The sequence below is a fragment of the Aphelocoma coerulescens genome, chromosome 17 (assembly GCF_041296385.1).
Source record: "Aphelocoma coerulescens isolate FSJ_1873_10779 chromosome 17, UR_Acoe_1.0, whole genome shotgun sequence".
NCBI classification, from domain to species: domain Eukaryota; kingdom Metazoa; phylum Chordata; class Aves; order Passeriformes; family Corvidae; genus Aphelocoma; species Aphelocoma coerulescens.
In genome coordinates, this window is record NC_091030.1 from 10,590,141 (window position 1) to 10,732,669 (window position 142,529).

At 49.6% G+C, this 142,529-nt stretch overlaps 1 protein-coding gene across 12 annotated transcripts; it reads left to right on the plus strand.

Moving 5' to 3' along the window:
- The first annotated feature begins 60,144 nt into the window (after window positions 1–60,144).
- On the plus strand, window positions 60,145–119,560 carry MVB12B (multivesicular body subunit 12B). Of its 12 annotated transcripts, none has more exons than XR_011155644.1 (11): window positions 65,842–65,959; window positions 66,104–66,226; window positions 71,563–71,670; window positions 74,694–74,790; window positions 77,573–77,702; window positions 77,996–78,118; window positions 90,082–90,179; window positions 109,501–109,556; window positions 110,880–110,939; window positions 114,873–116,116; window positions 116,389–119,560. XR_011155644.1 is itself a non-coding variant. In XM_069032124.1 (10 exons), exons 2-10 carry the CDS (start codon window positions 66,116–66,118, stop codon window positions 114,957–114,959), a joined length of 870 nt encoding a protein of 289 aa, XP_068888225.1. In that variant the 5' UTR covers window positions 60,145–60,163; window positions 66,104–66,115; the 3' UTR covers window positions 114,960–119,560. The 12 variants fall into 12 exon arrangements, 10 of the variants coding, with proteins under 10 accessions (XP_068888225.1, XP_068888224.1, XP_068888223.1 ...); XR_011155645.1 differs by having other exon boundaries at window positions 114,873–115,165; XM_069032124.1 differs by lacking the exon at window positions 65,842–65,959 and adding an exon at window positions 60,145–60,163 and having other exon boundaries at window positions 114,873–119,560.
- The last annotated feature ends 22,969 nt before the right edge of the window (window positions 119,561–142,529 follow it).

The following is a 142,529-nucleotide window of genomic DNA, read 5'->3' on the forward strand; positions in this document are numbered from 1 at the left end:
CCTTTATGCTCTGTGGTACTTCAAACATATTTCAAAGTACAACACTAAATGTCACTCTTTAATAGACAGAGGCATTCCAAGTGTTCCTTGAATTTCCTTGGAAAGTGCTTCCCCGAAGCCAAAGGCTCAGCACCAGTTTGGTTCGCGCCCAGCACAGCAGGGACAGCTCCATCGCAGCCGAGGAGTGGCACCGACGGTGGCACTGGGAGGGCCCGGGGGGATGGATCCTGGTAGCTGCTCATTGCAATAGCCAAGAATCAGGAAGAACTTCAGAAAAGAAAAAAGAAAATAACCCAAATCCTCTTTTGAATATATACATATACCTTTTTGAATTAATTTCCATTTTTCCCTTTCCTCATCCAATTCTTCACACTCACTCAGCAGCTCTTTTTGGATCTGAAAGTTATTTTGATTTTTTTTTTAAGTGTTTCACATCTTATGCAATCTTCACAAATCACTACAGCCCAATCTCCACTTCTGAAGATTCTTGAAAGCAGTTGGATCTTTTCCTGCTGCCAGGATCAGGCTGTAGCGAGGATGAGTAGCCAGCCAGATGGCCTGAAAATTTATTTAGCTAATTCCTTCAACAAATAAGGAATTTACCGATGAGTCAGAGGGATTGACATTGGTCAGGAAGACCTGAACTTACTGAATAATTTCTGCTTTAAAATGTAGCTAAAGCACTGAAAAAGTTTAATTTCCTTTTTAACGGTTAAATTGGACTTAGTTTGGAAATGGACATTTTCATTTGCAAGGGAGAGACAAACACTCTACAGATCCTCAGAGACCCAATGGCTCCTGCTTAGCCAGGCTGATCCCAAAGCAAGGGTCTGTTTCCCATTTTTCCTTATTTCCAATTTGGGCGAGGAAAACCAGGAGAAACCCGGTGGCTCCAGCTTTGACTCAAGTCAAGAGCCATCAGCTCCAGCACCTCTGCCAACAGTCTGAAGGGGGAAATCAGCAGCTTCTTGCTGGGGCTCTCCACAGGGCCAGGATTTACAGTCAGTTTATGCCATGTGTACTGTATGCAAGCTTATTTTTCTCTTAGCTGCTATAAAAATTAAAGATTCAGCTATATACTGCACAAGGTACTTCCAATTTTACGTAGTAGCATTTCTCTCCTATGATCAGGGCATGAATACAGCTTTTCATCACGTCTATAAATTACTCCATATCAACAGGGCAGCTGCAGGTCACCTCAGCGAGGTCAGATAAACCTGTGGAACTTATGGCTGGGATGCTAACATTGAATTTCTCACACACTTTGGGACAACTTTGTGTCTGTTCTCACCATCAAATGCAGCTGTTGGAAAGGGCTCTTCTAACAGCAATTTCTTACTGCTGAATATTTACCAAAGGCTGCTCAGGGCAGTGGTGGAGTCACTGTCCCAGGAGTGATTTAAAAAACATGCAGATGTGGCACTTGGGGACATGGGTTAGTGGTGGCCTTGGCAGTGCTGGGTTAGTGGTTGGACTTGATCCTCTCAGAGGGCTTTTCCAACCTAAACAATTCTGTGATTCTATGCTATCCTGTCTGTTCTCACAAATCTCATTTACTGTCATCATTGTGAAAAATAAAATTTTGTAGTGTAAATGGAAGCAAATATTTGATGTCACATGGAGCTTTCTTTGCATTAATTAGCAATTTACTGAATAAATATCGCTGTGCAAACCAACAATCAGTATCTTATAATTAAAAGCTTGTTCATGTTTATCTGCAATCTTTCCCCAAAGATGAAACCCTGTGAAAACCACAGGCTACAGATGTTTCCAAAATGGGAGAAGTATCAGTGTAAAGAAACTCACTCAAATCAAAGTGCTGTCATCTGTGTGAAGCACCAGAGCCACCCGGCTGGGCTGACGCTCGTGGTTTGCAAGCTGCTGTCTGCCCCGGGATGCAGCCGCGGGGCCGGGCGCTGCTGCGGGCACGGCGGGGGCTCCGCGGGTTCATCACTCCCCTGCCCCGAGCAGGGCCAGCCTGCCGGGGAGGACTCGGCTCTGGGCTTGGTCCCTGTTGAAAGGGAAGGTTGCTCCAGGTCAGTGCTTGTGCAGCTAGAGACATACCTGCCCTCAAACCATTCCATGTCATTTCCAACACAGGATCTCCATCCCTGCACTGTTATCCACAGCACGCTGTTTCCTCACCACTTTCCTTCTTGGGTACTCACGTTCCACCAGTCAGTGTTCTGCAGAGTCAAACCATGAAATCCTCACATTCTGCAGAAGTCATACATCAATAAAAATAAACACTTGAGTCCAGACCCGTTTGTGTCTGACCCAGTGCCTGTTGCCAACATCCACAAAGATCTTTAGCCTCTAGATTTCCCATGGTCAAACAAAATAAGGTCTGAGTGGCACTAAATATCACTTTTGCATTACACACATTTTTCTCTCACATGGAGTGTCATAAGTGGATAAAGAACCTGATATTGTGGGTACCTAAAGCCCAACACAGCTTCTGCTGAGGGACCTTCAGGGATAAGGGGCCAGCGCGCTGTTAAAGATTAAAACCCAGCCGTCTGCTTTTATGCTTGAGAGTCCTTCGCGACTCCCCGGTGACATCACATTCATCTCACTGTATTTGAGAAATGCATTTAAATGTCAAAACTAAAGTACCCAAACAAGGGCTCCTTAGCACACTAACTGTTAACACATTGCTGAGCCAAACGCCTTCTCCAAGACATATGGGGCCGGCTCTATCCATAAAATATACCACAAGAAACACACAAAGTCCCAGAGGAAATAAATACTCTCCGCTCTAGTCTGACCTGGTTTTTCCTCCCAAAACACACTTGAAGACATGTTTCACTGCAGGAGAGGACATCAATTTCAAATACTTTCCTACAGCACTGCACCTCCTCATGGCTGAGGAGATGCTCCAGGCCACGGCCGTGGGGCTGCATCCAGAGGGAGGGGCCATGGGGATGGGGCTCCTGCCAGGGCCTCTCACTGGGTATGCTTCACCTCAATTGAAATAAAACTGTTCAGACCAATGAGCTCAGTAATTTACTTCAGACAGACCTAATCAGTGCAAGGTAAAAGAGAGGCAACTTTGCAAAATGTAAATGAACCCGACGCCAGAGACACAAGTAATGGGAATTCAATGGCAGCTGGTGCCAGAGTAGCAGAACCATGAGCTGTCCCTGATTCCAGCTGCTTGGAATACAGAAAAGGTGGCAGAGGAATAAGCTCCTTCCTCTTGCCCTGCAAAACTGCAGGGGCAGCAGGATGCTCAGCCTGGGAGTGAGAAGCAGCTCTGCCCTGCCCTGGGGGGCTCAGTGATGATCCAAACACCCCAGAACACCGGGGTAACCAACCTGCTGGGATTTCCCTCCTCCCTGTACAAGTCCCAGTGCCTTTGAAAGTGCAGAAGGAAACTGGCCAAGGCCATCCGAGCCCCAGGCAGGAAAGAGAAACTGCCCACAGCCAGTGGCTATGAGAGCCAGGATCAGTGGGAAGGGCAGAGGCAGGAGGACCCCATGGGCCCGGACGATCAAGCTCGGCCCCATGTGCTGTGAGCCCCATTTTCCTGATGGAACAGAGCCAGCTCCTGGCCAGCCCCAGGGTTGGGGGGCTGCAGGGAGCAGCCGTGGGAAGGAGCAAAATGCCCGTCTGCTCAGGGAAGCCCAGTTTTCCTTGGGCAATGTGGGAATGAAGCCAGGGCACGCAGTGCTCATATCACAGTGCTGGCACCACTGAGGGAGCAGCAGCTTTTTCAGAGAAGAGCAGTTAGGTCTTCATAATGGACTGCAACTTTCTAGAATAATTTAATTTTTTCCTACTGTTACGATGCCAGAATTTCAATCAGACAAAACTGTATAATGGATTTCTTTTGCTGGGCATGTTACATAAATTGCATATTCAAGTACTATAAAATATTTGTAACAGACAGGTACTTTTCTAAATTGGGTCTGACAGTAAGCGATAGTGACTGGAATATTTATGTGATGGCACCTTTGCAACGAGGCAAAATGCAGGGTGTGGGACTGGGAACACGGCAGCAGGGATCCCACACAGGGTTTCCAGCTTTTCTGCCCTGCTGCACCAAGCTCCCCAGCCAGCGGAGTCCGTGCTCGGTGCCATCGGGGAGCAGTGGCAGATCCATCATGCAGAGTGCCCTACAGCAGAGATTTGGACAGATTCTCCCTTCCTCCCTCCTCCCAAGTTCTTTACTGCTGAGGAAGCATAGACGGCTGGACCCTGCGAGGGAAAGGGACCAGGCTGCCCTGCCCAAGGGCTGCTCATGGGTGCAAGAGGGGGTCTGGAAGGATGCTCCTTGTCCAGGGCAGCTGCCCCCAGCTCTTGCCCAAGTGTTGCTCTGTTGCCAGAGCCTCCCCAAGACTGAGCACTCATTTTGGTAACTGAGCACTCATTTTGGCAACATTTCCTTGACAATCACAGTTGGCGGGACCATACTTTGCTATTTACAATTAAAATATTGTATTGATACAAATAGGCTTTGGCAGGCACTTCAAGAGGTTTTTAATTGAATGATTATTGTATTAAATAACTGTTTTTAATGGAGCATGAACTTGCTTAAATGATGACTGTAGAGCTACTGAAGGTCCAGCAAATTTCCCAGGTATTTCCAGCTTTTCACAAATAAATATGTCTGGCCAGCAAAAGAATTTCCTGGCTGATCACGGAGGGTGGCAAGGTAGAAGCTGCCAGTCCTGGGCTAAGCTCTGGAGCTGTGGCTGGCAGTTTCTCAGGCTGTGCCAGGCAGCCCACCACAGCAATGCCCACAGTGCACGTGCTGCTCTTGGAGTGCAAGTGCTGGCTGGGCAGGAGGATGAAGGGGAAGGAAGGCTGGGCTTTGTTAACCCTGATCACAGGTCAGCTGCAGCGCCAGCACCTTGAACCACGCACCCTGAACACACCCCGACCCCCTGCCTTGTGGGGGTTTGGCTCCTGCCAGGGCATTTCTAGTCATTCCAGGCTGTCATTAGAAACCTCTGTGGCACAGACACTTCCGTCTGCCTCCCCTCAACAATAGCTCACGTCAGTTTGCATTACACACGAATAGCAGAAGCAAACATGAAGATGAGCCCTCTGAAAAAGGCTTGCACAGCTCTTCAGCACGGGCAGGATTAATTGCAAATAATAATTACCATACCAAGAGATAATACTTCAGCCTCTCAGCTCCTGGGCAAGTGGGACCAACCCAAAGGGGGGAAGCAGCAGTCATGGTGCATCCTAGCATGAACCCCCCCTCCCCCCACCCCATTTATTAAATCATCACTCACAATAGCTCTGGATTTCATGATTTATCAGATCAGAAAAACAGCACCAAGCCAGCAAACCCCAGCCTTGTGCAGTGCTCAGCACCCCTTTAACCTTCTGCTCCTACTCACAGCACCATCTTTGCTGCCTCAAGGCAAAATGCTCCCTGACCCTGGGGTCACCACGGAGATGGCCACGACCAGCCTTCTTTTTCGTGCCAGGGAGGCTTCCAGATGATGCAGCCACATGACAGCAATGGGCACTATTAGTTTATTGCCTCCATTAAGGCTCCGATAACTTAACGACAGATCAATAAACCATTATTACCCTCCAGCCTTGAAAACTCAGTCACCCCAAACCCACCCAGCTCTGACAAGCTCACAGTTTCTCATCATGAGGAGCCAAGACAGCTTGTTTACAGAGTCTGGCTGCCCAAACACTCCTTCTGCAGGAAGGGGCTCCCCCCCTCACTTCGCCCAAAAAGAGATCAGGTCTCCCATGACGGCAGGGGCTGGTGGCAGGTAAAGGTATTCCCGACATGCCCTCCATGGGGGATGAGTGCCAAGGACGCACTGGGGGCTTCCCTCTGCAAAACCCCGTGCCCACAGGACGCCCCTTCCATCGGGGCACCAGGGCTGCCCCACCACTGACGTGCAGCTGGGTCCTGACCGGGTCATGGCAGTGTCCCCCCCAGATCACACACCCCACTTCGGCCACAAGAGCCCAACAGCCTCCCCTGATCACTGTAACATAAAAATCAATATTGCTGTTTCAGCTCTGAAACACCTGTATGGCTCTCACTGTAAGAGAGGATTTGCATTTTGAAGTGCTAATGATTTACTTTGTTACAAAATTAATTCAGCAATTTCCTATAAATTATATGCAGCTCAATAATAAAAAATATTTCTACATTTGGAAGCTTTCCATTACTGGTCCCACTCCTCTGCACAATAAAATCACTTTTCAGAAACAGAACTATCTGAAAGTATTTTCTAAGAAGTGATATTGAATTGATACATTAGAGGAGAAAGTTGGGCTCCTTTTGTAAGAATCATACATTTCACAATATTCTGAACAAAGGAAGTTGTCTCTGAATGCCGTAATTTAGTCCTGAAAAAGTGACAAACAAATAATTCCAACTAAACTAGAGAAAGAAAAGTGGTGACTTTTAATTATATAATCTTTTTTGATGAATTTATTTCTGACAGTTTTATAGGCTGACAAGAGAAAGTGTTTTATATGCAAAAAACATTATTCACCCTCAGCTGTTAAAGCATAAAAATTGTCAAATGATTTTAATACAGTTTTAAGTTTAATGTTTATTGTCAGAAAAAAAGTCCGCAGCAATTACTGAGTCACATGGCACTTAATTCTTTGTTTCTGACAGCAAAAACAATAAAATATGGTTTTGCCCAAACCTTTTACTGTACAGATTTATGAGGTTTAAAAGACAGCTGCTTTTCTAAATTCTTTGCATTTAAGGAACTAAACTTCCAGGCATTTTCCAGTGTGAACGATCCTCCTAAGCCCGAGCAGATTCTTACAGAGGGGGTTACACCTGCCTGTGTGCACACCTGGGGCTCCTGTACAGTCAAACACCTGCCCCTCCATCCATGCTGGCATTTGGGAAGTCCCTTGGAGAAAGCAAAGCTGCTGCAAGGAATCCCACTTATTTTCCCTTAATCTCTGTCCTTCAGTAGAATAAGGAAATTTAACTCTGTCCCCAATCCATTGAAAATTCAAATATTTTTCAAGGAGATGGAGGGCAACATTAAAATCTAGCACCTCTCCTTTGCCAGGGGTGAGATGCTCTGGCATTGAACGGGCTTTGAGGTGCTCTCTGCAGCTCACTGCCTCCAGATCCAGAATGCAGAGGAGAGGCAGAAATGGGCACAATAATCTGTGGGACTTTAGCAGCAGCTCCATTTTTCTTCATTGTGAGCATTGTCAGTCACATCGATGTGTCACACCCCTGGGGTGCAGCCAGAGGTGCTGGAGAGAGCAGACCCTGTGGCCAAGGTGCCACCAGGTGCTTTCCCACACCCCGCTGTCCCTGAGGCTCTGGCATCCTGCCTGCAGGAGAGCTGGTGCCCAAAAGGGCACGTCATGGCCTGAGAGGGCTGGGAAATGCTACATAACTGATGATTTTTAATATCAGAATAATGAAACCAAGCTGAGAAATATTAATCTTTTTAAAAATGTAAAGAACCAGGGCTCTGTTTCCATGGCAAACCACATCCTGCACATTACCTATCACCTGGGGATTACGGTGGCATGGTAAATAGAGGGGTAAATACAGGCGAGAGGCTCTGCTCTGCTCTCGGCAGATACAAGCTGTGCTGCCAGTATAAAAGCATAATGGCATTTGCTAGATCAGCCTCCTCAAAGCAGCCACGTTTCCATGCTTTTTCCTGCATTTTCCATGCAGGTTTCCCCTGCCCATTGGCTGTGCCTCCAGTCCCAAGGCACCCCAAATCCCCAGGTCAGCTCCAGACACAGCGTCCCTCAGCAGCAAGCGGGCTGGTCCACCACAGGGACTGGTTTGTGTCAGCAGCACAGGTTGTTTATATCAGTTTTTCATGTCCTCACACCCTCCCTATCCAAGCAGAAAGCAAAAATCCTACCCAAACCCCTCCCAACTTCCAGGAGTTTGCAAACCCCTGCTATAAATAGACCTCTAATAGGAGGCTGTAATAGGATACAATTTATTTCCAGATCTGATGGGCTGACCTTCATCATCACTCGAGGCTCTACTTGTCATGAATTATGGGCAATTCACTCACTAGTGGAAATAAATTGTATTACCAGTGCTCAGTATCATGTCCTCTGCACACAGCACAGGGGGGTGCAGCTCCTCCCCAGCTGCTGGGACCAGCCTCCCCCAGAGCCCCTCTTTGGGGAGCCCCTGGCTCATGGGGCTGAGCAGGAGCTGCCACAGCTGGGGGTCATTTTGGGAGCTGTTGTGCAAGGGTCCTGAGCAGGGGCTGCTGTCCATGTCACCAGGCAGGGACAAGCCCGAGCATCACTGCTCTGCACAGTCACCATCCACCCCATATGCTGTTCCTGACTTTATCCATCTCCAGCATGGATCCCTTGTTCAGAGGGTAATGTAGGGCATGGTGGGGACTAGGTGGAGCAAGCTAGGCCCTTCTCCTGCTGGCTCTGGTCCTCATGCTGATCAGAGGAGTATGACTGCCACCAGAGCAGCAGCAGCAGCAGGCTCTTACCCTGCTCACCCCACCTCTGGGCCCCCCACACAGGTAATGAGATCAGGAATCATGAGAAAAGGGGTCATAGCATTAATCAAGTGCAGTTAAGATCAATATAAACAAAAGCAGTAAATACCAAATAGAGCCATATAAGTGCTATAGGCTGAGGCTCTGCTGCCACTGGGGAGCACAGCCCCTGTGCCAGCCCGTCCCTCCCAGCCACCCCCTTGCACTCCAGCATCTGTTCATTCTGCCAGACCCTGGGTAGTGGAGGAAACAGATGTGCAGAGCTATATTCAACGAGCACCGAATGCTGAACCAAAACAGGTCTGTTTTCCTCACAGGGGTGTGGAGAGCCCTCATGAGCTGCCCAGTGCCCAGGGCCATGCCTCAGGGTGAGGGGTACCCCTGAGGTGGGAGCTGCCCCCACCCTATGCCGAGTTACAGCCCAGGCCTGTGTTGGTGAGGTGCTTGCCCACATGTGCACAATAATGGATTTCTTGAGCTGGGCACTGATGAGCTCCTGCATAGCTCACATCAGAGATGAACTCATGGTTAGTGTCAAACAAGGAGCACACCAGGCAGGAATTCATTATTTCGTAGTGGAAAATGCATACCTGGAATTCTCCTTAAAACACATGATAAAGCAGCTCAGACTTGCTGAAAACACCAGTCCCATTCTTCCCCACTCCCTTTTTCTCCAGCACATCCTCATCCCTGCCTACATAACAAAAATTCACTAAAGGCAGCAGTCTGTATCAGACTTTATAAAAAATTTGTCAAGGCCCAGTCCAACAAGTGCTCAAACACAAGATAACAAGATTGTAACCCACGGCGTTAAAGAATAAGCCATCCATTAGCACACAGGCCCCCGTGGCCCTGACAGGGTGTGGAGACACAGCAGAGCTCCCTCCCCATGGCAACTCAGGCTCCTCTACGTGCACGTTTCTGTTTGTCTGCTGGGAACTGGGACCCCGAGAAGGTCGGCACTCTGCAGCCACCCCAGCTTGCCAGGGAAAAGCCAAGTGCCAGAAGCATCTTCTGCTTCTCCAGACACAGACACAGAAAGTCTTTGTAGTCAGTGGTTCGGAGCTCCATACCCAAGTCAGGAGGGACATCAGGGCTCCTCTGCCCCACAAGCTGGACCAGCTTCTACTCAGATGATGATCAGCTCCAGCTACTAAAGCTGAGGCAGTAAATCAAGAATTAGCCTACACAAAGGCTAAAAGGGAAAGGATTTATTAAAAGACAAGCAGCAAGAGATCATAAGCTTTGTTTTACAGTTTGGTCTACACACACTGCAAGGAGGAGCAGGACCTTGGAGGGTTCAGAGACTGAACTCTGTCCTTATAGATATAAGAAAACAGTTTTTTCTTCCTTAAATTGAGGAAGTTTTATTTGTTTTGAAAGTTGTTCCAAACATGCAATCTACAGTCATCTTTTAGAGTAACATTCCTGTACAACCTAGGTCAAGCTCATACAAGAGCCAAATTCCAGGTAAGACCAACCTGCTGTTTCTTCAGGAGATTAACTGAGATTTTTCCATGCAGTACAGAGAGCAGCAACAAAAAAATGCCACAGTAAATACCACAGGGCGGCTGTAACACTGAGTCTCCTCCCAGCTCAGGCCCACCCTGGCAGGGTGCAGGTAACCTGAGTAAGGGGGTGGCCGGTGTCCCCCACCAGGGGAAGTGATCCCTTGAGCCTGCAGCTCCCCTCTGGCCTCTGAGCAGCCAAGCCATGCCCTGAGAGCAACGGGGGGAGCCCTTTGTGGGGATTCTGCTGGTTTCTCATCAAAGACAATGAGGGGTCTCTGAACCCTTTCCTGGGGTTCTGCAGGGTGCACCAGGCTCTGTGGCACACAGGTGATTTTCTAGGAAAAAGATATTGATATGGGGGCTGCAGAGCTAAGCAACAGACTCTGAGGATCTCCTGGGCACCCATGTTGCAGTCAGGGGGGACACAAAGGACACTGCAGGCAGATTAATTTCAGAATGTGCCATATTCTCCTAGGAGCCTTGCTGGGTGATAGTGCCCCTGTTCCCATGCCGAACAGGCGAGACCCCCAGGTCTTTGTTGCAAAAATCTCCCTTTGTTTGGAATGATTTAAACAGAGTAAAAAGAACAGGTTTTTTTTAATAATAGATTATTATTGTTCATGAATCAATGTATCACAATTATTTTTGCATAAAGCTCCTTACCCAATATGTGTTTTTCAAGCAGGAAGATACTACCAGGATATTTCTCCTATTTCTCCTGTTTTCCCAGCTGCAGATGCACAGCGAATCCTAATTAAAACCTTTAAGTCTTATTCCATTTACAAGAAGGAGTGTATCATTTTTCTTTTAGCTTTTTTTAATACAGGGTCTCAATGCCCATTACAAAAATTCCAATGCATCTTTGAAGTTAGCAGCTAATTATATTTCTCCAAGTTATATATCTGGAGTTCTAGATGGGGAAAAGGCAATTACTTTTTCTCTCATTTAGCATAACAATCTCTGAAGCTTTACTGGCGCTCCAGTGAGTCATGCTATAGATCAGCGCCCGGGCTGGAGAGAGAAGGAATTTGGGGGGAAGGCAGGATGCTTGCTCAGCTCTTCCGGGCTCTTTCCCTTGTTAGTATGCTGTCCCCACCAGGACACTCGCTAATTGTTTGTCGAATGACCGCGGTGCTTTTTGCCTCGACAACTTTGCCGGGGAGGTCATTCAGCACATTCATTACGGGGCACCTGCTCGCGCTGCTGGAGCAAAGGGTCTGTCAGCATTTTCCAGGAGTTTATAACTTGGCTGCAAATGTTTGTGCGGAGCTGAAAATTGTTGCATGATTTCTCCCAGGCAGAAACCGGCTGGTTCTGCCCGTTTGTTCCCCTGTCACTTTTCCCAGGTGCTGTTGGCAGCGCTGCTGGCACCTGTGAGCCCCTGCCCACCGGGCTGCGGGGACGCTGGGATGGGGATTGCTCTGTGCTCTGCAAGGAGAAACTCCCCCTCTGGCTCTGTCCAGATCGGCAGAGCAGGGAGGACGGGTCTGTGCAGCACGGGGGCACAGGGCTGTGGGAGCCCCCAGGTGAGTGGCAGTGGCACGGGGCAGCCCGGGTGTAGGGACGGCTGGTGGACTGCTGGCCATGGGAGCCTTGGCCTTTGTTAGCTGAATTGCTATGAGCTTCATTTTAACACTCCTCTGCCACCTATTTTGAAACACCAATTATGCTTGGAGCATCTTGCCTCTTTCTCAAAACTGAACTTCAAAATGCTTCCAGAAATGGGTCTGGAATTTGTGCATCAGCCCAGAGATGTGCGTTTGGCCAAGCTGTAGTACCCTCATTGTCCCTGCATGACAAGAAGTTTTGTAGACTTCCTGCTCATCGAGGCTGCACTTGTGATAATGTGAGGAAAACAAACCAAAACAAAACACCAGAACCAAAACAAACAAAAAACCCTGAGAAAAATAAATTCCCTTGCACATGCTGGAACAGGGAGAGAGACGAAAGCTGCTTCCCAGCTGGTTTCCAGCTCAGTGCCATATTTCTACCCCAGGACGGGTAACACCACACTGATCCACATCAGCAGACAGCGCGCTCACTCTCCCTGCTGATTTATTCCTTCTGCTTCTGGATGTGTTTTGTTGCTGGGTAGTCCCAGACCACTGACTGTTTTTCCAGACTTGTCTGTGACACTGACACCAGAAGTGCTTTTGGAAGCAAAAGGATGGAAAAGGATTAAAATGAAAGGAGCCCAGAATTGGCGCAGTTAGCTCTGTAGGCATTGGGATGGCTTTGATTTCCTGCAAACTCTCACCATCTTTACAAGCTGGAGAAATGCTGGTGGCCTCAGGACCAGGACACTGGTTTTCCCTACCACAGGGCCCACAGCTCCCTGGCCCAGCCCGGTGGCTGCTCTGGAGGGACCTGTGGTGCCAAAGCCCCCCTTGGCTGTGGTGGGTGCAGGGGTCTCCCTGCCCTCGGATGCTCTGGGCTGTGATCGCTCCCAGAGCCCGGCTGTCCCGCCCTGCCCCGTGCCCAGCTGTGGCTGTGCAGTGACAGGGAAATGTCCCCCCCGGCACCCGAGCCAGGCAGAGCCAGCCCTGCTCTAGTCAACGAGAACAGGGCAGCCCCTTCCCCACGGGCATTCCCAGCCCCAGAAGGGGCACCCACTGCCCCGGCCCCAGGGCCAGGCAGCGGCTGTGGCTGCCGGGGCCGTGACACTGAGACACTGCTGCTGGGGAACCTGTGCGAAATTAAATTCTCCACTTGGCTGGTCTGGGTGACTTGGCTTTGCTCTGCTGACTTGTTCCTTCATTATTTTTTTGGCCGATAACTGACTGCAAGCTTGTCTTGTCTGTTTAATACCAGCACAGCAGCTCCAGGAGAGGCTCAAGCTTGTCAGTCTCGGCGAGCACACACTGTATTGCTCTCCCCACTTCATTTACTTCATGGACAGGAGGGGAAAAGCCTCGAGGCGCTGCAGAGCTTGGCAGCTGGGATAGGGGGTTTCTCTGCAGGCTGGGTGCAGCCCCCCAGAGCAGCCCTGGGCAGGGCAGGCTGGGGCACAGGGAGACCTGCACGTTTCCAGGGGAGACTGGAACTTGGATGGGGCCAGGCAAGCTAAGGACAGTAATTATTGAGATTAATCTCTCCCTCACACCTTGGAGCATGCTCAGGAAATCTCCAGGCACCCTTGCAGCCAGGTTTGCAATGGACTTGGCTGTTCTTGCTCTCAAGCACCTGGCACAGCAGCACCTGTGGCTGTGGTGGGAGGTGGATGCAGGGCTGGCATTTCCTCTCTGGACAGAAGAGATGTCATTTCTGAAGTACCTTCTCCCCGTGCCTGACTGTCCTGTGTGGACTAATGCCTTTAGGGGAGCAACAGGGTCCCAAGCCACATACCCAGGCAGATCCAGCCACACCTGTCCTGGTGTTTTTGCAGCAGGGACAGAGGCGGGATCAGCCCGGTCCCCTGAGTGGGTCTTTGTCTGGAGGACAGGCTGCCTGCACTCAGCTGCAGAGCCCGGGCAGTCGGGTCCTTGGAGTAAGGCTTAGCAAACACAGTTGGTTTTTGCTTAATTAAGAGCAAGCAGAGAATTTAAAGACTGGGTTTTCTCCAACCTGTGATAAATTAACCTCCTCCTTGCTCAGGAGGACAGGAACGCTCCAGATCAATGATCTTACTGATGCCTGGCTTCTCCTCCTTTGGAGGGAGAAAGGGACAGAGAGCATCAGCCCCTGCCCGTGCCGCTGCCTTTGGGGCAGCAAGTGGAGTGACTGTGGGTAATGATGATGAATGGCATGATTAAAGCTGGAACTCAGACCTACAGCTGGAATTTTAGACCCTCTTCACAGAATAATCCAGCTCCTGCTGTGCAATTTGGGGGCACTTAGAGTGCAGCTGCAGGCAGTGGGGTGCTCCAGGCAAACCCCCTGACAGACAGACACCCCTGACTCGCGCTGTGTTTAAGGGACCAGAGGGCTCCTGTTCCCATGTCAGGTTCGGTGCAGAGCTACTCCCAGTGTGGCTGTGGCCATGCCAGGGGGTGCCAGCATCCTGTGACAGCCACCAGAGGATATGTGGGCACCCATGGGTGGGATGTCCCTGAATAGGGACCACTGGATTGTGGCTTTTGTCCCTCTGGGTCCTGGGCAGAAAATAAGTCACCGAATTTTTAAAGATTTTTGTGCATTTAATAAAAACTGGTGGATTTATAAATGTCTCAGAAATCACACAGACACAATATCTGCAGCTCTGCCTGGGCAATGCTGGGCCTTGCCTGCAATTTTTGCTTTTCTAAACTCCTTCTTTAAATGTATTTTTATACAGCAGTGTTGACCTTTTCTGCCAGCCCCTGTGGAGCGAGGTTGTATCTTGTGTAAAAGTCATATCAAATGGGCCACAAAAAATCACTCTTGCCTGATTAAAATGAATAGTCTAGACAACGTGTGCATTTTCCTTCTGTGTCGTTAGCTTTGTGTGAGAGCTTGCAGCAATCAGGGCTTTTATGGGAGAAACACAGCTACAGGTACCGCGAGCTGCCTTAGCGGATACTAATTACAATCCCTGTAAGGATTGATTTGCGAAGAAAATTTCTATTGCCTCAAGGACAAACGTTTGTGCAAATCATATTATTGTGTATGAGAAATTGGTAACACTTTATGAAATGGTTCGTTTATAAATACTTTACTATTTATTAAATTAAATGGTCTTATAACAATCCTTTTGCTAAGTAAAAATATCTTAAGTGTTCTGGTTTTACATTATTTCTGTGCTATAAAGCTGGCTGTTAGGGCTTGGTTGGCGTCACCTGTTAAGACTATTGTTGCTGCAGTTTGTAATACACTGTCTGACACTGTGGTGCTCACACACAGTGCTGGTGTCAGAGCAGCAGCTCTCCTGAGCAACCCCTCTCCCCGTCTCCATTCGGACCTGAAGTTCTGGAACAGCATAATTTTGAAGTTGCCTGTTTCCTTGAGTGTGGGGTTTGACTGTGGCAAATAACACAGACTTTGTCTGTGTTGCATGTTTGGCTCATGGCACAAGAAGTGGGTGCCCAGCCCTCACCTGTGGCACCAACAGATCCCTGATCCACCCAGTAGGAGATCCAGGTGTTGCATAGAGAAGGATGAGACTGTTCCTGTACTTCGTACATCCCCGGATCTGGACCTTTCCAGAGAGGAGCTGGAAGACACCTGCAGGTGGGAAGCATTTTGTGTTGCCTCCAAACCATTAGGCCCATTCAGACATTGTTCTTGTGGACAAGCCAAGTGTATCCCATGGTGTGGGGGCTGCACTTTGCTCCTGGTTTAGATCTTCAAGACCCAGTGGGTCAAGAGCTGCTTTCTTATTTTCCTATGGGAGCACTCTTTGCAATCTCACGGTGACTGGTGCTGTATCCAGGCTGCTCACTGTCCACTTGACCACACTTCCAACATGGCCATTTTCCAGTCCTGTTATGCATTTTACCTGGAGGAATTAGAAGAGGAAGAAGCGTTGCCTTGCATGCGAGGCGTGTGAGGCGGCATTGCTCACCCTGGGTGGCGCGCGCAGCCAGGGAGATGGATGGGAGCAGTGGTCACACCTGTCAGTAATCAGATACCTGTTGGTCCTGCACGTTACTGGTGCTGTGCCAGCGCTCCCAGGCTGACCAGGTTCATTCCTACTTTGAGATGTTGCCCTTGCCTTCCAAAATTCTTGTCTGCTCTGGAAAACGAGCGGACAAGACATCTTTACTGAGCTAGAAATTTCTCCTGAATGTCCTCTCTCTAATTTATGTTCCCTCTCACTTCACTGCCTGCAGCAAAGCCCATTAATGGTGGCAGTTTGTGACACAACTGAAGGCTCCTCTAAGGGCAGCTCTCCCGCGATTCCACCGTGCACTGACTTTGGAGGCGTTTGCTGGCGTGGTGAGGCTCAGCTTCCCCCTCTGTTTCCCAGGCTCCAGAGACTAATCCTTCCTTTGGCTGCCTCTGCTGCTGCTATGGCAATATTTTCTCCCCCATCGTGGTAATCACGCAATGGTCTCTGAGAACAGCAGGAGAAGCTGTGCCTGGTAGATGCATAAAAGGTAAGATGAACTACATGTCATAAAACTTTTAAAAGTTCCTTTTTTGTGTTTGTGCGGGGGTTATTTTATATGGCTTTTGATATGAAGCTAAAATTGCACATCAAAAAGGATAATGCATCTTTAAGCTGTTACAATGACTTCTAAATTTTTCATTTAATGTCAGTGAGGAAAAAACCCCTCAGTTGGCTGAGTTACGTTGGTGAGATGGCTGTTTCATTCCATAAAGTGTCTGCAGTGGATTTGAACAGTAGGAAATCCAAGGGTGATAAATAGCTATTTCTAAGTAAATTTCATGCAATTGCCCTTTGGTTAAAGTCTTTCCTCTCAGCACTTTCCTGTGCACATAGCCCAACTAATAATATTCAGGAGCAAGTGCTTTCCAGTGTGACAACTGATTGCACTTTGAAGCAGTAAATGGCTGATTTCATAATTGGTATAATTTTTCACAAGTACCTGAATGTCATATACAGAAAGAATAAGCAACCTGGACTTAATACGGGAGCTTTTTCAATTCTCCTAAAAATCAATAATGTATTAAACCCCTCTAACTGATTAAAATAATGTGAACCCTGAGTAGGTTTTGTGAGGAAGGCAGGTTTCTTCAAGGGTGGCAGATTTATGGCAAAAGGGTTAATACATGGGGAGAACAGGGATATGTTACAGATGGAGTCCGTTTTCCTAATTAAACTTTTATCAAGATTTTCCCGGTTTGAATTGTTTCACTTAGCATGATGGGAAGGAGCATTTCCTTTGGTGTTCAGGGCAGCTACTGCCGTTTGTGCAACACCAGGATCTCTGACCTCACGGAAGGGGTGAGGATTGTGAGGAGAAGAAAAAGGAATCCATTCTGAAAACAGCATGCTGGCTCCGGAGGGTCCTGCTGCCCTATGGCAGGAGAGGGTGCAGGGTGGATTTTGGGGGAGAGCTGCACTGGTGTCAGTGCTGGCTGTGTCAGGACCCGAGCCTGGGGCACACGACAGGTCCAGCCTGGGGACAAGGCTGCTGTGGGGGCTGTCCTGGGGTGTGGGGGGCACCTCCATGCCCAGGGGCCTCTTTGCATGGAAAAGTTCAAGTAGCATCACAGAGAGGTGAATGTGACTGCAGAGTTACAGAAGACAGAGCCTCTCACCAGGAGGCAAACAGGAGGGTTTTTTTCCCCACTATTTTATTTTCCCCACTATTTCTCAAAACATATATTCCCCACTATTTCTCAAAATCCTTTTATACTATTGTGGAAAGATGTCTGAGGATCTATTGAGAGAATATTTATAAAGCTAAAGCAAAAGTGCAGCCTAAAGGCAGGGAAATGCAGGTGGCCCGGGCACGGGTGGGGACAAGGGTGGGGAGGGGAGGGGAGCGGGCACCTGGCACCTGGGTGGGTGTCTCGGGTGCAGCAAGAGCCACCCCCCCTTGCTGGCAGCACCACGTGTGGCCGGTGCCGGGGGTCAGAACAGTGGGATGTGCATGAATGCCTCGAGGGAAGATTAAGAAACAAGAGCACTAATGTTAAAGCCTGGGCAAGCTGCAGGAGCCCACGGAATCACGTCCGTCCCAGCACGCTGGGTACCCGCCTGGCCTGGCGCGGTGGCACCGAGGCCCCTCTGCCTGGGGAAGCCACGTCCCCACTTGCTCCCACACGGGGCAGTGGGGGTGGGAGTGCATGTCACTGCCAGACCTTACTTGCATTTCCCCCAGGAAGAGTGCACTCCTTCCCAGGGGACCACAGGCAGGTGGATTGAGGAATCTATTTAAACTTTTCAAGATCATGATCAGACATCTTAAGCTCTGCATTATTCACGTTTGTCTGTTGTTTCTAACTCATTTCCTATTTTCCAGCTGAGGGACTCTGCCAGAAGCACTCTTTGCCAGAGATTAAAACAATTTAGGAAGCAGACACCCAATTCCTTTCTTTGGATAGTAGGCAAATTGGATATCTGTGAGAAGCAAGCAAATTTTATTATCAACAGATAGTTTGCTACTTAACTATCCTTAAGAATCCCCCAGTATTTGCAGGTGTTTATTGGTTGTCCTGAGCCAAAAGGCACACGTGGCACATGCCCAGCCATGGTGGCTGGCCCAGCCTGTGCCCAACCTGTACCCAGCCTGTGCCCAGTGCCCCTGAGGGACACTGGCACCCAGGAGGGCAGCATGGGGAGCAGGTACTTAATGGCAGCAAAGGTGCTGGAAAACAAATGTGCCTGGTGCAGGAGGAAGAGCCCGACTCAACGAGCTCCTTGGGAGCTCTGGCTCCATGGACTGTGCTCTGCCCATCTCCAGTGTTTATACTGAGGCCAAGGGACACAGGGAATGACACTTATGTCATTAGCCATGGCTGTCCTTGGTTTGTATCAAAATAGCTGTTTTAAATGTAATTATCACTAACTTGGGAAAATGCACCATTAGATATGTAAATGTATTGGCTAATGGATGCGCACGGCAGATCACAGTGGATGGGATTGGGATAGCCAAATTGGAACAATTTCTCAGCTTGTTAAGCAGGTTCCCAGGGGTGGGTTTTGGTATCTGGAGGTCTCCCAGGTACCTTCCCTGTAGGTCACCTGGGACCTGGAGCTTCCTCTCAGGGAAGGTGCACATCCTGCATTCCCAGTGTGTTTAGGGTAGTGCAGGAAGTTCTGCAGGAGTCCAGGAAGACAAAGGGGATGGCTCTTAAAATTGTACAAGGATCCAAAAAAAAATCATGGAGTCATTCATCAGGATTGCTGTAGTTCTTGACCACATAGTCAATGATTTATTTAATCTTAATATATTCCACAAAGAGTCCCCATATTTCCATAAATATGTCATATCTACCTAATACATAGTAATGAACCTGCTCCAAGGGTAAATAAATAAGATCTAAGCTCAGAAAGCCAATGTTTATCAAAGGCAGATATACAGATATTGAGTCCTTTAAAGTACCATTCTTCACAGCAATCACAACCAAGTTTGGCAATTCATAACGTGTCAAGTCAATTAGAAATCCCGGGGGGCTCGGCGCGAGCCCCAGCCGGGGGCCCCGCGCTGTGCACACGCGAGGGGCACACGCTGGCCAGGGCACGGGCATGAGATGTGTCAGACCCTGCAGGGAGCCCCGCCAGCACTGCCCCTCCACGGGCACCATGAACTGTCAGTGATTCTAAGAGACTGTCCATATAAAGTCGTGGAATCACTGAGGCTGGAGAAACCCTCTAAGACCAAGTCCAACCCCTGTCCCCAAGTGCCACATCTGCACCTCTTTTAAATCCCTCCGGGGAAGGTGACTTCACCACTGCCCTGGGCAGCCTCTGCCAACACCTGACCACTCTTTCCCTAACAAAATTGTTCCAAATATCCAATCTAAACCTCCCCAGCACAATTTGAGGCTGTTTCCTCTTGTCCTGTCCCTTGTTCCCAGGGAGCAGAGCCCGACCCCTCACCTGTCAGGGAGTTGTGGAGAGCCAGAAGGTCCCCCCAAGCCTCCTCCAGGCTGAGCGCTCCACAACTCCCTCAGCCTCTCCTCAGCCCCAGACCCTTCCCCAGCTCCACTGCCTGACTCTGGACACGCAGAGTGTTGTTTACAGCTGCTGCTCTCAGGTAGGGATTTCATGAGAGGGACTTTTAGATTTCACACACAGAAGAATTTGCTGAATTTTGTTTTGAGAATTGTCTATTATGAAAAAAATGTTGAAATAATTTTAAACAGAAAATTTGACTTGGAACTGTTTTAATTTCTCTTATTCCATTTTTCCATGAAGTTACATACAGCAGTGCATAACATGATGTACTATGCTAATGTAAACATTTTCATACAAATACATTGAAAATACCTAAAAATGTGGCTGCAAAGGGAAATAACTGATTTTTTATAGGTTGCACCTTCTTAATCTTATTTTCTACAGCAAGGTATTTCATTTTTTTTTTTATAATTAGTTTGATGAAGTCAATAATAATAGAATATTCTGATTATGTCAATATGACATGTAATATTATGCACTTCTCTACTATTATGCATATTATGACATGACTTGACATGATATGACAGGTCACATTATGCACTAGTACTGATGTCATAAAATAATGTAAAAGTAATGAAAACATACTTTGAAGTGAAAAATTTTAAAAGGAATTGATGACTTTTCCTAAGAGAAATTCCAAAACAAATCTTTTTCCTTTCCATTTTCAAGTTTGTTTCATTGGGTTACTCCACTCTTCCCCCAAGTAAAACCTTCCATTCCCCAGCCTCAGCTTTGCTGCCTGCTTGTTGCTTTGTTCACCCACAGCAGTTGGGCTTGGTGTTGGCTTTTAAAGCCTCCCAGGAGGAGTGTGTCAGGAGCACAGAAACCTGGAGCTCGGGGATGTGTCCTGGCACATGAGATGACGTGGGTGACAATGACACTGGCTGACACCAGACTGGCACGTGCTCCACTCGTGAGCTCTCGGGTGAAGTGCACAGCATGCCGATCCTGATTTGTATTCTTTTTTACAGGGATGCAATGATAATTCCCACCTCCCGGAAATACAAAACAGTTCAGAAAACATTTATAGCAGGTTGTTGGTGAGCTGGGTGCTTGTGAGTCTGAGCCTGCCCTGTGGCTGATGTGACTGCAAAGGTGCAGATACCCTATGCAAATCATTAAGAAAACGTGGCAATATTGGCAGGCAGGTGGGAGTTACAGTGGCCTGGAGACTGAAGCAGGAATCCAACATGGGCACTAGGGACTGTAGGCTGTGCTCGATATTCTCCCACAACGGCTGGGATTCGGATTCATTTTTAATGAAACACTTTTTGCTACAATCCTACAGCAGCCCCAAATGGTGGCAGACAAGAGGACGCCAGGTGGAAGATCTGCTCCCTCCTCGCCTGCTTCCCGAGTCCTTCTGTGAGGGAAACCCCCTCGACGGCCGTGGGGAACAGCGGGGACAGGGGGGCGGGAGGGACAGCGGGCGGGGGCGAGGGCTGGCGGCCGGTGGCGGCCGCGGGGCAGCGGTGCCAGCGCTGGCAGGCGGCGTGAGGCGGATGAAGGAGGAGGATGGGTGTGAGTTGGGGCAGGGCAGCCCGGTCTCAACCTCTGCCCGTGTCCGTCCCACAGCCAGGCTGCTGCCCGGGGGACAGGCACAGGCTGAGGGGGTGCTGGAGGCACTGCCTTAAAAACCGGGCACCCCTGCCCCAGGTTTGGCTGCCAAGCTCCGGGGCAGCCATGCAGGACCTACTGGTGGGTGCCAGCCCTGTCTGGCCACACTGGGGGAACTGGGGGAGGCAGTGTCCCCTCCCTAGCACCACCTGCCTTGCCGCGGCCTCTGCCCGCGGTGCACGGTGTGGGCAATGCTGCGGACAACTTACTGCCCGGGCACCAGAGACCGCGGTGACACGAGCAAGGTCACCCAGGGACCGCAACAGTGTCATCCTCAAACGGAAATGTCAATTTTTATTATTCAGAGCTGACAGAAGGCTCAGAATGAAGGCAGCTGATGGCTGAGGGAGCTTCAGCTCGGGCAGCCCGGCCCCGGCTCCCAGCCCTCTCCCGCACGGGGTGGGCTCGGAGCTCCTCGGAGCCCCCATCCTCCTCCTCGATGGCTGCGGGGCTGCGGCCGCCGACGGGGGCTGCCGGTCCTGGGAGACCCCAAGCAGTGGCGGAGCGGGCGGCTGGGTGGGAACCCCAGTTCCGAGGGGCCCGGGAGGGTGCGGCTGGGCGGGAGCCCGAGTGCCGGGAGCCGGGCAAGTGCTGCTCCTCGCCAGCCCCTCCACCTGCCCTGGGCTGCAGGGGAGCCTGCAGGAGGGAGAGGGCCTGGACGGATCCCCCAGCCGGGGAACAAGGACCGGGGCTCGGCTCTCTTTTCCCCCCCAGCCCCTCACCTTCGCTGCCCGGCCCCTCCACGCCCGCTCCGGCCACGGCAGCGCAGCCCCAGGGCGGAGGTCACTGGTGTTCCGTGAATGCAAATGAACGGGGTTCGATCCAAATTGCATTTCCTCTCCTAGCACGGCGTATGACGGCACATTAAAGCCTATAATATTCCGCTGCTGCTCTTTTGCATGATTTTTTAATTAAAAAACTATGGAGTAAACAAACATTCTGCTCTGGAGTAGCCCTGCAGAGACCCATCCAGAGGCACATTCACAGCCCTCCACTTTTTCAAGAAAGTTTATATCTTAACAAAAAAAACCCAATAATATCACCCACCCTAACAGTTAGTATTGGGTAAAAGTTTGAAGTGAAAGGCAGCTGGCAACCTTCTCCAGCCCGTGAAATGATATTAACATTTTATTATTCTAAGGTGAGCTTTTTGAAACGGAATTTTAAATGTTACCCTGCTGTTCCAGAACACAAAAACCTTTAATTTTATGCAAATGAACAGCGAGGAGCTGAGCGCTTAATGTAAACGAACACTTTCTTTGTAGGAGAGGTTGGAAGGGAAAAAAAAATTCCCAGGGATTCTTTAATTGCTGTCTGAAATTATGTAAATCCCAGCGCTAGGCAGAACGCAATTATCCCGTGCCCCTCTCTGCCAGCATTGCTAATGTCTAACAAAATATCGGTGGGTGACATTTAGTCGAGGTAATGCAAATGAGAATTAATTTTTTTTCCAAGACAAAGGGCAGCTAAAAGATCACCTCGTTCCTGCGCGGAGGGGGCAGAGCGGGGGGCGAGGGCAGCGGGAACTGGGACGTGTGGTGCTGGGGGCAGCAGGACCCAGCCCACAGCCCATCAGCACTGCTTTCTCTTTTATTTCTTAGCGGGATGAAGCCTGGGGAGCGGGGAGGGGTGGTGGGGGAAGAGGAGGGGAAGGTTGGTTGTTTGTTTTTCTTTTTAATTCATGGTCATCCCAGCCCGAGGGCAGGGTGGGAACCATGATTGAAACCCACTAATGGCTCTGGCTGGTGGTGGGCAAAGGCGGCAGTGATTTATCACCTCCCCGTGCTGATAACTAGCAATAATTCTATTAAATATTCAGAGTGAGGCTTTGCAACACAATTATCAAACGGGGTTTGTTAGTGCAGAAATGCTCCTCGAGCACAGAAAGGGGCTGCGGGTGCAGGGAAGGGGCTCCTCTGCAAAGGGCAAAACCTGCCCAACTGTGTCACCCCGGCCTGGGGCACAGCTTACCCAGCTCGGAGGCTGGAGGTGGCCCCAGTTTCTGCAGGAGAAATCAGGGAAGTCATAAGGGGATTTTCCTCCTTTTCTGTTTTTATTTTTCTTTTGGTTCTTGCATGTCAGATCTCCCTTTGCTTCAAAGGCCGTAAGAGCCTGTGACTCCACCAACCTTTTAAATGGAAAAGGGAACCCCGGTGGAAGCTGTCGTGAGGCAGGGCGGGGCTGTGTGAAGAGGGATGAAGGACACGGATGCTCAGAAGGCTCCAGATCAGGGTAAGAAGTGCTTGTGGAATTATCCTTTGAAATGCACACTTTGCAGGAAGGCCCCAGGGATCATCAAACTGAGGAGCTGGGCTGAGTTGCACCATCTGCTCGGGATTTAGGACAGGCAGAGCTGTGAAAATATGAATTAAAAGTACAGAGTAGCAGGAAATAGTTTCCCCTTGCCCCATCTTTTGGAAGCAAATCTGGGTGGCTGGTGCCACCTTCATGCTGTGGCGCTCCCTGTGACGGGGCTGGGTCACTGGGGCCCAGCTGGGACCCTGAAACACCAGACCTGTACCGTGGGCTTTGCTGCCCGACCCGAGCGTGGCTGCTCTGGCAAAGCTCCGGCACATCCCAGTTTTTGTATTCAGTTCTTGCTGCATCAGCTCCCCATGGTCCTGCTACAGCAGCAGGCGAGGGGCCAATGCCCACATGGAGCCCTGCACCCAGGGACTCTCCTGATCACCACCTGCCTGCTACTTGCTCTGCAGTCCTGATTATGAGTTTAGGAGCTCCAGGAATGGATATATCATCTGTTTCTCATTGCATTCCCTTTCCTCTGAGTTGCTGAAGCCAGTGCGCTGAGAAATGCATTCCCTGACACCACACCAGGAGCACCAGCCTGCCAGCCCCTCCTCAGACATGCCAGGCACCCAGAGGGGCTGCACTGGGGCAGTCCTGCCGTGCAGGTACCCGCCAGGGGAGGAAGGTGAGGTGGTGCAGCTGCAGGCAGGAGCTGTCCCTCACCTGCAGGACCCTGCTGCCATCCAGACAGAGGCTATCCTTGTCCTCTGAAAATTTATAATCTTTATAATCCAAGATTTAGACTCTTCAAAGCTTTATGCCTGTCTTTAACCTGTAGCATATGCATAGTCTCAATGGGATTTCTCATCTGCTAAGAGTTAAGCACGTACATAAATCTCTGCAGGCTGGGGCCCAAGGCATTCCCATGCACAGCATTCCTGCGCTCACGGGTCATGGAGCAGCCCGTGAACTCACTGCCTGACCGTGTGTCAGCACAGGGGGCACGCCGAGCCCCTGGCACTTGTGCCAGCCTCCTGAGCATTTCCCAAGCAGTTTGGATGCTGTGGGGGTGTTGAACTTCTGACACCACCTTTGGCAAATCCACTCTCTGAGCCAGCACCTCCAGGAAGCAGGCAGGGGGATAACAGCCAGAGGTGAGCCAAGCGGGGAGCAGCCGTGTGCAGCTGCAGACAGCATTTGAGTCAGAGCGGGAGCGGAACAGAGCTCAGGACAGCACTGGCGTGCCAGGTACTTGGCATGGAAAGGGAAGCATGCTGAAGGCTCACGGTGCAGCAAGGCTCTCCCTTGCCTCCCTCCCCATGGACTGCTTGCTCACAGATGTGGCCAGGGCAGCGTGCGAGGACCCGGAGCAACGTGTGCAGCTGCTCCACTCCAGCCCAGCTCATCTAGTGCAGCCTGCAGCCTCCTGTGCGCAGGCACTCTCATGTAGATTTGTCACCAGGTGCTATCAAATCAGCTTCATTTTCACCAATGCAAGCTGGTCCAGTGTGACCCAGATGTAAGAAAGCAGCAGATTTTTTGCAGACTGGTAAAACTGGTAAAGTGCATGCCAGCCGCAGTACATCCTCCTGACAGCCTGCACTTATGGGGGATTGTATGTAGCAGCACAGTTTTTTCAGGGCCTGGGCTATTAGATTCACTGTGTCAATCTCCAGGCTTTTGTTTTCATGTTGCAATCTTTGCCATCAAATGACAAAAAAAAGAGGAAATACACTTCACATTTAAAATCATCCCAGTGAAGCCCTTTCCCCCCCTTCATGTAATGTTATTTTAAGTCAGGTGATGTGACCTTCCACTAAACTCTTTCCACTTCATATCCGGTGTTTTCAATGGGAACAGATTAGACCTCTTTAATTTGGGGTTAGAAAATCCAGGCAAAGCCATCAAGTGAGAAGCAGCATATAATAAATGCCTTGTGTTCTGCAGCATTCAGTTTTCTGAGGGCAAAATTGCGTTCATTTCCCTAAAGCCTCACCTGCCCAGGCAGGCAGCCGTGGCCGTCAGCAGCCCCCGCACCGCGGCTCGGCCACGCTCGCCGTGCGCCCGCAGTGCTCGGGTCAGCTGCTGTTTGTCAAAGCAGCCGCGGCCGCGGCCCCAGGCAAAGCGCTGAGAGAACACGGCACCCTCTGAACTGACCCGGGCACTTAGCCTTTCTGAGAAATATTTATGGAAAGGTCAGCAAATGCTTTGTGACAGGACGCTGGCACATCCCTAACCCTCTCCTCTCCCGCTCCCTGCCTCGCCCACGTGCCAGGCGTGGAGCAAACCAGGGCTGGAGCTCCCTCGACGTTTCCTCCTCCAGGTCGCACAGATGCCACTGCGAGCCCCTGTGCTGGGGACACGGTTCTGGCCCTGTCCCGTTTGTTTCCAGAGGGTGTTCCTGCATCAACCAGATGATTTCCCTTGTGCTCCCACACCATCAGGGTTGTGCTGTGGGAAGCAAAGCCCTTCTCACCGTGCCCTTTCTGGACTGGCCACAGCCTCTGATCCACAGTCCTCATCTCTGCATCACCACCTTCCCTCAGAGCTGAGGTCTGGGAGCTGTGGTTGGACAGGAATGAGCAGAACCTGTTACTGCAGTGCTGGCGAGGAGGCAGCACTGTGTGGGGTGATGGCAGGATGGCTCCGTGCGCTGATTGTGGCAGCACCAGCTGCCTTTTCCTGATGGCACCAGGTACCTCAGGCTCCAGAGCCAACTGCACTTCCCCATCCTATCGCCAGTGGTTTCTGGTTCAAACATGCTTTTGCTGTGCTTGCCATGACAATGCCCAGGCAGCCCCAGCTCCTAGCACTGCTGCCCCATCTGCTGGCTCCGTCTCTGCCTCCCATCCCACTGTCAGCAGTGCCAACTGCCCAACCTGGCAGCTCCTACCTGTGAGGAAGCAGACAGACAGACAGACAGAGCAGCAACAGGAACCAATCACTCTAAACAGATTTACCAGCTAGAAAGTTTCTTGTGAGAAAATAGAGCAGTGAGGAGCACATGGTCCTGAGAAGGAAACAGGCTTACATCTCTGAGCCCTCCTGCCCTGGAATGGCCTGGGCTGCTAAGCAGATCAGAGCAAAAACCTCCTGTAGCTGGGTAATTCCGCCTCTTTCTGATAATCCGGTAACGCCATTAGTGGAGAGTCTGGCAGGAGGGAGCTGTGATGGGAAAGCACTGCACCTCCACACACATGGCAGATTAAAAAGGACTTAATCACAGAGCAGCCACAATGTGCACTATGTGACATTATTCCTCTGAAATAAAATTTTACATACAGCCTATCTGAGAGCAGCACAAAATAAATACTTCTAAAATCTATGATTACTATAGGGTTGGGTTTTTTTTTTTATTTTATATTGGTGGCTGAGTTCTGCTCTTGCTCCAAGGGATTAGAGGGATAATTCCATTACAATTTAGTAACAAGATTAAAAGAGCCAGTTATCCATTTATGGGGGTCTATGGAAACGAGCAGTGGCTTCTGGAGGTCTCGGGCTCTGGGTAGGTGTATCACTCACATCACAGACACATCCAAATCAGGTTAAGGCACAGGCAGGACATACCCGAGGTGAAAAGGTCTCTGTGGCCACCTGTCCTGGCTTTACTGGGACAAGTGTTCAGGGGTTCGCAGGGTGAAAGGACACAGATGGGGAGATGTCCTAGTGTGAAAGGTCATGGAGCAAAGGAGAAAGGCAGGAAGAACAAAGAGTGCTCTAGAGACAGAACCCTTAGAGCAAGGTCTGGGACACCAGGGTTTTGGCATCTGTCCTATTGCCACAGCTGGGAGAGAATTTGAGACAGCTTCCATGGCAAATTTAGTTTCATCCTTTTCAGAAGCAAATTCCAAAATTCTTGAACACATTTTTCTCCAAATTCTCTGTGATTTTCTGTCTGAAAATGAGCATGGTAGAAGGTGCAAACATGGGAGATGTGGAGGAAGGAAGCTCTTTAGCTGTGTTCATGAGTGCCTTTGGGAATGCCCTGGTAGTGCTGGTCCAGCTCTGCCCCACAGCTTGGAAATCCCAGTCTGAAATCCCCTCACAAGCAAATAACATTCCCATCAAGCTGCATATATGGGACTGGCATGAAACAACCCAGGGTTAGAAACTGGCCATCATAGCATTGTTGTGTGTATCCTCTGTACTGATTAACAGATTAATTGATATTTAATTGATAGCACTGTCAGAGCAGGACTTTAGCACATGCTGATTGTTGGCTGTTGCTAACAAGGCTGAAGAGCATTTAGTATAAATCCATAGGATTCATGCTTGCAAAAGATGCAGGAACTGCTTTGGAGGCAGCAAAGACCTGAGTTCATGGAGTGCAGTGATCAGTCACATTCAGCAAGGTCCTTCTCTTTGCTTTTAAAATAATCCTTGAGAGAAATTTATATTCAGCTCATAACTGGGGGTGTCTTCATTTGCCTGTCCCAGCATGGCACCGGACCCTGCACTCTCAGGCAGCTCCTCTGGAGCACTGTGCCATGTTTGCCCTGCCCTGGTTGTCCCCAGGACATGAATGACACAAGCACAGTATTGGGGCAGATGGAGGACCCGTCCCTGTTCCTATGCCCTGGGTGGAGGAGGCAGGTCTGGGGGAGCAGCCAGGGGGGCTCACAGACTGCAGCCCCTGATGGGTGGGTGAACCCCATCCCTGATGACAGTCCTGTGCCCACACAGTGCCGGTTTGTTGTTTATCAAGAGCTTCTTTAAGGCCTCTCACTGTAGAGTTACAACCTGGAGCAATCTGTCCTTTTCTCCTCAAACCAACCATTTATGGGCTTGTTCTGGTGAAATTTATGGGTTCTTGGGTGAAACATTAGGAAACATTACAACAAAAATGTAGAACCAGGGTCTGTAGCAAGTGCCAGCGGCAGGGTCACGGCTCTGCCCATGCTGTTCTGCATTGACCAGGGCTCCCAAGGACTACGGCCAGTGCCCGGAGTCCCTCCACCGGGACGGGGCTTAGCCACTGGCGTGCCCCTCCAACCCGTGTCAGGGTGAGGGGCAGGTTATGCAATCGGAACTGTGAAGATGCAGAACACATCCTGGACCAGCCTGGGTTTTAAATATGCAGATTGAGCTGTCCTGGTGTCCCCCTGTGGCGCCAGGGAGCGGAGCCGCTGGAGGGGGGGATCACCGTGAGGAATTTGAAAGGATATGGAGGTTTCCAGAAGAGCCACCAGACAGTCATAACCACGTTGTCTCTCTGGATTAGTTTAACGTCCACTTGAATCACTGACCTTACGGTCTGAAAAGGACCAAATCTGGGAACGGATGGTTTTTCCTATGCAACGTGACAGCGGGGGTCGGGCCCGCAGTGAAATACGGGTTTGGGTTCACTGATGGAAATGCGATTTTAGGATCACTTATCGAAATGCTTTGGAAAAGAAACGGATGGCTGGGCCCTGGGATGGGCAAAACCCAGGCGTTGCCAGGGGACGCAGCAGGAGCAAGGGAAACGGGAGCTGCGGGGGGTGCGGACAAACGGGCAGAGGGGCGGAGAGGGGCAACCGGCGGCACCCGGCGTGCCGGGGGAGCGGGAGGAGCCGCCGTGCCAGAGGAGCGGGAGGAGCTGCCGTGCCGGGGAGCGGGAGGAGCGGGCGGAGCCGCGGTGCCGGCGGAGCGGAGCGGGGCCGACGGGCCGATGCTACCCCCTGGTGACCGGCGCGGCGGCTCCGCGCGGCTCCGGGCCGGTCACGGGCGCCCCGGGGCCGGGGGGAACCGTCGGGGCAGCGCCATCCGCGGTGCTCCGCCTTCCCGTGGCGGCGGCAGAGACACCCTGTGAGCAGCGCCCGGTGGAAGGGCCGGGAAGGGGCGCGGGGCCAGGACGCCCTGCCCGTGCCGAGGCCGGGCGGTGGGCGCAGGCAGGGTACCCCCACCCCCGGCTCCCCCACACCCGCCCCGGACTCTCGGTGGGGGCTGCGGGACTCGGCCGGGACAGCCCCGCACCAGCCCCGCTCCCGCACGGCGCCGCCTTACACTGCTCACTCTGTGCATCTTGTTAATGAAAAGCATGGATGTAATTTCAATTAAAGATAATTACATATTTAAACTTAACATTAAATTCTGCACTAAAACAAAATTACATGAAATCTCAGTGTGCAGCCGTGCTGCACGGCAGCGGGCGAGGGAGAGAGGAAGGAAATGCTATTACGCAGAGGGAGCTGATCCTTTCCACAGGATCTGCTGCTTGCACGGTGTTCCCCTGTCCTGCGAGTTAAATCCAGTCTGTTCCCACACGCCACCTTCGGAGGCAGCTGCTGTCTCCTGCTGGTGCCGGGCACACACATGCGCTCCGCCATAACCATCGCTGCCTGCACGATGCACAAACCCATCACGCATCCCACGGGTGAGCCCGTCCCTCGGCAGGGTTAGCACAGGGCAGGGGGTCCTGCTGTCCCAGCAGCAGGCTCTGCCTCAGCCCAGCAGCCAGGCCTCAATGGGCTCTGACATCCGCAGGAGGCTGCTGGGAGGTGCTGCAGTTGGATAAGGTCTGGTGTTAATCCTGGCTCAGGGTCCTGAGTAAAGTTTGAAAAGAGCTTTGAATTAGTAATGAAAAACACAGTTACCAGACTACTGATTTTTTTTCATGAAATCCAAGAAACTTGTTGGCCTCAAACCAATTTTTGAAAATTGAAAACTTTTTGATTATTCTTTATAATTTCCCCCCAAAATCCCAAACATGACATTGTATTGTTCCAAAAGCAAAAGCTTTTATTTTCTGTCTCCGAACACACTGAAAATTGCAGGTTTGAGATGGCATAAACTGCTTTTTAGTCTCCTCACTCTCTGTTCAACCAGCAAATTAAAAAACCCCAATTATTTGCCCAAGTGGCTGGATACAAGCACCAGGCTGGCACTGCAAGGGACTGAGTCAGGTCACCACTGGCCCACCCAGCTGAGATTTGTCCCCTGGCCCCTGCAGCCCACAGGGCTTGTGGAGGATTATGAGACCTTTAGTGAGGGGAAGATGCTGACATGTTGGTGGCTCAGCTTGGAGGTCATGTAAGGGTATCTTTTCCCAGTCTTATAGAGTTCCTAAAAATAGATGGTCAGAGGATGAGTGATCTTAACCTGTGCTAATTCAGGCCAGTATAAAGCTGTGCTAATGAGACGTGGATTTCCCAGGCAGGGCTCAACCCCACTCCTGCTGCGTATGGAGCCTCTGGAATCCAGGCTTAATTGGAGGTGATGGCTCTGGCTGCTGGCATGGGGACAAACCCCCTTTTCCCACCTAAGTTCCCCAAACTGCCCTGCAGGACCCCCTGGAAGCAGCTGGGAGGGGAGGGAAAGGTCCATTTGGCTCTGCCCAGGGGTCCCACAGTATTCCTGTGCCCATCCACAGCCTGTGCCAACCCCAAGTACGGTTGGATGTGGGCCAGCAGAGAGGGAAGCGAGGGCCCCCATCCCTCCAGAGTGGGCTTGTGCTTGAGTATGTCACGATGCCCTGCTATGGCAAACCAAAGACACTGTGGCACCAACAAACCTCTTCAGAGAGGGGTTTTTACTTAATAAAACATGAAAATTATTGGTGTGATTTAATTTGATCGGACATTCATGCTGCTCCTGTAATAATTATTACCATTATTGATTACTGCAATGTGGCTGAGAAGCCACAGCCAAAGGCCAGAGCCCACTGTGCCTGTTCTGCTGGGTGACAGCCCACTGCCTCAAAACACGTGTCTGACACTTCCTCCTCGCTGGACACAGGGCTGAAATTGCAGGTTTGTGCTGTGTAGTGGCTGGGGCTGCCAGCAGACCCAGAACTGCACCAGGCAGTGGCCTGAGGATGTGGAAACTAAACCTGAGCTGCAGTGGTGCCTGTGAAATGCTGAGCTGTGTCACACCGGTGGTGTTGTCATTGAGTTGCAATGCAAACGACATCTGCAGAGCCCTTTGCTTCTCCCCTCGGGCTGCAGTTATTTTCCAGCCCTAGAAGATGCCTGTTCCTCAGTGCACAGCAGGAAGGGATGGTTTGCTACTGGGAGAGAGGGAGCTGGCAGGATTTGCTTGTTTCTGTGGGGACATGGCAAGCAGCAGTGCAGAGGGCAGCACGGCGGGCATGGCGGGCACCATGCATGGCACAGCCAAGCTCCGACACCAGGGCTGCTCCTCCTCTGTTAAATGGTTGCAGTTATCAAGCACTGACAAGTGCTATTAAAATTTATTAGCCAGCATAAAGTTTTATTTAAGGGATGGCTGGAGATTTAGTGGGCTCTGCAAGTCCTTCCTCAGGCCGGCTGTGTCACCTTTAATAACTGCCTGCGGACTGTGTGAGACAGGGGGGTGGCCCTGGGTGGACCTACTCCTGCTCCCCCTCCCTGGGGCCCCCTCTGCAGCCCCCCACAGCACTCATGCTCCAGTGGCCCCACATCCCAGCACTGCTGGTCTGGCCTTCACAATCCTGCCAGGGACACCCAGTGTTGTCAAAGGAGCTCCTCTGGCAATGCTTCTATTAATCAGTTTGGCAATCGTGAAATACAGGACATGCATACTGGAGTTTAAATCCCACCCTCACTAATGGTTTACTACCCACTAAATCCCCCTTCATGTTATTTAACTTTTAAACCCAAGGAATATTCCAAATCAAAGAGGCTCTGTGTCACGCTTAGTCCATCTCAAAGAGCCTGGAATTAACATCCCTTCATGGCTTGACAGTGCCTGCCACACAGAGCCACCACTTGCTCCTTATTAATATTTATGATGAAGAGAGAAAGTTGCATAAATCTTGGTTGATACTTAATTAAACCCCACTTCTTTTGACTTCTTCTCTCTCAGCTTCACTTAGTGCAGACTGCGTAGCCATTAGATGCTCATCCCACATGGCACAGCCTGGCATGCGTGGTGGAACCCACAGGCTAAGTGGGATTTAGTGCCTGTGGCTCCCCACTCAGTGTGTCAGTGCCAGCAGCTGCCTTTGCCACCCAGGCCTGGCCAGTGTGGCTACAGGACAGATTGCCAAGGCCCCACAGGGCTGTGTGAGGCTGGGCTGGCACAGCACAGAACAGCACAGCACAGCTCGGCCCCAGCCCTTCTGCTTTGGCTTATCTGCATCTCGTGTCCGATCTGAGCACGATCCGTAAGAAAACAGTTAACACACGGCTGACATATCTGTGATACGGCCATCATAGCGAGGAAGCAGCTTGACCCCCAAAGGCTCCTGTGAACAGGCGGGATTGACACTTCACATTGACTTTGCTTCAGGCTTATCAACAAATCTCAGCCAGTTTTATTAAAGAGCTGCGTGTGGGACACACCAGGCTCAGACAACTTCATTCGCCATGGCTCAGGCACCAGCAAGTGCTCAGCTCACTGCTCCTGTTTATGCTCCACTGTTTATATGTTCACTTTGCTGGTGAATTTAACTTTACAAAAGCCACTTGTGGTTTCAGTAAAAGCCCATAGAGTTTCCTGGCCCTTTCAAGAGGAGGAGAAGAGCAGGTCACGGCTGTGGCACCCAGGGACAGTGGTGAGTGCTGGCAGCGGGGCAGGAACATCCCGGCATTCCTGAGGGTCACAGCCCCGCGAGCCCCAGCTGCTGGAAAATGCACTTTTGTCTCTGCAGATCTCTGAAACCTGTCCTGAATTACATCCCCAGGAAACACTGCATTCTAAAATCCCACTCAAAACCCAGCCAAAGCTGCTGGGGAAATGCTGACTGACAGCCAGACACTTTTCTAAACTGGTTTCCCTGTTCTAGGCTCTATTTTTTTAGCTCAGTTAAATGTGTGTGTCATATTTTTAGCAGGAGAAGAGGACTGGGGCAGGGTCCCCTGGATGACAATCAGGGCAGCAAGCAGCCAGCAGGATACACTGCTCTGAGGCATCATTTGGTAATTATGTCTCTTTTTACTCATGCAAATTTTATCAATATTATTTATATATTCAAAGCCATTTATAAATAATATATACATTTATGCTAAGGTAATTGCCTCAACTAGATTATTTGTCCCAGTTTTTATTGTCTATCCAGATGCTGAATATTAAAAGTGTGTTTTCTGGTCTGCACTGGTGGCTCAGTGCTGGCTGTCTTCCCATGGGAACAGAACCTCTGCATCAGCAGGCGTGGTGGGAGGAAAGGCAGAGGATGGTGTTGGGAGAGGGGGCAGAGAGAGGGGAAGGATGACAGGGAGCAGGGAGGGGAGCTGGGAGCTGGTGGCTGTCCTGACATGCTGGTGCCAGCCCCTCTGCCCTCTCAGTGGGGCAGCAGCCCATGGGGGTGCTCCTGTCGGGAGGGACAGGGCTCCAGGAGGGGCTCAGGAAGCTGGTCCCAGTATTGTTCACATCCCATCCCACCTTCCACCTCTTCGCTTACCAAAACTTGACATTGCAATGAAAAAAGATTAGGAGCATTGACAGGCCTGCAAAGGTGACAGCTACAAAGAAATATGGAGCAATCACGTTGTCAGAGTGCCTATTAGGAACCCAAAAACCTCGTCTCTTCTGCATAAGCACAAGTGATTTATTGCCCGGCACAGTTCATGAACTCATCAGTGGTTTTGCATGGAGAAGAGATGGATTTTCTTTCAGCTGTTTATGGTGTGAGTAGACTGTCCTGGAAAGTTATTGTTTGATTTTATCAGCCAGCAGTGCTGGCTGGGTGAGCTGAGAGCAGAGCTGGCTCCCCAGCAGCAGCCAGAACTCACCAGAGGCCTGAAGAAGTGCCACACTGGCACTTCCTGGGAATTCCCGGAGTGGCCTTGCTGAATGGAGCAGCGCTCACACTTGGCTGGGCTGCAGCCTATCCCTGACAAGGATCCTGTTCCTATATATTCCAGAAAGCCAACTTGTGCAGCATTTTCTGGCTCCTTCCAGACCCCGGTGCAGCCGTCCCAAGCACTTGTGTGGCACCTGGCCAGCTGACCGACTGGCCCACTGTCCCGGCCAGCACCGGCACCATGGAGCAGCAGCTCTGGAGGCAGCAGCACACGACTGCCTGGTGCTGGGTGCCACTTTTGACTGCCCTGGTGCAAGAAAGGGTTTGAAGGCATAGATGCAGCCTCAACTTTCTGACAGCCCTGTGCTTGTGTTACACATTTAAATGGCTCCTCTCCCGTGGGATTGCAGGGTTGCGCCTTGGATGCCCTGGGAACAGCTGTGCTTTATGTCGATTTTAAAGGTGAACTTTCATGCTCAGTGAAATTTTAAAAGCAGCTGATTTACACATGAATCCACTTCGAGCGAGTGTCGATGTAGCTGTTTCTCTTCCTTAATGGTTTGTGACTGAAGAGCTGGGCTGTAAACAAGTGGCTGCTGTGCAGAGCAGCGCTGCCTGCACGTGGCCAAGACCACCCTGTGGGCAGAGCCCCTGGGCAGGCCCCGCACCCATCTGCCCTGGCCAGAAACCGCTGCCTGTTCCCACCTCGCTCCTGGGCCCTGGAGACCTAGCTCCAGTAGGAACCCGTGCTGGGGCTGCTGTAGCAGTGAGCGATGCCAGGTGAGCAGTGGTGGAGGCAGAGCTGCCCTCTGCCCTGTGCCAGCAACCTGCTCATGCCATGCTGTGGGCTCACCCATCCACCACACCTGCAATCCCAGCCAAATCCCAGCCCGCACATGGGGCCCCGAGCCCTCTCCAGCCCTGACCCTTTAAAGACATTTGCTCTTTTTCCTTTAAAAACACAAACTTTAAATGGCTCTGAATAAAATAAAAGAGAGTAACTGAGCTGTGAAGGGTGATGATTGTATTTCTTTCACTTGTAAGAGAGACCTTTATAACTCTCTGGGGAGGAAAAAACAATAATGGTCCTTCATGGATGAAGTGTTCTAAATATGGTGTATATTTTTTAAAATACCAGTTCTACAGTTATTGAAACAAATTATTGTTAAATGCATTTGCAGCATAATAACTGCGCTAATTTGCTGATAAAAAGCATCCAGCGTTAAACCCCCCATACATTATTTTGTCATTAGCATTTGTTAGCTCCTCGTAGGTATTTTCAGACAGAAGGCTTTGTTCTGTATTTAGCACAAGGGCCCGCTTCCGCTCTCCCCTCCCGCTGGGAATTGCATGTGCGCAGAATTGCAGCTCTTTTTTAAAACTTCATGTTTAAAAATGGAAAATTTATTTCACTTCATTAATGGGTGAGGGAGGGAGAGAGAGGAGGAAGGAGGGTGCGTGATTTAGTGAGCGTTGTGTCACGTGTGATGTCAGCACCCGCAGCAGCCAGACCCAGTGTGGGAGTGGGGCACAGAGCCCCGACAGCACCTGGCCATGGGCTCCAGCGGGACTGGCACCACCTGGCCACATGCCCGAGCCTCGTGCCATGTGGGACTGGTGGTCCTGGCCAGCTCCCGACAAAGTCAGGGGCCACCTGGGCACCCTGTGGGCACCCTGCAGGTGGTGGCTGCAGAGGGGGGGCACAGCAAAGCCTGGACTTAGAGGAGTGGGAAAAGGGCCTGAGAATTGCTGTGCCCACAGGGCAGCTCCAGAGGCAGGTGGGAAAGGGCCAACACGAGGCTGCACTGAGGAATCTGTTCCATCCCATCATGGCTGTCTGGTACCCTGGGCACCCCTGGGAGGCAAGCAGGGCCTGGGGTGGTGGTAGCGGGCGGGGCAGTGGTGTAGGGCAGGGTGTGTGGGTAAGATGGGAGCTGCACAAGGGATGGAGCAGTGGGTGCAGCATGGGGCGGTGGGTGTGGGATGGGCTGGTGGGCCGGGGGCTGTGGCAGCGGGTGTGGGATGGTGGTGTGGGCAGGGATGGGTGGTGGGTGGGCACATCCTGGCTTGGGAGCAGCCACCAGCGGTCGGGGGGTTTCTAGAGCCACTGTTGCCATAGCAACCCTGCTCCGATCATATCATCGCCAGGAAAAAAGCAGCTTTATTATCAACACAGATCTTCCCAAATTAACCCTTGTGTGCCCACTTGGCTCCAGCCTGGTGCTGGCCCAGCTGGGTGCCGCCAGCTACCCGTGCCTTGCTTGGCTGGTGTAGGCTGCAGTGGGGCTGCACTGGGCTCCCTGTTCTGATGCACAGAATGTGCGCCCTCCCACCACCACGGGAGTGCTGGAGCATCCCAAGGGGCCTTTCCAATCACAAACATTTATTGTTGCCCGTGAGAGTATCAAAACTTGAGGGCATCCATCTCAGCAGTGTCGATCCAGTGCTGGCGGTGTGGGAGCCGTCGCAGTGACAGATGGAGCAGGTGGAGGGAGGAGCGGGCAGCTCGGCTCCCAGCCCACTTACCCCACTGAGCTCTGCATAAAGCACGAGATACATATTTCTTCCCTGAAAAATTACTGCTAATTCTCCATACAAATGTTCCCTGACCCTTCCTGTGGCCTTCAGATGAAGCCATGAGAGATAAATAATGGTAACGAGCAGCAGGGAGGGGGTCAGAGTATGACACTGCAGGCACCACAGGAGGAATGTGATGGAGGTGTTTGGAAGGGGCCTGGAGCTGCCCCTCACCTCGTGGGGACCTCCCCGACTGCACACACAGCCCTGACCCTCCTGATCACCAATGGCTGCAGACAGAAAGCCTTGGACGAATCAATTAGATAGCTACTGTATATTGATTAATAATACCCATGGCTATAAAAATATAATTGATTGCCTGAAGAAGAGCAGAGGTAATGTAGAGACCAGACAGAAAACCTGTCTGAAGAGTGATCAATACTTGTATTCAGGAAACTCACCCAGGAGTATAATTGGACAAAGCAGAACTTGGGCCAAACTGAGCACCAGGAAAATGATTTCGCTAACAACCAGACACCAGGAAGCTTGCAGGATTGGCTGCATCACTCCTGGAAAAGCTATAGCCATGCCAGCTCCAGTAACATGTTCCATTTTCATGCCTTTTGGTGAAGGATGCAAAACTGCAAAACTTTGTTTTCTCAATCAGCCTGAATGCTGCAGCTGGACTGAGCCTCCTCCCTCTCGGGACAGCCCCAGGACTCCTCCAGAACACAACGATCCCAGGGACGTTTCCCAGCTGCTTCTGAGTCCTGGCAATGTTCCACTGCTAACACTGGGGTGCTCTGAGCTGGCCCTGCCCAGGCCAAGCTGGTTTCTTGTTGTGGGAATTGCTGTCCAGCCTGGTGCCAGGCGCACCCCAGCGTCACAGAGGGCAGCGTGGTTAGCAAAGGCACACAGCCAGATTACAAAATACAATTAAATACTTAAAAGCTGCCCTCCAGACTAAAGTAAATCAGACATGACTTTGACAAGGTGAAACCAAAGTGATGAAACCAATCCATTGTGCTTGGGGAATCGATCTCCCCGGCAGGGAGTAGAGAGGCCATCGATTCACAGCCTCAGCAGTCAGGAATGTCAAGCTGCCTGATCTAAATTTCTATATGCATCACTCCAGATTAAATGATGGAGGAACACGTGTGCAGGCATCCACTTGCCCAGCCTCACTTCACCAAGCAGCACCAGCACAGAACTGCCAGGGCCGGGCAGAAGCCTCGGGAGGTGACGCGCGGCCACCTCTTGCCACTGCCTCACCTGGCAGCGGCAGGCGCGTGGCCAGCTCTTCTTGGACCTCCATGGTGCAGACCCCAAACAACACAGCGAGCCACAGGGGCTGCCTGTGAGGGAGCCCCCTCTGCAGTGGGGCCAGGCAGGTGCAAAGACCCCAACCGCCCGCACCTGCCCGCGTGTAGGGAGGCTGCATTACAGTCTCACTGTGCAAGCCAGTGCAGTAATTAAGATTTCATTCTTAAAAATTAAATATTTATCTGCCAACATGGCCTCTGGCTGCGAGAAGCCTGGGCCTTCATCAGCATGGGAGGTTGAGAGCTGTCCCCAGACCGGGACGGGGGTCCGGCCCGTCACGTGTGACACCGCCCTGGTGGGGCTGACGCCACTGGCCGCTTTGTCACTGTCAGACCCAGCGAGGCCATTAGTTTTGTCAGTGTGAGAATAAAAAGCCGTCTCTGGGGAGAGATGGAAAAACTCGATCCAGCTCCCAGCAGCCCTGAGGGGGTTGTGTTTTACCATTTCTTTATGACTTACCAGCTGGAACATGAGCAGGCTGAGCCGACGCGAGTGGCAGGACCATTTTCTGCTTCCAGCTCCCACCGGGAGCCTGTGACAGAACATCAGGGACCAGTGCGGGAAGCTGAGAAGCTGAGGAACAGATTGAGGGAGGGTGGAGGGAGGGAGGGAGGGAGGGAGGGAAGTTGGTGGCGTTCCATCGTGCCAAATCCAAACCACTTCTGGCATGTGCCTGGCCCATCCCACCCCCATCCCACCGGGTGGGGGCTCCTCCATGCCCCCAGCCCAGGCTGGGACAGGCTCTGCGGGAAAAGGGAGACTTGTGGAAAAGGTCCATCTGCTTGGGGTGCCCTGCAGCCATGTTTGGGTGACATCACCTCTCCAGGGTACTGGCTCTTGAGCTGGTCTTGGACCACTGCAGTAAGGGGTAGCAAACTGCTCCTGGTACCCAGCTGGGATGGCTGTGCTCACGTAATGCATGCAAATCTGTATGCAAATATGTCCTGCCTCTGGACTCAGAAAAACACCAGGACTCATCAGAATAAATATGGTTTGCCTCAACCTTTCTTTCACCCACCCAAGGAGTAAATTGCTATTTTGCAGCAGTTATGGCTCATGACGTATTTAACCCTTTCAGGAAAAAGGACTCCACTGTATAGAGATGATGAGCTGCAGCACAGTGTGGCTGGGATCCCTGTCCCTGACGAACCAAGCTGCAGGCATCCCCAGACCTTCTCCATGTCACGAAACCTCCTTTCCTTTATTTCCATCATTTTGCCTGCTTTAACACACAGCTGCGACACAGCTCTCAGATCACCTGTCTATGTGATCTCTCCCACTGGCCACTCTCTCCCAGGATGGTGCCACCTGGTTCTGGGACACTCTGGAGACTTTTCCAGGGCTGAGCCAGGCATCGGGGATCCTATTCCTGCCTGTGGGCTCAGCCTCTGGGAAGCTCTGCAGAAGTGGCCGGAGAGTTGTCTCCCGAGGAAATGTCCTTTTTGGGCCCTTCCTTACAAAAAGCCTGGGTGGAATGGAGTGGTCAGAAGCAGCAGGCATCTGCCTGAGGTGGGGCTATAAAGCCACTTATGAAGTCTGAAACTCTTGAAGGGGAAACTGCGTGTGATGGACTGGGAAAGCAGGCTGATATCAGTCAAATAATCCCTCTCATTAGTCTTCTGTAAAGCAGGAGATAAGGCAGTGAAAGGGACATCTGCTCCCTCGCTGGGCGGTGGGTGGGGGTTTCCTGCAGCAGATCTGTCAGTGCCAGAGGACTTTCCCACGGGAGGGGTCCCGCGGGCCCTGCTCCGCTGGTGGCCACGCTCCATCGCCCTGCCCGGGCAGAGGGGTTCTTCTGGGGGGCCCCAGCAGTGCCCAGAGCCCGGGGCTGTGTCCCACCACTTGCCCCTTGGCTCCGGGGCACCGGACATGAAGAGCTGGCACAGAGCCCTGCCTGCCCCAGAGAGCCTGGGCTGCCCGGCGGGGCTGGGAGCTCCTGAGGCCTGAGGAACATGTTAAGCCAGTTCCACAAAAAAATCAAGGCTTGTATAAATAAAGAGTTCCCAGGTTGGTAAGAGCTTCTAAATTATTTGCTTCTTTTCAACCTCACAAAATCCATTTGCAGTTATTTGCAGCAATTTCAAACAAAACACAGACTCCCAACACCCTGGAAAAAGGAAATAATCCTGGCACATGGTAATTGTTTATGCAAAGTAAACCATCACTGCCGATGATTGGCATCAGGATGCATCTTTGTCAACCTCATTTTAGCAATGTTCTGTTTTCTGTATGAATTACTATATTTGCAGTTATGAGAGAGCAAATACTACCCATCACCCATACCAACTCCAGCTTCCCACTCTCCCCCATCACAAGCTTTTTGTACTACATGAAAGCTAGTTTCAAAATTTCATGTTCATAGTTACAGATTAAATAATATTAAACAGCATTACACTGGAAAGATTTGTTTCCAAGTAGCAAACAGATTCCCCATATTATTCTTTACTGTAAGTAGTTGTTGTTATATCTTATTCATCTGGAAAATAATTTCAAACAGCCATGAAAATAGCGGATTTCTCTCTGTTAAAATGATAGTCAGAGCCTGGGCCGCTGACATATAGTAACATGATTCACTTGGACAGTTACTGACTGCACATCCAATTCATTTCTTCTCTAGAGCACCAAGTTATTATCTGAAATGCACAAGGTGTCTGGGGGTAACATATGATCAGCCAGGGACGCTTTTGACGGCTTGAAGAGCAATCAATAAAAATTGTCTCCAGCAGTTTTGTAGAGTATGGAAGTTGGTGGTGAAATGAAGTGATGGAGATTAACTGGTGGAAGTCAATGCCCCGGTGCTGTGAACCCTGTTTTTTAATTAAAGATCCAAAGCTGCTTTTCACTCGAATGGGGTGTTTTCCCCCTGTGCCACATCCTGTGCTGAGGGATGACGTGCCTTCCCTCTGTGTGTGGATGAGTGCGCGTGCCGGGTGGTGGCTGGTGCCGGCCCCGGGCAGCGTGCCTGGCGGGGACAACGGCATCACTGGTGGCACCGGCCTGGCCCAGCCCTCGGTGGCCCCTTGCTGCTTTACTGGGCACTCACAGCTGCCCACTCTTTGGAAATACATTTTAAGGATAATCTTGACCATCACATTGACCAAATTATTATTCTCCATAACACAGCTACACTCTTCATTTGCAGCTGTTATTTCATCCCCAACAAAAAGGTCCTGTGAGCTGCCAGTCTCACATGACACTCATTTCATCTGGGTCTCGTTTTTGGGGCCACCTGAGCTCTCATGGAGGCTGAGGCAAGTTTTTCAATTAACATTAATAATGTGTAGCTGGACTCTGCTCTCACTGCAAGAAATGACTTCTGGGTTGTGAGGACATTTGTGCAAAGGCTGCTAGTTCCTTATTGCTTCTGCTTATGTGCAGTGAAGGGGGTTTGTATCACCAGAATGGAGGTCTGGTGATACAAATGTACAGGGGGCATCTGACAGTTCCAGGGGCAGCCCCAGCCCAGGTGCCCTGGGAAATCCATTTGCATTTCTATGGATTTCTATTTCTGTTTTGGGTTTCAAAACACTATGTTAATTTTCTTCCATTAAACACAGTACAAAGCTGTACGGTTTTGATGGTGCCATAGTAATAAACACTCAAAGACTTGTTTACAAAGAAATAGTTATTGTCTGCTAAGTAGTTTTAATGGAAAGCTCCCTGCTGGGGTTTAGTGCGGGGCTGTGGATGCGGGGGGCAGGCCCTGAGCAGTGCTCCCTACTCCTCACGTACCCGTTGCTTAAGTGCAGAGAAGGGTTTGTGAGAGCTCTAGTGCACACAGATGAGATGATTGCACACTTTAGAGCAAATCTGCCCTCCTTTCTAGTCACACGCCTTTCCTACTAGTGCGATGTTTAATACTGGGATTTCTGTGGGTGGCATCTTTCGAGCAGGCCAGGTGAGGCTGCACTTCTACCAACAGCATGTGTGCACATCAGCTGCCCAAACAGATGCTGCTGGAAGGATCCGGCCCTTCTGCCCTGTGTGCCGGTACAGTCTGCCTGGCACAGGGCTGCCTGCTCCCGGTGCCAGCCCTCCTGCCTGCACTGTGCCATGGCACATTGTCCCAGGGAACTGCTGGGCTTCGGACTGTTTCAGAATCCCTTCCTGAGGGTCCATGCTTTGGCCCAGCAAAGATGTTGGCAGCACTGTACAAGGTCAGTGACAGCAGAGAAAAGGTGAATTATGGTTTGATTGTAGCAGCTCAAGGAGCAGGTCTACAAGCTGCCCTCTTGTGCCAATACCCCAATGGACAGGAGGAGCAAATGGGGAAACCTGCAGAGGTGCAGGAGAGTAGGACCCCTTTGCCACTGTGAGCACACACTGCTGCAGGCAGAGCCGGTCACTGCTGCGGGCACCGCCGGTCACTGCTGCGGGCACAGCCGGTCACTGCTGTGGGCAGCGCCGGTCACTGCTGCGGGCACCGCCGGTCACTGCTGCGGGCACAGCCGGTCACTGCTGTGGGCAGCACCGGTCACTGCTGCGGGCACAGCCGGTCACTGCTGCGGGCACCGCCGGTCACTGCTGCGGGCACAGCCGGTCACTGCTGTGGGCAGCACTGGTCACTGCTGCGGGCAGCGCTGGTCACTGCTGCGGGCACAGCCGGTCACTGCTGCGGGCAGCACCGGTCACTGCTGCGGGCACAGCCGGTCACTGCTGCGGGCAGCGCTGGTCACTGCTGCGGGCACCGCCGGTCACTGCTGCGGGCAGCACTGGTCACTGCTGCGGGCACAGCCGGTCACTGCTGCGGGCACAGCCGGTCACTGCTGCGGGCAGCACCGGTCACTGCTGCGGGCAGCACTGGTCACTGCTGCGGGCACAGCCGGTCACTGCTGCGGGCAGCGCTGGTCACTGGCGGAGGCTTTCCGGGCGCACGTGCCAGCAGCCAGCCCCACAGTGCTGGTGCTGGTGCTGCAGGCCAGCCCTGCGTTCCCCTCCAGCTCACACCACTGTGATAAGGCAGTGAGGGCCGAGTGGCTGCATGGGCCTGAACTGCACCACTCGGCTTAATAAGAAATGTATAAAAATAATAAAAATGGAAACGCATGGATATTATTTGTCAAGTGTGTGCCTAGCAACTCCCTGTTATTTCACATATCGTTCTAGTGGGAACATAAGTAAAACACATTAGCAGTAATTTAAAGTTGCTATGTGCATTGATTATTTATACCCTTACATAAAACCCCAGCCTCTGTGTGCAGCACACCAGCCTTGATAAACTGTGTATGTTAAATCACAATCTCCGAATATGTGGACAGAATCTCCAGGCGAATATTGTAGGTTTTTTTAATATATATAGAGAGGGATAGATCCACTCTTTGGTAGTGACTTGCTTGGTACAAGTGCATCTCTAAATCACACTATACATATAAATAATAAATAAGGGAGGCTCATATCCTTAATATTATTCTCATGTCTTATTAAACTAATATTTCAAAAAACTTTTATTTTTCCTTTAGTTGCAGGTCACTGTTAAAGTTTTAAAAAAATATTACAATCCAGCTCTGATGCTTCACGGGAAGAATGCGAGAGTCCCTGTAAAGCACAGGCATGAATGATTATTCTAATTGCCTGGAGATGCCTTCTGAGAGATGGAATAATTAAGCAGTGAGATGATTGAGACCTTCAGCACCTTTGTCTGTGTTCCCTTTCTGGACACCCCCCCCTCCCCCCCCGCAGCAGCAAAAAAAAGGACCATTTTCTTAAACCATGTTTTATTTTTCACTTCATCACTATGAAGATTTTATTTGATTTCTTGCCCTGAAAAATCTTTCACTGCAGCCAGGCGATTCCTTACATCCCTCTACGTGCAGCTTTCCTGGCGGAGAAGGAAGGCTGGGGGCTGGGGCCGAGGCTCTGGGCTGGCAGGTGAGTGGTCAGCTTGCCAGCACATCTGGGGAGGCCAGGCTGGCTGCAGGGCTGTGCCCACCCATGCCTGCCCATGCCCACCCGTGCAACGGGGCTGCCCACCAGCACTCACAGGGCCCTGCACCCTCTGTGGCTGTTTGCCCAGACCCGCTGCAAACCCGGCGTCTTCCCGGCACCGGCACCCACCGATGGCTGCCAGGGCCCACCTGCACGTGGCCGACTGCTCCAGGTGCGAGGGCACGGCCGTGGGGCAGCGGGCGAGCCCCAGGGTGCTCGGGGCCACGGCTTATTGATTGCTGGCTGCTTGCACAGCGCTGGGACTTGGCACTGACTGCGACACCATGGAGGAGCTGGCGGCATCACCGAGGAAGCTGAAATGGCTACTGTTGGCTCGGCGAGGCAGCGGGGAGGCACTGACAGTGCTCAGCTGCGGCGATGCAGTGGGAGGTGATGCAGGAGCGCACCCGCAGGGATGGGCATGGCTCTGCCCGTCAGACCGGGAGTAAACACAATGCATCAACATTTACTGGGAATTAACAACCCAAACATCTGCTGGAGCAGGTTTGACAGGTGACTGTCACAAGGAGCCTGTGGCAGAGGAGCCCAGCCTGGCTGTGCGTGAGTCAGGGCCCATGCTGGTGCCGCTGGGGCCCTGCCAGCACAGCACTGTGAACGGGTTCTCAGACCCAGCACCAGCGGGGCACTGGGCTCCACCTTCTCCTGGCTGGGCAGGGAAGGGTGAAACCTGCCAAGGGAATACGCTTGAACAAAATGTCCTGGATTTGGGGTGCTGCTCTGGAGCAACGCAGGATGGCCGATGTTCTCCCTGCAGGAGCCCGGTGATGCTCTGGCATGTCCAAGCCCACAGAGCCACCACTGATGGGGATGTGACTGGCAATGGGTGACCCTCAGGGTGTTTCTGTGCTGCTCTTCAGGACAGAAACAAGATGGTTTGTAGGAATGTGTGGCCTTTGACAAAAATTTGTTTTGAAAGAAAAATTGGGGTTGTGGGGCAAGTTTTCCTGATAAGGTCAGAGCATTCAGCCTCAACCTTTTCAGAGCAGAATGTTTCAATTTTCCACTTCAGTCTCATGTTTCATTTCAATTTTGTACTAAGAATGTAAATAAATTGAAAAATTGAAATTAAATGTTTAATTTTTCCTGAAGCAAGTAATTTCTATTGACCTGAAATTCAACTTTTCACACAAATTTGTTCCATAGAAGATTCTGGAATGGTCTCACCTCCTGTTCAGGCCATGTTCCTCTTCCAGCCTAGGCTTCACACATCTCCACAGTGAGGGCTGGCTTCTGCTTCTGCACTGGTTTGTTGCCTGGTGAAAGGGTCTTCTATTCCCCTGGGGTTTGCTATGTTTACTGTAATGTAAATAATAACAATAATACCACATAAAAACCGTAGGAAGGGATGTAGGACCCCCAGGTGGAGCTGCTCTCAGTGACACCGGTAGGCACTTCTGGCAGAGCCGGCTGCAGACCTGGCTGGTGCTGCAGCCCCAGCTGCCCGCAGGCTGTCGGGGACTCATTTCTGTCATTTCTGAACATTTACATGGAGGTCTGTTTGTGCCCGGCCCCTGCCATGACTGCAGGGCACTCGATGCTCTCCCCCGAACGGACGCGTTCACAGCCCTGCTGCCCCGGCTTCGCCCGTCTGAGGCGTCCGGTGCCGCTCCTTGCAGGCGGAGTCTCCGCCGCGCCCAGCCCCGGCTCCCCGCGCGTCCCCTCCCCAGCCCGGCGTGGAGACGGGGGAACAACGCTGTAGGTAAATAACTTCCAAGCAAGTTACTTTAATTAATGCAGGCAGTTCTGAGGGCAAAAGCAAACAGGACTTGGCAGCAAGAACTTTTAATGAGAATGTCATTAAGAAATTCAGACGGTGAACGCAGAGTGATTCCCGGTGCACCCGCCTGACTTCTCTGCCTTCCCAGTTCTTCCTGTCCACTAAACATAAAAATGTCATTTGTTTTCATAACCCCAGATTCCAGGCTTTCTTTCTCCTTTTATTAACCAATTTATTAGCAGGACATCAGCAGCCAGCTGGAGTCGGAGGGTAGAGCCCTCTGATCCCTTTTCTTACGATCGCCTAATTATTTATTGCTATCAGACATCAGAGTTTCTATAAATTAAACCTGCTCTTCCCTAAGTTGCCCTTGGGTTTAAATCAATACTGGGCATCTCACACAATATGTGATTATTAATAAGTGATGTTTGAGACCATTCCACATAACACCCTGAGTCTGGGGGGGCTCAGCTGGGGAGCCAAGATGGGGGCAGAGCACGCCCTGGCATGGGGCTGGGCCGGCCTCAGGACCCACGTCAGCCCAAAACCCACAGTGAATCCTGTGGTTTGGAATGGCCAGATACTCGTGCTCCTGATCTGCGGGACACACCAGCAGACATTTGTTCACTCGTTAGCACTGCGGCGCTGGGCAGTGGCGGGGGCTGCATTTTCCTCTACATTGGAACAAATCTCTTTTTTTCCATACAGGAAAAAAACCAAATAAACTTTAATTTAGAAGCATCTGACCTGCCTTCTTGATAAGATCAAATTTTTTGTGTATAAAAATATATTATCAAATACAGCATAATATCTATTATAATGTGAAATATTTAGTATTATATGCAATTTAAGCAAAAGTAATTAAAGTAAGAACAGTGAATATATTTATTTTGAATATTTCACCCTATCTACCAAATATTAAAAGGAAAAAAATTATTTAATCTTTCTCCCATCAAAGGTGTCATCGAAGCTGACACCCGCCAGTGTTCCCATTCCAACGGAAACGCTTCTCGCCATGGAAAACTGCTCCTCGGAGGGAAAAAAAAAAAAAAAGAAAAAAGAAAAAAAAGACAGCTCTGCTGCTGTGGCGCCGCGGGGCTCGGGGGCTGCGGGCTGCGGGCTCCGGGCTGCGGGCTCCGGGCTGCGGGCTCCTCTCCCCGCCGGTGCCGCGCTCCCAGCCCGGACCCGTCCCGGGGCTCCGGGGGGCGGCGACGGCCTCCGACAGCGCCACCTGGTGGGCAACGAGCGCCACGCGCCGCGCGGAGACACGGGGGACACCGGGGACACCGGGGACACGGGGGGACACGGGGGACACCGGGGGACACCGGGGACACCGGGGGACACGGGGGACACGGGGGACACCGGGGGACACCGGGGACACCGGGGACACGGGGGGACACGGGGGACACGGGGGACACCGGGGAACACGGGGGACACCGGGGACACCGGGGAACACGGGGGACACCGGGGACACCGGGGGACGTGGCGGCAGCGGGGGACACGGGGGCAGTTGGGGGACACGGAGGGACATGGGAGCAGGGAGGCACCATGGAGACAAGGGGCGCCAGGGACACTCAGGGCATCGTGAGCACCAAAAAGACGGGGGGAACACAGGGACACAGAAGGAAGACGGGAGGCACTGGGGACATTGGGGGAGCAGGCCCATGCTCGGCTCGGGGGCACCAGGGACAGGAAAGGCAGTGGGACCTCGGGGGGAATTTGTGGCCCATGTACATAGGCCTGTGGGGCACAGGGACAGGCCACGTGTGGGACAGAGAGAGGCCAAATCCGTGAGACAAGGCTCACATGGGTGGGATGTGCTGCAAAGTGGCACTTCCCTTTTACCCTTTTTTTTGCACCTCCTCGTCCCCGTTCCGCCACACCTCCCACAGCTCCCTGCCCTCTCTCCAGGGTCACTGTGAACAGTCACTCCCCCGGTGCCCAGCCTGCTCCATCCTGAACAATCCATGGCAGCCCAAGAGCGGGCAGCCAAGCACCATTTCGGGACCCATGAAGGTGTTGCCCCACGATGACAGCAGGGTCTGTTCAAGGACATCCTCAGAGTTGCAAATATCAGCACAAATAAGACATGCAAATGGAGAAGGAGCCACCACAGCTCAGCACAGTGTGCCGCAGGATCACTGTTTGGGAACAGCCCCACATTCATAAAGCAGCCAAAAAAACAACTTTTTCTTGTTGAAAATAATTATATCTTGTCAAGTTTGGTGGCATCTGCAAAATATCTGTTAATCTAAATTATATTATGCTTAAAGAGCAGGACTGGGAGCTGTGCTAATGGTGGTTTTTTCCTCAGAGTTTTAGAAAGGGAATTAATATGTTCACGCAGTGGGTACCCCCTTACCAAGGAGCTGCTGGAGCTGCCAGAACTGGAGGAACCAACCTATCCTGGAGGTTGACACCTGCCCCTCTCCCTGGGTGACACCCATCCAGCTCAAAGCATCACCTTAAAAAGAGTCATGTTCCTGCTGTGCAGATGGGGTTGGGGGATCCCTAGTTGTGGCCTTTGCAGAATGTCCCCCCAGCTGTCCCCCTGTCCCTCCAGCCCATACTATCTGCTCGGGGCTGTGCAGGAATCCTTGGCAGGCATGGCAACAAATCACCAGCCCCATCATCCCAAAGTGTCCCTGCTGTGGGGCCCTGCCCAGGCTGTCAGGGCTGTATTGGATCATCCTCGGCAGACTCAGGGGGTAAAACACAAATTTTCTGGTTTTGCCAACCAAGTCACCATAGGCAATGGCTGAATTAATTCCTTCTCCTTTCTGCCAGGAAGTAAACGCTGTTCCCTGCCCAGAGGCACTGCCCGTGCATCTGCTGGGGAATGTCTAAATATTAAGGAGGGCTCCAGATACGAGAATCCTTTGGGGAGCCCTGGCTCTCTCCCCTTCTGCCTCTGCTGATTGGAGAGTCCCTGTACATGTGAAGTCGGGGCTCCTGAAAGAAAAGGCTATGGTGATAGTAGGGATGGATGAAAATACCTAGTGCTGCATCATGAGTCCTAATAAGCTTGTGCCCGTGTGCCAGGGAAACAGACTGGGAAGGGCCAGACAGGAATGTGGCAACAAGCAGATTAAAGGCACAAATCTGCCCGAGCTGTGCTGTGCAGAGCAGCTCTGCTGCCCTGAGCAGGCTGTGGCTGCTCACCCGATGTGTCCCAGGCTGCCTCCACTGCAGCACAATGAGCCCTGGCATGGCCATCAGCCTCCTGGCACCTTTGCGCTACAACCCTATCTGCACTTGCACATCTGTGCCACCACTGCTGGTGCCAGCTGTGGGGAGAGCCAGCCCTGCATCGAGCAGCAGCCGTAGCAGCCAGCCTCCCGGGCTCCTGCGAGGCACAACGCTCTGCTTGGCAGCTGAGGCCAAGAGCTTTTGCTGGTCAGAGAGGGTGGGAGAGCTTTTGGGGTGCAGCATGCCTAGCTGTGCCCCTTCCCTGTGCTGTGGCACCCGTGAGGCCAGAGCCAGGGAGCAAGGCAGGCAGGTGAAGTGGGGCTCTGGCTCAGGTGCGTCGTTCATTACCAGAACCAGTGAGACATTTGTTCACTCGTCAGCACTGCGGCGCTGGGCAGTGGCGAGGGCTGGCGTGAGAGCACGGACCTGTGGCTGGGGCTGCTCTGACCCCCACGATCCGGCACTGGTGCCTGAAACTGAGCTGTCTTCCAGGCCCCACCAATCCCAAACTGCAAATCCCAGCACCTGGCACCTGACCACCCTTGGTGAGAGGAATGACCACCAGCAACCCCCTCATCTGGGACAGCCGGGGCGGCGCAGGGTCCAAGGGAAGCACAAAGGCATGGACAGCAAAGGGCACCTGTGAAGGACATCGGGCAGCAAAAGGGATGGGATGTCCATGGGGCCGACAGGTAGTCCCAGCGCCATGAAACACTCCTGTCAAGCAGAGCTGCCCAAGGGCATTACTGTCACCTGCACATGGCTGCCCAAGGGGAGGAGAAACAGGGCCTCAACGAACGAGCACCAAGGTTTTGGCTTCAGCCATGGTCAGGCAGCACCAGCAGCATTGCAGAGCGGGCTGAGCTCCACCCGGAGCCACCGGCAGTGAGCAGCAGCTGCCTGAGCCCTGCTCGGCTGGCGAGGCGGCGGTGAGTGACAGCAAACACCAGCACCGCACCAGAGGCAGAGCGGGCTGTGACAAACACTCACTAGAAAATAATAAAGTGGCAAAATAATTCTGCATCGGACACACTTACCAGAGCATAAAGAGTCTGAAAAGGAGACAACATCTTGTATCATCTATCTTCCTTAAATACCCAAGCTGTGACAAAGTGGAAAGCAAAATTATGATGAATGATCGGACATATTTAGTCTGTACCTGTGCTCTTTAACTAGGCCTGGTGAAATGGGTGCTAATGAAAAGCAGAACACCTACCAAAAAGAGGAGATTTCATTGAAAACAAGTCTTTATTACAAATTGGCACTTCGTTTTCATAAAGTGCATAATGAAGGTGCATATTGTGACATAAATTAAAACAGGCAAGTGATGGGTCAGCACTGCAAAACATTACACAAAGACAAATCACCAGTGAGCCCTCGACAATGGCTGTATCTCATTTACAATTTTTCGAGTACATTTTCAGATTGTGAGGGAACATGGCGAGGTTTTGTTCATAAACGGCATGCCATCATTTATTTTACTGCCTCATTTGAATATGATGAATACTGTAGCCCTTTATTTGTTCACAACAACCAAATAATTGTAGATCCGTGGGTTTCTGGGCAATTAATCACATTTTTTTCCTCCAACAATCCACTATAAACATGACATTGAACAATAAAGTACATTAACCTCTGCTTTGCACAAAAACTTTGCTTATTTAAACACTGCAAGGGTACCAGCTCCTGTTCTCCTTCCAAATGGATCCTGACGTGCTGCCGGACGCTCTACCCTGTGGCCCCAGGATGTAATGAAGGGACGAGCATCTCACCTGCACCAACTTCCTGGGGGGTGGCAGCCCCTGGGGCCAGGCTGTGTCACCCTGACAGCACTGTCAGAGCCATGCCCTGACATTTGTGTCACCTCCACGTAATGCTACAAAGGCTACGGCTGCCCAGACTGAGCGGGCACTGTGCTGGGTGCGAGTAGGGCTGGCGTGGAGCCAGCAGCTCCTGGGGATGCACCAGGCCCCAGGTGGCTCCCGTGGGTACACAGAGCTGAGCTGGCAGCTGGGGCAGCGCATCACACACAGGAGCCACCTCCTCCCCGCTGTTGCTGGCCGGGCTGCCCCGTGCTCCTCCCTGGCAGTGGGCACGGATGGCCATGGCAAAGCTGCCCTTAGCACCCGCTGCCAGCTGGTATCCGCGTGCTTTCCTAGGAGCAGGACAGTGGCATGGTGGTCCTTTTGGGACAGAGGAGCTTGTGTGAGGCTCTTCTGCTTTGTGATGAAGGCTCTTCCTTTGGATCGAACTAGTTATGGGCAGGATCATTTCAATGAATTTCAGTGAATTACCTGACTCCAAAAAAACTGGCAAAGTGTTTGTCAGCGATTCAAGACTCCTCTTTTTACAAAAAAATCCCAAACTTTCCTGAAAGGAGAAGGCTTTGGGGAACAGCTGAGCCAGGGTGAGCTTGAGCAGCCCTGCCCATGGAGCCCATCTCACCCCAGGATGATCCACTGGGGCCATTCTCACTGCAGCTGCTGCCTTGTCTGTACATTCAGGCATCCCTCAGTTCTTCTGGATTTTGGCCGACCCTCATCACACTCCAGCAGTGTCATGAGGGGCTCACAGTGAGGGGGGCTGCCTGACACCCATCCACTCCAACATGTTAAATCAAAACATATTTTTCTTCCACATGGCTCTTATTTTTAACATTTTGAAAAATCCTGTTTATGGTTTGTGTTTTTTCTATTTCTTTTTAATCTACCACTGGGGATAGATCCTGCCTGAAAAAAAATGGGTGTGCAGCCACTGTTAAGCCATGAAAAGCAGCGACTGGACTGTTATCTAACACTGTTGTAAGGTTACTATTTATCTAGAGCAACTGAAGTTGGCACTCACATCTGGCGCCTGGTACTTAGTGCAATTATTTATGATTTCCACCAAGATTTAAAAGCTCATCGCCGGCCTTGTAATGCAGTAACTGATTGCACTGCTAATGTAATTAAGAAAAGATTATGATGTCCACGTGGCACACCAGATGGTGGCATTCATAGCAATCGGCACACACAACTGGCAGACAACTGCACAAGGGCAGTGAGGCACAGGCAGCTGGAGCTGCCATGCCCCCTATGAATCCAAGTTGTGCACATGGGCTGCCCCATTCACCCCCACAAACACCAGAGGCGTGAACGGGGCAGTCCACATGCAAGGAGATCCCTCTTGGTGGGTGGATGCATCCTCAAGTATCCTCGCTAAACCTGGGAACCCATTTGGTGGAAGTATCTTCCGTTTGCCACTCATTGTTTCCATCAAACAAAATTCTCTTGGGAATTGGTGACTTTTTCAGCTCACTGAGGTGTTGTGGGGAATGAACGAGATTTTTTCTCATGGGCAGGATCCTGGAGAAAAGGAGGCTCAGGGAAGACCTTCACTCTCTACAACTGTTTGAGAGGAGGTCAAGGTGGGTGTCAGCCTCTTCTCCCAAGCAACCAGGGACATGACAAGATTACATGGCCTCAGACTATGCAGGGGAGGTTCAGGTTGGACATCAGAAGGAATTTTGTCACAGAAAGGGGTTGTTAAGTGGTTGGACTTGATGATCATGGAGGTCTTTTCCAACCTAAATGATTGTGATTCTGTGATCATACCTCTGGCTAGGTAACACTGCAGTAGGAAGTGAGTGAGCCTTGTCTCACAGCATGTGGAGGTTCATCCTTGCTATGGAGTTCTTAAAAAGAGTTAAGTCACTGTGGGGTGACAATCTGGCCTGGAAGTGTTCAAGGCCAGGTTGGAAGGGGCTTGGAGCAATCTGGTCTAGTGGAAGATGTCCCTGCTTATGGCAGGTGGTTGGAGTTGTATGGTCTTCAAGGTCCCGTCTAACGAAAACATCTCTAGGATCCAATGCATTGGAAGCACTTCTGCCTGTAGGAAGAGGTAGTTTGGTCTTGCAACTCCAGTGCACAGTCCTGTGCCAGCTGGGACTGGCCCAGCTCCAACTCACTGCAACAGATCTGGGTTGAATCCACCATTTCTCCTGCCCAAATACTCAGTCAGCAGGAAGGGATCCACAGCCTTGGATCTAAGCAAGACGAGTTTGAAATTTGCTTCCCCATTTTGTCAGATGATTATGGGTTTAGGGAAAATTTTGCTTTCACATAAATGGAAGGTTTCTGGCTCATCACGTGAGTCTGGTCACTGAGGGAGTTGTACCTCTGCACATTTTGGGGGGCAGGGAAAGAGCCCTGCTGCTCTGTGCATGGCTGCCTCAGCTTGCGAGACTCCAAACTGAGAGGCAACTGCAGGTGCTCTTCAAGAAGCAGGTTCAGAAACTGGCAGGGAGCAGTGTCCTGCAGGAGCCTTTCCTTCCACCCATCCTCCTGGGACAGGGGCTCTTCTCCCACCATGGAGCTGAATTTAACTCTTGCAAAGGACAGTTCTGCTGCACTGCTCCAAATGCTGCTGTGGCCAGGGCCCTCCTGCCTTCTCTGGGGTTCTGCATTCTCTGTCCTGTCCCTGACACCGCTGGATCTGTTATTCAGGATAATTGCCCGTTCGCTTGTTGCACCTTCTGTCGTGGAAGTGATGCTGCAGCCTTGACTGGCTTCCAGCAGGGCAACGGTGAGAGCAGAGTTAATGCTGTGCCAGAGCAGGGAGAAGTTTTTCCTGAAATCAGTAATGTATGCAAGGAGCTGGTGTCACCTAAAGCCCATTCAACACCCGGCTCCCCTCTTTGCCACTGCCTGTGAATTGAACAAAGCGGCTCTGACTCATCCGCTCGTGGTGCTGGAGCTGACACACACCAATGTGAAGGATGTAACCTCACTGGAGGTTTTTATACCATCTGTATTTGCAACATGAATATTTCAGCAAATCTGACATTTTGGAGACTTGTGTCTTCCAGGTTTAGCGATGCCAGTATGTGGGTCAGGAGTGCTGCAGGTTCACCCGCAGCATCCTGTCAGTAATTTACTGCTCGGGCGCTAAGCAGCGCGGCCGCGGCGCCGCAGGGTTTGTTGGCTCATTGAGCCCACACGGCTCTGGAGCAACAGAAAAAACAGGTTTTGATCTCTTGCTGATGGCCTCTGCCTAAAAAGCATAAAGCAGGAGGCAAACCCACGGCAGCTTTTCTGCCAGTGCCACTGTAATATGGATGGTGTTTACTGTCACTTGTAGGATGAAGAGAGCAATAGATGGGGCTGGATGGGACAAGGCGTTTCTCCCTCAGTGAACTGTCACAGCAACAGCCTCTGTCCTGCTGAGAACAGGCACAGGCCATCACACCTGTGGGAGGTGCAGGGTTTCTGGGAAGCTCCAGCCAGAACACAGGGCAGTAATTGTCCTAATGGCCCTGACCAGCTCCATACACCCACCACCCACACCCCTTCTTCATGGGTCCAGGAGCTCATTTAAGATCCTGGCATGGCTAAGGCACTGATTCCTTCCCTCCTAGGAGGGTGGGACCAACAGGAGACATGGAACAGCCCAGAAATTAAATACCAGATAAGTTAACAAATAAATTAATAAACTGTGTAATAAATTGCACAGCTACCAAGAGATGGAGGGAGTAGGGAATCCTACAACGAGATCTGTAACAGCAAAAAAGAATCTCTGTGAGCAGACCTTCCTGCTCAACTCAGGTGAGATTTTTGTTCTCTCTCACAAATTGCCACCTTTGAAACATTTACATTGAAACTTTCCATATGAAAGCTGCACTTGGCACAAGTGTCCTTGGGGTAGTAAGGAGCTGGAAGAGCCCTTCTCTGGCTAATGTCAGCTCATTATTGGTTACTGGTGCGCGCACGCATCCTGAAAGGAAAGCTCTGCTGTGGGATTGTGCTGGCTGGTTCCTGCCCTTGCCCAAGAGTGTTGTGATGCCTTTGGGTCAGTGACCTTCTGTTTGGGGACAGCCAGGTGGGGAATGGGGAATGGGGAATGTCTTGCTGTTCCTGATGACCCTTCATTAAGGATGTTGGGATTGCAGCTTTTCTGGTCTCCCAGCGATACGGTAATTGTCCAGTTATGACCGACTTTGGTATCGTTATCCACACCGGGTCCTGTCAGATGGATGGGAAGCTCACTGGGGTGCTAATATGCACAAGCTGCAGTAGCCAAGGAGCCAAGCAACAGTGTCTAAAGCTGCCAGCTGGCCTGGGAATTGTCATGGAAGGAGCCAATGTGCTCTTGAAGGAGGGGATGGGGCCCCTGGCATTCCCTGGTGCTGCTGCACAGGGGGACAGCTTGTGTCTGGATAGGGGTGCAAAATCCCTGGCTGCTGCAGTTTAACCAGTGTGTGAATTACTTCTTTTGGTTTAAGAGGAACAAGGGGTGCTGTCTGTGGCCCTGCTTTCAGGAGCTGGAAGACCAGAGCTGTGTTTTTGGGGTCCTGCGTGGCTAAATGGAGAAAGGGCTGCACCCAAACTCTTGCAAAAGCAGTTGAACTGTGCTGACCTTCCCAGTACCACTGCCAAAAGGTCACCTATTAACTGACTCCCTGGCATTCCTTTGTGCAAGCACCTGCCATTGGAATGCTGTCTGCTGCCAGCATGTTCCTGGGACAACAGCTTTGCAACCCTGATAGCCACATCCATGGGTTTCCCTGCACATATCCACAGGGAAAGCCATGGCCTGGCAGTAAGCAGAGAGCTGCTCCATCTGGCTCCCTTGGCCCCACCGGCAGCAGTGGGTGGCCAGGCGCTGTGGGGACAGCACCCACCCTGAGTGAGGAAGCAAAGCAAGCAGTAGCATTTCATCAGAGCAGGCCTGCAAAGAAAACATTATTTCCTCAAATATGTTCATCATTCAAAATTATTCAAGCAAAGGTTTCCATCGTGCTGTGGCCATTACTCATAATCTGAGGATGTGGATGCGTGGCTCTCCTTGGTAATTAGCCGCATGGCATTCTCTCTGCCCTCCATTTGGTGGAACAGCAGTTGTGCCTTAGTCCCAGGGTGTATCCACAGAACAACAGGGCTGGTCCTGGCTGTGGGGCCTTGAAAAAGGACTCACGAGCCCAGATTTCATCCCTGTAGCACTAAACAGTGCCAGTGCCTGTGCACCCTGGGCCAGAGGCTCCCTGTGACCCTGGCAGGTCATGGGATGCTTTGGGCCCTGCTTCCCTTGTTGTGGAGGCAGCTGGTGACAGTCCCACCTTCAGGTGAAGGATGCTCTGTGTCGGGCTCTGAACCTCTTTAGGGGCTGAAACCCTGTCCTTGCAAAAGCCACCATTGGGTGCTACATAAATCAGTTATCTCTGGTAGGATTGCTGTATATTGCTGTCCTGTACATCATAACAGAAATACAAATGTGACAACTTATCTAGCGCTTAGTAACAACTATGGGATAGGAAAGTTAATGGGAATTAGATCAAGAAACTGCTTTTTCCAAACCACTTCACCTGTTTCAGAGTGGGTGCCTGGGTTAAAGGAGATTAGGACCTCCTTAATTTTTTTAGAATAATCAAGGTGTAAACTAGAAATATAGAGGGGAAATTCTACTGCAAAGAGGTATTTTGGTGCACCAAATTAGAGGCAGCAGGTTAAACCTACCTTCAAGAAACATTAAAACCAGGCAGCAGCTGAGCCATGACCTGCAGCAACTCCAGCATGAAATGAAACTCTGGGCTGATTTTCCTCCAAAGACAAGCATGGAAAACACGGAATGTGCAGCAATATTGCACTACTCTGCTAAATGTGGCTATGGAGAGATGAATTCCTGCAGCACAAAGGATTTTAAAGGACTTTAGCTTACAGGCAGGATGAGGATGCAGGATCCTTTACAGCTTGTTTCCCCCTGCAAACTGGGATCCCTTTTGCTGGTTAAGTCTGACCAGGGCTTGCTGGGAGTTCCTGCTGCCTGTGGGAGTAGCATGTGCAGCAGCACTGGGCCAGTGTCCTTGTGGTAGCTGCAGGATTCTGTATTTTGTCTGCTCTCAGCTGAAAGTGTAGAAACCTGTGCACGGTTATTCTTCAGAGGTGGTATCTGGGAACAGACAGATTTTGCTGTTACGAAATGCTTGAAATGCAAAGAGGGTGGTGGGGATCAACCACTGTCTCCTGTCTTGGTCCAGCCTCTGACTGAGGAGCAGATTTGGCTGCTCACCTGAGGTGCTCTGGGCTGGCGATGCCAGGACAGGGGCCTTGCCTCCTGCATGGCCAGCCACAGCCCCTTCCTCGCTGGCTTTGCCCATGGAGAGTACGAGCTGCAGTGTGGTGGGCAGGACCTTGCCACAGCCAGCACTGGCAGCAATGAGGTCTCTGGCCACAGCACTGGGCTTCCTCTGGAATGGCTGTGAGATGGGCTCCCCAGGCACCTTCTTCACCCCCACAAATGCAGCCAGCAAACCACTGTGAGGTGCAAAGCAGTGCTGTTGCCAGTATTAAGCCCTGAGGAGTGGCACCAGCAGTCACCATCCTTCCAGCCATGCCGTGCTGTGGCAGTCGCATGGAGCAGGGTGGCATGAATGGAGCACGTCCCACACAGCTGGCAAACCCGGCTTGCATGCACAGTTCTTTGGAACAGTACTCTGAGGGATCTGAGTTCTGGCAGCCATCCACTTAGGGATAAGCAAGCCATGTTCGTTCAGCCACAGCCCCAGTATGGGAGCCAAGACTGACCGAAATTCCCCCTATTAGGTGTCCTGAAAAGACGACACTGGTATGAACTGGACAGCATGTACAGGACTGCAGCGTGAGAAGAGACATGCTCTGAATAAAGAGGAGTAAATAAATGCATCTTGAAAAATATGGATGTAAAATATTCACAGGAAAGCATTATACTTGCAAATATTTATGCTTTTGAGTAACTTTACACAGATTCACCAACTCCAGTGTAGCTATGATTCATGTACCCAATACCCAGTATGTGCTGATTCAGAGCCCATGCCCTGTGCCCTGTGGAAGAGCACAATGGGGCTTTTCCCAGCCTCCAAACCTGCCGAGGTTTAAAGGTGCCTGCGGGCAGAGGTGCCAGCACTCGCCCTGATCTGTGCTGCTGTCTGGCTGCAGTCACTCCGAGGGCAGCAGCTAAATCGTGCTGGGAGTGACTGTCTCTTTGGAAAACATGTGATTGCAGATCATGCCACAGACACATTGGGATATACGCTTGCAGTGAATCTTTGAATATTTTGTGGATACTAAGCAGCAATTAGAGTCTTCCTTTGGAATCAATTCATTTCCTACCACCGTGGTAGCAGGGAGTATCTTATTGAAACTCTCGGATTTTTAATATTATTACACTAAAGACTCTCTCAGTATCAGCATCTCCGTGGGGGAGCATTAGCACACTGTAATGTGTAACAACTTCTCCAGTTCAGGAAATCTTCTTGTATTTGTAATAGGACATTTGGGGCATATATTATGTATGGGACATATATTTCTCATTTCCACCAGGCATCATCTTTTCTTCTCTCTAAATTACTCTCCAAATCAAAAAAATGCATTGTATTCCTTATCGCTCAAAATATATATATTTTTTTAATCTTTGGATGCAGAAGCCACTAACAGTCATCAGGGTTGTACTCAGTAGGAGCCAGAGAGCCTTGGTCAAACAGGGAGGCAATGGAGCTGCTGTTCCAAACAGTTATTACCATGATTCAACAAGCACCAGCCTGAAATGCTTTACTGGAGAGAAGCACCAGTCAGGACAGGAGGAAGGTTTGGTCCCAGCCCAGGGTTGTGTCCAGGATGAAGCAGGACACCAGTTTCAGTTGTTTGCTTTATGGACAGGAACACAAAACCACTAATGTGTATGTTGCCTTCCAGACAAACCTCTCAAACACTGACTAATCAAAGCTCATAGTGTTTTGCTTGGTAGTAAGTCTGACCACACCAGGATGAAGAGCAAGGAGCTGGAACAGCCCTGATGATCAAACCCAAGAGCTCCCCTGGTCCTCAGCTCTGCAGGCACATCAGCACCTGGTCAGCCGAGCTCCTGCCTGCCCCAGAGACAGCCAAAGAGGTGCAAAACCAACCTGGAGACACCCATGAAAGGAAAGAGAAGGGCTGTTGGCTCAACCACTCCTGCTTGGCTCAGATTTGCTAAAGCAATGTAGAGACAGTACAAATAGGACGGAAGACACAAACCATTTTCCAGGTGAGAAAAGAACAAGCTGAACAGAACTCCTCAAAAGATGGCCAAATCAAGCAAAAAGACAATGGGGGGGGGGGGGGGGGAAGGGGAATTAGTATTTTAGTTAAAGGCAGAATATCAGTCAAGGAAACACCCTGTGACCATAGAGATGGACCCTCTGATAAATGCACCACCCTGCCACGTGGTACCTGATTTTGTCAATGGGAGGAAACCTGAGTGTCTGAGTGAGATCCTTCTCTTCTAAGTCACAAAGGCCAGGTTCCCCACACAAAGAAAACCCTGGCATCATGGAAAATAGAGTAAACCAGCTCTATAAAGGATGGGGGAGACCATCTGCTCCAAGGGAATGACTGAATAATGTCTGATAAGAGCTTTTGGGAGGGCTTTCGACTCGACCAGTAACAAAAATTCTCAAAGCTGTTCTTAACCCTTTGGTATTGTAGTTTTTCACCTTCACAGAATCTCTTGCTGCACTTCACACACATCACTTCTCAGCCTCTCACAAAGGGGAAGAGGTTTCTGCCCTTCTCTTTAATTCACATACACATCAACATGTTTCCTTCTCTCTCTTATTTCATTCTTCACCCCAGGATTTTCTTATTCTGCTTTGGATTAGCAGCTCCAACTGTCTGTCTTGCACCAAAGGCTGCTGATGTCAGCCCCTACATCCATCTTGCTGCTCTCCAGATGATTGTTGTTGACTTAGCTTCAGATAAGGTGCTCAAAATCCAGTGCAGGACAGCTGCAGGATCGGTTCATGTAATGATGGCTATGAACCATACTCCTGTCCCACGATATGCTGCGATTCACATCATCTGCTAATTCAGTGAGGGCATTGTCAGTTTCAACCCTGGCATGTGATAAGGTTGAGCAGAACCAGACCTTTGCAGACCCTCCATTCAGGATGCCTTCCGTGCTGTGAGTGGACCCCAAGGCTGCTGGTCACCCAGCCAGGCAAACCCTGGCCACTTTGGACCATATCTGTTTAATGTGTTTTTCAGGCCATGGTGAGACAGAGCATCAAGTATCTTAACGAATTCAAGGTAGCTCCTGAAACGGCTCATCCCCCCCAACCCCAGGGACTTTGATAACCAGCTTGTTTGACACCATTTGCCCTTCCTCAGCCTACAGCAGCTGCTGCCCATCTTCTGGATGCAGCCTGTTTCAGAAGGAAGAAGGAGGTTACATTGACCAAATCACAACTGTTCAGCCATTTCCACCTGGCACCTCCCGTCTGCTCTGGGGCCGGGGGGCTGTTCGGAGCATGCTGGGGAACTCGGCCGGGCATCGCCCTGTTCCTGGGGAAGGGAGGTTTTCGCGAGGTGTCGCCCCGGGCCCTGCGGGGCCGTGACGGGGCCGAGCCCCGCTGCCCGGGGGTGCGGGCGGGGCCGGGCCGGGCGGAGCGGCAGGAGGCAGCGCTGCGCGGCAGCCGCGGTGAGTGTCCCGTGGGACGGGCCGGACCGCGGGGCTCGGGGCGGGGGTCGCGGGGCGGCGCAGGGGCCGGGCCGGGCCGGGCGGGGCGGGATCTGGGCCCTGCGCGCCGCGGTCCGGCCGCGGTGCGCGCGGAGCGGCGGCGGCGGGAGCCCGAGCCCCGCCGTGAGCCCCGGGGCCGCTCCGAGGCCTGCCCGCCGTCCGCTCCGCTCCCCGCCCCGCGCCGCTCCGCCCGGGCCCGCAGGCCGCTCCCCCGCCGCCGCTCCTCCCGCCGGGCCGCGCCGCGCCGGCTCCGCCGGGCGATGAGGAGCTGCTTCTGCCTGCGCCGGGGGAGCCGCGACCCGCCGCCCGCCGCACGGGCAACAGTTAAGTGTCCCTGCACCCGCCGCGGCCCCGCTGCCGGGCCGGGCCCGGGCCCGGCGGGCTCTCGCGGCTCCTGCGATCGGCCCGGCGGGGCCGGCGCGGCGCGGCGCGGCGGGAGGAGCGGCTGGAGTGTTCACACGGCCGCGGCGCCGGGCGAGGCGGGCGGGCTGAGCCCCCGGGGCGGCGGCGGGAGCGCCGCGGGCTGGGGCTGCCGGGGCCGGGCGTCGCGGGCTCCTCGCGGCTGGGCCCGGGTTGGAGCGCCCCGGTGGCCTCCGTGAGACCCGGCGGCTCCTCCGAGGCTGGGGTAGCTGCAGGAACGGCCCTCGGGGACCATTCCTGGGGTAGAGCCCCGGTGACCTTGACCTGCTGAGGAATTTACTGTAAATTCTTCTTGGTGTCGGCTAGAGAAAATAACAAAACTCCTTCTGTTTCGTGTGGTCTTTTGCTGCATTGGTAGCATGGGCCTACCTGACTGCCCGTTTTTCACCTGTGCTTAGTGCATGGCTGGAGGTGTGACACTGGCTGACTTCTTACAGCCGGGCCAGGGCAGCGACACAGAGTTGCCTGTGTCTTAAGTATTCGCGCCTTGCATCACCGAGGCTTGCAAGCTTTCTCTGAGGTTTCTGGAGAGATTTTCAACAGTCCAAGAACACCGAACACCAAGCTTCGGTGTTCTCTGCACGTTCCTAGAGCTGGGGCATTCTCAGCTTGGTCACAGTAACACTGAAGCCAGACAGGCTGGGTGTTGGCAGGTGTGTAACTGCTCAGGCTAAAGCTTGGGTTTCTCCATTTTGTGTTTTATTTTAACTGAGTGAGAATGTGCTCATCTATCCTTTAGGGAGCCTATGTGTTGTGTGGCAGGTTGGCAGTGTCATCCCTATAATTTTTAGCTGAGATGGCCTTCCCTACTAGACGAAGGCATAGCTTGAGCTTCTGGAGGTGTGAAATAAAACAGACATCTCACTCTTGTAGCACGTGCTTCTCTGACAAAGCAAATCTCAGGCTCAAGGGTGCTGGTAGCCCCCAGGGACCCGTTCATACCTCTGCCAAGATAGAAATAACTGAAGTGAATTTCATTTCACTTTAGCTGCCCTGTTGCAAGGTCATCTGTGTTTGGAAACCTATTTTGGTTTGAAACAGGACACTCTTCAGAAATGTGTGTCCCTAGTTAGAAGTGCTGTGAAGCAATATAGGGTCTCAGTTTTGCTCATTCTATCACTTAAGTTCCTGTTTCCATACCATTCAGTCACAAAGTGTGGATTCTGCAGCTGGTGCAGGGCAACGGTCTCCTATGGGAGCCTGTGTGCAGGGGTAATTCCAGACATGCCTTCGATGGGGGTGAAATGTGACACTGAAATTCTTCCTGTTTGTGATGGTGGCCTCCAAGGCCCTGATGCTGATTGCCACTGCAGGCTCCTGTTTTTCTGATTGAAACTATGTCCTATTCCATGAACAGAAATAGAAAGTTGGCTGGGGCCGTGTCCGGTTCCTGGACGCGGTGGGAGCACAGGCGTGCGTAGGAGTGCAGCAGTGTGGCTCCGAAGCAGCACACATTGTGCCAGCGGTGCTGCCTGCCTTCGTAAAGGGATGGAGTGACAGGCTGAGCAGGCGGACGAGGCTTTGAGCAGCGTGTCTGCCTTGGTTTATGGGACTATTTCCCACAGACTGCAGGCACTCAGTGAGGTAATTGATATTTTTTTTCCAGTTTTGCCTTAGCTCATACTTTTCTGCTTGTGGGAAGAGCAAGCCAGTGTCAAAGTGCAGGGCTTGTAGCTGGAGGAAGAAACAATAAGACCATTCTCCATCCATGTCCCTGGCTATTTAACTTCAGAGCTTGAACCGCTTTGCTGGCAGCGTGATGTTTCTGTGGCAAATACATTGAAAGGCCTGATCTGGTCATGTACCCACCAGCTCTTGAACTTGTTGAAAAGGAGCACTGAGAGCAAAAAATGGTCTAGAAACTTACAATAATGCATTCATTTCTGAAAGTGGATTCTTCTGCTGTATATATGTCCCAGCCAGAGCCCAGCAGTGTGTGTGGTTAGTCACCTCAGTGGAGCCAGCAAAAAAGTATGCCTAGGATAAACTAATAAAGGCGATGAGCTACAAAGGAAATGGGAGAGAACAAGCAAAAAGGATATAAGTGGACAAACTTGGGAGTGCGGGCAGAAGGGGAGGTGTGTGTGACTGTGGGCATGGGCTGTGGGAAGAAGACTGTGCCAGAAACTGGTGGTCCCAGAAGACCTCTGCTGCAGCTGGGCATCAAGATCTCTGGGACACCGCCTCCTGCCTTGAGGCATGCCTGGTTTGAGGCTTGGGAAGCATTCGGGATAGAGCCAGCAGCATGGTGGCTGCTTATCCAAGAGTGCATCCTGTCCATCTCATCCTTCAACCATCCCACCCTGCTCTGCTGCTTGGGGCTGGTGCTGGCAGGATGCATGGGGACTTTTTCTGTTAGAGACACATTCTTTCCCCACTGGCTTTGTCTGGGCGGCCCCACAGTGTTCTGAAACTTCTTCCTGCCCCAGAGCTCACATCCGGCTTCCCTTGGCTGCTGGGGTGTGCTGGGGACTGGATGTGGCCCCACAGCTGAGAACGACTTTCAGGGAGCATGCTCCCAACTAATGGGAAAAATGTTCTTCTCATTGTTTGGCCTGTTCCCAGAATAACCCTGCAGTGAGTGGTTTGGCACAGGCAGCTTACTGCAGGATGCTGACGGGCCATATCCTGGGCTGAGTGCTCGGTCACTGTGATGGTAGGTGAGCGTGCAGGTCAAACTCACATTGCTAAAGAGAATTAAAATAACAAGCTACCTAATATGGATATTTACAGAATCCTGCTCCTTAATTTAATCTCCTCTTTCACTGTTTGTTTTTTTCATTTTTAAGTTAAAAGGTGCAATGGAAAAGAAACCAAACTTTGTTGACACCCTTGTGAAGAAGTGCAGTGTAACTAAGGTCTGTGTGATTGCCGAGCCAGAGACTCCCCTCTGACCTGTGCGGAGTTCACAAAAACATTTATCCCAGTGTGCAAACAGACTGCTGCTGCTCCATGTCTGTTCTGGATGCATCCTCAGTGCCACTCGTACAGCAGGAAGCTGCCCAGTGTGACTGGCCTGGTGTGGCAGGGCCTGGCCATGCTGCAGTGGCCCCAGCAGGTTCAGTCGCTGGGCAGGTGCTTGCCATCCCTGTTGGCTGCAGGCATGGGGCAGGGGAAGGTGCTGGGCTCGCTGGCACGGAGCTTGGTGGCCCTTGCTGCAGCAGGTGCTGCTTGGGGCCCTACGCCTGTGCTGTGCCGTGTTGCCCCGTGGCAACCACCACGGCGAGGCGGAAAGCCCCACGCCCAGCGCTGCCGCCATAGAGGGGCTTTGTGTGAGCCAGCACAAAGTGAGGATTGATGCCGTCCCCCTCCCCCTCCTGTGCCGAGCAGGGCTGCAAACGGCTTCCACAAAGGTGCCCTTCTTCCTTCTCTGAGGACGGGGTGCCGGTGGGCTGAGGGGAACTGCTCTGCGGCACCACGCTGTGGGTTGGAGCACCCACCTCCCCCCCGTCTGTGCTGGTGCCAGGGACCTCCTCGTCCTCAGCCTTTCCCAGGCTGACCTGGCAGCTGCTCCAGTTCCTGCCGGGGCAGCTGGGCCTCCCCGCAGCAGGCCCCAGCGTGGTGAGACAGGACCTGGGCAGTGTTCAGCAGCAGGCACTTCACAAGGGCACATTTGGTGGAGGCTGCCAGCACCGTGTGAGCAGATCTGCTTAGCCACAGTGCAGCTGCAGCTGTGTTGGAACCTGCCGTGTGGTGTTCTTAACACGCTGGGGAATACCATAATTTACCTGGATTTCAGTTCAAAATGGCATAAGAGAAGCTTATGTCAGCATTCATTATCTTCCAGCTCCTCCCAATGAGTAGCAACAAGTCACCACACTGTTGAGAGTGACTTGAAAAAGTTTCAGAAAACGTTCGTGAAGAACAGATTGTAACCTCTTTGTTAAATTCACATTATGTTTGTTCCATGCTGTATGTTTGGGGTTCTGCATTATGTGCGAGGCACCCGGGTGAGCTGTGGCGTGGCGCAGGCAGTGGCGCGGGGTCTGTTGTGGCTGTGCTGGTGCCTCCAGCGTTCCTGCAGCAGGGTCCTGTGCTCTTCGCCCACTCTGAGGACGGGGAGCCTTCTGGGAGAGGAGGGCGAGCCCCTGTGGCTCAGGCTGTGCCTACCATCATGCTTTGAAGGTTTGAGCTGCTTTGGGAGTGAAGAGGGTTCACTTTGTTCTGTGTGTGCTGGATGCGTGTCCCGGTGCCAAAGCAGAGCTCTCTCCTCTATTTGGTTCATCAGCAGTGGTGTCTGTGCCATTACTGGTCACTAGCATCTGTTGTTTTGGACTCCTCAAGTGGTCTGGCTGTTCATGTGACATTATTATTATTTACATAGGGCCCAGACTTGCTCTCTTTTATTGCCTGCAGCACGATGTTTGTTCAGACTGGGCATTGTGAAGTGTAAACCCAGGTCCCACTGGCACCAGTACTCACCTCTGCCTTTTCTAGAAGCAGTAAGTAACCAGCCGTCTAAATGGCCTAGAAATGCTGGGGTTTGATTGCTCTGAGGAGGGAATTGAATTAGGCAGCTCTGGTTCACGGCTTGCCTGGCTGTGCAGCAGCGATGCTTGTTTACACAAAGCACTTGCCCTTTTGTCTTGGGGTGTGTGGGGGGCGGTTTCCTGGGGCATTCCTGCCTGCTGAAAGCCAGAGAAGACTTGCTTTAACTGGCTGCCTCTGCAGGAGACCACATGCTGAGGCAGTGACACCTCTCCCCATCCTTCACCTCAGTTGTTTCAGCCCCTTTCTTGTCCTCTCCTCCTGCTTCCTGCAGCAGCATCCCTCCGAAATTAGTTGGTCTTACCTGCTTCTGTCCCTTTTGCCTATCTCCCTCCCCTGATGTTCTTGGTGATGTGTCTCTTCTGGAAGATGCTCGGGCCTCCTCAAGGCCTCTCTGCTTTGCACCAGCCCACCCTGTGCTTCCTCTGTGCTCCCTGGTGTTGAGGCTCCCTGCAGCCAGTGCGGTTCTGCATCCAGCGCCAGAGACATCTGTGCTGCTCCTTGAAAACGGTCTGGCTGAGGGGGGTGTGATGGGACTGAAGACTCATGGGGGAGCCCCAGCATGTCTTAACACCCACAGTGAATGGGAAACCTCCCTCTAAAGCCATTAGGAGCAGATTTCTTGCTGTTTAAAATGACAGAGCTGCTTCAACCAGCCTGACTTGGGGATGAAATTTGTTCTCTTTTTGGGAGGGAAGGGGTTGAGCTTTCGTTTTCCTGTCGTTGCTAGATGGAGACCAGCCCACGGAAGCAACAAAATAAGTCTCAGAGGCTGCCAGCCCAAATTCCAAACCTATTTGGCATTGCACAAGTTTACCCTCTTATCAAAAGCAAATGAAAGTGCAGAAGGTGTGTCTGGCCTAATCCTGTGTTTACCTTGGCCGTCTGTGGTGTGTCAGCACAGGCACTGTGGCATGCATGTGTGCTCTTGGTTCTCTGGCTTCTGCTGGGGTGTGCTGCCCAGCTGCCTTTAATTCTGCTCCTTTCTTCCAGGATCACTCCATAATGCCTGAGGTGCGAGACCTCACCGATGCTTTGCCTGACCTGCCGATGGATCCCATCACAGGCGTTGGTGTGGTTGCATCCCGGAGCCGAGCACCGACTGGATATGATGTAGTAAGTAGAGCTGTTTGAGCTGCTGCTGCAGCTAATGCTTTGTTTCTGCACTAATGTGGCTTTATTTTGTTGGGAACAGCAAGTTCCAGAGAACTTGCCTTCAAACTGTGCTGTGAGAAGTCATTTGGTAGCCAGCTGCCCATCTTTCAGCCCACAGCACTTAGTGCTTTCCTTCAGCAGGGGGTTGTGGGTGCAAATGTGCCACTTCATCTTTGCCACTCCAGAGGAGCTTAATTTCCTGGAGGAGGGGTTTACAGAAATAGCTGACCACTGTGGCAAGTAAATTTAATAATCCTAGTAACATTCATCCTGAAGGAGTCCTAAGTATGTACAAATTATATCTCTAAATAAATGGATCCCTCATCAGCTGTTTAATCCCACATACCAGCACTGCACAATGATGATGAGAAGCTCCAGAATGGGAATCAAAGAGTTTTGCATCCAGCTGAAATTGCAAGGATGATTTTGATGGGCAGAATGCAAACCTCTAAGGTTTGGTAGGAGACTGGCAGCAGGAAAAGGCAGCTGGATACAGCAGAGATGAATGTGTGTGTAGATAAAGGGAGGTCACTGTTCAACAGCTGCTTGTTCCTTGGATTAGTCATAGATTAGTGTCCCAAACTGTGAAATACAAAATACTGACCTTGCAGAGCTCTACAGAGAAAGATTTGGCCTGTAGTTCATCTGCTCCCCTTTCTGTGTGTCCTGCTCCAACTGTGCTACACCACAGCATTGGGTTTCCAGAGCCACACAGCTTGTGTGGTGGGAGTGGAAGCCAGCTGACTTGAGGCTTTGCTCGCACCTCCTCAGCTCTGGATCATTGCATACCTTGTTTAGAGTGAAGAAGTAAAATGGATCAGGCTGAAGTAAGGACACAAGGGGGGGAATTGTGAAAAGGCTTCTTAAAGACCTGGGAGGTTTTTACATTTACTGTGTTTTTCCAAGTGTTCATTACCTGTGTGACCCAGGCTGTGTAATTAGCTGCTTGCCCTGATAAAGAAGCACGGGACGGTGTGAGACTTGTGATAACAGAATTGCATTTTGCCTAAATGGCTGGGCAGAGAGAGCACTCACCCCAGATAGCCTGTCTGTGGCTTAATGGGGAGTTGCAGTGCTAGTGCAGTTTAAACTAAATGTGATAAAAGAGTCTTCCTGTGGCTTAATCCAATTATGGTGGTGGTGTAATGCTGGTGAATGTGGGTCGCTCTCTCCTCAGGGCACAGTGAGGAGCTGCCTTTGCTCTGGTTCTGCTGCCTCACTGTCTGTTCACAAGGAACCCTGTCTGCCCTTGGAGCAGCCGTGGGGCGGTGCCTGCTGTCTGCTGTCCTTCCCCAAGCACGGCTGCCGCGCCTACCACATCAGCCCTGCAGTGTGCCTGGGTGCTGCCAGCTGCCCTTGGTGTCCTGTCTCCTGTGCAGCACCCGCTGTCAAGGGGCCGTGCTGGTTGCCACGCTGATGTGACAGGGGACAGTGGCAGGCAGGACTGTCCTGCTCTCGCCTGGGTGTTCATGAGGGTGGCTTGTCTGTGAGTCAGTGCACTGGAGCAGTGTGTGGTATGCCAGGTTGCCACTTCTCCATGACTTCTCTGGAACCTGGTCTGGCCTAGCTGAAAGCGTGAAGCCGAATGTGCGCAAGTGAACTGCGGAGCACAGCAGAGAAATTGTGTTCTAAGACATGGGCAATGTACAGACCTGGGTGGCCTTGGGATCTGTGTTTCTGCAGATACGCCATTTCCTTAATGAGACACTGACAGCTGATTGCTGTAAAGCTTTGAGGAAGGCAGCTGTGACAGCTGCATCCCAGAAGCGTGCTCCTTGAAGCCCTCTTAGTCAGAGGTGCACACTGCACCCTGGAGAGGAGAACCACTCTCATCTTTTGGGAAGCATTAACAGCAGTGTTTCTTGGGATGTTGTAGTCCCCTTAGGGTTCCAGTGGCTTTGTGTGTCACTGCAGCTTCCTGCAGCATTCAGTTCTACAGGTGGATGCAGAGTTGCATGGGAAAGTATTTCCTCATGTAGTTTCACTGATGGTTTCAAGTTTTGTAGTGAAGTAACCAGCTCTTTCTGAGATATGGATGTTATTTATAGGCTTTACCAGTTCCCCTTCCATTTGTATCCTTCTCCAATGAACATCCTTTTCCCTTTCGTTCTCTTTAAAAGAAATCTCCAGAAGCATAGGTGCTTCATCCCAGGTGTAAATTAAATGCCTAGAGATGTCCAGGTCCATTTCCCAGGTTCACATGGAGCCCCAGGGCTCTCCCTGCTGCCCATCTGGAGCTGGCAGGCAGCAGTGCTTAGGGGGTAGTCTTGGCAAATGGGCCAGAGCTCTTTTTTCCTCTGTAGTTCTTTAGTTAGTCCATAATCTCTATTGCCTTTGTGTCTACTTAGAAAACAAGTACACTACTGGCACTTGTAATGACTGGCCAGGCCTTTCACAGCTGAAGCACCAAAGACTTGATTTTGCCAAAATATACAGAGTGTGTCTGAACTTAGATTCCTGAAAATCCAACCAAACTGGCAATACTGAGTGTCTGGGTGGGGAGGAGAAGTGGGAGGCAGGAGCCTGGGATAGGAGAGAGGCGTGGTTCCCGTGCAGCCATGTTCTTTGCTGCAGGCTGAACACCAGCTCTGTGGTGGGGTTTGCTCTGGGGCAGCGCCCGAGCGAGCTGCTCACCCAGCAGGAACAGCCCTGACTCTGCCAGAGGGGCAGATCACTCTGTAGGGCAGGAGGTTTAAAGGACCTGCTTGCCAAAGAGCTGACTGTGGTAGCAGTAACCCCATTCTGACTGCTGTGCAGCAGGTAGATCACCCTGTACTTACAGGGGTGTCACTTCCTTACTGCATGTCACTCTGTCAAGTCCACTGTTTGTAGCACATGGGTGAGGATTGTCTTCCCCTGGCTTCAGGAGGAGGACCATTTCTTGTGCCTGGGGTGCTGCGTGCTCAGTGCCAGGTGCCGTATCCTCTGTCTCGCACGTTCCTCGCCTCTCAGCCAAAGAAGGACTGGGCAAGCTGGGGCTGCAGCGTGCTTGTCCTGCTGGCCAGGTCTGCTGCAGCCTCTCCCACTTGGCTCCTGTCCTGAGGGCATGCAGATTAGGCATGGCTCTGCTTTGAGAGCTGCTGAGACTTCTTTGCTTGCAGGAGCCCAGCAGGTGATGCAAGAAGTTTCCTGTTTATATTGCTCTGTTTTCTTTCCCCATGAGTTTTCTGACAAGTTCATTCATGCTTACATTCTCCAGGCTTGGAAAAAGTCTTCAGCAGGATGATATGAAGGAAGAGCAAAGCACTGAGGGTGCATTGCTGGGGATGTTGCCTGCAACTGTTGCAGTTTGGCAACTAGAGTTAGATATTTAGAATTATATTAGATTTAATTAGAATTATATTAGATATTAGAATGGCAGGGCTTTTCATAAAAAAGGGTCTGATTGGAGGTTTGGAGGTGTTTTCCTTGTTAGGTTGGACTGTGACAGTGCCAGGCCTCTCTCCAGAGGGGCAGCAGTGCCAGCGCGGGGCCCTTCGGATGCCTTGGCTGTGATGCAGCTGTGCCCTGTCAGTGAGTGGTAGAGAAGATGATACCAACTGAAGTGATGTACCTCAACCTCAAAAATGCAGTATTTTTATAAGTGAAGTTCCTTAAGCTTTCAGAGGTTAGATAAAAAGTGCATTTGATAGCAAGTTGTAGCACCAGTTTTGCAGTTGGATCTGTTGCTGCTTGTTGACTTTTGGGCATGTTAACATAGCTGGCTAGCATAAAACTTGAACCATGTCGATTAAGAAAGTGATGAAATCGGAGTCTTGTCTTTCTAACTGTTTCTCGCAAGGTCTGCAGTTCAAGCTGACCATCCCTATATGCCAGCAGTTTTCCCAAGCAGACTGTTTCCTGAATATCTTTTCGCCAGGACTGACTTACCAATTGGGGAGGGAGATGCATGTGGATTTTACATATTCCTCAACTAGCAGTTCAGGAAAGATTTGAATGCAAGGAATTGAAATAAGCAAAAAAATTCACCAAAATCCTATTCTAAAATGTGGCTGTTTAAAAATCAGGCATGTCTCTTTGCAGAGGCCTGAGCACAAAAGCTGTGTGTGTTGTACAATGGCTTGAGCTGAGCTGGGGCTTGTGAACAGCAGTTGCCAAAATTCGGGGAGCAGTCGGTGCACTTTGCTGCTTTGATCAGACCATAAGCACTTGTCTCTCTGCTGCACTCAGGATAATCGGAGGCCTTGTCAGCACACAGCTTTTGCTTCCTGCGCCCTGCACAGTCTCAGCTCAATTAAACACGGGTGCAAATAGTGACAAGTGTCAGCTCTTTGTTATCAGACTGCTCTGGGGCCAAGGGCTCACTCGGTGTGATTAGGCTCACAAGAGCCGCAGTGGAGCAGTTTGTCCCATCTGAGAGGCATTAGGCAGAAGTTCAGCTGTGTTTCTGTGGAGCTTCAGGCTGTGCTGGAGTCTCCTGTTGGAGACGTCAGTTGGGTGTTAGTCTGATGGGGTAATCTTGTTTCTGCTACCCTTCTCCTTGTGTTTGCCTTCTTGCCTCCTCTTTTACTCAACAACAAATGTTTTGGGGCCAGGGCTCTTACCAGCTTGCTCAGTGCGTGGTGAGTGCTCAGCTGCTGAGAGTAGAGCCCTTCCCCAGTGCATGGTGCTGCCTCCTGCCCACTCCTTGAATCAGCTTGAAGTGAGATTTTCTCCAGCACATCATGCTTAACACGCATGTGTTCTGGGGGGGGGGGTCCAGGGTCTGTTTCCTTACCCACCACCATAGTGTGCCATCAATTTGGTTGGATGTGGGGTTGCATTGGAAAGGGACATTTGCAGGGTGTGTCCTCGCATGCAGCTCTGCTGCTAAAATCCACCGGTGACCAGGGATTTCCACACCTGCTGGAAGCAGCTTTTTGGCCTGGGAGCAGAATTCCTTGATGGCTTTCCATGAAAATAGTCCCAAGATGGGTCAGTTTCTGTGCTCTGTCTTCACGGACCCTCCCAGCATGCCCAGGGTGCCCTTGCGTATAGGGTGGTAATGAATGCCTCGATGTGCTGACTTTTCCAAACTATTGTTTGGAGACTGTAACCAAAGTTGCAGTTTCCTCATTAGAGTAGCCTTTGTCAGAGCATCTTTAGTCAAGGGTCTCCTGAGAGACAGCATTTTTAGAACTTCTTTTTATACCTCCTCTTGAAAGTTCTTTGCACTGCACCTTGTGAAGAAACTAATGAGATGCTGTGAAAGTTTGGGCTGCTGTTAATTAGGAGAGGTCTGAGGAAGAAGTACTGCACATGTATTAACTTTATCTTGGCTCACATGTCTCCTCTCTCCCTCTGTCTCTTCTTTGCAGGTTGCACAAACAGCAGATGGCTTGGATGCTGACCTGTGGAAAGATGGCTTATTTAAATCCAAGGTCACACGGTACCTGTGCTTCACCAGATCATTTTCAAAAGAAAATGTAAGTCCGTTTGCTGAGTGTCTGCATGATTTGCATCTGTGCCTGGTATGCTCTTACCCATAAGATGATTCATTTTATGAAGCCAATTATAATTCAAGCAGGCGTTTCGCTGAGTTCGGGTGAGTAAGGAGGCAAACTGCAATAGCAGGATATTTGCCTGTGTTTCTCGTGGAAAGAAATTGCTGACAAAATCTTCTGCAATAAAAGCAGAAAAGGGAACGTTTGCATTTCAGCAGCCTCTCACACTCGTTTCCTGCTGCAGCAATGGGTGCTGCACTCATGGTCCTGATTGATTTCTAACCCAAATTCCTCAAGAAACAAACAATGCAGGTAGTGTTGGTGAAGGAAATACTGGTTTCTGAATCCAGGGGCATCACTGATACTTTATTGCAGGATTAGCTTGCTGTCTTTGTTGGTTTTGGTGCTGATTCTTGAAAATGTGCCCACATTGTGCATATGCTACCACATTCTTGTAATTTGGTCTGACTATTAAGTGTAAGTTACTTCGTGATTAGCGGCAGTTTTCTGCCCACACTTTCTGTGGAGGAGAGGAGACTGTGCAGCAAGAGCCTCATGCATTCTGCTGTGGTTTTGGTTGAGGCTACTGTGAAAACTTTCTTTTTTCTGGAGGAACTGTTGACTTCTGCAATGAATGCACTCCATCTAGTGGGTAATCCTGCTTTTGGTCGCGCTTTGGATACTCACGGCAACTCAGTTGGCAGGGTCTGGAAGTACCATTTTGTACTTGTGCTTTCACCATGACGGGAACAGAAAAGTGATGGCAGCTTCAGGGGCTGCTCACAGGTCCTGGCAGGAGAGCTGGGGATTGCCAGTTCCCAGCATTTGACCTTTATTCCATCCGCTTCCCTGCCTGCCTCTAGATTAAAGTAAAGCTCCAGAGCCATGGGAAATATCACTTCCTGGGGTGGATGGACAGTAATTGTGCTTTTCATCCCAAAGTATGTGCAGTTGCATGAATAGCAGCCCTGGAATAGGCAGGGAGGCTATTAAATAGGTTTGTGTGATTTGAATATTAGGTTTATCTGTGGCTACCTGAAATGTGAAGTTGTCAGAAATAATTACAGGACAGTAGCAGCTGCTGGCAGTGTAAATACCCTCAGCTGGTGCCTGTTGGACTTTTGGCAGGAACCCTGGGCTCAGCATGGTTTGGGACTACCTTCTTCATATTGATGAGGCATGAATTAAAGCAAAAGCTTCCTCTTCCCTGAGTCCTCTTGGCCGCGTGGAATATATGATGTGCTTCCCTGTTGGGAGCATCTGAGGGCTGAGGGGCCTCAGTTTCCTCATCCTGGAGGAAGGGAGGTGAGAGGTTCCTCTCTCTGAGGAGAGATGCTCTCGGATGCTGATGTGTTGCTGCGCTTTGGGTTGGGAGTTTTACCATTCAGGGGTTTCTTTTGTGTTTAGCAAAACACTGGAACTCTCTTCTCCTGAAGAGCACATTGTAGTTAGGAGAGTTAATGCACTTCAGATATCTGTGTTAGAGCAGAGTCAGTCTGCAGTGCCTGTTTAGCAGAATCATCGTTCTCAACAGTTTACAGTATCTGACCATTATAAGGACGTTGCTGTATCTGAGTGTGGGGAGGCCCTGGATAGTGGGTCTCACAAATGGGGGGGGCTTTGTCCCCTGCTCCCCTGTGCACATGGCAGAGCTGACTCCCAGGGTTCCAGCAGCTAACGAACTCATTGGAAGCACCTCTCCTGTCTGCTGCTGATGGAGGAGTGATCGGTGGTTCAGCAGAAAGTTGCCACTGATGTAACACACAGACAGCTTAAATAAATAAAACATGAAAGATGAATCAGCAGCAACTACTTTGTCTGCTGTTTGCTGCGCCAGGACCATGTTAACTGATACATTCAGGCTTGGCAGCATCCAGCACTACTTGCTCCAAGATGCCCTGGACATGGGCGGTCAGAGGCGTGTGGGGGCTGCCCAGCTTCAACCTCTTCATGTGAGCAGAGAATGTGTGCCACATTTGTGTCTGGTGGGACAGGGCTGCAGGCGTGCTGACCCTTTTGGTGAGGAGCTGACCGTAAGGTGCAGAACCTCCCAAAAATAAACTCAGACCTGACCTCCCCTTGTTTCAGAGCCTGCAGATGTAAATGTTTTGTGAGTAGTTCAGTGAAATAATCAGAGAGTACAGGTTTGTCTGAAAAACTCTTGCCAGATAAGAACTAAAGGAGGTGCTTAGCAACCAGTAACAGTAAAACTCACTGACATGGTTTGATGGCTTGGGATGAAATTTTAGTTGTTCTGTACTGTGTTTCCGTTTATAAAGGCTGTGCAGTACCTAAAATGTGAAAATCTTTCATATGTGAACCAGATTACTGGCAGCAGTGCTGGTTTCATCGAAAACTGCAAAGAAAATCTGGTCTCTAAACCATTGTGGAGGCTGTCACTCTGAATTGAGCTCTGAGCTCTTCAAGCCTTGATTAATAGGACAGGGCATGAGTTCAGAATTCCTATGGACTCCAAATGAAGTTCGTAATTCCAAATGGCCTGTGCTTCTGGAGTGCACTGCATTTGGAGCTAGAACCCTGTCTATTCAGTACTAATTAGCTAATGCATGTAATAACTTTGGCTATGTGTGCATAAGCCATCATCCTGTAATGCTTTCTGCTGTTGCTGTCATGGAAATGTCATGTTGCTGTGTAGATGTAGAGCGTGTAAGAACTGAGGGGACCTGCTCAGTGGATGAGTTGGTGAAGGTAGTACTTCTAACTGCTGTGCTTTCAGAGGGAAGAACATGGTTGTGCTTCCAAGGATCTGGAAGTATGGCAGTGGATGAGGTGTTAGAATTTTGAGTGCTGAAAGTTGTCCGGTATCCCCTAGTCAGTCATTGTTTGCTTCCTGCAGAGAGGACTCTTGCAAGGGTTGGCTTGGTACGTTCTTCCCATTTCTGAAGTTGTGGTCAGATAAAATGACAAGGGTCCAGCGGGGGGAAGATCTGGGGTGTAATTTGGTGACATTGTCATAATCAACTGTTTCTTTTCTCTCTCCAAAGAGTCATTTAGGCAATGTCTTGGTTGATATGAAGCTTATTGATATCAAGGACACTTTACCTGTAGGCTTCATCCCCATCCAGGAGACCATTGATACACGTAAGTTGACATCTGTTCCTCAGTCCCACTCTGCCAGTGCCTGTGTGGTCAGGCAGAAAAGGGCTGCGTCCCAGGCAGAGGGTCACTCTTGGCACTGTTGCTCTCTGGGGTGGCATGTACACATGTAGGGGCTGCAATAAAACAGCCTTTGGTTTTCTTGTCCTCCTCAGGCTGTTTAATGGGGCTGCCTGTCTGTCTCCACTCACCTGCTAGAGTCCCATGGCTCCGGGGCAGGAAGAGAGAGTTTATTTTTTCATTTTGAAGGGTGGACTGAGCCTAGCAGGAGCAGAGCTGCTGTGCCAGGGGATGTTCACAAATGCACTGAAAGGAAGGGGTTGTGCTTGTGGCGCCGGGTTTGTGCCCACCCACTGTACATCTCTTGCCGTGAATGAACGTAGGGTTGGGGGGGGTCAGGTATGCTTGTGCTTGCTGAGACAAGGCCCAAGTGTGGTGTCCAGGGGGAATACCATCCTCATTTCTGCAAGGTAGAATTGCTTCACTGCAGGATTTAAGCGAGCAGTTCCCAAACAGTGTGTTCAGCTCCCCTGGGACTTGTGCCAGCAGCAGCTGGAGCCACGTCTGGTGGCAGCCCTGTGCTGTGCAGCAGGCACAGAGGGCGTTGGGCTGCCAGGGGACAAACTTCATGGGAGTGGAGCGTGAGAGGATGGCAGGACTGGTGCTGGTGCTCGGTGTGCAGCTGCTGATCACAGAAGGCTGGTCCCAGTGCATGTCAGTGATGAAATCCAGCCTAGGAATGAGCAGAAAGAGGTTACATGAACCTGCTTTGCAGGGAGTCATTCATCTGGGGCTGCAGCACGTGAGGATGGTTTTTCAGTCACTGTGATCTGGTTCTGATTGGAACCTGTGGCCTGGAAGTGAAAGGCTCTGAAGACCATTCCCTCAGGTCACCCTCTGCTTCTGGAAAATTCTTGGGCATGTGTGGTATGAGGTAGAATTGTTGGCTTATCCTGCTCACCCTTGGTAGTGCTGGACCTTACTGTGTGCTGCTTCAATTTCTGTGACAGTCGTGGTGGAAAGGTGGAAGGTGGCTTTGTCATTAATTTGAAATGCATTGGGTTGTAACCGTGACAGCCTTAAAGCAGAGGCACTGCCTGCACTAAGGAAGTGGTGTGAAAGAGAACATAGACAAAAGCAAATAGTCAGCTTTGTACTTGCAGATAAAGTCAAATAGGAGGCACTGATTGTGTTCAGAGTTAGATTTGTGGTTACAGGTGTCTCTGTATTCCTCTCTAAGTGGCAGCTGACTCGCAGTTAGTACATGTAATGCAGTACTCCTTAGTACTTCCTGAGAAGATTTTCAGGAAGCCTTTAGGATTTAAATCCTAGACTCCTAAAATCAGTTTTAGGTGCTTCAAACAGAAGCCCGACTTTTTCAAAGCGGGAGAAGACTAGACTTCAAGGATGCAGGTATTTACCGTCTCTAAAAACAGCACTGTAACTGCAAGCTGCATGCACAGCTGCTCTATTGGCACATCTCACACTGTCTGTAGGTTATTGGTGCTAGTGCAGCAGCACATTCCAGAGGCTGGGATGCATTGCTGTTTCCCAAGGTGCGGATTACGAAACAGGAGGAGCCTATGGAGGCAGGGCTGCTTACCATCTGTTGAAGTGACAGCGTCTTTTAAGTTGGAAGATATTTATTCATATTAAGATGAAGAGTTTTTATTTTGCAGGCACTTCTTTGTAGTTGCTGGTTGTTTCTAGATTTTCATTCAGCATCTGCTCGTTAGATTTTCAGTATATCAGTAGACTTCTGCCCTGCTTTCCAAGTACCTGCATCCAAACAGGAATGTCACCTGGCTCACCCTGAGCCTCCTTAGGATGAGATGGAGCATTGTTCTCCAAATCTGTGTCTGTGTGCCAGTGCCAGCTGTGGTCACAGACAGCACCAGAGCTGGCTGTGGATTGTGTCTGCATGCTGGTAAACAGCCTGAAGGTCTGTGAATTCTTTATATGGATAAGCCTTAACTCTGATGGGCTTGAGTTTTTTGTGATGGATAACACGGAAATAAGTGGAATTGCTCTGTGACACATAGCAGAAAGGGCTGTGCAGCGCGTTCATCCACCCTCAGAGCACAGGTCAGAGCAGCACAGCTGCCTCGTGGGAGGTCCTGGCAGTTACTGCCTTGTGAATCTGGTTTGTCCTTACAAAGAACCAGGGCAAACATGCTGGGAGTATAATTTCTGTGCCTGCTGACTTGATCAGGAGATGTCAGTAACACTTGGGATGTGTGAGATTTGGACAGACAGCTCTTACACTCAACCTCTCTGCACGGCAGGCTCTGCCTGCTCCTCCTCACAGTGGGTTGGAAGTGGCTGGTTGGAAGCACGTAGCAGAATGAACTGACTGGTTGTATCAGAAGATTCCAGGTACATTCCTAGAGGCAGAGCTTGTGGGAGGAATGTTTAGATATGGCTGTCCAGGCCAGCAAGGCAAACATTACCTGGGAAAGAGCAAGGGAGTGCGAGAGGCATGCGGAACTGGCAGAGTCCCCTGCTGTTCTGTGCTGTGGGGCAGCACTGGGGCACGCGTGGGAGCTGATCTCTGCAGCAGGCAGGAGGAGATCTGGTTATTGCAGTGCCAATAACACATCTCCTGACAGAACAATCCTCACTGAATGGCACTGGTTTGTTGATATATGTCTGTTCTTTGGCACCAGTTCTGCCGTAATTATCTGCCTAATATCTGGAGAGACTATAAATAACATTTATACTCTAATCTTGCATAAAACCCACCCTGTATTCTGGGTTGTTTTTGCAGAAGAAATAGCTTTCAGAAAGAAGAGGCTGTGCATTAAATTCATCCCTCGAGATTCTACAGAGGCAGCGATCTGCGATATCCGAATCCTGGGGAGATCTAAGCAAGCCCCTCCTCAGTACACGTTCATAGGGTAAGTACCCCTCACTCTGAAGCTGTTGGCACGAATGCAATTAGAGCAAAGCAAGGCACCCAATGCTTCTGTAATTACCAAGTAGTAGCTTGTAAGAGCTGAAGCTTATCATTAGAAAAGTCCAAGTAAGTACAAGTGTTACTGAGTTTGATGTGCGAATTAACTCACCCCCCCTTTTTTAAATTATTCTTGTTCTCACTGACCAAGGTGTTTGTGAAACACATCAATGCCTGCTGCTCGTGCATGTGTGCAGCATTTGTTTGTAGCACTGATGCTTTGTGTTGGTTCCCCAGGGAGCTGAACAGCATGGGTATTTGGTATCGGATGGGCAGAGTGCCCCGCAATCACGACTCCGCACAGCCTGTGGCTCCTCCCACCCCAGCACCAGCTTCGACACCCGCTCCCAACCTGCCAAGGTAGGTTTTCTGCATTCCAGCTCTTTCTGCTTGATGCTGCATGTCTTGTGCTTACTAACCTTGCCTGGGAAACCAAGACCAGGGTGCTGCATCGGTGTGGAATGATTGTGTCACAATCTGATGAGGGAATGTGCTGTTCGTTGAAGTATTTGCCTACTGGAAGTTCCTTTGCCTGTTGTTTTGTAAAGAAAAATGGGTGAAGCTGCCAGAAAAAAAGAAAAAGCCTTCAGAGGAAGGGAAACAGCAAAGTGTACCTTTCCTTTGCTTCAAACTATGCAGGATGTTGTGGTTTCCAACACATACGTGTGGGTCAGCTCAGGAGGGTGAGCCAGAGCTGCAGCCACGCTGATTGTTCTCCTTGACCAGAGGAAGGGAGAAGTGTCTCTGCAAATTTTAGAAGGGAAACAGGTTTTGCTCATCTCTGGGATCAGTCCATTCATGGTTTGAAGTACTGGTTCTTGGCTTTTTATTTTTTTGAACCCAGTTGCTGAGCTCCAGTTATGCAGTTGACATGAGTGTGCACAGCAGCATGATCTTGCAGTGACTGATGGGAGCAGCACTGCTGGGCAGTGGTGTCTGTCCAGGCTGTTCTCCCTGTAAGACAGACAATATTTGTGTGTGTGTATAAACAGATGTGCTGGTGCATACACTTTCATGTATCAGTAGTCCTGTACTGAGAGCTTACTTGCTGGATACTCTGGACAAAAAGTGTTGTTAAGCAACAGACCAGCCCAGACAGTGATTAAACTGAGCACTTTGCACCCCTGACGTCACTCTGAAAGCACAGCACCCAGTGTGATTTGTGCTCCTGCTGCACAGGCTCATAGACTGGGCCGGGCCATTGCCAGGGGACAGCACGTTCTCGGGTCACTTTGGCCTTTTGCCTATTTAAGGATACGTGTATTTTTGCACTAGGCATTTTCTACATTGCAGATACCTTTACACTATTACAGTAACTAGTGAGAACTAGAATTTGGAAGGAGACAGCTGAGAGGAATTCCAGGGTCTAGTTTGTGTACAAAGGTCATTGTATCACATGGGTGGAAATTGCTCACGTCCTTTAGATTCTTGATTTACAGGTCATTTCAGAGTTACGCTTTTAAACCGCTGCAATGTGTTCACCAGAAAGTTATCAGGTACCTCCTTAAGGCAGGTGTATACATTTGAGCCTTCACCCATGACCCAGACTGAAATCCACTGTCCTGTGGTGGCTCTTTCAGCTCTCCAAAGCATTTGGGTGTTTCTTTCACTGAGACTTTTGCTTGCTCACTTGCCATGCCCTGGCACAGTGCTTGCTGTCCTGTACTGTCAGGTGTGCTGCAGGCAGAGATGCTGTCATGCTTCTCAGAGATGGAGGCAAAAGAAATGAAAAGCCAGCAGTTTTCTGGAGATTCCAGCCTGTCCCACTAGGACATGAGATGTTATTTTGAAGCTCTGCTGGACATAAGCTAGACGCCAGCCCAGGCCATGTGAGATCAGAGAGAAAGATGTCTTAATTTTAGAGCACAGATCTTCATTTTCTTTCTGCAAGAAATTATGTCTGGGCAGATTTCCACAGTAAAAAAAAAAAAAAAAATTATCATAGAAAGAGAATGGCAATGGCAATGCTTAATCACTGAATGTGGAAGGGTCACTTTATGGCTGACCAGGGAAGGCTGCAGAGCAGTGTCAAAGCTGCTGGGAACAGGGCCAAAATTAGAGCTCAAAGCATCAGTGACAGTCTGAAAAGAAGTGTTTACAAGGCTTATATATTTTATAACCTCTTGTTGTGCAGTTTATGGTTTACAATGGCTGCAAGGAAATTGGATCAGTTTTGTTTTACTTGCCAAATAAAGCAAATGTCAAAATAGTCAATATAAAATGTATTCTAATTTGGCTGAGTTAAACCAGCCAGTATGCAGTGGAATAATTGAATGTTACATTAATGCCTTGTAGTAAAACCCACCTGTCGGTAGCCAGCTCCACTCTCACACCCCACGTGTGATTTACAGGTAACTTTTACACTACCAGTCTGATCATTCAACGCATCTTTCATGTCTTTTTTTTTACTCTGGTTATTTATTATCCAATATATTTTTTAAGAAATAGAAATGTATATAAAGGTGCATCCTGCAAATACTTAATTATTACAGGGAACACAGACAATTTGAAGGCCTCTTCTAACACTATCAGCAATGTGGTGAGTTACTCAACACAGTGTTTGTGGAAGATTGTAGTCACAAGTAATCTGTTATTTTCACGTCACCATAGAGAGAGGAGATTACACTGGCAGCCAGTTTGCTGTTTTATTCCATGTGGATATATCCTGACAGGAATAGCAGTGAGTTGTTCTGACGCTGCCTCAGTAGTGAGGGAGAATCAGTGAGCAGTGCTGCATGGAGCACTGCAGAGAGTCTGCTGTTGGGCTGGTCAGATATCTCAGCTGCTCTCTTCAGTTGCTGTCTGCATTACAGAATAATTCTGAATCAAGAGGGGGCTTCGGAACAATTGCTAACACTGGATATAAACCAAAACCTTCTGTACAACTAAGCCTTCTAAAGTAGAAGGACTTTTTACTGTGGGATATATTTACTTCTGCACTAGCCCCTCTGCTCTGTGCTGTAGGGTGCTGATGGCAGTGGATGGTGGCCCATCAGAGTTGTCATGTATCAGAAGTGTGACCTCCATAGGTTGGTGCACATCAGCAGTGCTGTTTCTGCTGCTCGTGTCACAGGGTTATGGCTCACAGTCTGGGCTGCACAAGGAGGGGCTTTGTTTGGTAGTTGTGCTGGACTGCATATGGTATTTTTCATCCATTTCTTCTCCTTTGTGTTTTCTACTGCAGGCATCTGGCTTAATGGCCTCTAGCAGCAGCCCTGGCATGTCCTGGTGAGGGTGGAATGCTGTGCCGTGGAGCACGGCCGTGCCATTGTGCAGGTCATCAGTCTCCTTTACTGTCTTTTCTCTCTAACTCCTACGACAGCTTCTTGGCACTAATGGCTGTCTGAAGAAATGCTTTTTCAGGTTCCCATCCTGCTGCTGAAGGATGGCTTTTGTAGGCTTGAGTTCCATGAGGAGGGAGCTTGATGTCACTTCCTTCAGTACCTCTGCTCTGTGCATGAGGCTTGTGCTGCATGGCAGCCATCATTTTGGGGAGCAGGGAGGTAATTCTCCCCCAAAAGAGGCGGTGGTTACAGGTAACTCACCTGACCTTTGGCACACTCTTACTTCACCCAGCCTGTGCATCCATGATTGCCAGTTCATGGGCTGGGGACTTGCAGAACAGCACATGTCACAAGTGTTTGAGCAGTGTCTCAGGGCTCAGCTCTGCCATGGAGGAGGCTGGAGCAGGATTTGTGGGTGACGTTCTCCTGTTCGAGTCTGGTTCCAGCGTTTTGGGAGCAAGTCCTTGACTGCTGTGAGTCCGCGCAGAGTCAGCTGCGAGCCGTTCTGCCTTGCAGATGCCTGTGTGGTGGCTCCATCCCTCCTGTGGTGCTCTGTGAGCCTGGGTGGCTTCTGTGGCTTGGGAGCATGTTCCGCATCCCTTCCCAAGGTGCAGCAGGAGCCCGTGCCACTGTCACTCAAACAGCCTGCTCAGAGTTTGTCAGCTGCAAGCAAGATGTCAGTCAGTGCTGTTGAAGTGTGTTTTACAGTGACAGACATAATTGCACTTAACTTTTGCGTGGATGTTATCAATCTGTGATGGATACTTTGGGGAAAGGAGCACTCTGATTGCAGATGATGTGTCACAGACATTTAATCTTCCTCTTGGAGAGACCAGGATTCAGTCACAACTTTCACTTGTTGATGTGAGGTTTTGGAAACGTAGATTTGCACTGACCCTGGAAATTGTTCAGTCATTTGGTTTGTGAGGCTGTCATCTGAAAGGTTAATGATTTACCTGGAGAGGGAAGATCTGGCTGCAATCCACTTGCATTCCTTTTGTGTGTTAGCACAGCAGTGGGTGTGCAGGTTCAGAAGGGCACAGCCCCTCTGGCTGTGTCCCGGGATGTCTGTGCAGCAGGTGCTCCGCACCGCCCTGGCTGGAGCTGTCCGGTTCCACAGCAGCTCCTGTGTGGCCACAGGGCCCCATGCTGGCCGGTCCCAGGGGAGTTGCTGGTCCCTCTGGACTGCCCCAGCTGGGGCATGATGGCCGGGACAGAGCAGCGTGTGCTCCCATCCCTGGTCCTGCCCCATGCTGGGGCCCAGGCCCTGCAGAGCGGCTGTGCCACACTAGCCTGGGGCCAGCCTGTGGCTCCAGCATGACCCATGTGGCTGAAAACCTCAGCCCTGGCAGCTGTGGGTCCCTCCCTCCCTGCTCAGAGCAGGTCAGTGTGTGCTACCAAGTGCTCAGGGTCCAAGCGCTGCGCTGGCAGAGCACTACACCAGGGAAGTGCAGCTCTGGCTTAAGCAACCGCTCTGCTTAAATGCCTGGAATAAGAGCAAGATGTGTGAATTCTCCTTCTGAGCTCCCTTTCTTTCTCTGAACTCCTTCTGAGTTACCTTTTCACTAGTTAAGCTGGCCCCTCCTTAGGAAAAGGAAACAGTTTGTTCCTGCTCTCTGCTCCCACTGGAGCTTCATGTTGAGGAATGTAAGAATTTCTTTGCTAGGCAGAGAAGTCTGATTTTTCAAATTGATTTATTAACGGTGTTTGAAATTGGTGGTGTAAGCTGGGGAAGGGATCACTCTGTGGCTTTCTGCTGTAGGCTGATGATGTGCAATCGAGGCAGGTCATAAAGCAACACCAACAAGCTGATGCAGAGACCCAAGCTGGGGCTGGGATGCGCCAGCCTGACTGTGCAGTGTGGTAATGGAAGGGAAGCCTTCTGCCTTTCCTATTTTTTAAGTAGCTACCCTATTATTTAGAAATAGCTATAATAATTTTTTTCTTTAAGTCCTTTAAAATATATTTTTATGAAGCATCTGTAAGGGAAAAAGTTCCAGGGCTTCAGTGCTGTTCTGCTCTGGTGTAGAGAGAAGCCAAGCCCTGCCATTGCCCAGGGACAGCCACTGCTGGTGGCGTGAGGGCCAGGATGCTTCCACAGAGCAGTGGGGGTCTGTCTTAAATCCCTCATCGGAGCCCAAATGCTGCCGGATAAGGAGTACTTAGGGATGGATGTTTCTGGTATGACTGGAAACTGCTCTGAGAAATGTTGCCAGTGGTATCCTTTCTGCAAAGTGCTGCTTTCTTGATGGAGTTGCATTTTTTAATCTGTTTCATCAGGAGAGCTCTAAAGTAAAACCACCTTCTGATTTGCAACTAAGTGTAGAATCTTTTGCACTGGAAAATACCTATAAGATCAAGTAAAAAGAAGTAGTTATGAATTATTATATTTTGAAAATATTATGTGGCTTGAATGCTCAAATCACTTGAATCATGAAACACAGCACAGCATTCGTAGTTTTTAGATTACATACTTACCAGAAGCCAAGGGTGTCATAAGGGCTGAGGTCACATCTCAGCAGCAATGGATTAAAAACACTGTGAGACTGAAACAGTAAGTTGAAGCCTGGAGGAAGTGTTTCCATGGATCCTCTCTGGTGGGGATGGTAAGAAACAAAATGTAAGGATGAAATGCCCATGATATGTATAGACTGTGCGGATCTGAACACGATGGTTTGGGTGGGTGAGGGGGACTGGCACATGTTTCTCCAGAGTCTGGTTCCCATAAAGGATTTGTTATGAAACGGCACTGACCATGTGGCTTGCGTCCAGCTCAGCTGGATGAAGACGTGCAAAAATTGGTCACAGTCCAGTATGTTTTAGTGGTAGAAAATGATGATTAGGAAAAAATGTTTAAACAATACAGTTGGTTTCCAGGCACAAGAGTCTGTTGCAGCAGCTAAGAAGGAAAGCCGTGAACTGTAATTAGAAGGAGCCTGATGGATTTGGCTGACTTTGAGGATGCACTGAAAAATTTGTGGAGCGCTCTGAGTGAAGAGGCTTCAATCTTCTTAGAGTCATTTTTCTTTGTAAAGAGCACTGTTCCTGCTATAGCAGTATTTCTGGAGGCATGTTTTCTTTGGGGCATAGCATAGAGTTGTTAAGTCCAAACCGGAGGTATCCATTTGGAGAAGCTGTGCTCTGGGTTGTTAAATAAGCCCTGCAGGGAAACTGAGGTTTTTTCCCTAAAACTTGTGTGTTGTCTGCTATTTAATATGATCTCTGCCACTGCTGATTTGTAATCTGCGCTTTCACCCTGAAGTGCATGTGGTTGTGTTCAGATATTTCCTTTAAATCAATCACTTTCACCATTTTCCAAAACACTTCTTGAGTTTATTGCTTTTAGTAAAGTGTTTGGACTGTCATTATTTATTACTGGCAAAGTGCTGACAATGTGCTCTTCCCAAATGAGTCTTTATGTGGAATATTTGTTTAACGGGTTTTGCAGGCGAGGCGCCGATGTTCCCGGGGGCTGGGCTGTGCCTGCAACACTCCAGGGCGGTGGGGTCTGCCTGGGCAGCAGCCCCCCACCATCCCCAGCAAGAGGATCATCTCTGAGAGGGGCTTTGAGTCTGGCCTGTGGGCCTGGGCTTCGTTGTGCTGATTAATTTGACAGAATTTAAAATCCTAACCAAGGAAGCTTACACCATGTGTAATTTATCTTTTTGGAGTATTTCTGCTGTTTGGCAATTTTTCCCTACTGCTTCATTATCTGAAAACTCCTGACTCTGGAGAGCAGCTTGTGAAGGATGTGAAAGCCGCATGCTTGCCGCCGCAGCCTCCCGAGACACGGCGCTGCTCAGCTGAGACAGCCACTTCATAAGCACTTCGTGCTTGCAGGGCGAGGTCTCAGGTCTTAGATGCAGCCTCTGCCTATGAGGATTTAATGGGCTGCAGCTCAGACTTCCAAGTGGCATAAATTAAACTTGTTGGGTTTTTTTCTGTTGTTTGGCAGCTGCTCTGTCCTAGTTACTCAAGTCCTCTGATCTGAATTAATCCCCATGTAGAGGAAGCTGCAGGAGCTTCATCCTGCATTAGGCCTTACATTTTGGGTAGCTGGTCTGCAGTAGATCGTGTGAGCATCGCCGCGGGTTGTGCGTTCAGCCGGTGACTGCTCTCGTCCGAGAGAGGGGCACAGCATCACGTCCCCGTGGTGGGGCAGGGGTCTGGGGAGGGGGCTGGCGGAGGCACCCGCTGGGCTGTGTGTGGAGTGTGCACTGCCTTCCTCCTTTCCTACAGCTGGGAAAGTTAAATGGGGAGATCTGAATGTGGAAAGAATCGCTCACTCTCTTTTTCATTCTCTCCTGCATTTGGGCTTTTATAAAATCTGAATCTGGCACCCCCCGTTCTCATTGACTCTTAGGAAACAGGATATTTTAGTAGCTTGGAATGAGATGAAATGCTTGCAAAGTCCATATGTTGCTTGTTTTAGGGAAAGGGTCAGGAAGGTTTTAGAAAGTATTTAAATATTTGGTTTACACGATTAGAATAGATTGTCTGGAATGAAGTCCATTACCCGAGGTGATTCTTGCCTTGCAGTTTAGATTTTCATTGCAGTTCTTTGGAGTATGAGGTAGGTGTTCTGGCATCTCAGTGCCCCAACAGAGTCAAAGTTAAGGGCTGTGAATAAATACTGTAGCTGGGATCTAGCCACTGCTGGAACCACAGATGCCTGCTGTGGCAGTGGCTGTGAGCTGCAGCCTGGGAGATGCCTCCTGGTAGAGGGGGTGGTTGCCAAGTCCTCTGATGTCAGTTCATAGAACCCCAGCAGCTTCTTTCTTAGAAATGTGCCTTTTCCTGTCTCCATGAGCAAAGCTTTCACATTGGATTACATTTCTTGAGAGCTGCAGCCTGATATTAAATCACTTTAGGTGTGCTTTCAGCTTTCTACAGCTTGAAATTTAATTGTTCTGCTCTCAATTGTTCATGAGATGCGATCTTTGCATGATCACTGATTATGGAAAGTAAGGGGGGGTTTTTTGGGGTTTTTTTTTTTTTTTTGAAAGGTATTCCCATGAGACTGCAGGTTTTGCAGCAGTGTTCTGAAGGTCATTGTGAAAAAATCAACCTTTTCTGCCTGACCGTTCAGATGCTGCTCTGGGTGTCACACTTGTACCACCCCAGACTGCCACTGTTGAGTCCAAAGCCCATGTTACCATTGGACTTTTGCTGTGCATTGTTGATATTTTTATATGAATTATGGAGCATCCTTTGATATCTGGCACTTCCCCTTGTGATCCTCTATTCCTTTCTATGAGTACTTGCCCCCTCACTTCAAAAGCAGTTCATCACCTTCCTGCAGACAGTTCTTAATAACAGGTTTGGAACTGTTGGGCATTCCTGGGCCTGTTTTATGTGAGTTTCTCTCCAAAAATGTTCAAAAAGTGGCCATAATGTGCACAGACCTCAAATCCCCTTCGTCTGCACGTGAAGGATCTCCTCATCACATGCTGACTTGTTCTGTGGATTTGCTGAATAAAAGAGCAACTGAAGTGAAGAGGGTGATTAAACTTGCTCTAAATTGTCTTGAAATTATCATACACTGGAGAAAAATATGTTTGGTATTTGAGCAGTGTGGGTTTGACTCCAGCTGTGGAGGGAAAGCTGGAGCCCTGGGCCTGGCCGTGCCAGGACCGCCCGTCCTCCCGCTGCGCCAAACTGCCTCATTGCTTGTCTTTGGGAGGAGGAAAGCTGCTTCTGGTGACAGTTCAAAAGGGAGATAATTGGCACAGGGATAGTCTTTGTGAGTTGCCATTCCTCAACATCAGAGACTCACTAAAGTACTAATAATTACTGTTAATATCTTTCAGTGGAAACTTTCTGAGTAAACGAGTGCTGGTTGAGGCAGCGTTTAACGGCCGCTGCTGGCATGATCGGAATGCAAATAAGTGTTATTAGCCTAATGATTTTGCTGTCACCACGGTGTGCAGCAGTAGTGTTGTGAATATGTCATGCAGTACCCGTGAATTTGGAAAGTGTGTCAAAACACAACTTCAATTAGTTTGCTCTAATTATGACTCTAGAGAGTTCATAAGTATATCACTCCTCATTAAAAGAGATTTTCTTATATGGATTAATACAGCACATAAAGGGGTGTTTGAGCGATTGGAGGCAGGGCTGTGCAGAGGGAGGATGCCTGTGGGGTGCTGGAGGTACAGCAGGTCTGGAGCAGTGCTGGGGTCCAGCCCCATTCTGTGAGCTCCTGCTGCAGGGCCAGGGCTGGGAAACCTCCCAGGCAGGAGCAAGTGGCTGTGCCAGGTCAGCTGTGGGCAGCAGGAACCTCGTAGATGGTTCTGGACAGGCTCTTCAATTAAAAACAACCAAACCAACAACAAACCCCAAACCACAGAAGTGCTAGAAGGAACCATGCTTGATGCTAAAATAGAGATGTGGCCCAAAAGCTTTACTCTGGTAAAGGTCAAAGAGCACAAGCAGACAGAAGCGCAAGCCTGTGCCAGCCTGGCCTCTCCAGAGCAGCCCTTTGGGATGCTGGGTGTCTGTTCCCTTTTCCCAGGATGTTTGTAGTGCATTTTGCACTCTGTCTTGTCACATTGCCTGGTCATGTTCCAGCTTTGCAGAACAGGAAAAGATTGTTGTGCTCACAGGTGAGCAGCTGGGTAAGGGTTAAAGTAGTAATTGTTTAAATCTTTTAGGCTTTCCTCCCAGTTCTGTGATAATTTGATGAAGAACTTCACCCTAATTAAATATTCAAATTAGGAATAAGTGTCAATATGGCTTCCCGGTGCCTGGAATGATGATTAATTGTATTCAAAACTCTAGTGGCCGCTGTAATCTAAACCAAACCGTTGTTCTTGATTATTTGTGCAACACATTTACCATGTTTTTGTTTTAAAATTTAAACTAGTAATTGATTTGCCATATGCCACAGAACTGCACATACTTTCACGGTATGTGTTTAGGAACTTGGGGACTTTGTAATTGGGATTTTCTTGCTTTTCAATGGCAGCCTCTTTTTTTTTGTCTTCTACAATGCAAAATGATTTGGCTCTCACAACACATAAGGAAAATGCATTATGCAATCAAGTTTGTAGGTATAAGCTGTATTGATCCTGGCCAAAGTTTACATTAGTTTAAAATAAATTAGGCTTTGTTTCCCATTCCTCCCTACAATGTCATCTTTTATAAAAAGAAAGGGGGAAGGGGAGAGCTGATTTCCATCCAGCAGTCACTGCCCTGTCTTGTGGTATTGCAGCTAATGTTCTTGGAGACATCTCTCTGGCTGTCTGCATGCAGCTGGACTGATGGAATGCCCGGTTGTCCTATCTCAGGGACAGCAAGTATCCCCGGAGCAGGCATGCAGGCCATCGTTTCCAGACGCCCTTGTTACAGCCACAGTCAAGACCCTGGTGTCAGACAGGGCTGGTGCTTCTCCCCAGCCCCACAAGCAGTGGTGGGAGTGGTGCCCACTGAGGGTAGGTCTGCAGGTGTACACCTGAATGTCACCTTCGTCATCCCCCTGCCACAGCGGGATTCCTTGTGGTGTCTTAGCGTCGGTATGTGTGAAAGGGAGAGCAGACGGATTCCCCCGTGGAGTGGGGCAGCAAGGGCTGGGCTGGTGTTGGTGTGTGTGGTCAGTCCCTCGGCGGGCGAGCGATTCGTTCTCGTTGCACGCGTGGCACGTGCACCCCCTCCAGCACCCGGCATGTGCGTGAGCTGCCTCCTTGCCGGGGCTCAAGGGCGTCTGCAAGCACATGGCCTGAAGCCGTGCTGGAAGGCTGCTGCCTGCCTGCTGGAGCCGAGGGCTGCATTGTGGTACTCAGGCAGTGCCCACCTTGAGCCAGCTGTGGGCTGGTCCCGTCAGTCCTCTGGCTGAGGGCATGTGTGTCATTTCCCTGGAGTGGCAGTGGGCTGTGCTTGAGGGCTGTCTGGAGGGCAGGGGTCAGCCTCTCCAAGTTGGTACAAACTCCTAAAAAATACTCTTAGAAATGGGCCTTTTAAATAGACCTTTATTTACCTCCAGAACAATTTCCACTGTGAAGAAAGCGGTTCCCCATAGAGGGCAGAGAAATTCAGTCTTTCTGCTAGCTGCCTTGGTGCCTTGAAAAATATTTTTGGATACTTCTATTAAAAATCAAATGAGAAGCGTGTCATGCCCAAAGGCAGTGGTCTCCTGTTTAAAATGTGTTCATAACAAACCTGCCTCTGCTCCAGAGACTCATGTGGATTGTGTTTTAAACAGCAAACTGATAGCCAAATTCAAATATATTTTCACACCATCTTTTTTGTAGTTAAAAATAGCTTTGTAAAGCACAAGCAAGCTCAGACTGATGTTTGCGTTTTCTTATTTCATCTATGCTGTTCACCATCATCTGCATCTAGGGCTAAAAATACATTGTTCTTCCCAAAATGTGTCCTGTTTTAAAGGCAGATAACTTCCAGATGATTCATGTGGTAGATAAAACCTGCTGGCTGAGGACATGGGTTTGGTGCACTGCTCTCATACACAGGGCCCTGTCTCACACACAGGGATCCAGGAGGACACAAAGGCTGCCTGGTTCTCCTGGCAGGAGGGCAATGCTCAGTGTCTGCCCATGTTCAGGAGCCCTCACTCAGGTGAGGTGGGAGCTAATCCCTCTGCCTCATGCTGCACTGAGCCCCTCTGTGAAGAGGATGCATCTTTATTACGTGTGGCAATGCGGTCCAGAAGATTAATGATAACATTTTATTAAAATTCAAACAGACCTGGGATCTGCATTAGAGAAATACAGATTTGGATTAAAGGGGCAAAGCTGTGCTGGCTGTTCATGGGTGCTGCCTCGTGTGGAGCTGCTGTGCCTTGCCGGGGCTGAATGCCCTGCTGGGGATGGATGGCTGCTATTGCAGTTCTTGGTTGTTGGCCGAGCACAGTGCTCAGAGGGGTGGAGGGGGCTGACACTGGGTGTAGATGGTTTTAGAAGTGATACTGAAATCAGCGTTTGCTGCTTAACCTGCCTGGAGCCGTCAGGCTGGAGTGAGCTGACAGGAGCAGAATCTTCCGCTCTGTAGTAACACCTTCCCCATTTCCTCCCTGTCCCTCAGGCATATCTCGCTGACGCTCCCAGCCAGCTTTCGGGGGAAGAGCCACAGCACCCGCCTGGACTTGGAGCACCAGCACTCCAACCTGTACGCCATCTCAGGTGAGCTGCCGCGCGCTTCTCTGCTCTTGTGACATCAGTGGTGTAACCAGTACAGCAAACCTGCACGTGCAAACAGCCAGGTGTGTGGTACCCACGAAACAACATCCAGCTTTTTATCAGTGCCATTTAATAGTTGAGAGCAGCTGAGGTGCAGAGAGACCCCAGGAAATGCCCAGGGACACTTATTCCCAGCAGCAAGTGTTCCTGATCCCCAGGGAGATCACAGCCACTAGGGAGAGATGCTGCTGCCTGCCGAGGTGCTGAGTGAGAGCTCTGATGGGAAGCAATGCTGACACATACTTTGCTCCTGATATTATTCATGGTCTTCACAGGTGAGTCATAAGAGACATCTTTGCCTGTTTCACAGGAGGCTTAGTCTTGCCCAGCAAGGGTGAGTTTCAAACACAGTGGTCTTTGCTACCCTCAACATACGTATTGAAAACAGATGAAACCTTTACTCCCTCTCATTTTCATACTCCTTATATTGGCCATGCATATGTATTTGTTTCCCAATGTTAGGGAAAACGGGGAGTTAGACACTAGAAAATGTGGGTTCTGCACTGATTTGTGAGAACCATGTGCTTACACATGCACATTTGGTCTCTCTAGCTGCAGCTTTCGCTCTGTTCATCATTCCAAGCTAGCATACAAGTGCTAGAGCCAGTGATAATTTCCGGATATTAACATGGAAAAAACCTGCCAATGAATATTTTAGCCAGTTTTTATTTTTAGCTAGTACTAATCTGCAGGGAGTTGTTTACTGAAATAGAGTGGGGAAGATCAAGCCTGTTCCTTCCCCCATGCAGGTAGAGGTACCTGTTACTGTGCCTCAGGACTGCACAGTGGGTTGGGTTGGAGTTGGGGTTCCTGTGAACTGTCCCTGGCAGCTCTGCTCTTTGGGAGGAGATTCGGGCTCTGAGTGCTCACATTCTTGAAGGAGGAGTGAGCTCAAAAGAAATGTAGCCAGGTTCTCTGGGCCCAAGAAGAATGGGCTCTGGAAGCAGGAGGCCAGGATGCTTTAGAGTTGTGCTTCATGGGCCCTGTCACTCTGGGAGGTGCTCAGAGCTGTGTGGTCTGGGAGGTGTTCGTGGAGCACAGCAAAGGGAGTTTTGGTTCTGTGGAGTAAGAAGTGCTGGGCACAGCTGTGGTGCAGGAGTGCATTTAAACCCACCCCTTCTCCTGGGGGCCGGATTGTGCTCCGCAGTGCTGGGGTGCAACAGTTTTTCCAGTTTATTTTTTTTGTAGTACTATTACACCTGAACAAATATTGTCATAGGCAGGGTAGAATCACACTTAGCACAAGTTCTGCTCTGTTACGTTGTTTTTGCAAGAGGAAAAAGACACTGGCTTTAAACCTGACTGTGTCAAAACTTAATGAACATCTAGTCCCTTCATCTGGCTGAAGGACATTTTAGGACAGTTTGGAAATCCAGCAGTGGATTCAGTGGGCTGTGCAGTCAAAACTGCTTGTGCATAATCAGGGAAGAGAAGATGGCAAAAATGTACCATTCACAGGTTCTTCCTATTAATAGTGAGTGACACTTGTAACATGGGAACATGGCATTAATTCGTGCACCATAATCAAAGGGTTATTTAAAAGGTAATCTCTGCCTGAAACTGCAGCTTCAGGTTCCTACAGAGATAGAATATAATCATTGTGTAATCCTTGTCAGTCCTCGTTTTTCTTGTTACTCTCCTACATACATTTGGAAATGAAAGGGAAGGTGTGTTCCTGTGTTCGCATGAGACAATTCTGCGTGGGGATGGGAAGCTGTGCTTTCTCTCCTGGGAAAGTGCCAAATGCACCAACTGCAGCGGCTCTGTGTGGGTGTTACTGGGACTGGCCTTTCTACAGGATGTGCTGGCCTCTGCACATGGTGCAGCCTGAGGAGGTGCCTGCTTTACAGAGAGCCTGAACGCTTTACCAGATCCTTACAGGCGAAGCACAAAACAAGGCCTGTGGAACTGGACAGGGCATTAGTTCTTCATGTTTGCTTGAGCACATTTTCAGGTATATCACTCTTATTTTTCCTCCAGTTGCACATTCTCCTTCAGAAATGCTGTTATATGAGTTGTGCGTGTGTTGTAATGGCTATTTCAGCTGTGAGCTCTTTCCAAAAAAAGGGTCTTGTTATATGACACATCCTGTGCATTGACAGGATTTTCATGCACAGCTCCTGACCACGGCTGCCTTGTCAGCAGCTGCAGTGAGGTGCCGTGACAATTCTCTTTGTGTGCTTAAACCTCGCCGAGGTGGATTAGCCCCCAGACGCGCTCTGGAAGCCATTCCCAAGTTTCCTGTTCTGTCGGTGTCGTGTGCAGCCAGTCCGGACTGCCTGGAGTGCTCTCTGCAATGCCATGGCAACAGGAGATTTAGGAACAGGCTGCCACTGCTGGCCTGAGCCGCGCTGCCGGGCTCCCTTTGGCGGGTGGGTCCCCACCGCAGCTGTGGGTGCAGGGAGGATGTGTGGGCCACAGTGGCAAGGGGCCAGTGTGGTGGGTGAGGGGAGCTGGGCCTCCAGCAGACACAGGGTCCCTCTCCATGTATGGACAGGCCTGTGGGCTTCCTCTCTTGGCTCCCACATCAGAAAAGGGGTTCTTGGGGCTGGTGAGGGCAACAAAAGCCTTTATGAACAGTCTCTTCCAGTTTTGGTATGGCCTCAGTCTGTGCTTGGGAAGGGAGGGCTGTAATGGGGGTAGAATGAAGAGCTGCAGCGTGGGCTCTCTTTTCTGTCTGTAGAGACCCAAGATCTTCTCAGTATTCGATGAAAACAATGCTTCTAGCTGCGTTTCAGCATATTTGTGGAAGGTTAGATGCATTTTGGCTGTCAATCCTACTTTGTATTGCAAATATATTTTGGCAGAATGACCATATCCTCACTGGAACTACCCATTACCCCTTGGGCACTGTAATGCAGTTGTTGTTTGCACAGAACTGGAGTCAAGGAAAAAATGGTCCTGTAAGCAGCAATTATAGTTTTTAATCAGTCTTTTGTCATTGCCAGTCTTGGTCATGACACACTGGGTGACCAGAAAGTTAAGGAGACTTCTCTTGGCACAGTAGACTGGTAAGTGAGTCCCTGGCAGGGTGCAGATAGGGAAGCACTGCCCACAGCCCATGGCGGGAGCCTGTCGCGTGCCACAGCAGCGCAGCACTGGCACTGCTGGCCTCATCCTTGTGCCCCACAGCCTCCCTGGTCCCACCCCATGCCATGCACCCCAGACCAAAAGGCAGAATTAGTTCTAAGTTGATGTGCACAATGTCTGTGTGTGCTGCTGGGAGCAGGGTGCCAAGGAGCTGACAGGTTTAATGTGCATATTGGGTCAGGCAGCTGCTGGAAGAAGAATGCCTCACTCCAGACAGACCTGCTGACAGACATGGCTCAGTATTTCACAGCGCAGTCTTTCCTCATGGCCTTCAGTTTAATTAAGATGTTGTTGTGACTACATGCTGCCTTCATTTCAGACTTGAGCATCTTCTGCCTGCATATTGCTTCAGCTTATCAGAGGCACAAGCACAGTGAGGGAGAGGCAGCCCTCACAGGCAGGAACAGATAGTAATATACAGGGAAAATTCCTCAATGAAGTGAAAAATTATTTATAATAATTTATAATAATGGTAGTCAAATAGAAGGGAAATAAGTCACTCTAAGAGTATATAAATTTTTATGATAGTGTATAAACAGCCATAGCTTGCCTTGTCTCCCATCTATTCCTGCAGAGAATGAGGGCAACATCTAGCATAAAGAAAAATACAATAAGAAAATGAAGAAATGAATGGGAAGAGCTGGAGGATTGATCACCCAGTGTATTTGTATATCCTGATGTAAAAGGTGCCGCTGACAGGTGGCCAGGTTTCTTCTGTATAAAACCATGTGTGTGCTGTCAGGGCAGTGTGAGCAGCCTTGTTTCGATTGATGAATTGCCTGCTTTCTTGATTAAACCTTCCGTCACTTACAAAACAAAAAGCCTGTGTTTCGATGGCAGAGTGGGACATGTCAAAAAAATCTGTCTGCTTTACCTTTGTGCAGATGTTGGGCACAGACTGTAACATGTATTATTAAAATGAATGTGGCATTTACTGTGCATTATTTCTTTCCTGGGAGAAGGGACCTGTAAATTATATGCTAATAATAATCTTTAACCCTTTCAGGAACCAAGAGATGCAGGAGTGCAAATATTCTGCAGGCCTCACTAATTGGATGGGCTCTAACACCACTGCAGCGCTCTTAAGTTGCTAAGCAGTGGGTTCCAGCCCTTGCTGCTGATGATCTGTGCATTCTGCTGAGCAGGGTTGCCTTTTTTTTCCCCCTGAAATTTCCCTGTACCCATCTTCAGCATTCTATTACAGATAGATGCGTTTTGGGGCAGCAGCAGATAAGCATATGCAATTTGACTCTAGAACAATCTCTTCCCTTCTCTTGGCCTGTTCTCAGATTAGGATAGAAATTGTGTTGTATGGGGTCTGTACAACCCCATCAGAATGTGTACACAAAGCAATTAAAGAAAGCCTCTGTGCACCAGTTTTGTGCAGGAAATGAGTATATGAACTTCCAGATCCTGCTGCAGCTGGCAGTGTGTAGCCAGAAACCCAACTTCAGTCATATGAACCTTTCCAAGGATATTTATTCTGGCAGAAATGTGGAGATAGCAAGATGATCAGTTACCCTTGGGTAGGACCAAGGTTCATCTTTTGGACACTTAAATGGGGAAACTGACTTGGGAAAGCAGTAGAACAAAAGCAGAACATACTTTGATATATGTTGTTGGTAGTCAGCCCCAAACAATTAAAACATTTGTGCAAGTACCTTCAGAAGTGAATCATGTTAGCTGGACATAAATGTGGGCATCCATCCTCACATCATGTTAATCCGTAGAAATAAAACAGGATCCAGAAGCACAGAATCTCTCACCACTTGGAGCATTCTCAGTTCAGTTCAAGACCTTGCTGAGCTTCAGGTGAAGGTTTTCCTTCTCTTTAAGGGGAGAAAAGCCATGTCCTCTGGGTTAGAGTTTAGATGTCAGATCCCAAAAAACATCACACACTTTATGTTCCGATAAAGCAACGTCCGTGCTGGGATCGAGGCCGCAGCACCTGCTGTTCATTTTCCTGAGGAGCGGTGGGTTTTTGAGCAGTCATTTAATGCTCAAAAATACATGCTTTGCATGTATTTCTTACCTGAAAGGTACTGTTTTGTGGTTGTCTTTAACCACTTTAGTCAATACCTATCAAGTTATTTGCGTGAAGTATTTTTCTGTGAGAAGCTGGGCTGAGCATCAGGGAAGGGAAGTGCGGCCGGCTGCCAGCGCAGCGTTGGCTGGAGTGTACGTGCCAGCATGCCTTGGAGGAGGAGGTTTCCGTGTGCAGCTCTTACAGGTGCCAGTTTCTCCACAGCTCTGGCTTGTTTATTTTGGAATCAAGCACCAATATTTATTACCTTAGGGAGGTAAATATTTACTTAAATGAGTATTTATTATATTTATATATAAATAGCTTTTTATTATATTTAAATATTTATTGCCCTCTTTAAGACACTTCCTGTGAAAGGTCAAAGCAAACTGTGGTCGGAGAGGTTGGAGAGGGAAACATTTGTGGGCAGAGGCTCTGGTCCAAATTCCACCTGCTGGGTCACACAGGTGAGCGTTCCCAGCAGGAAGCCCAGGGGCAGAGCCCCCTTGGGGAGGGGGCAGAGGGTCTCAGCCTGGTGCAGCCCAGCCAGGGCGGGGTGAGCCAGGGTCTGGCCATGGCACGAGCTGAGCTGGGGTTCGTCTGCAGGAGCATGGGCTGTTCCTGCAGGCACTGCAGCGACATTTGGCGTTCGCTCCACACAGGTTTCTAATCCAGCTCTCTGGAGGCTGCAGAGAGAGTGGAAACTGATGTTAATGATCTGGAAAAACATCAAAGCCAGTGGATTCCTGAAAAGGAAGCCGAGTTGCTTTTCCGTCCTGCAAGCTGCGGCGCTCGGCAGGGGGCAGGTGTCATCTGTCTGGGCAGTGGCGTGGGAAGCGTTTGCTTCACACACTGCTCCCAAGACAGCAGTTTGCTTCCTGATTCCTCCTCCTGTTCAGGAGGGGCTAACTTGGGAATGCCTTGGGGTATCTATCCCCCCCCCCTTCTTTTTTCTTGGTAGTGACAAAAGAAGTCTCTTTCAGAGGTCTTTATAGATAGAGATTTTGTTATATTCCAGTGCCCATATGTCAACTTCCTTCTTAAATGCCAGGTTATCTGGCCACGTGTGCCACTTCCTTAGTTGTCTGTTTCCTTTTAAAAGATGCTGTTGCTCTCTTCTGTATGTAGGAGGACAGATGTTTTAATCAGAGGTTAATAAATTATTTTCACAAACTATTGTTTTGCTTCATCCTTTTTGTAGATAATTAAATTATGCACTTGGCACAGCATGTCTGCTTTACTAAAACAGGTAATTTTGAAAAAAAGGGAGATTCTGTTTTTTGGCTCAGTGCACAAAGGATTGCTTTTATCTTCATCTTCTAGCACAGTTCCTGGTGGTTCTGCAATCGCCTCCAATGTTCAAGGGGTTTGAGACCCCCAGTCTTGGAGGGGAAGGTCCTGTGCTGCGTCTTACTGTTGGTCCCCATCCCTTCACTTACGTTCTTGGCACTTTTTAAGAGTAGAAGCAGAACTAAATTTATATTTTGTGACACTGAATTTTAATCAGGATGGTCCACAAGCCAGACAAGTTGTGACACAAGCTTTATTCTGCATTGAAACCTCTTTACTGAAGCTGAGATTAAAGTCAGCCTGTTCTTTACTGTATTGCAATTTCCAGTCTTTGGACTAAGAGACCTGGATAATCTTCCAGCTATGAAAGGCTCTATTAATATCCAACAGTTCAGGGAGGCTGGAGTCTCATGTAAAATGCTGCAGCTGCATATTTCAGAAAGGGATGTGTGTTACTTAATACTATACTTAATGAGATCTAAAAAGTATGTTTCTTATTAAATTAGCCCATCCGTGGTGTACAGACCCTTGGTGTGCTGTGTCAGCATGGCCCACATGTTATCCAGGCTGTGCTGGGGCAGCAGCCCCAAATGGCGATGATGGAACCATGAGTTCTCCCACAGGTGGCATTTTTAAGACAGACAATTTTTTGATGAGCCTGCTGTCACCTGAAGTGCCATTCGTTGTTTTCCTCTCCTCACCGCCATGTGCTGGTGTGGGAGGTGGAGGCCCTGGCTGGGTGCTGCCCTGCCCTCGCATTGGTCCCAGCTCCCTTCAGCGCAGCAGGCAGGCAGGGGAGCTGTGTCCCCTCCTGCTCGTGTCCCTCAGCTCACACGTCACCTTCCGAGGAGGCTGCTCAGTCTTCTTCCAAGGAGGCTGCTCAGACTGCCGAGAGGATTATCCGGCTGTAACCCTGTATCTTGAATTATGTATGAGCAGGTGTACCAGGGACAGCCTGGTGGTACATCCAAGGGCTGCAGCGGGGGTGATGGAGGGAAGGGTGATGGCGAGGTGATGTGGATGCCCTGGACAGGGGTGCCCTCGCTCTGCACGCCCCGCAGCAGCAGTGGGTGAGGGCCAGTGGCTGATGGAGGAGGATGAGCTTGTGGGACTGGTACCATTATGTGGAGCACAACCTTGGGGTGGCCTGCGCCGTGTTTGTTTTGCTTTGCCGAGTGCCAGAGTTTAATTTTTTTTAAATGGGAAGCCTCTCAGAGGTTTGGATATTTAAACAGTTATTAACCAAATGACAATTAACAGATTGCAGAGACAGATTTTCTTTTCAAAACCTCCAAAATTGAGTACAGTTTGCAAAACTATCACAGCATAGTAATGACAATGAATTTTGATTTCCTGGAACTGATATTAGACTCCTTATTAAACTATGTGCATCTGCTTTTAATTTACTCCAAATAATTGGAAAATGCAATGAAGCTTTCCAATTAAAGCTTGGCTTTATGCTGTTTAATAATACCCCCCATAATATTATAGCTTATGAAGTGACAGGTGAGTTGGTGTATGAATAAAACATAAAGGCAGCAATAAGGGACAGAAAACCAGAGACAGTTGTTGGGGATTTTAAATGCTGGATGTAATTTGCATATATTAATCTCTTCTTTTCAGCCTTATCAGGCATTCTTCAGTATTTGAAGTTAAAATAGCATTGACAGGCGGGAGTATGCTTAGTTTTTTCAAGGATTTATTACTTGTATAATTTCTGATCTTTAATAAGCAGATATGACTGATCCTCATAGTTCTATAGAAATCGGTTAATTGTTCCAGATGGCGCGTACTGATTATGCAAAATTACTTTTCACACCATTTTTTTTTTTTGATGGAGTTTGGAGTAAAATTAAATTTTTTATAGCCTTCTTATCATGCTGTTTTACAGTGGGTTTTGCACAGAAGTTGAATTTAATCTACTATATTACATTGACCAGCAGAGTTATTCTAATGTAGCATTCTGTGATTTGACAAAGAATAATAGAACACGTTGCTCATTGTGTATTTCTGTGCTGCTAATAAAAAGGAGTTGCAGTGCAGCAAACCAGGCTGTTATTTATGAAGAATGCTTAATTTGCACAGTTAAAAATGCAAAATTGTTACAATGAGATGTTCGCTCTTTTGGACAGAAGGCTTGGGCAGAATAAATGTAAATAGTCTTGTTGCTACGGATTCCATCAAATGAAGCAGGAGTTTTTAAATGCCTGGTGTGGCTGGGTGGGATGGTACTGGGAGGAGCAGCCATCCAGGCAGCACGTTCCGGCTCCGAGCAGGAGATGTCACTGGTGTTTTCCCTGATTATCACCATCCAGATATCTCAATGGCATCATTTCATAATTGAAAACATTTGTAAAGGTTGTTGGGCTTCATTTATCTAATGAAAAGCTGTTTATACAAAATAAGCCACACATAAAACCCTCTTGCTAATAAGTTTATTGCAATTTGTTTTGGCAGTTATTTGAGGGAGGTGTCCCATGGCCTTGCTGTCCTGGCTGTGCTGCACCAGGGCCCAGGGTGGGTGCCCATCCATGGGCATGCTGTGGGCAGGCGCTCCTGCCAGAGCAGGGGGACAGTGCCATGGGCACTGCTCTAGGTTTATCCAGAAGTACTATCAGGCCATGGGTAATTTTGGTAGGTCCCATCCCTCGCTGGGCATCGGGCAGCGCGCAGAGCAAGGGTCCTCCTTGGCCTCGGGCTGGGATCCACCCTGGGGGCTGCACTGCCACCACGCCTCAACCTCTGGAGGGCCCAAAGGGCCCAAAGGGGCCAAGACCAAGGCATCTTACTGATCCTTGAAAAGCAGAACAGCAAATGTTTAAAAAATGACCTTATGGTTAGTGGATAAGTAGGGGCACTGTAAATGGACTTTTATGAAGAGTGCGTATTTTTAACTCAATAGAAAAAAAGACAAGTAATTAACTCAGCTATTAGAAAGCTCAGAATTTCTCCTATCTCCTTTTGAACTAGAAAATTGTTTTGTGTATACTTTTATATGTACATATAGATATGAATATATAATATATATGCAGACAACTAATGGCATAAATCAGAAATTATTAGAAAATATTTGTTCTAATGAAGTAATAATTTGGTGGTAATGTATTTCATCAGTGTAGCTTAAGGCTACATTAAGTGGACAGACTTTATATGGATTCTCTAATTTTAATCTTCAAAATGCTGTCTAATGTCTCATTAAGACTTTCATATAATGTATCTTAAGTACAGTCATTAAATATAGTTTAGGGAGATGTATGTTCAGATATTGCTTAAAGATGTTTTAATAGGCCCATTTACTCTGATGATATTAATGAGCTCTTAACACATATTAAGCTTCTAAAACTAGTGGTGTCCCCTTGCAGTGAGCAAATCAACATAGGAATTGTGGAGGAATTGGATGCTCCAACAAAGCCAGTTTTCCACAGAGTCTTCAGGGCCTGGCTCCATCCCTTTATCTGTGTCAGCACGGGGCGGTGTCCCCACTCCTGGCGCGTGCCTCGGGCTTGCAGGGGCTTCGTGTGGGCGGCTGCTGTGTCATCACATCCACGCTTCAGAGCTGCGGGCTGGGAACTGGCTGAGCCCGTCTCAGTGTCTGTGACATGCTGCGCACATTTGGTTGCGTATCTATTAAAATAAACAAATCACATAGTTTAAGGGAAGAGCCAAATACAGGCCCGTGTTTAGATAAATTCTGCTTTTTGATCGTCTAAAGTGAAGATGCAAGAGTCGTAATTAAGATAATAAAAACTGCTCATTCTCTGTTGTCACTTCGGTTCCAACTCAGAAAGTTATTGCAAAGAAAATTCTCTGGTTTCATCACTCAGCTCTTCTTAACAAATCCTTCTGAGTTCAGAGACTTTTATAATTACTAAATTGGTTTGTTAGAGGGAGATAATGGGAAATTTCTTCTTTTCATAATTGGACATTTCTTCCCTGTAGGCTAATGCAGGCGCAGCACTCACATACACAATGAGCTGTGCTTTTGAAAAACCATAACTGGCTAATAAGTGCTGTGGTGTCATCGGAGAGTAATGGTGTGCTGATTAGCATAATTAATGACAAATGGTGGTGCAGAGTGGGTGGATTGGTTTAGCAGATGATGAATGCGCTGCGCCAAGGCCGAGCCCTGCCGTGGTGGTTTGGCAGGCTGGCAGCGCTGCCACTTGCACCTGCTGCCACTCCCCACCGGCCCAGGGCTCGGTGGCACGGCCACGTGCGGGTGGCTCCGGGTGCTCCTCGGCCTGGCCAGGTGGCACGGCGTGTCCCTGAGTGGGGCTAGCGGCCGATCCCCGCCATGCTGGGGCAGGGAGCTCTGCAGTGCTGGCACCAACGGAGAGGAGCTGGGGGCTTCTGTGGGCCACCAGTGGCCCTCATCCTCCGAGGGCTGGAGGGCCACGCCAGGCACTGGCCGTGCTACAAGATGGGCACATTAATCTATGATTTGATTAATCAGGGCTAATTTGCATTCACAAATGAGACTGGTAAAAATGAAGTTACCTTTTCACCTTTAGAAGGGAGGAGGGATTATTTCTAGATTGTCTCTTTTGTAAGTGATAAGCAACTCTTTTACCAGTAAGGATGAAAATACTTAATTTGCATTAGCAAAAGAAGCTAATTATTATATAGTTAATTAGCATCTGGAAATTAGGATTGTCTTAATTACAAAGCACAGTTTCCTTAATAGCTGCAAAACTGTAAGTTTGATGTGTGTGGAGATTGGTGACTATTATTATGTAATTACTGATCATATTAATGGTGCAGTGTATTTAGATATCATTTGCATATGCAAATGAAATTTACCTGATAGAAATATGTGGTTCCAGTAATGATTTTGAGCACTTAAAAATTAAATCCCATTAGAAGATCTGAATCCCGAGTGGCGCAGTGGATCTCCTCATGCTGAAGAGCTTTTGGCTCAGCAGGGCTGTGGCTCTGTGTCTGGCTGTTGGGAGGGGGACAGCACCTCCCCTGCCCTTTCACCCCCCAGCCCGCGGTGTCGGGGACTTTCCCCTGCAGCCGGGTGGTGCTGTGTGCCCGTGCCCTGTGCCATCCTCCCCAGCACATAAGGGCTTAGCTGTGGGTCTGCGCCCGGGCTCTTCTGGCAGGGTGAATGTTCCATGGGATGGTGGAAGCATGTTCTGTGCATCAATGAGCTCCAGGGCAGAAGATGGGTATCCCCACATCCTTCCCAGCTGTGCTCGTGATGTGTTTCTTTCCACTAACATGCAGGCTTGCTTAGAGAATGGAGAGCACGGTGTTATCAGGGCAGCTGATCCAGCTTCTTTCTCCTGCTTTTATTGGAAACACAAAGCTGCTGTGTGTTAAAAATAACTTGAGTCCCTTAAACCAAAACCATGTTAAAAGAGGACCGTGCACTGTTGTCTCCCCTGGGAGTCCTGTGGGACAGATGTTGGTCACTCAATGCACTGCTGGAGGGTGTGGGGTGCTGCTGGGCAGGATCACAGCATCATTGCAAGTGTGAGCATCTGTCCCTGGCCAGTGACCTGGCTGCTGTCCAGAGAGTCTGGGAAGCCCAGGACTGTGGTGGTGGTAACAAATCCCATCTCACACCCACCATACGTGGCTCAGCAAAGGAAAAAGCTTCCGGGGCCAGACACTGTAGCAATATGCAGCGTGTGGATTTAATACCCCCTGCTCCTACCCTGCAGCACTGCGAGCTTTGTGGATGTTTCTCTCATCAAGCAGCAGAAATTTACAGCTGCTGGCCAGGGAACACTGCAGCCATTGTGGGGCTGCCCAAGATGCTTTTTGCAACTGCTGCTCCAGCCTGCGCTGCCCGGCTGCCGTGGCAGACAGACATTACATGTTTAATGACTTCCAAGGAGTCTGTCATTACAGCCAGAGCTGAGGGGAATGGAAAAGCATCTGGGTTTCTCTTCAGCAGGCAGCCGTGAGCAGACGCCTTTGCCTTTGCCTTTGCCTTTGCCTTTGCCTTTGCCTTTGCCTTTGCCTTTGCCTTTGCCTTTGCCTTTGCCTTTGCCTTTGCCTTTGCCTTTGCCTTGCCTTTGCCTTCACCTCCCCATCACTGAGCTGGCCCTGTCCCGGCTCTGCCTCAGCCCCACGCGAGTGCCCTGGTTTGTATCTGCTCTGCTCTAATTAATTAAGGGTTGTGGCTTGGAAACACCACATGCTAAGGTGTGATCTTTGAAGTTTAGTGTAGTGCAGAGACTTCAAAGGGGACATTTTATTAAAAAATAATAAAATCAAGAGCTCCTAAACACTTGCAATTTGAAGAGCTTGTTTGAAGTCTCTCCATGTTCTCTGGTGCTGATGGAGTCACAGTGCTGAGGTGCTCCTTAGGCGTCACCATGCAGTACTTAACCTTCACTTTATTTAAAAAAGAAAATAATCAAATCCAGGGGTATTTTTTCAAGTGTTTTTGTGGCTTGATCTTAGCAGTAACTAATTGTGCCATGTCATGAGCTATGCAGGAAACGGAGAAAATCAAGGCTGACAATCAAATTAGCAAAAATGAAAATTTAGTCCAGGTCTGGTTTTTTAATCAAAGTCATTTCAAGACGAACAGGAAAGCTGTAAACCTTTCCCAGGGCAGAGATTCCTTCCCCAGCTCAGGAGGCCTCTGCTCTCCCACTCACTGCACCAGGCATTGGGTGGTTTGGGGCTGCTGCCATCCTGCTGCCTGGCCAGGCCCAGGCACAGGGCACAGGGCTGGGCATTCCCAGCTAGCTGTGCCCCTGCTGCCCCACGACAGCCCTGATGCGAGCTCCTGCTGCCCAGGAGCCACGGGACCCGCAGTGCAGCTGCCCCCGGAGCCGCATGAGGTGCTCAGGGGCTCTCACGAGCTTGGGTTTGTGCCTTGGGCTAGTGGAGCTGAGCCCTGCGCCCTTGCCTGTGCCCCTGCCTGTGCCTCCATACTTTTTTGTATGACACTAAGAAGTTGTGTGCATGTTGGGGATGGTGTCTGCAGCTGGGAAGCGCAGCTGGGGCAGCTGCAGGCTCCCCGTTGCAGCCAGCTTGGCAGGAGCTGTCAGGAAAGGCTGCTTTTGTTTTGGCCCTGAGGTTTTGCCATCAGTGATTTGGTGTGGTTCCATCTGGGCCTTGGTGCACACTAGCACAGAGCACACACACATTTACTGTTCAGGTTGCTGTTTAAATCTCTGTGTATAGAAATACAGGAGGAGGAGGCTTAGCATCGTGGGGAGCTGGTTTGGTTTGAAAAGCTCACACCCTTCTCTGGATGCATTGCAAACTATTTTAAAACATTTTCTCATACTTCTGAATGGTTTCCCCTGTGCTAAGGCATGCCTGGTTTGTACAGCTGTCCTGTGCTTCCTTCCATGCACGGGTGCAGAAGAAGCTCAGGAGTGCAGAGCTCATGCCAGGGCATGTGGTGGGAAGCAGAGGGGCATGGGCGGGAGCCAGGGCTGTGTGCTTGGCAGGGGCTGCGAGAGGGCACCAAGGGTGGGTGGCCTGGCTCCAGCCTGCCCTGGCCAGCACCACGCTGTGCCACCAGCTCCCCGTGGCTGCTCCGCCCGCCCAGGTAACAGCATGTCCTGTCTGCTGGGGGTCACTGCAGCTGAGCCCCAGCCATACCCCAGGGGTCTGCTGCTGGTGGACAGAGCAGTCACTTGTCCTCGCCAGGCTGGGCACAGACTGCACGTGGCTGTGCTTTCCCGCTTCAGTGAAATGGTGCTCAGAGCCTCCTGCGAGCTGGGGGCACCCCGTGCCGCTGGGCTGAGCGCTGGTGGCAGAAACTCTTCTGTGGGGGCACCGTTGTTGGCCACACCAGACAGGGGCTCGCGTGTCCCTCCAGCCTGACCATGGCTTCCCTCCAAGAGCTGCTGTGCCTGAGCTCTGTGCCAGCCCCTGGTTCTGAATCTGCTTTCAGATTCCTCCGGTGCCATTTAGCTGAAAATCAAGTTTTCTCTAAGCAGGGGAGCTCTACTGGTTTTATGGTGTTGCTGTAGGCTGTTTTATGAGATACTCTTCTTGGTAAAAGATGAACACTCTGTTAGCATTCAGGTCTGAGGAAAATCAGAATAGTTCTGTAGCATTAGGGAAAGCCCTTTCTAAAACCTAAGATCATTTAAATGTTAAAGGTAGTAGTAGTGCACTCAGTGTTGGGGTTTTTTGTTGGTTTGGATTAACAGTTCTTCATTTTCAGTCATGCAGGAAAATGTTTTGCAAGGGAATTATTTATTTATTTAAATATTTTTAATATCAGAAATTGAAAATTCAAGTGTAAAAGGCTATGCAAAAACAGCAATAAAGAAATCAAAAGCTATAAAAGCTTATGGTGAGACTTTAATGCAGAAACAGCTGTTATTTCCTTGGGAGTTAAGGTATATAAACTCTTCCGTGGCTGTGTATCCCCACAATCGCAGTGTGAGGAATTAGCGCTCACTGCAGTGTGCAAACGGAGCCCGCCAGGCTCTGAGGCAACGATTCATCTGTACCCAGGAGTTAAATATGACAATGTTAGCATTTTTCATTTCCCTGACGTTACCATTAATAAAGCAATGATCCAAAAGAAGCTTTGCTGAGTCTGTTCTTTATGCTTCCATCACTCACAACTAGATAATTTCACACAGGATCGTTTTTAAATTAAATGACGATAAAAGCGCTCTGCTGTCCTGTGCACACTAGTTCATAGAAGTCTATCAAGTCATTAATGTGTCATGACAAACTGTGAGTTGGATACAAGAGTAATTAATTATTTGCATAAATAACAGGTTGAACTTCGTGCTTTCAACCACAATGACACATGTGTCACGCTGTGGACATCCTGGAACCTCTGGCAGAGGTCACAGGAGGGTGAAGCCTGAGCTGGCACACGAGTGATCCCATTCTCACACGCTTCTAGCTTTGTGTTCCCAAGTTCTTCACTGATGGTTGCTTCAAGAGAGCATCTGATCTTTGGAGCTTTAGCGAACAATTATACAGATTTTCATAATCACCATTAATCACCACATATTTTTCAAGATAATTACAGCAACTATTATTTAGATTTCTCTTTTATGTGCACACTGTAGAAAAGAACAAGTGCTTATTACGCTGGGTAGTGTAGAGAACTACCGTCTGAAGTTCTTTGTCATCCAGAAACTCATTATGTTAGCTGATGCTGCCTGTGAAAGTTCGTCAGCGTGTTTAAATTAGGGTAGCATTGGCAGGTCTGATTATTTAAATCTGGTAGCTTGGCTAAAAATATAGTTATTCAAGAAAGATGAATTACTAATTTGACAACTGAGATTTAGTTGGAGTCTGCAGCACAGAAGGCAGCATCTCTCGAGTGCTTAGAGGAGGGTGACAATACTTTTACAGATTAAAGAGAGGATTTCTAAGTGAGCTAGCAAGTTGGATTTATAGAGCATGCTTTGGTGTCCTCCCTGTTAGAGCCTGAGAGCAAGTCTTGGTAAGTTACAGTGAAGAAGGAGCCTCCAGGTAGAAGCTGGTTGTGTGTTCCAGTGGTCCTGCACTGAGGAAGGGGCATGTCCACTGTGCCTCACCGAGGCATCCATGCACTTCCTGGCTGCTGTCAGGGATTCGTGGGAACACTGTCCTTTGGGGCTGGGCTTTGGGAGGTTGGTTTTGGCTGCTGGCTCCTTTCAACTCTTTTATCTAATTGCAGTGACTGAGTTAATTAGCTGTGACCCTCAGGAAGGAGCTGATCCTGGGAGGCAACAAACAACCATTGGAAAGAGTTTTCCTGCTGAAATCAGATTTTATTTTGTTCCGTTTAGAGGGAGAAGAGCACAGGCACCTCCCTGACCTGTTGCAGGTGCTGTGGATATAGTGGCATGGACAGAACCTGCTGCCTCCTGTGCTCAGCCCCTGGGTGCAGGGCCCTGACAGGCAGCTGTCCTGGCAGCGAGGCTTTGAGGGGCAAGAGCAGCTTTGCCTACATGTGCAAGGAGGCTTTAATCTGCAAGGTGCAAACATTTTATAGGTCTTTAGAAATATTTTGAAGAAGTTTAAAGAACCTTTAAAGAAGTTGAAGCCTGTGTGGGTCAGTGGGTGAGCTGCTCCTGTGATAATACGAGTAATATTGTAAAATTGGGATTGTAATTTTTATTTTAATTGGCATGGATACCTTTGGAAATAACTGTGTTTTATCATTCACCAGAACCAGTTCCTTTATGCCCTGGTGTTACCGTCTGCTGGTCTCAAATGTGGCACAGGTTGAACATGGAGGAACCTGGTACAGCTTTTGGCCAGACTAAAACGGGAACTGCAGCTCAGGGCCAGGGCCTGGTCTGTGAATGTGACACTGCCCATGGAGGTGGTGACACAGGGCAGGATCTCAGCACAGCAGTCGCTCTTCAGAGCCTGCCAGGAATGCTTTAAAGGCAAGAGGGGAAAAAAGAAAAAGGAAAAACTGAGAAATCAGAGGCTGCTGCTGCTGTTTATTTACAGAACAAAATCAAAACAAGGGACATGGAATTAAAATGCTCTCCTAGACTTCTGGTTTAATTTAATTTTATTATTAAATTAGCTGCTACTGTAAACAGCAGTTGTGTGCTGCCTCACAGTGTGCAGTGGGAGCAGTGGCCCCCAAGCCCAGTCCCTGGTGCTGGACACCCCAGTGCTGGACAACCGGTCAGGCTCCTGCACAGCAATGGGAGCTCTTTCCTGCTGTTGCTGGAGTTGCCTGCGCCTGGAGATCATTACGAGTCTCCATGGGCTTCTGTGGGAGTAGGGTGCCTCACCCTTGAAGCCTCGTGAATGTGAAAAACCCATCTTGGGCAGCAGCAGCTGTGGGTGTCTCATCCTGTGAGCAGGGCACCCCAAGGGTGAAGTGGGGGGCACAGAAGGGTCCTTCCCCCAGACCACTTATTTTGTCTGGGGCATTTGCTCAGCCTGGGAGCAGAGGCAAGGGAGGAGCACTGCTCCCCACGCATCTTGTCTTGGGGGCCCCCACTGCCTGCCTGCGGCCCCTTGGGTGGCCAAAGGGCTTTCTGGAGCCTGGCCAAGCCACGGGGTGAAGGGGTGAGGGCTGCTGCCCTCCTGGCGCTGGGGCACGGAGTGGCAGTGGCTGCCCAGGGCTTCGTTTCTGTAAAGTTTCCAGAATTGGTGGTATTTAAACCCTTGTGACACCAGTGCTTGGCTGTGAAAGGAGACGCTGAATGAGCACCTTGTTTTCTGCATTCTGCCTTTAATGCATTTTAGCAGCGGGCTGGTGATGGGCCTGACATGCCGGCTCTGCACACGCTCCTGCGCTTGGGGAGTGCAGCATTAATAACACACTTCCATGCATCATGCCATTTTTAAGCATGATCGTTATGATAAAGGGCATATACTTAATTACAGGCCTGCTTAATTACAGCTCTGTTGAAGCTCGTTTGTTTAGGAGAGTGCTAATTGCGCTGCAGAGCCTTTGGCTCACCCTGCTTTTATCTGCTGCTTCGCTCTGTAGTTCTGAGCTCAGGGTGGGCTGGAGCGTGTGGCCGAGGGACGGGGGGGCTCTGGGGGCTGTGGGGACACGCACACTTGGCATAGCTCAGCCTTTAGATTACTTTACAAAAGCTAGCGTGTGGCTGATCAAAGTGGGTTTCTGTCGGATAACAAATGCAGATGGTCTTTCAGGTTTAAAACTTCCTGGATTTGGTGATGCTGCTTTTCATCTGTTTCCTTTTGTTTCCCTTTGCACTGTGGCTGCCACACAGCACCTTTGATAACAAAATCACTCCTGTGGAGGGGGGTTTTTGAAATAGACAAAGCAAATGTAAAAAGCTGAGTATTCTTAAATGACCCTTGTTTAATCACTAACATGGTAATTCAGTGGTGCTGGTAGAAATTAGAAACGGCAAACAGAGGAGCCCTGGGTTTGTGGGTGCAGATGCTTTCTGAAAGATAACCCTATTTGAGGATCACTGGAGGGCCTCTCAGGGCTTAAATTTACTCTAATTTGAAGCTTTTATTTCTTTCAGAGTTGAAATGTAAGGACTTCAGATGTTAAAGGTGTAAGTGCAATGAAGGAGGTGTATCTGGGGTGCCTTAGAAATGTGCCCTTTTCTGTCTTGTGTGCAAGTTGCTGAGTTACATGTTTTAAAAATAAGTGTGTCCCTTGTGCTACCATGTCTTGTGGGAGGCTTCCTGTGACATGGTGATAACAAGACACAAACACTGAACATCATTGCACTAGGATGAATATACAAAATGGCATAAAGGCAGACAGTGCTATGAGTACCAGTAAGGTTATGCTACAGAGAAAGCTGGGCCCAGTGACATGAGGCTGTGCCATGTGGGGTGTCATGTCCTCATGTCTGTCCTCATATTCCACTGGTTTGCATCCTCCAGATGTGGTTTGCAAGTGTTTGACCTCCACTGTTCACTGTTGAGTTTGCACTGGCAACAGCCAGGCCAGGGAGGGTGCTTGGCCCCAGGTGTTTGTCATCATCCTGCCCAGGTGGTGGGAACTTACTGCCTGGTACGCAGGTGGTGGTGTTAACTGCTTTAGGGGCTACAAGTGCCCTGAACCAGCTGTTCCTTATTCTCTTGCTCAGACACCACCGAGTGTGCTGAACTGGTTTGGTGAGAAGGTGGTAAGTAGAAGTGCATCCTTCTTTCAGTTTCAAATACTATTCTGCTTTGTCAGCTGCACAAAATTGGAAAATGCAAAATTGAGGCCATGAAATTCTATCTGGATAGAGCAGGGAGAATTCATTGGACTCCTGGTTTGGTAGGGACTGACCCAGCTATGTCTTACATGGAAAGGAACCACTGGCAGTTTAGAGGGAGGAAAAGGCTGGCAATAACATTTAGGAGCAATCAGTCATGTGTCAATGCTGTGAATACTTGGTCTGTCACTGGGAATGTGTGAAGTTGCATGTCAGAAGCCAGCTGGAAACGTCACATATGATGATGTCTTGTCCCTTTCAGCAATGGATGGAGTGCCTTTTATGATTTCGGAGAAGTTTGCCTGTGCTCCTGAAGGGGTGAGTTGCCTTTGTTGTTCTCCCACTGTCTGAAATTCATTGTTTCATGGAGAGCGATCACAAAACATCAAGACAAATTACCTGCTTCTGGGAGCTGTTCTATTGTGGGGCCAAATACATACCCAGTGCTTGAGATGGGCTGAGGTTGCATGTCACAATAGCTGCCCATTAGGTGGGAAAGGCTTCTGCCAGATTGCTTCTAAAACTGAATTTTCCTGGGATTTCAAGGTTTATTACCGTCAAAAATAGGAATGGCACTGGGACTCCCTGGTGCTGAAAGCATTTCTAATTTCTAAGCATAGATTGTAAAGAAAGCTGCAGATGTGGAGTTCTCCTGGATTTACCTGTTGTGGGATGGCATAGTGCCATCAGCTTTACTACTTCCTTTTGGCACTCCAGCAGTTCAGGGCAGTCGTAATGGCACAGTGCCCTCCAGTGCCATCAGCTACCACGAGGGTCCTGCCTGGCTGTGGGTGAACCGGAGAGGGCACTGCAGGTCCATGCAGGTGGGGCACGCTGCCGACAGCATGGGTGAGGCACGTCTGCTTCACCGAAACAGAAGCACCGGTACTGGTTCAGGATGACCTCTGGGTGTCACTGGGCCAGCGCTTGTTAAAGCTGATGATGCAGAGCTCAAAGATTCAGCATCCCACTACCAGTTCCCAAATCCATCTGATCCTAAAGCAGCATCTTTTTAAAAATCAATTTACAGGAAGCTGTTAAGGCAAACACTGGGCCATCAGCTGTGTCTGATTTTTCAGTAGTGCTCCAGCTTTGTGCTTTCTTCTTCCTGCTGACAGGGGTTTTTCACATCCCTTGCTTTCTGAGAGGGTTGTTTATAGGCCGTTATTCCCAGAAAGCTGAAGTCCCTGCTGTGAGGACAAATACAGAGAGATTAGGTCGTGCTAATCCTCCCTGCAGATCCTTTAGACACCATTGCCACCATATGGTCAGTTTGGTCAGGGCTTCCCGCAGCTGGTGCCGCTCACACCTCCGTGCTGTGGCCACAGAATTCCATCCGGTGTTCAGACTGCATCCTGCAGTGGGAAGGTGGTGGCAGGTCCACCTGAGCAGAGCGACACGGAGGTGAGTGTCAGCTGTCGCACTAAGGGAGAACAGTGTTGAAGCTGGTAGCCCCAACCCACTGTCTGCTGCTTCACTCTCCTAGTGGAATGAGGAACAGGATCGTGCCTGTGTTTACAGATGGTACCTCTAAATCTCTGGTGATAGAGTGTTTGCTGACTCTAAACAGAACAAAACAACAAACAAACACACAACCCCTCCCCAGCCCTGAATTTGACATTTTTGTTTCTTTCTTGCCAGATGCAGCCGGTTGATCTCTTGGGTATTACAATCAAAACCCTTGCAGAAATCGAAAAGGAGGTAAGTAGCCAGCCAGGCACTGAGCAAGTTACAAGGGCTGTGTTCACTCTTTTTAAGAACCCTTCCTTTATGGAAAATACTTTTCTCATCTTTCTCAAGTCACAGAGGATGGATAAAGTGACGCAGTAAGCCCAGGGTCAGGGATGCCCTCTGTGATCCATGATGAGTGAAGACACTTCAGGTGGTGAATATAATGGCAAAGTGTGGGGCCTTCTGTTTAATTCCAGATGTCTGTCTTGGTTAACCTTTCTTTCTCATGTATCAACAATACACAGTGCAGGCAGGACACTCTTAGGTGCCTCTTGCATGTCAGGAAGGCAAATGGACTTGACTCAGCAATGTCAGGTAAACACCTTCATCAGTTCTGATGAAAGATGCTGGGAAGTTGTTGCTGGGAGAATTGGGCTGCACTTCAGTGGATGTGAACGTTTGAGGAGCTCGGGCAGGAGGCAGCCACCAAACTGAGGGTGATTCTGAGGGACCGTTCTGGCACATGCATGGTGTACATGGCATGGTGCCAAGGAGCTGTCTGCTCTGCTAAGGTCGCTTCACATCTAAAGGCTAAGACCAGGAAGAAACTTGTCTCAGCAGCACATGCTTCTTCAGGCACCATTAGTCACAAAGACCTCCTCCTATGCCATCTAGCTGGGTTCAAGGGAGAGAGTAAGAAGATGACATCACAAAGCTGCCAGATTCCTCAAGGCTTTTCCACTTTTTATTCCAGTTGAGTCCAGTTGCCTAAATCTACCCTCTTCTGCCTGAAAATTTTGTCTGAGTGCAAGAAGATGGTCAGGCCCAGTTACCAGGGCTTTTGCAGGCACCTCATGGGACTGCAGTGGCCGCAGTAGTGGATCTGAAGGTGCTGCCTGACAGGGGCAGTGGCTGATAGATGCGCCCATTGCCTCAGGCACTGCAGTCTGCCACATGGCCCTCACAGGCCTGTGGGATACCCACACTGGAATCATTTTCATGGGCCAGGAAGGAGAGGCCGATACCAGCTGGCTCTCCCACAGCTCCTGCTCTGGAGCAGGCTGTGTGCGTTCCAGCGTAATGAAAAGTATGATTATGCAGCCCATATTCCTTGATGAAGCATCTTGTCTGCACATAGAGAGCTACACATATAAATATTGTGAATTTCAGCATGGCTTTATTTCCCTTGCAAGCAATAGCACCATTACAGCAAATCTTCTGGATATCCAGAGCAGCCAGAACATTCTCCCTGGAGCAAGATGCCTTGCAAAAAATACTCCAAAGAATTCCAAAAATTACTGTTCTCTGTCACCACATTTGGAGATGTATGCACCCATCCTCCAAGCTGCAGGCAGCTGAATTTCAGGACTCTACCCTGTCAGGAAAATGATGGAAATAGGTGCCAATCCTGGACTGCACCTGAACTGCTGTTGTTGCCCCAGGATGGCACAGCTGTGCCCGGGGGAGTACACAGAGAGCTGGGCTATGAGGAGGTGGTGAAGTGCAGGTGTAAGCAGCACATGCCGTCACTTCATGGCTAATTTGGTGGATGTAGGACAGAGAGGAGAGGAGAGAAGCAGAGCCCTGGCAGTGCTGCTGCCAGGTCTCCCAGCAGGGCTCTGGGGGTTTTGTCCTTGCTACTCCTGCCTGTCCTGGGTAGGGTAGAGTCACTGAGTGGGCACCTGGGCAGGTGCAGGTGATAGCACAGGTGCTGGCATGGTCACTGTTCACAGCTCTGTGGTGGATGCTGCAGTGCCTTTGGCTGCGGCAGCGAGGGCAGTGGTCTGGCTGCTGGCAGGGTGCACCCTGTCTTCGTTTGAGCTTGGCATGGTGTAAAAAGTCTAGAGAGCGCCTGATTAGTAAAGGGAGCATCCAATATTCATCATTCCTTTTAAACTGATAAGGAATGCAGTTCATTTAACCACTAAATTGCTACAAGTTTTCATGGGCTGCTCTTTGCAAATATATTTAATGAAGAAGTTGTAAATCTAGAAGAGCTTAAAATTTTAATTTTACACAGAAATATTTTTCCTTGTTTGCATGTTTGTAGTCAATTCTCCTGAGTGCAGTCACATGAAATGTTCTTTAAATGAACATATTTGCTAACTGGCATGATTTCAGATTTTAAAACATTGGTTCCAGCAATTAGGAGTTTCCTCAGTTCCCCAATGACTGGAGAGATTCGTCTTGATTATAATTGCTCTTAGCCACGCATATCTAATTTGTGTCTTTTTAAGTGTTAATTAGTAAACAGTTTGAGCTGACATCTTTATGCGTTTGGGTGTTGAAAAATGAAGCCTATTGCGTGCCGCCGGCTGCGGCATCGCGACAGGGAGGTGCGAACGCGGGGGAGTAAAGGCCTGGCACAGCCCCGGTACAGCCCCCGGTGTACAGCCCCCGGTACAGCCCCCGGTGTACAGCCCCCCGTGTACAGGCTCCGGTACAGCCCCTGGTACAGCCCCCGGTGTACAGGCTCCGGTACAGCCCCCGGTGTACAGCCCCCGGTGTACAGGCTCTGGCACAGCCCCCGGTGTACAGCCCCCGGTGTACAGCCCCCAGCCCCCGCTGTACAGCCCCCGGTACAGCCCCCGGTGTACAGCCCCCGGTGTAGCCCCCGGTGTACAGCCCCCGGTGTACAGCCCCCGGTGTACAGCCCCCGGTGTACAGCCCCCCCGTGTACAGGCTCCGGTACAGCCCCCGGTGTACAGCCCCCGGTACAGCCCCCGGTGTACAGCCCCCGGTGTACAGCCCCCGGTGTAGCCCCCCGTGTACAGCCCCCGGTGTACAGCCCCCGGTGTACAGGCTCTGGCACAGCCCCCGGTGTACAGCCCCCGGTACAGCCCCCGGTACAGCCCCCGGTACAGCCCCTGGTGCAGCCCCAGCGGCCGGGGGTGCCCCATTCCCGCCCGGCCCGGCCCTGCCCGCCGCGAACCCGCGGCGCCCCCTGCCGGCCCCGCGCCGCCTCGCCAGGGCCGGGGCCGGGCTCACCGGGGCGGGGATGGGGCTCACCGGGGATGGGGCTCACCGGGGCCAGGCTCACCGGGGCCGGCCCCCTTTGCTCGGCAGGAGCAGGGCTCCCGCAGCTCGGCGTCGCGCCGATGTCCTCCCGAGCCGGCACCAAAAGGAGGTCGGCGTTGGGCGGAAGTGGCACAGCCCTGGTAAAACTGGCACAGCCCTGGCACAGCCCTGGGCCAGGCACCAGCATGGTGGATGGTTGCCGGGACCGCCTCGCTGGCAGCATGTCCCGTGCCCCAGTCCGGCTGGCGAGCAGCGCGCAGGGGGATGTGTTTGTGACATTCCAAGAGCCACAGATGGGACACTGGGAGATGCATGGGAGGAGAGTCCGTGTACGGGCCACTGCAGTGGATGTGCCAGGGTCGTGGGCAGCTCCTACCCCGGTAGCCCTAACATATGGCGCGGCTTTGGCCACTCAGTTGCTACGGGAAAGCCACCGCTACCCTGGCCTCTCCTGGGGTGCCCTGGCAGGGACCAGGGTGGCCGCGGACCGGCGGGGTGCGGCTCTCAGAGTGCCACGAGATGGCACTGCTACAGTGCACGCCAGGCTGTGAGGGATGTCCCTTGCCTGCAGTGACATCGCGGGGGCACAGGGATGTGTATATAGGGATTCTCACCCTCTTGCCAGCCAAAAATGTTAATTCTGATGGTACCGGCTTGTGTAGACCTGGCAGGGGGAATGTTTCTGAGTATCTGCTTTATGGACAGGATGAGTGTGGTCATGTTTGTGTTGATGCTGGGTTTTGGGGGAGGGGGTGAACCCTACCTGGGGAGGTCACTGATGTGGTGCCAGCAGGTTCACCTGGCATTGCCCTACCTGGGCCAGCTGCTGCCACGCCTGGTTTTTCTCTCATTCTTCTGCTTCTTATATTGTCCCACTCCAGTCACGGGCAGTGTGGCTCTGTGGGTCTGTGCTCCACGGTTCTCTCTCTCTGCTTTGCCCCACAGTACGACTACAGCTTCCGGACGGAGCAGAGCGCGGCGGCCCGCCTGCCGCCCAGCCCCACCCGGTGCCCGCCGGTCCCGCCGTCCTGAGGGGCCGCGGTGCTGGAGCGTGTGTGCGTGCATACTACTGAGCAGGACACAGCGATGGAACCAGCCTGGCCCCCACGTGTCCGGCCACCGCCACCACCCTGCGCTGCACCACCCCCTGCACACACCGCTCCACACACTGGGACCGCGCGACCCTTCAGCAGCTGCCCCCTACCCCCGCCTCCCTGCTGCTGCAGACCCCTCTCCACGTGAGTACAGGACTGGGAGCCTGATGCAGCCCCTTGCTCATCCCCACTTTGTAACCCTGCTGCAGGACAGTCAACAGAATCCAGAGCTGTAGCAAACCTCTGCGAACACAGCTGGGAGCTTGCGGAGCATTGAGAAGTCTTAGCCCTAAAAGGAACAAATAAAAGGCATGGCTGGGTACTGCCACACGAGCTGCCATGGAGCTGCCTGGCTCTCAACACCTTGCAGCAGGAGGCTCCTGCGGCGCTCAGTCCAGTGCAGAACTGAGCTGCAGTGAATGCCAATCCCTCTGCCAAGGTCTGGGCACAGAAGTTCTGCTGTGGCTGGGATCAGTCACAGATCCACTGTGGTCACTGGATTTGCTGTAGGCTGAGGGAGCCAGGGCCCCTGGCTCTCCCTGGGCACTGGCAGGGCAGAGCAGGCAGAGTGCCCAAGGGGCACTGCAGGTCCCGAGATGAAGCACCTCTGCTTTGCACAGGTTGTCCATCTGTCTGTATGGATCCGTGGCAGCAAGCATCCCCTGTTTCTTTCTGGATGGATGCTGGCAGTGGCACCCTGGCAGACCCTGACAGTGCCCCACTGATCCTGGCCAAGCTGCCTGTGGAGGCAGGGCCCTGCTGACAACTGGGATGCCATCACCTGCCCATCATTGAGACAGTTCTCTTAACATGTTCCCCTCTAGCTGCTAAAACAAAAGAGATGTGCCTGTTTCCTGGGCATTCATGGGGAAGCACTGAACACTGACATGGCACAGGATGAGAGTGGGATGCATTAAACCCTGACCTCTGCCTTCCTGTGATTGCTGACTGGGCTTGCTCCCAAGCCAAATGCATGTCTTGAAGAAGTCCATTGCTGTAATAAGTTATTTACAAGTGCCCATCTGACTGTGCTGCTCTTTCAAGTCTCTGCTGTAGAACAAAGATACATCATGGCAGCAAAATGGCAATTTTTGAGTAAGTGTTAAAACGTACAATTTTTTATATTGTAAAATACTGATTCCCTGACCCCACTGAAATGCAATTGCCATGGTAACAGTTGCAGTGTTGTTGCTCTCAGCCTGGGTCGTACATGTGCCCCGACCCACTTTGCACTCACTTGGGTTGATCTGGCATTTGCTAGTGGCACAGAATGGTGACTAACAGCAGCTTTTGTACTGTCAGCTAATATTTTTTATTTGTACATAAGTAAAATAAGTCTTGTCCAAAGATTCATTTCTGATTTTAAGGCACTGCACTGTACTGCTGGGATAAAGAGCACAAAATACCGTGACCTTTGGGACAAACTGAGTCCAGATCTTTGCTTCAGCTTCTTCCAATCAGGTAAATAATTTTCTGGAGCTGCCTCTGTAGAGTGGCCATGTGGTTGGAGAGCAGAGGCCAATTTGGTTGCATGTGTGTTGTTCTTGGGCAAAAGAGTTAAAGCTGTGCACCAGCTCTGGAGCCCTTGAGTGACCCCCTGGAAGTGCTCATTTACTTGGAGCTTGCACCACCATTTTTAGTTATTTATCCTGCAGTAAAGAAAAGCCAGATCTCACTGCCAGGCTTCACAAAGGCCAGATTGATGATGCCGACATCGACAAATGAACATACCATGGCAGCTTGGTCATTCGGCTCAGGTTCACTTCAAGTTCAAATCCACTCTATGCTGTAGTGCTGTGCCCATCTCATCCATCTTTTGTCTTTCTATTTTTCTGCTTGTAATTTGTTTTGTAGTTTTCTGTGACATCCATTTATAGCTTCTCCTGAGGCTCAGTGGTCACGGCAGGTAGGCAGGAGCCATCCACAGCAGTGCATTCCTCATAGCTTTGGGATGGGAGCTGACCTTCCCTGTTCATGGTGGAGGAACGAGGGCTGCGGACTAGCACAGGGCACAGCACAGCCAGCAGTCTGCAGAGCTCCAGGGGCAGTGCCTGCCACTGGGAGATGGAGAGACAGCTGCCAGGAGCCCCTCCTCGAGCCACCTCTGCCTGTGTGAGGGCAGAGTTGCCTGCGCAGCGGCCGGGGGGTTCAGCAAGGAGCAGGTTCTGAAAGCCACCGAGCGCCATGCTCAGTGCCACACTCCCTGGCACTGGGAGTGCCTGTGTCTGAGAAAAAGGGTGCAGAGCTTTGCGTCCCTTGTGTAAGAGAAAATCAATGCTTTAATATTTATACCAACGGCTAGGTTTGCTCAGCCTTCTTGGACATAACAAGCTCTGCTCTGCAGTGACCTACAGGAAACACTGGATACTTGAAACACTGGCAGGACACGCAGCTGGGACAGGCATCTGCATCTTCCGGATATATTTGTATACCTACTTCTCCCTCTTTAACACTGAGCCAGCAAAGCTGCTTCGGGACTCACCTGCAGAGAACCTTGAGAGGAGTTTGCTCTCCATAGTGTGGTCCTGCACCACAGCACTGCAGGGACAGCCTGTTCCAAATGCACACAGGACAGATGCAGTTCCTGTGGGGCAAACACAATCAAGGTGTTTTGAAAAAAAAGCTGCAGCTGCTGAGAGCCAGCTGAGCTGTAAGCCCTGCTAACCACAGGCTGGAAAACTAGGCAATTCCAAAAGGGAGAGGGCTCGGATCCAGTGCTTGGAAGCGCAGCAAGACACGGTGCTGGGTGGTTGACTGTGTCAGCTTCTCAGTCCACTGATCAGAGGAAGCTTTTTTTATTGCACTGCTGAATTCCTGAGATCTGGGGTGTCAGGTCAGCATTTCCATGGGAAGGTTTTATTGGCTGTTCCATAACTTTTGTACTCACAGCAGCTTCATTGCAAGGCTGGTCCTTGCATCCTTATGGTGAGTCCTCCGTGCTGGCATGTGCCATGGCCAGTATCAGCATCTCTCTGCATCTTCCTCCCTGGCCAAGAGGCGACTGTGGAAGAATTGGCCCAGGCAATAAATGTTCAGGGAGTCTGATGCGGATGTTGTCTGGCTGGGGAGAGGCCTTCTGGAGCATAAGGGGAGGGGAGGAGTCAGTGGAAAGCAACAGAAGTGGATTTGCAGAGCTTTACCAGATGTTCTTGGCTACCTTGCCTGAATTTGTAGAACAAAACTGGTCTCTGGGTAGTTTAAACTTGTGGCTGATGGAGAAGTTAGTTTGCCAAATTAATATACATCTGCAGCAGAGACAGAAAAGCAGCAGTGAGGGGTTTGCTTACTGTAAAGTACACCTTCTGATGTGAATTCATAGTGACACGCTGCCTCCTGGATTCCTCACGGCAAGAAGCTGGTCGTGTGCCGAGGTGACTCGTGGCCACCCAGGCCAGGCTGTGCTGTCTGCTGTGTTAATTATGGAAAGGCAAGAAGTTAGTTCAGAAAGTGATGTAGAGTGTGAACTTTGTGATAAAATTCAAGTGTGAATAGTTGTAGCAGGTGTCTTCCCTTATGGGAGCACCTCGTATCTGTAGTTCCATATGAGTAAACTGTGTCAGACTTTTCCTGTGACTGTCCCTGCGTGTCCCCATAGTGTTTGTTGGAGGTTTCCCAGGAGCCTCCTGTGCAGTGAGAGGTTGTTGGTAGTCTGTAGCATTGGGCTTGTTTGGTTTCACACCCAGCACTGCCCCCTCAGTATCCTGAGCTCTCCAGACTGAACCCACATGCCGCCAAGCCTGGAGAATTCCTGTCATGGGCACTGCACGTGCCAGGTAGGTGCTAGTGGCAAGGGGATGCTTCCACAGGCCTTGGCACCTCCTCTTCTGTGGGGCCTGAAATCTCCTGGGAGGAGGGAAAACGGGATAGAGCTGGCTGGTTCCATGTTGGCCTTCACCTCCCCGCTGCTCCCCAGGTGACTTCGGGTCTGTCTCCCCAGATGTGCCCGTGGCCGCTCTCCCATGGCAGCCCCAGGAGCCCCGAGAGCTGTTCCTGCTCCTCCCAAAGGGCAGGCACACCTCACTACATCCAAATGATTACCTCAGCCTTGGAGCCTTGACAAACAGCCGGGAATCCCTCCCAGCAGCAGCAATCCCCCTGCAGCAGGGCAGCTGAGCGGGCTGGTGTCAGCCATCCCGAGCCTTATCGCCCGGGCTGTGGTACAGAAAGGAGGAGGGAGAGGCTGCTCCTCTGCTCACAAACAAGCTCAGTGAGGTGCTGCTCGGTTTGTTCACCACAGGGAAACCAAACACTTTGGATATTCTGGTCATTTGTTGTGAAGTTGTTTCCTAACAGCAACAGATTTAAATGTTATCATAAAAATGGCAGAGAGAAACCTTTTATGCAGTTGCAAAGTGGTTTTCTAAGATGGTTGGGTTACTGAAAGTGATTTTACTGTGCATTAATCTTATGAATGTTACTATGTTTTATATTTATTTTAGATGACCCTCCTGTATTTTACAAAGGGAAGTTTAATTGTGTGATAACTCAGTCTGTATTCTTAATATAATTTGTTAAATGAAACTTGTTTTAATCAGATAATTCTGTGTGGTTTTGTGTTTTAATTTTCTGACTGAAACAACTACCTGGATTGAAAGGGTGAACTACAGAGGTGGCAACACGATCCCGTGTAGGGAACACACTTGTGTTTGTGGGGCTTTTTTGTTGAAAATTGGATATAAAAAGCCTTGGAAAATGTGTCCAAAATGTCTTGCTCTACAGGTATGCTGCAAAGTCAAAACAAGCTCAAATTATGTGTTTTATGGGGAAGGATTGGGTGAAGCCTGGCAAAAGCAGTTCTCAGTGCAGGGATGGTGCTGGGAGCAGTGAGGGCAGCACACGGCACCTCAGCTCAGCCCATGGCACAGAGCTTGGGCTGCAGCGGCCCTACGGGCAGCAGCACAGGCAGGTACCTGCGTGGCCAGGGGCAGCAAGCCCTGAGGGGAATGGGCTGCTCAGCCAGGGAGAGGCCAGTACTGCACTACACTGAAAATTGTTATTCTTTGTGCTAAATTATTTTTCTTCTGAACTTGACACAAGCTAGTGGTGCACAGTCTGACCTCTGGCATCTTCTCACCCCAGACAGTATTTCTGTCTCGCTTATTTTGAGTGCTCTTTGAATTAAGGGAGATTAATACCCAAGTTCCCGACATTCTCTTCAGGCATATGTTTTTATAACCTTTTGAAAGCAATACCACTTGTTCCACAAAAAACTAAGAAGCGGCATCTTGGGGCTGCCGTGGGAGCTGTCACCGGCACCTGACTGAATGTCCCAGCTGGGGAGGAGGTGGTGTGGGGAGGACATAAACCAGAGTGGGCCCATCCCATGCCAGCCCATGGCTTCCCAGGCAGCAGGCAGGCATGGAGCCACACAGAGTTGTGGCTGCACTGAAGGGGCCTGCGAGCATCTGTCACCTGCACCTGATCAGCTGCTGCCACTGGATGTGGGCTCAGTCCTGTGGCACAGGACACCCAGTGACTGGGAATGCAGCTGAGCTGGCCAGGAGGACCCTCATCCCCCCAGCATTGGGCTGGGACTGGAGCTGGCTTACATCCATCATTCACGGAATTTGGATTCTAAGGAAAATTTCTAATTTCTTCTGCTCTGCTTAGTGCTTTTAGACGTGGGAGCAGCCATTTCTGTCTGGGGAGGTATCTTGTAGCCATTCGTGCCCCAAGGAAATCCTCCCAGTGCCTGAGGGGAGTAGCAGGCTCAGGGGCTGGAGGCAGCTGGCATGGTCCCTGTGTCATCAGAGGGTTCTTTGGAGCTTTGTGTGCCGGTGGCTTTGGTGGTGTTTTGTTTTCTTTTCTCCTCTCCCTCCTACAGCTTTAAAAATTAACTTGCCTGGGGAGTTTCTCAAAATCCTTTCCTTTCTCTGGAATGATGGATAAGCCGTGTAACTGATTGTCATGGCCCTAGAGAGAATAAACATCTTCTGCAGTTTAAAATAAAACCTCCTCACTCCTTGGTTAATAAGTGTTGAAAGAAGCACAAACAGAGCTAACATGGGATTTCCATGACTAACAAGATGACCACATCAGTGAATGTTGTTTGGGGTTAAAAATGACTCAGCTTTTGCTTCCCCTGGGTAAGATGTTTTATCCCAGTGCAGGAAAAGCTGCCAACAGCACTTTGAAGCTCTGGCAAACTCGATGGAGCCAGGATTGTGAACTGGGAAGTGTTTGAATGCTGGGTTAAAAAAACCCTCATAAACTCCGCTCCATGTGTGTGGATTTCTGGAAGATAAAGGAGCCCACAGCTTCATCCAGCTTGTGCTGACTCTTTTCTTTTCAAAAGCCTTTTCAGATGTTTTCACTTTTCTGCTTGCTTTGTTGAAAGATGTAAAAATTTAAGACAACCACAAAGTAAACATTTCAAAACTTTCTATTCTGAAAATTAGTGACATTTTCAAAATCCCTCGAATTCCATTTCAGCACTATCAGAAATGAAGATGTTTGGGGTTTTTTTGATTGGGAAATTCCAGGCAGGTTTTTGTTTATTGATAACTTTTATTTTTCAAAGAAAACATTTATTATTCAGTAGAAACACTAGATAAGTAGATGTCTTGTCAAAATCAAGCAGGTTTTCTTTATTAGAGTGAAATAGTAATGAACTCATCTGCTTCCAATATTTATAAAGAGTAGGGAAGGCCATTAATTCTGCTGCTTGTGAATAAAACCATCTGTGATTTCTTTCCATTTGATGTGTTTTGGTTTTAATATACATTTTTCACAAATAAGTGTAGGGATTTTTTGTGAAAATGTCACATTCAGAATCTCATAAAGAAGGAACGCAAGGAGGGGGAAACGAAATGTTTTGTTAGCTCAGTAATTTCTCACCTTGCACAGAGAGTAAAATTCCTGCCAACTTTAACACATTAGGCGACAGAATTACATGTTCGGCTCTAATGCAATCCATGACATGGAACAAGGCAAACAGAGGATGTTTGGAAGTTTGTTTTCCTTTGGGAGTCACACAGCACATTTAACTTAATCTGTCCTGACACTTGAATTATAACATGAGCTTCTTTAGGGAAGCAGAACGGTAGATGCCTCTTTTTAAAGCAAAGCAGAAGTTAATAAAATGGGCAACACGTCAAGGAGAAAAAGCCCCAATGAACCATCATGCGATTCTCAGAGCAAACGGGCTCTAGTTTGGGGCTTTTCCACCAGAAATGCTGGAAATCTTGTGACATCCTTCTACTGAGGGTGAAATTTGACCTCTAGAATTTTACTCGATTAAAGCAAAAGGTACAGGAATGCCCCAAGTGAGACCACTTTATAGTTGGACTTGTGAGTGTTGGGTCTTAAATTAAACTGAGTATTCATCCAGCTGCTCTGCCAGGATTTATTTCACAGTCTTCCCACCAGTTCATGCACTGGAGACCAAACTGTGCCACACCTCCTGAACTGTTCCTGTAGAGGTGAAGGAGTGCTCCTCTGCTCCCAGCCAGTACTGCCCAAGCATCCCCAGGGCATCTCTCTGAGGGCTGTAATGGGAGCAGGGCTGTAAATGCAGTCTGCTCCACTGAGTGTTGCTTGAAAAGATTGGCTCCAGTTACAGATTTTAAGGCCCAAATTTAATGTCCATTGTCCAACAGGATCAAAGCAGATCCTTGGAGGTTCCTCCGAGTGAAGAAACCTGAAATCAAACAGCAGATGTCCTCACCCGAAGCCCAGAACTCCAGGTGCTGCAGAGCAGGGCAGGTACTCTCCTGGGGAAGGAAAGCCAACGGCAGTTATCACTGAAAAAAGGGAGTCAACTGGTTGTTTCTCAACTACCTGTTGGCAAAGATAGGAGAGGGCTCAGGGGACTTGTCACATCTATGCCAAGCAAGTACGTCTGCTCGCTGGGTTGCTTATATTTTATAGGTTTTATAATGTATAATTTATAATTTAATCTGGTGTGGAACAACAAAGATGCTAATTGTCCCAAACATTTTTTTCACCAAATTGGGCAGCACTGTCAGCTGGACAAAGAAACAAAATCTGATTTTCAACTTTAAAAAGCTTGACCAAATAGTTTTCAAGCACAGGGCTTGGGCCAGGTTTGGGTGGGTTTGCACAAGTTCCACACTGCTGGTCTGGGAGTTCCGGCCACAAGGGGTGCTGGGGAGGGACCCATGGCCCTCTGCAGGTCCCCTCCCCTAAGACAGAAGCATCAAAAGGGGGGTTAAAATGGCAATAAGGAAAATTCACACTGGATATTAAGCAAACTTCCTAAAGGGGAAGCAGGTGAGGCCTGGGAGGTTGGTGAGTCTCCATCATTCTTTGCCAAAGATGTGTTGGGAGCAGGGGAGGTGAGGCTGAACCTCAGCAGTGTCGAAGAGTGGGTCCTTCTTCCCCTGGCTCTGCCCTTCCTTAGGGAGCACAACAGTGGCTGTTCCCACAGTCTTGGCAAAGGGTTGGGATTTGGGTTGTTTGGGTTTTCTGGGGGAGGTGACTCCAAAGTCACTGAAATGTCAAGAACACAGGGAGCCCAGGAAGCCAACGTGCTGCAAGATCATTTCAGGTTAATTCCCTAGCAGGGGAATGCTCCCACCAGGAGTGTTTGAACATGGTCCTTGTTCAAGAACAAGGCAAGAAGCCCGTGGTGGTTATTCCCTGTTGGGTGTCCCACAGGAGCATGACAGGGATGCATCAGGCCAAAAGCAGAGGGCGTGGGGTGAGCAAAGTGAGGAGAGAGGGAGAGTAGGAGTGACCAGGATAGCCCTGTGCCAGAGATGGTGGTGGTGACTATTCTGTAGTGACAAACAAGTTCCCCACTGGTCAGGGAAAAGCTGTCATGTCCATGGGCTGGGCCAAGGGCTGGCAAAATCCAAGGAGTACAAACTTGGGCATATGTGAAGATCAGTTTCATGAGCTCTGGAGGCCACAGAGGTGGCTTCCTGTAACTGACTGTTCTCTGAATTACACAAAGACTTTCTGCTTTTCCCACCGACACGTAACCCTGTTCCCACAGTCCCCAGCAGTGACCTGTCATGGGTGGCAGAAGCCAGTCAATGGACTCAAAGCCCTTAATGCAAGCTTTTCCCCTGTTCTAACTCTAAATTCCTTTTTCTGTCCAAATTCCTACTCGTATGAACCTTTTAGGAACTTAATTATCCTTGAGACTCCTACCTCTCTATGAAATCTGGTTTAAATCAGTAAAGAAAAGAGTTCAAAGTTATTGGGCAGGACAGGCAGACAGACAAGCACACAGGGATCACAGGAACCTTGTTTTCATAGGAAACTAGATTAAAAAAATCCCACAGCAGTTACCAGCTCCTTTGGTGGCACGCCTGCCTCAGTCCCGCGCGGGGCGATGGCTGGGGGTGCTGGGGCACAGGCAGACTGGGTTTGTGCTCTCTGCAAAGGGCAGGGGGCTGGTAACAGATCCTGCCTCCTTCAGCCAGGGCTGGCTGGGCAGTGGCGATGGCAGCAGCGATTCCGCAGCCTGTCTGCTTTTCCCAGCTGGATGCAGATTCATGACATCCCTGCTCGCTTTGGCATGCAAACCTGTACCTAATTTCTTCTGAAACGGGCCCTGAGGAAGTCAGCAGATGTTATTATTAAAGCATTGAGCATCAGCAGCTCCCGAGATATTGTCAGTCTGTTAATGAGCTGATCAAACTGGGGAAGGCAAGGGCTTTCCCAACTTCTTAATAAGGAAAATAAGACCTCCAAGGTTAAAAGACTTCATTTAAACTGCACCAAGTTTATAGGTTGCAAAATGTTCTTTAATCAGTTTATTCTTAGAAGGCCCTAACTGCCTGTGAACAGGAGTGGACATTATCTTAAATAATCCCACAAGAACACAGCAGCTCTGTCTTGGTGGGGTTTGCTGGCATTTTGCTCCCTTAGTCTCCTTAACTAGCCATTTCCATGCACCTTCTGCAATTCTTTTGTGAACATTTTGTGCATCATTACCTGCAGCTCTGCCCCAAAACTCCTGATGATTTCTGAATTATTAGGTTTTGCTGTTTGAAAGTTAAACTGATTTCCCTACCAATATATTTGTATTTTCAGTTTTGTTGATTTCCCTACCAATACATTTGTATTTTCAGTTTTGTAAATCTTAAATCTCAGCAGTTTCCCAAGGCTGCAGAAGACACCAGTTGTACAAGTGAGCCAGAAATATCCTGAATTAGACATATCCCTGCACCTCTCCTTGTCCTCCCTTGCTCTGAGCCTGTCCGTCCCTGCAGACCCTCTAGATACTATTCTCCTTGTAGCAGTGGCTAATGGGGAACCCACATTGTTGGTTTTTCTCTTAATCCCATGCTATCTGGAAGTCTACTTGGGATTTTCCACCTGCAGGAATGTTTAGAATTTGGACAACAGTGATATTGATATTAGAGTAAATTGGTAACAGCTAAAAGTTTAGAAAGAAAACATCTATTATTTCTACAGGAGCAGAGGAGCATGACATGCTTTAATGGTGCCTTGCCATCAGTATCACTCACCCGAAGCAGGTCCAAGAACAGGCTGAAGGACCCTTGTCTTGGGGAGCTTCATTATATCCAAATTGCAAACAGGTAAACAGCTCCCAAGGAGTGATCAGAAGAGAAGAATACAGAGAAAGCCCCTTTAATTCTGTCCATCTGTGCCTCGGTGCAAGCAGGAAGGAGAACACAAAGGTGAGGCCCCCTGTCCCACAGTCCCTCGAGCAGGAGCTGGCCTTGTGTGGTTGTGGGCAGCCTACCCCATGCCCAAGGGGGACTCCCAGGTGCTCAGCAACACTTCCTCCTCACCATGGATCATTGAGCTCACACCCATGCCATGATTTATTCCAGAATGGACATATTTATACCGTCTGATAAGCAGTGCCTGCTATAAATATGTCCATGCTCTCTCTTTTGCTATGCGCCAGTGAGGAGGGGGCATGTGGTGATAAATTGACCCTGAAATATGGTGCATGTACATAGTTTTAAAGACGGGAAGGATTGGGTCACTTCGGTGTCTCTGTTGTGGTTCAATCAGTTATTTTTAAAGGTGTCTGCTGAACTGTGGCTTCCAGGAACATTTCCAACATTACCGATATTTTTAACCCTAACGTGTCACTTGGCAAAATTTTATGAACACTAATAAACAAGAAGTCCCTGAACTACATCTCAGCATCAAAGCAGGACTATTCTTCCCCTGCTGTGGCCCTGGTGTGGCCGGTGAGGGCAGGGTTCTGCCCTGGAAGGGGAGACATTGGATCAGCACTCACCCTGGCATCCACTGCTTCCCTGCAGCGAGAGCAGCATCCCAGGGGCAGCCAAGCCTGGAGTCCACCAGCACTTCTACATACCCTGCTCCAGACCTCCAGGTAACCCACAGCCTTTCTGACAAGGACCACTCACACGTTTGTGCTCCTCAAGCACCCTTTCACAATCCTGTATCCTTTCGGATGTCTTCGAATGATAATGTGAAACAGAGAAATACTAAACCTGAAAAAAGTCAGTGGGAAACAACTCCCACTGGTTCAGACAATGGTCAAGAACTGGGTCTGCTGTGGAGGAGGATGAAGGGCACTGACACCCAACGTGCCTGGGAGTCACACAGAAGCCAGTGTGACCCGATGAAGCTGGTCCGGTGCAAGGCTGCATGATCAGGTCCCAGCAGATGATAAAAGGAGGCACCTGCTCAGTAGCTCTTTCTCATCGTTTCCCTCAGGTCTGGGGCCCATCAGCAGGTTTTGGCTGAATGGCTGCCTCCAAGCTGCTGCCTGTCTCTCCTCCCAAACTGTGGGTATCAGCTATATTTTTTCATCTTTCAGAGGAAGTTTATAATTAGGTTGGAATTCTTCAGGCAGAGGCAAAGGCCATGCTGGTTTGGGTTAGATTGTTTTGTTAAATTTTGAGAAAAACTGTTCTTCATTAAAGAATGTGTGCTGGTTTCCGGAGGAATGGCTGAGACCTTCCCCTTTCTAGTATCCAGAGTTTTGTGCAGTTCTAAACTTCCATTTCTTTTCTATTTAAATATTCAAAGCTTGTCTTTGCTTTTGTTTTCACAAAACTTGAACTGAGCTGGAGGGGTGCCACAGGCTGTGGGAGCAGAAGCTGGGTCAGCCCAATTTGAACTGGCTGTGGCTGTACAAGCACTGACCATGTGCATGGCAGAGGCTGAGCAGCACAGGAGAGGGTGTCAAAAATGTTAGGAAGAGGAGGCTCATTTTCCAAGGAGTTTTGAATGGTTGGTTGTCTCTGTACAGGGCAGAACAAAAATCTCAGTGGGTGAATTGGGTGAGCTCGGCTCTTCTGCCTTGTGTGTTGGCTGACCTCTGCTATGCCAGTGTCTGTTTGGCCTGAGTTGTGTTTGAGCAGTGACACTCTGGTGTCTGTGGCCAAAAATTACCCCTTCAGATGTATATTTTACTTTTATTTTGTAAAATGTCTTTCAACTTCATCAGTGTTCCTCCTACACTTCACCTGGGTGAAAGAGCTGCGCCTGGGTCTCCAGTAACAGGAGGGCAGTGAACCGTGTGTGCAGCAGAGTCGGCTGTTCGTGGTGTGTGAAACAGCCAAGGGTGGTGGTGTTTCACCCAGCCTGTCCCCATTACACGAGGTGTGCTGCTATGGGCTGCGATAAGAGCTGGGAGGGAAGACGTTCCCAGAGTGGGTTTAGACGCAGAAACCGCCCGAGTCCCGGGAGCTCCTTGGCCCTGGAGTGTTGGAGGCTCATCCACAGGAGGCATCGCTCTGCCCCAGCTGCTTGCTCCTGGCCTGTGTTAGGGTCTGGGAAAGCAAGCAGCCCTTGCTTTCACTCCTGGTGGTTCCTTTCATGCTTTCTATTAGCAGGTCATAGATTTTAGGTGGAAAGCTTTCGCAAAAACTCTGCAACATTAAAGAGGCAAGAGCAGGAGAGAGAAGTAGGAAGTTTGTTGTTGCTGTAAGTAGAGAAATACCCTTCCCATGTCTGGCTGGACAACAGCCCTGGCAGCGTGGTGAGGCCACGCCTGGGCTGGGGTCTGTCCTTAGGGCTGTCCCTGTGCTGCTGCAGGGCGCAGGTGCTGGTGCCAGACCTCTGCTGAGAGCACCAGGGCAGGTGCTGCCATGCCAGCCCCCGTTTGTGTGCCCCCCAAAATGCTGCAGCGGTGAAGGCTCCAGGCATGAATTCATTACAAGTGTTTTCACAAAAAATCTGAAAGGGTTAAAGCAGCCATTGTGCTCTCTTCTGGTAAAACCCAGCTCCGCGTGGTCCTGGTGGGTTGCAGGTTTGTTTGTTGAGTCACCAAAACTTTAGAAAACATGAAAGCACTTCAGGTAACCAAAAAGGACACTAGATACAGGCTTAATTCTGTGTTTACAGAACTATTTTGGAAGAAAATATGTTATTATTTTTTTTTAAAAAATCAAGATGGAGTATTTTTTCATAGCGTAACACCAAAAGGAAAGTAGTGCAGCTTTGGACAAATTAGAAACAGGCTTGAGTATTAGACTTTACATGGATGGTACTCGGGTATTAATCCATTAAAGTAATCAAAAGAGCTTAAATAAGAATCTGAAGGCTGCAATATATATGTCAATGAACAAGCTGTAAAACTTCCTGAAAAGGTGATTTCAAAGCCATATTGTCCAAGCTTGGCAAATTGCATATTTAATTATTTTGTCAGTCCCTCTTTCTACTCTAATCTTTTGGTGAAATACCTTTAAACATATGAAATCAGTTAAGATAATTAGGGTATGATGGAATTAGGTGTTACTTGATTTTTAAGAAAGATACCATCCTCTGCCTTGGTATAAAATGTGTGCAGACCCCAAAAGCTGGACTGTATTGTAATGTTTTCTTTTCTATAAAGATCAAAGGTCTCCAGCCTCTTTCAAGATGTTTGCAGAATTTGTTTCCTAATTATCCCACATTTACTTATTTGTGTGCTGGGACATCAGAGTTAACTCTTTGATTGTAAAGATTGAGATGGGACCTTCCTCCAGATGACTACGGCCAGCAAAGCCTTGCATCTCAAAATTGTTTTTTAGATTACATGGCCGCTCCAGTTCTGAGGTTCTGCTGTGGTTTAGGATAGATGAGGTGTTGTGTTTGCTTGATTTTAATACCCCAGTCCTCTACAGCAAAGATTTGGTTTTCCGCAGTAAGAGTTTACACCTTCATTAATATCCTTTACAAGTTTACAAACTCTTGGTAAGCAACAGTAAACTATTTAGGCTTTGATTTGTCTGGGAGTTTGAACTGTTTTCACCAAACCTTTATGGTCTTTCCATGATGTGGTGCCTGAGTTTCTTCAGCAGAATTTTCTATAAAAGTTTTGAAATTAGAATTTCTTGGCTCACTTCATTGACTTTATTTTTCCCCCATCTAGAGAGATATAAAAGACTGACAGGACACCCCAGAAATGTGAAAACAGGCTGTAAGTTTTGCAGTTTCACTTGTGAAGTTACAAAAATAAAGTTGATTAGAATAGCATGAAATCTATAAAATAAAAAGTAAAATGTTTATAGGGGAAGTCTAATATGAAACATTTTTAAACAATGTGTTTTATTTACTTTTTATACATTTCATTTCTCATATTCTTTTGAACTTTTTTGACTCTTCTCATATGTTTCCTAATTACATTTGCCTCTCTGACTCCTGTCTATTTTTCCCTCAGCACAGAGGGGCTGAGTGTTTGTCTTGGTTTGTGTTTGGTTTTTTTCCTTTGAAAAATCAAGACACTGCATCAAGCTTTTCTGAGGGTATATTTGCAGTGGCAACACTGGGGTTCAGTGCTCACGGAGAGATAATGAGTGTTGTGATAACAAGGACGTGCCTTCCTGCTCAGAGCTCTGCCTGGGACCCAGCAGCACCTATAAATACTCCTATGGCTGTTTTGGGGGAAAAGCTGCTCACATGCTGCCTGCTGACAAGTATAAGCTTTTTTCCTTTCATGAAATCCTGCTGGCCTGCTTGTGGTTCAACACACTGCACCGGGTCTCAGCACAGGACATGGCTCAGGCTGAGCAGGGCCCCTCAAAGCCTGTGAGGAAGAGGAGGGTGGTGGGCTCTGCTGCTCACCACGTTGTCTTCCATCCCCTGCCGAGCGGGACAGGGGTCCCTGTCCATGTCAGTGTCTCGTTGTGCCCAGAATGGACCTGCTGACCACGACTGCAGCCCTGGGAGCTCATCTCTTCTCTCTCCCACACAGGCTGGGGCAGCAGGGTCCCCCCGCAGCGCCTGCTGCATCACGCAGCCCCCACCACCCATCCTCACCCAGGGTGGGGGGATGGACATCCTGGCTGCCCTTCCCCAGCACTGCTGGGCTTCCCTGGCTGAAAGCCCCCCCGAGCCGCCCCTGGGCAGCTCTCCCTCCCTCGGCCTGGGGGAGCTGGACGGAGGGGACAGCCCTGCCCCGGCAGGATGGGAGCTGTGCCCGGGTCAGTGTAGAGGGAACGGCCCCCGTGCTGCTTCCCGTGGCTCTGCACCAGCATCCCCTGCTGAAGGAGACCCCAAAGACCCTTGGCATCCCCACAGCCTTCCCGGGCTGTCCCCCAGCCCAGTGAAACATCCTAATGATCCCCCGTGGATGCCGTGTGTCATCCATCAGCCTCCCCGGGCAGATGGTGTTCCGGCAGGGTCAGAGCCCGGCTGTGCGCAGCCCTCTGAGCCTAATGGGGCTGCGCGCCGGTGACTGATGTCCTTAAATGCTTTCCTGACTTTTGCAGGGCTATTTATTTCTTTGCCATCTTAGCTCAGGTGTGAGGTTACTTATTGTGTTTTTTTTCTTTTTTAAAATTTGTGGAGATTTTCTTTAGAATTCACCATTTCAGTCTTTGCCCTTAATTTGGTGTTTTGTTCATTTTTTCTCCCCTACTATTTATTGTTTATGTACATAGGATTCTAAATTTTTCTCTTTCACACTCTTTGATAGGAATAGTTTTCTTCCTCAGTAATCAGTATATTGCTCACCTCCTTAGCACCCCAAGAAGTCAGTATTCATTTCATTATTAGTTTGTTATAACTCTTAACTTCAATAACATCACAGCTGAGTTTTTTACATTTCGTACCCAGCTCAGAAAGGTACTGGTGAAAAGGTGGGGTTTTTTTTAAAACTAAACATGCACTAAAATACATCTCAGATTCCAACAGCCATTAATAAATATTTCAGGTGATGCTCTGGACTGAATGCATATCCTTCTGTCTGGGCTGGGCAAAACATTTAAGTTCTTAATTTTGCATAAAGTTACAATTTTTTTTAAATGCCCAAATTTGAAATGAAAAAGTGTCTTGGGTGTTTTAGTGATAGGCTTGTTAAAGATCAAGAGGTCTCCTATGCACTTTGGTAAAGATTTTAACAAAACTTGAACATTAAAATGTGTCACAGAAGCTTTTGAAACAGTTTACCCAGTGTTTCAACTGGGGGCTCATTGAGGGGCTGTGGTACTGCCCTTGGCAGCTGCTCCTGGTGCCTGCAGCAGAGACACTGAGGGGTTTCAGACCAATTTGGTCCAATTTCATCTTGGAGATTTTTAATCTGAGCTGCTTGAGGTATCCAGAGCCGTATATTTGGCTTCTGGCTGCAATTTTTCCTTGATACCCCTTTACTGGAAAGCCATGTTTAGAAAGGGGAAAAAAAAAAAGAGAGAGTGTGGGAAAGGAAACAGAGAGATTTTACTGAAGAACTTGTGTAAGTTCTGAATTTTGAAACAAAACTCAGAAATTCCTCAAAGACAAACTCTGCTGTATCGCCATGAATAGCGACACAGATCATGAACTCCCAGCTCCTGAGTGAATGCTGGGAACTGGAAAAAGCAACTGCTCGAGCAACAAACAGCTGCAGCACACACGATGCTGCTGCTGGATGTGGAGGTTTCACTCATGTTAATTACTGTGATGAGCAGAATAGTCCTCTGCAGTCGGCATCCTTGGGAAACCATAGATACAGCTCTGTTCAGTTGGTGTTAAAAAATAATTTTCAAAGCTATCCTCATCAAAAAATCTAAGGTATGTTATTACTGGTAAGAATTAAGTTAAGCTTTGTTTTTACTTAATTCTAAACAGATTAATAACATATATTAATTCTGTGAAACATCTTACCCGGATAGCTCCCTACTGAGGAAAAGGAGATGCCATGCTCTGTTCCCTGTCCTTTCACGCGCTTTTCATTCATTGCAATTTATGCTGTAGTTTTAGCCAAAGCAGCAATAAATTTATTTGAATATCTATCTTAAATTCACCTCACATTTATGGGTTAAGCTGGTCAAATACAACTGAAAACACGAGCATTTACCTTGCTGTGCTTAGAGGCAGCGGTGCCCTAGATGGGAGGCTCGGAGCGGTGTCTGGGTGCCGTCGAAGAAGCCCGTGGAGGATTAGGGTGTGCTCAGCCTCTCCTCAGACAGGTGCACAAACACTTCCCCCTTTTAGGTGCTACCTGCTCTTTACTGGACGTTTATTACAAGTCGATGCAATTTCACAAAGCACCTGCATGCAATAAAACCCTATTACATGTGTGAGGCCTTAAGGAAATTAACGGTTCCTCCCTAGGGATGCATATTTTGTTAAGATGTTTATTACAGATGAAGTGGTCCTGGGGTAAAACATTAACAAGTTGTAGAGTGATAAAAGGAATTTTATCATTTCTCAGTGACATAAATAGGAAGAAACCTTTAACTAAATCTATAAAATTCCTGTTTCCTAATGAATTTGCTTTAACTATTTATTAACTGGATGAACTTATACAGGCTGCAATTTGGGTTTTTTCTTCCTCATCCCCTCCCTTTCCTCCCCCTTCCAAAACCCAAGCAAAAGGCATTATCTACCAACTGATGTGAGCTCTGGTGCTCAAAAAAGAAGCTTTAGGATATCAAGAACTTTTTTTTTTTTATTAATTATTTTTCTCTATGGGTTTAGGCAGGGCCTTAGAACTCTGCTCACTCTTGTAATACTGATTTTAGAATTAAATGCAACATTAAAATTCTGTGTTATAATAATGCTAGCTCATACTGAAATTACATGTTATATTTTAGGGTTCAGTCGCGGGAATTTATTTTTGGTTGCCATTCTTTTTTTTAGCACCATATTAATGAAGTTTGCTCTTTACCATTATTAGAGATGAAAGCAGGAGCACTGGCTTTGGACTGAGAATGCTCCATCTAATTGAATTATATGAATGTAGTTAAATGTCTACTTCAGAAAGGCCATATTCACTTTCAAGATTAGTTACTCCAAGAGTTAATGGCCTATTTAAGCAACATGGTCCAAGAGCCAAACACAGGTGGGCTGTGTTAATAACTTTATTTAAACCGTTTTTTCCCCTTTTGAGAGGCACAAGCCATCCATTAATGCATTCATTAGAGTTTATGGCATAGTTCTGCTTTTCTCCTAATGACACTATCCAGACTCAAACTTGCTTGGCTAATTTAGCCCAGCTGCCCTTTGCCTCCCAGCAACAGGTCCCTTGTTCTTCGGTCATACATGCTGAAGTGTCACGATGATTAGTTTTTGGTCACTGCTGCCCTTTGCGATATTGCTTTGTGTTTTCTCTGCATCAGAATTTACTTTTTCTTCAGACTTTTTGCCGAAGGTTTGTGTGCAGCAGCTGTTGGAAGGGGCATGGCAGTGCAGAGGCATTGCAGCCTCGCTGCAGCCCTCGCATTCCAATGTGATTGAACATTGTGGTTTATGACTTGACTCTGACCAAACAAGCTCACAGGTTTTAATATCCAGCTCTGCCAAAGGTATTTGTGGCAGTTCCTCACAACTGCGGCATCTGAGTTTGCCTGGACTTTTCAGTTTTAAGTCTGATCCAAATATGCCCCTTACTGATGTCATTACAGCTGTAAAATGTGTAACTGTGTACAGAAGTGCCTGTTTCCTCCAGTAGCTGCAGTGGAGGTGACCTGTGTGTGTTTAGTAATGAATTCCCCAGGTACTAATGAACATCACAACAAATCAGAATGACCAATGCATCACTGGGAGGGGAAAAGCCAGGCTGGGTCGGACTTTGCACCGGCAGCTCCTGACACTTGCAGAGTTTATTTTGGAATGTTTTATCGGTTTGGTGTGCATGTCTGATGTTCCTGGGAGTCCTGTGTCAGCTGTTCGCTTCCAGTCTGAAGTATCACCTCTGATAAACTTGTACAAACAGCGGGGGTGGCCTTGGCCATCCTTAGATACCGGACCAGCCAGTCCTGAGCAGCCCACTGTGATCCTGGCCAGACGTCAGGATCACGGTGCCACTGAACTCCAGCGACCACAGGGAGGAGTGTTCCTAGGTGCTTACTAACAGATGGATTTGCAGGAAATAATGGCTTAGGACACTTCTGTACCCGCACCTAGCGATAAGTAGCACAACTTCAGCAGAATGGCAGTGATGCTGCAGGTACAACACTGTCACTTCTGCACGAACTCTAGGAATTCTCACCGCAGACTCTACACTGGCGAACTGCCGCGCCAAGGCGTTTCCTTTTACTGATCTTTAAAGCAGCACGCATCTAATCATCATCATCGTTATCATCGTTATCATCATCACCATCCCTGTTGCCTACTGATCGCTCTCCTCAGTACCTGGTTGCGACTGGTGCTGTGGGGCGCGTTCTGCTCGCCCGGGGCTGCCGTGCGCGGGCCCGTCCCCGCGGGGAGCGAGGAGCGGGCGCGGTGCCGTGTCCCGGCGCGGCCGCCAGGGGGCGGGGCGGGGGCGGTGGCGCGGGCGCGCTCGGGCGGCGTCACCCGCGCGGTGCGGGAAGGGCTCCGCCCGTGCGGGATGCGCGCTGCCGGCAGCGGGAGACACCGGGTAACTCTGTCCCCTTGCAGAGCTGCTGTGCGCTGTGCCAGGACGGTGGTGCTGCCAGCTGGAGGGTACCGGTGCGGGGTGGGAAGTTACCCTGCCGTGGAGGTCTGGCCCTTGGTGACAGCCTGAGCAGCTGCCTCTGCGCCTGTCTGTACAACAGCAGCACCAGTGCTCTTCAGAACTACAGATTATAAACTAATTAGCAGTAGGGATAGACGCACAACTCAAATTCCCATCAGCAAACGTCCTCTGCGACATGGACACCTTCCTGGGCTGTGTGTCACCTGCTGCCCTGCGTGTGAGCATCCTTCCCTTTCAGCTGCAGCTGTCCTGTGCCGTCCGACTGTAGTCCATTGTTGCACTCACACGAGGAGCTCTAGCGGGTCAGATACAGATACACAGAATAAACACTGTGGCAGGGTTGGCACTGGATGCTCTATTTCTCACTAAATTCTGTTTGTAAATGTTTGTTGTAAAATGTACGTGTCCCTAGATTAAAGAGTGTGTGAGGTCAAAAACGTTGTTATGTACTGTTGCCATTAGGTTATTTCAATATTTATCATATTGGCACAGCTGAAGGGTGGGTGGCAGGAGGAAGGTGCCTGCCGGGCTTGCTGATGGAGAAGTGGAGTGAATGGACACAGCCCGAGGCTTCCTGGGCTCACAGATGTATTTATGCCTTTTTAAAAATATGTATGAATTAAATTCAGTGCTGAACTTCAATAAGCTTTCTGCAGACAGTCATGTCCTCATTAATGAATATTCCTAAAGTCAGACATCCTGTCTGGTGTGCTGCCTGGCAGAGGGCCCACCTGACTGCCTTCACTTGAATGGCTGTGCCAAGGAGGGGACAGGCAAGGTCTCCTGGTCAGGACACCAGCATTCAGGGGCTCTGGGAGTCTGACAAGGTTTCCAGCAGTGAGACATGAGCAGCCAGGTAAGGTCAGCTTGGAAAGCACTCATCTGCTGTCCTGCTGATGTATTTACCAGTTTCCTGAGCCTCTTGCTTGCTTACATCCACTGCCAGTCTCTCCATGGGAAGAGAATGGAGCTTTTGGGGGGGGCCCTGACTGCAGGGGTCAGTGGTAACAAGGTGGAGTAGGAAACAGCAAGGCAGCAGCAAACCCAAGGAGAGGTGTGAGGTAACTGAGTGTGTGTGATGTGCTTCATCTCTCCTGGCTGTCTCTGTGGATCTTGTGTTACCAGCCTTGTGCCAAAACCAGCTGCACTCCCTGTGCAGGGCAGCAAGTGCAGCCCTTTCTGTGCCGGACACCACCATCCTCTGATGGATGGAGGTGAGACTGTGGGAGCCCCTGTGACGTGAATCTGGGTGAGCAGCAGAGCAGAGGGATGCTTCTGAGGCATTCATGAAGTGCTCTCTGTCCTGCTGCAGCCAGGAGCACACACAGAGCTCTCGAGGTGAGATCTACTCTGGCTTTGGCCCAGCAAAGCAGAGAAGTTGCTGCTGCTGGCCCAGCCCCATTGTGAGGGGCCGCATTAGTGCTTGGTCCAGCAGGCTGTGGGATGGTGGGCAGGACTTAGGACACTGGAATTTTCTCAGTTGTGGGGATTTATCCCAGTAGCACATATAAAGACAACTTGCAGAGTACTGTGGGAGTCCAAGGAGCCCTGTGACAGCACTGTTTGATCAAAAAGCATTGAATTCTGGTCATAGATGATTATTTTTTTAGCCTCTGTGCAAGAATTGCATGTTGCAGGCTGTCTTGTTATGAGAAATTACCAGTAACTCCTCTCCCTTTATCGTGTCTTCTTTATTTGATGTCTTTTGGCAAACTTTTTTACATAGACACACAAGTTCCCTGTGTCTTCTGCAACACTCTTACAATTAATTAACATTGTCAGCAGCTTTGAATGTAAAATCTCACTCTGCAGAAGGGGTCCCACAAGCACCTACAATATTTCTGGATGAATTGGAGCAGGATGTTGAAATTGTAACATCTTGTGACCCCAATGCTTTTATCTGCAGGAGCAGTGAAAGAGTTAATGCATTAGTTAAAAAGATTTTTAGCACAGGTCTGAACTGAGGCTGACAATCCATTACTCATAACTCCTCAGAAACCTAGCCTAGTTCTTTTCTCTTTCTTTTGTGATTTACAGATTATTACACCAATTGTAAGCACTTTGCAGTTGGATTTTTATTAGAAACTCCAAAGTGAAGAATTATGATTTGGGATTCACAGTGAGAAAAGTGTTCTGGTGTTTGTACACACTTTTCATCTCCTGTGTCCCCAGCCTGGCCCTGCTCAGAGCAGGAAGCTCCTGTGTCTGCACACCCAAGCACTTTGGGTACATCCAACCTCTACCCCAGGCAGGCAGCTCTGAGCACAAGTGAGAGCCCTTTGCACATCACAGCAAGCAGGCAGGTGAGCTTGCAGGGCTTTCCAGGGGAAACTTGGATTAGATAATAAGAACAATGTCTTCACAGAAAGGGTGGATCGTCAGGCACAGGGTGCCCAGGGCAGTGGTGGAGTCCCCATCCCTGGAGGGATTTAAAAGTCTTAGAGATGTGACACTTGGGGACATGGGTCAGTGGTGGCCTTGGCAGTGCTGAGGAAATGATTGGACTTAATGATCTTAGAGGGCTTTTTCAACCTAAACAATTTTGTGATCTCTTGGCAGTGTTGGAATGAAGGTCCAGTACAGGGTCTTTGCAGTTGTACTCTTGCCCAGGCCCTGAGTGCCTAGGCAGCCCCAAGCAGGGGTGGGTGTGAGCCCTAAGTGTGAGTTGTCCGAGGTAAAATGCCTCATGAGGAGTGCATTTTGGGATTGGCTGGAGACTAAAAAGCTCCCTCCTCTGCAGCAGCCACACCAGGCATGCTGCCAGCATCCTGTCCCATCCTGGTGTCAGATAGAGCAGCTGCTCACTGCTGCTCCCATCAGCTCCTGAAAGAAATTAACTGGAAAGAAAACTCTTGCAGCTCCAGGACTGCCTCTGTCCGCAGGGTTTGTTGGTCTGTCTGAGGGCTGCTGGGCAAACGTAGCCAAAGAGTGGCCCTTCATCCAAAAAGCATTTGGGTGCAGTTGCAACTCTCCTTTTTTCTTGTCCATAATTTTTCATTATGGACAAGAGAATCATGAGGTACAAACGAGTGTGCACAAAAAAGTTCATAAATTGCTGGGGATTAGCATCAGTGATGGGTAGATCTGCTGTGTGCAGCCTTTGCCTGGCAGAACAGGCAGGATCCTGCACAGTGTTTGTCACAGATCAGAAACAACGGCCCTTTGACAGATGCCACGTAGATCTTCATCTCCAGATTCACCCATCTGAGAAACATCTGTGTGCTTAGGCTGGCAAATCTCAAGGAATGCTCTGCCAAGCAGCCTCCTTCCGCTTTTATAGCTCTGTAATCCTCATTCCTCCTCTGAAAGGAACAGGAGTGTGTGCGGCTCTTCAGGAAAACTGTGTAGGTCCAGGAGAAGTCTGCGAGGAAAAGATTCATGGTGTGATCAAAAAGCACCCAGGCCTTTTACAGGCAAGGCTCAATAGGTGCTTTAAGCAGTTGTAAATAACAGTGAGGAGTGAGGGAGCAGATTAAAGGGCCGCGTGCTGAGGTCTGTGATGGGTTAGAGCAGGGACAGATAGCCCAGGCTGCTCCCACACGTCAGGGATGGCCCCAGCCCGTGGGCAGAAGCGGCCCCAGCACCGGGGACAACACGGGCTCTGTGGTCATACCTGCTGTCAGGCCAGAGCACAGGGCTTTGGGGCTTGGCTGAGACATCTCGTGTTCCAACAGTAGCGATTTTTCCCTGGAAATTCATCACAAAATGAGCTCCTTTGCAGGATTTTCAATGGTTTGATTCTCGGTATGACACTGCTGCTGCCAGTAAGTGTCTGGCCCTGTCCGGCAAAGGTAAACACTCACCTGAAGTATTGAAACCACGGGGAGCTCAGTTTTGTATGTGTTAAATCCTGGTTCCAGCTGTCCCAGTCTGCTCAGACCAGTCTTCCCAAGGCAGAATATCCCATTGCCAAGACCTTTGAAGCTCTGAGGCTCTGCTGGTAGGAACACATGCCTGTAGCTCTCTACTCTGTTGTTTGCATGGTTTGCAAATTGCTGTTTTACTATTTTAAGGTGAAATGTCCCTGTTTCTTTTGCTGATAAGTAGAGGGAAAGATGAGGGAAAGGTAAGGGACAGGAGAAAATGGGAGCAAAGAAACAGTGTGGCAAAGTTACAGCCTCTGTGTGCACCTTCTGTCTCTTCAGGGTGTCCTTGAGCAAGGTCTGTGTGGATATAGCACAGATGCTTCTCTTATTGTTTTTGCATCACATTGATTCAGTTTTCTTCAGCAACATTTATGTTGTTGAGAGATTAGACTCAGATTCCATCCTGCTGGCAGTGGATCCATGCAGATGTGTTCTCAAAAATGTCACAGGGCGACAGGGAATGGACCTCCTCTTCCTGATGCTGGGAGGTTCCCAGCGTGCCCATCCTTGTGTACAGTGAAACAGAGAGAACTGAACCCACAAGCAGGCATGAAGTCAGCCTCAGGTTTCCATCGGTGCCTTTTTTTGGACAGGTTGTCACGCAGCTCTGGCCGATGTACCAACATAAATAGGTCAGCAGGACCCTCATGGCAACGAGGCAGGCGTGAGCAAACTGTGTGCAGAGGGGCACAGGTGGGAGGGGGAGGCTGAGCTGGGCTCACCGGGGCAAGGAGTTGTTTAACCACAGGCACATTTTCCAAGCTTCCTCTAATTTTGGTGCTAACATTTTGGGAGTCCAAAGAGATCATCTTGGATCCTAATTCCCAGCAAAGCCTGGGGAAAAGGCTGCTGTGCAAGAGTGCTGGGACAGCTGTGGGACTGGGGCGTTTCCTGTTTCAGAAGAGCAAGGGCATCTCCTGATATCCACCTCTCCTGTGGCAGCAGATCTCTGGCCCTCAGAATGGACACTGCCCCCAAGCCTGCCCAGGCCCTCTGTCCACATGCTGACACAGCCCTGGGAGCTGCAGGGATGGTGTCCGTGTGGAGGAGGAGAGGCATGAGCATGGACACAGGTCCTAAAGCTGGTCTGTTACATCTTTTCTCCCCCCCATCACAGCCTGTGGGTGAATTCCCCCAACACCAGCTCCCTCCTGTGCCTCCACCCCTTTGGAGTCACCAGCTCCTGTACTTGTTATAAAACAAGGCCCAGTTCCCCAGGGAATTTTGAATTTGAAGTAATTCTGGGAAGTCTATGGATTTTGCATACAGTCTGCAGCAGTCACTAGGGATTTTTTTCTGGTTTTGTTTTTTGTTTTATTTTGAGAGAAACCTTTGGAGAAGTATTACTTGCCTAGGGGCTGCCCCAATTTTTTCCATTTGTGCAGGCAAAAGAATATTGATGGGGAGGAGCATAGACACACACAGCACCCTCAAGGCCAAAGATGTTTCATAGGAAATTGTTGCTTTCAGATAGATGAAAGCAGATCCCTTTAATTTTTCCTTAGTGCACGCAAGGAACAAAGTGCTGTTCAGGTGTGCTGATGTTATCCCTTGGGTCCAGGCTTGGTCTCCGTGGAGCTGGCTTGCAGCTAGTCTGGAAATGAAATGTTAAAGAATAGCAGAAGTGTTTTGTTTGTAAAGAAGTATCCCCTGCAAATGGATCCCAGCAGGTTGAGGTCACAGCAGGGCTTTCAGCTGTCCTGGGGAGGACATGGTGACAGACCATGGCAAGGTCTGGCCCCTCTGATGGACAGTGACTGCCTGGCACTGGCTCACTTGGAGCTGCTGCCCAGTGCTGAGGTCACAGCCCCTCACCCTCCCTCCAGACCAGCAGCTCTGGCCTGGGCCACCTTGCCACAGCACCAGGGAATGTTCACCTGGTCCCTGCCCACACCCATGCATCCATGCTGGCCCTTCTCTCCCCTCCTACCAACAAGGAAGGCAGCATGTTTACTTAACATTTGAGGGCATGATTTATAAACAACCCTTAATGCACCTTTTAACCTCTTTTTTTCATTGTTTAAATTTCAAATTTTTTGGATGCAAATTCCTTAAATCAGTTCAATATGCTCTGAAGGGCTTTGCTAGAATTTGGGCTGAATTGCTTCCAAATGGAAACACAGCTCCAAAAAAAAAAAAAGAAGCATGTGAGAGATTTAATTGACTCTCCACTCTGTGTGTACCCTTAAATAATTGAAGTGTTTCCAATACTCATAGATGCCTCGATTTGGCAGTTGTTTGGGTATAGGAATAAAAAAGGGCAGAATGTAGGAGTATTATACCTAGGGCTTCACAAGGGATTCCCTCTGGATTTAATTGGGATTCCTGTAAAGCTATGCAGAACATTGCCAATGAAACTGGAAACCAGGTGAGCTCTTGGTGAACCTGTGTGAGGTTTGGTATGACCCAAGTGGCTGTGAGGTTTTGGATGAGAACCAGGCAAAATTCACTGATTTCACCTGACCCTTCTCTGCAGTTTTGGAGTTTTCTTTACTTGAAACACAAAACCAAATCTAAGGGCCCTCAATTCTATGTCTGGGGCTTTCTTGAACAAGGCAGATTAAAAACCAGATTTGAGGATTAGGCTGTTTCTCCCTGGAGAATCTGTGATGTTCTCTGCTGGCTCGAGCTGCCCCAAGTTGGCTTCTGCTCCCAGTCACACCAGGCTGATGACTTATTTCTTCACTGTCCTGTGTCAGGTCAGCACAGGCCTGAGCTCTGGTTGTGGACAAGAGAAAAAGTCATCAAGAGAACAGGAAATTCACACCTAAACACCATAACACTGCAAGATTTGCTCTTGTCAGGTTTTACTGAAGTGAATTCCTCTTAATCCATCTAGTATAACTTTTCATAGGCATGATTTTTAACTACTGGAATAAGAGAGACAAGGTGGTGTCTTGTGCAAAAGCTGCTTTCTTGGGTAGCAAAGTACTCTCAGCTGAACAGGTGCTTGTTCCCCTTGTCTGGCTGCTGACCTTCCTTCTCCTTTTTCAGAGGCACCTTCCCCTGCACCTTGTGCAAAAAGACCCTTCCCCAGGTCAAGAGGCTCTGGGGAGAAAGAGAAGAGAAACATAGAAAATGGAAGAGGACTCTTTTCTCATGTCTTTCCTCTTTTCATGAGGAAAACTCTATGGTGAAAAAATAATCTTCTGTTGATTGTTTGCTTTTAAAAATCAGAGAAAGAGCATCTACTATTTCATGTCTTTCTTCCTATTTAAGGCTACTTTACTGGAGTGGAAAAGGGAGAACTTGCTCTTTTTTGTGCTTGTGTTCAGTCAGACTAATATCTGACATTCTTATTTTCCTCAGAGTAGGAAGCTGTGGTTTAGTAGTGCAAACACTGTAAGCATGCTAAAGAAATGCCAAAAACATTCGAAACACGTGTATGATCCCACGTTAGTTTAGTCTTAGTTGAAGCATGTCAGGATGCTGCCCAGGGCTCTGGCTGTGCCCACGTGTAATCTCCCCTAGTTTTACTCCCGTGTGCTCAGTTTCAAGAGAACTTTGAGGTCCTGACAACCCCACCTCCATGGCCAGGGGACGGGCTGGTGGGGTTACACACCCCTCACTTGTTCAGGATCTGGGGGTGGTGGTGCCGGTCTGGGGCACGAGGCTGTCACTGCACTGCCCCGCAGATGAGGCACTCAGTGGGTGCCACAGCAATGGTGTGGGTCTGTTATTGTATCTGTGCCTCCAGTCTTAAAAACCTCTGATGTGAAATCCAGATTCCAGGCCAAGCTCTGTCAATCTCAACTATTGAATATCACAGCTTTTTAAATAGGTTTATAGTATTGATAAAATAACCAAAGTTTGGTTTCTACACTGTGTTTTACTACACAAATAACACAACCCTCAATGGCAGTTATCTCCCACT

Excerpts from the sequence above, each read along its gene's own strand:
- MVB12B (XM_069032122.1), top strand. Across the intron at positions 109,557-110,879 it reads TTGCCTGTGCTCCTGAAGGG|ATGCAGCCGGTTGATCTCTT; the intron begins GTGAGTTGCCTT and ends CTTTCTTGCCAG. Across the intron at positions 110,940-114,872 it reads TTGCAGAAATCGAAAAGGAG|TACGACTACAGCTTCCGGAC; the intron begins GTAAGTAGCCAG and ends TTTGCCCCACAG.